Here is a 126,442-nt window from a genome sequence, read left to right on the forward strand (position 1 = left end):
ACACACACACATATATACACGAGCCACACACACACATATATACACGAGCCACACACACACACATATACACAAGCCACACACACACACACATATACACAAGCCACACACGCACACATATATACACGAGCCACACACGCACACTTACACAGAGCGTATTAATAGTTTTATTATCAGGGGTCTGCTCTGGGCTCGACAGCCAGGTAATGGATGGATTACACATCCCAACATCCTCTCTGTGCTACTCTTCATCTCCCTACACACTAATTATATTACACAGAGAGATAAAGAGAGAGGGAGGGAGGATGACAGAGTAGGATCTTGGAGAAGAGATCTTAGGGAGGGATGGAAGAAGAGTGAATGTATGAGGGAGAGGGATGTGGATATTAGCTTTCTTATCAAAAGGCTGCCCTTTTCTCAATACATATGGAAAGCCGTTTGGTTCATTTGTGTCAAAAAAGATATACATCAAATAACACTATTTGACGGTCAAATAATATTTTAATTTGATACGTCAAAGAACACAATTCTATTGTAGAATGTTGTGTGTACTGAATTTGCACGTGCAAGCCAAGCGCCACCATCACGGTCAAATGGTGTTGGTAATAAGGCATTGGTAATAAGGCATTATTTGTTCAAACGAATGGGAAAACGTCTGTGTGAGCATTTGGAATTAGAACAGGATCAAACGAGCAGGATCAGAAATGTTTGCAAATATCTTTGATACAGATGTTATTAGCAACTTCTGGGGTAGTTAGCTAGCACAAATGCAACCAGCCTGAAAACAATAACCAGTAGAAACTGCAGTCATTTTCAATATTCTTAGCAATGATTTAGGAATCCATGTGAGTAAGTATTAGCTAGGTAGCCACTTGTTGTTCTCCTATTGAAATCACTAGGTAGCCAGCTACTTAACTCTGTTGCCCAAAACTAACGTTATAAACAGCCAGCTAGCTTCATCTGACTACTTTACTATGGCTTGACCGGACCAGGTTGTGTTGTGAAGCTAGCCACAATAAGGATTAGCCACAATAGTGGAATTTGCAGTTCACCTTTAAAAAAAAGTCCCTCTTTGAAAGTCATGCTATATTTAGACTTGATAATGTTAAACATAGTTGGAGTGTTGGAATGTGGAGCAATGAAATGGGCTAATCAGTCTACTCGGTGACACCCAGAGAACACAACTGTGAAGCGTTTATGGAAATATTAGCGTCGTAGCTCTTATTGCAGGACTTTGACTGTGGGAAATCACCTCCCCAGTTAATTTAACTAGGCAAGTCAGGTAAGAACAAATTCTTATTTTCAAGGAACAGTGGGTTAACTGCCTTGTTCAGGGGCAGAACGACAGATTTTTACCTTGTCAGCTCGGGAATTCGATTTTGCAACCTTTCGGTTACTAGTCCAACGCTTTAACGACTAGGTTACCTGCCGCCACAACTGTGCGTATTGTGATTCATATTGCACTGTACAGCCATACCTAATGATTGGGGATCAATGAAATGGGATATCAGTCTATTCAATACCCAAGTGATTTTTCCCCAAAGTCCTCCTCAGAGTTATCAGGCTCCAAAACATACAGGTCATATTGTTTTTCCTCTGGAATAGTGTTCAATACACATAGTAGGTTGACTGGTACAATAAATGTGCCTCAATTCACTGTGGTTTCAGAGTCCCGCAATAAGAGCTACGACGCTAACGGTCTCTGGGTGTCACTGAGTAGACTGATACCCCATGTCATTGATCCACAATCTATAGGTTAAGGCTGTACATTGAAATAAGTATGCCCCCTAAAGTACACTGCTCAAAAAAATAAAGGGAACACTAAAATAACACATCCTAGATCTGAATGAATGAAATATTCTTATTAAATACTTTTTTCTTTACATAGTTGAATGTGCTGACAACAAAATCACACAAAAATTATCAATGGAAATCAAATTTATCAACCCATGGAGGTCTGGATTTGGAGTCACACTCAAAATGAAAGTGGAAAACCACACTACAGGCTGATCCAACTTCGATGTAATGTCCTTAAAACAAGTCAAAATGAGGCTCAGTAGTGTGTGTGGCCTCCACGTGCCTGTATGACCTCCCTACAACGCCTGGGCATGCTCCTGATGAGGTGGCGGATGGTCTCCTGAGGGATCTCCTCCCAGACCTGGACTAAAGCATCCGCCAACTCCTGGACAGTCTGTGGTGCAACGTGGCGTTGGTGGATGGAGCGAGACATGATGTCCCAGATGTGCTCAATTGGATTCAGGTCTGGGGAACGGGCGGGCCAGTCCATAGCATCATTGCCTTCCTCTTGCAGGAACTGCTGACACACTCCAGCCACATGAGGTCTAGCATTGTCTTGCATTAGGAGGAACCCAGGGCCAACCGCACCAGCATATGGTCTCACAAGGGGTCTGAGGATCTCATCTCGGTACCTGATGGCAGTCAGGCTACCTCTGGCGAGCACATGGAGGGCTGTGCGGCCCCCCAAAGAAATGCCACCCCACACCATGACTGACCCACCGCCAAACCTGTCATGCTGGAGGATGTTGCAGGCAGCAGAACGTTCTCCACGGCGTCTCCAGACTCTGTCACGTCTGTCACATGCGTTCAGTGTGAACCTGCTTTCATCTGTGAAGAGCACAGGGCGCCAGTGGCGAATTTGCCAATCTTGGTGTTCTCTGGCAAATGCCAAACGTCCTGCACGGTGTTGGGCTGTAAGCACAACCCCCACCTGTGGACGTCGGGCCCTCATACCACCCTCATGGAGTCTGTTTCTGACCGTATGAGCAGACACATGCACATTTGTGGCCTGCTGGAGGTCATTTTGCAGGGCTCTGGCAGTGCTCCTCCTGCTCCTCCTTGCACAAAGGCGGAGGTAGCGGTCCTGCTGCTGGGTTGTTGCCCTCTTACGCCCTCCTCCACGTCTCCTGATGTACTGGCCTGTCTCCTGGTAGCGCCTCCATGCTCTGGACACTACGCTGACAGACACAGCAAACCTTCTTGCCACAGCTCGCATTGTGGTGCCATCCTGGATGAGCTGCACTACCTGAGCCACTTGTGTGGGTTGTAGACTCCGTCTCATGCTACCACTAGAGTGAAAGCACCGCCAGCATTCAAAAGTGACCAAAACATCAGCCAGGAAGCATAGGAACTGAGAAGTGGTCTGTGGTCACCACCTGCAGAACCACTCCTTTATTGGGGGTGTCTTGCTAATTGCCTATAATTTCCACCTGTTGTCTATTCCATTTGCACAACAGCATGTGAAATTTATTGTCAATCAGTGTTGCTTCCTAAGTGGACAGTTTGATTTCACAGAAGTGTGATTGACTTGGAGTTACATTGTGTTGTTTAAGTGTTCCCTTTATTTTTTTGAGCAGTGTATAATACAACCAGTGTGATTTCAACAGATTTTTGTTGAATTTATATAAGAACATTCCAACCTCGTCTATTCCATTATGGCATGATTCCACTATTTGTATTATTTGCAGGACTTTCAATTAGATACCTTTATTTTGAAGGCAACCCGCAAATTCCACAATTGTGGCTAATCCTTATTGTGGCTAACTTCACAAAGGTGGGTCCGACCACGATTAATCAAATAAGAACTGTCTTGTAAATGATGGGTATTTTGGGTGATGACACGTAACTAGATAGTGAGCTAGCTAACTATAGCTACTGAAACAGATTATGTAGTTTTGCTATGTTTTTGGGGAAGAACATTGTTTGCATCCATCAGCTAGCTAGCTTTTTTCTAACCAGCACCGTCCAGAGTTTGGGGAAATGTGTCTGCGCTCGTGCGGTAGCGGCAGGTGCACGAGACAATACTTTACCAGGGTCATAGCATACGTATCGGCGAATCGTTATGACATATGAAATACGAGTGATAGTGTAATCATTGTGTAATATCTAGGTACGGAGTACGTCCCTGCCTCACACAGGAAGCGGCGCAGGTCCTAATCCAGGCACTTGTCATCTCCCGTCTGGATTACTGCAACTCGCTGTTGGCTGGGCTCCCTGCCTGTGCCATTAAACCCCTACAACTCATCCAGAACGCCGCAGCCCGTCTGGTGTTCAACCTTCCCAAGTTCTCTCACGTCACCCCGCTCCTCCGCTCTCTCCACTGGCTTCCAGTTGAAGCTCGCATCCGCTACAAGACCATGGTGCTTGCCTACGGAGCTGTGAGGGGAACGGCACCTCCGTACCTTCAGGCTCTGATCAGGCCCTACACCCAAACAAGGGTACTGCGTTCATCCACCTCTGGCCTGCTCGCCTCCCTACCTCTGAGGAAGTACAGTTCCCGCTCAGCCCAGTCAAAACTGTTCGCTGCTCTGGCACCCCAATGGTGGAACAAACTCCCTCACGACGCCAGGTCAGCGTAGTCAATCACCACCTTCCAGGGAGACACCTGAAACCCCACCTCTTTAAGGAATACCTAGGATAGGATAAAGTAATCCTCCTAACCCCCCCCTCCCCCTTAAAAGAGTTAGATGCACTATTGTAAAGTGGTTGTTCCACTGGATATCATAAGGTGAATGCACCAATTTGTAAGTCGCTCTGGATAAGAGCGTCTGCTAAATGACTTAAATGTAAATGTAAATGTAGGTCAAAAATTTGTGAACGTCTTAAATGATTATGTGACGTACAGTCATATTCGGGTCCTGATTGGTCAACAAGCTTATTTGACACGTCAAATAGTGTTATTTGACAGTGTCTTTTTTTGACACGCAAAGACCCAAACAGCGTTCCATAAATACACAGATAGTCACACACACTTGGTATGGTGATGTCACTGTACTCATGTGTCTCTTCTCCATGACCTGGTCTCAGGGCACTGCTGCTCCTGTCATCACCTCGCATGCAAGAGCAAGCACACAGACACACACACAACCTGACCTAAGAGCACAACAAAGGCATGTACAGTAATAACATTCATTTTATTCAATCTCCAATTTACAAAGAACCAAAACATGTTCACATATCAATAAAATCTGTATTAAAAACATGTTCACATATCAATAAAATCTGTATTAAAAACATCATTGCTATATGAAATGTATGAGTCCACAGAACAACTTTAACAAGAGCACTACATTATAGACCCTGAGTATGGTAGAGTTGAGATATATATATATATATATATGTGAGTCAGAAACCTCAGCGCTGCCATTAGCATTCAATACATACGTCTATGTAGTATTTTCAAAGTTAATTTGGTGATGTTCAGGCAGTATCCATTCTAGCTCCTGTAGTTCTGGAGTCGAGGCATGAGCTGCAGTGTTCTCTCTGTGTAGGACGACAGGCAGACAGACAGACAGACAGACAGACAGGCAGACAGACAGGCAGACAGACGACAGAAACAAGACAGAAACAGATTGAGATTAAAGACACCAACAAAACATGTCAGACAGCAGAGAGATAATTCTACAACCACCATGGGTGTGCGAAATGACAAGCTGTGTGTGTGTGTATGTGTGTGTGTGTGGGTGTGTGAGAGACTGGTGGTGTGTTTGAGGATGTGAATGCGTGAAAAACGTAGGGCTCTCTGTCCTACTGAAAGGCTGAGTGATGGCATCGCCGCTGATGAGCAAACTGGGAACTGAATGAATGGGAGAACAGTGATATGTGTGTGTGCGCGCGCCCTGGAAGTGATGCATAGCGTCTGGGCAAATTTATGTAAAGTGGAGAGGAGCTCATTTGGCTGCTCTCCACCCTTAACGAGTCACAGGGGTGTGAGTGTCTGAGTGAGGAGTGAGTGTGTATTGGGGGGTAAACCAGCGGTCATTAGTAACACTTAACTGCACTGGACACAGAGAAAGGGTGGTGGTGTGTGTGTAAGGACAGACCTCTTGCTGTGGCTCAGGAGGGTTGTGTGTCTGTGTGCCTATACAAGTGTGTGTATAGTGTGTGTGTGTGTGTGTATATATATATATATAGTGTACGTGTGTATATGGTGTGTGTATATAGTGAGTTTACATAGTGTGTGTGTGTGTATGTATATAGTGTGTGTGTGTCTGTATAGTCTGTGTGTGTATATATGTATAGTGTGTGCGTATATAGTGTATGTGTGTGTATATGAGTGTATATACTCATACTCAAAACGAAAGGAACTATGTTAAACCATGCTGACTTCGTAAGATAAGTCAACTCAGACTGAAATAATGAACAGGCTAAACGTACATTTCTGTGACTATCTAACTTTGTGTGTGTATATATATATATATATGGTGTGTGTGTATATAGTGAGTTTACATAGTGTGTGCGTATATAGTGTATGTGTGTGTGTATATATAGTGTGTGTATATAGTGTACATGTGTGTATATGAGTGTATGGTGTGTGTGTATATAGTGTGTTTATATAGTGTGTGTATATATATAGTGTATATAGTGAGTTTACATAGTGTGTGTGTGTGTGTATATGTATATAGTGTGTGCGTATATAGTGTATGTGTGTGTGTATATATATATATATGGTGTGTATATATATATATAGTGTGTGTATATATATATATACACATACGTATATATACATACATATATATATATGTATATATACACATACGTATATATACATACATATATATATATACACATACATATACATACATATATACATATACACATATATATATACATACACACACACTGTATACACACACACACACACACACCATACACACTATATATATATATACACACACACCGTGTGTGTGTGTATGTGTGTGTATATATAGAGTGTGCGTGTATAGTGTGTGCGTATATAGTGTATGTGTGTATACATACATATATATATACATACATACACACACACACACATATATATATATATATACACACATCATGTGTGTGTATATGGTGTGTATATAGTGTGTGTGTGTACACACACACACACACACACACACACACACACACACACACACACACACACACACACACACACACACACACACACACCCACCCCTAGTGTCCACCCCAGTCAGCATGTACTACGGCCAACCCAGCCAGGCATAACCAATGACGCAGGCAAGGCCCCCAAAGACCTACTAGAGACTAGAGCTGGGATGAAGGGAGGGTTGAGGGAGAGGAAAGAAAGAGAGAAGAGGAGAAAGAGAGAATGAGACAGAGGGGACAGAGAGAGGGGGGGTGAAAGAGAGAGCTCCAGAGTCCATGTAAAGGGAGAAAGATACTCTCTTTCCATCCATCTCAGTGTAAGTCCATGTGTCTGGCGTGATAGCTAGCGTTAAGGGAGCGCCAGGCAGGCTGTCTAGATGACACAGCGTCAGGTCAAAGGTCATAGTTGTTTCCTGGTGAAGAGCAACTTAATATGAACAGACATGGAGAGAGGGATGGCAGACGAAGAGAAAGTGAGATTATGGTGTATTTTACAGTTGTTATTTTCCTGCTATTTATTAAAAAATGTCATGGTACTATGTAATAATGATGTAATAACCATCTATTTGGCATTAGGAAGATAGATTGTGTTGATATTCTTAAAATAAACACTTACTGAAAGACAATATGGAGGAGGGAAAAAGGGAATTGAAGTGGTAAATGAGTTTGTGGTATCTGTTCACGGATTCATTGTCGGGCTTCATAACTGGACAGTGAGAGTAAACGTGTGTGTGTGTGTGTGTGTGTGTGTGTGTGTGTGAGATCGGGGGATCCTCTCTGTCAGGGAGGGGCAGGTGGACAGAGATAGAGGGGGCGACAGGGAGAATGAGGGAGGCCCTTGCCTAATCCTGTATCTATCAGTCTGTCAACGGAGAGTTCAGCTGTGCCTCCCTCTCGCCCCCAAACCAAAATATTATTACCCCTCTCCCACTACACATTATTACCCTCCCAGTTAAGTATTATCATACCCCCTGTATTATCAAATCTTATGTTCTACTGCAGCCAGTACCACCCTCCTAAAACATTAACAAGTACACCAATATCAAGGGGTTCCCCATCCTTATTTTCCCCTTCACTAATATTTACCTCATGGCAATTTGTGTTTGTTTATTCTCTTTTTTTGAGTAATTCATTAACCATCATTCCTGGATTAGCGGTGGGCTATATCTGAGCTATGTCTTAAACACATGGGCCAGCTGGATGAATCCCTGTGCTTACAATGATCACCACAATGTTCCAACGTTCTGTTTGATGAGCCCACCCCTCCAGGTCAGGTTGTGTTCCATAGGAGCCAACATGGCATCCACAGAGACAGTTTCCTGACCTCTGTAGGACACAACATTGAACTGGACTATAACCTTCCTGGTCACTGTATGCCCTCTCACCTGTGACCTCTAACCTATCGACGGGGGGCGTGTCCGGAGCGTCTGCATCCTCTGGGGAGCTGGAAAGGGAGATGAAGGATGGCAGCTTGGTGTTGTGACGACCCGAGGACGAGGGTGTCGATGGATCTGCCTGAGCAGAACCCTCTGCTGCTTGGGCCTGAGGGAGAACCACTGACAGGCTGGTCCTGGGAGGGAGGAGAAAACATCCGCTGTGATTCATTCAATCTGTACATATCTGAACGAAACATCTTTTTATATTGTATTACTTTTGTCTATTAACTTATTGTTACATTTCAAATGTTCATAAAATTTATTCCATTCCACTTTCTAACGGGTAAAACTGGTTGAAATTACATTGAAACCAGTTTTGCACATTGGGTTTATTGCTTGATTATCTTGACCGAGAGCCTGTGTCCTGACCTCTTGGTACGGGCCTTCTTGGCCGGGGTGGCGGAGGGGCCTGTAGCTGCCCTGGCGTTAGGAGTGGTGCGTTTGGCCCTCTGACGGTGCTGGAGCTTACAATGGGCCCCTTGGGGACAGGAGCCAGTACTGGAGAAGTCTGGACACACCAGGGTGTGCTTCTTCTTACACTGAGGAGGACAGAGGAGAGGACAGACACAAAGGAGTCTAACAGATCACGGGAAGCGGACATGGGATGTGTGTGGTGAGTTACTGTGTTTCAGGTGTGTGTGTGTGGTTGTCAGAGTGTGTGTGTGTGTGTGTGTGGCGGTCAGAGTGTGTGTGTGTGGCGGTCAGAGTGTGTGTGTGTGGCGGTCAGAGTGTGTGTGTGTGGCGGTCAGAGTGTGTGTGTGTGTGTGTGTGTGTGTGTGTGTGTGTGTGAGAGACGGTCAGAGTGTGTGTGTGTGTGACGGACAGAGTGTGCAGGGCTGACACAATTACCATATAACCATTAAACCAACGGTTATAGATAATGAGAATAAAATATATTTAAAAAAAGGTGCGGAGCGAACAGCTGACTGAAGACGGGACGGCCAGGCATTTGTGCGGTAGGCAACGTAACTGGTAAACTCATGGGTACACTCGCAATGGCTGCCTGCCAGAAATAGAGAGAGGGTGGGGGGGCGAGGGGTGGGGGGGTCTGTAGATCGAGTTTCCGGGAACACTTTGGACTCCAGGTCACCCCATGATCCCTGCAGCCCTGGCAGCCCTCTCTTCTCCCTGATGAGGCACCTTACCTTCTGCTACCCTCACCGCCCATACCCCCTGTACCCCTAACTCCCAAACCCCCATCACATCCATGTCCTGCACCCCAGGGACCAGGCCAGGTTAGATCTTAGACTCAGGTCACTTTCAGCTTTCAGGAAGAGGCAAACCAAAACACCCACAAACACATGGGAAGTCTTGATTTGGACAAATTCTATATGTTTTTATGCCCTAACGTAAACATTAGGGCATAACGTAAACATTGGCGCCACATTGGCGCCAAATGTAGCAAGGCCTGTCTGTCTCTATTACAGTATCGGTCTGTTCCAATTCAACAGTCTGAGTGGAGGGGCAGATTTTCAACCCTTTACATTCTAACTAATATCCACCCAGGGGCTATAGTGCTGGTCTATAGACCAGGGAATGGAACCATACAAAGCCGTACAACAGTTTAGAGCCTTTCTCCAGTATAAGGAGATGGGGGGGGGGGGGGGGGGTTGAGCTAAAAGCCAAGTCCACTAAGACTCACAGCTGTCTCATACATTGTCATTTTTATAAAACACTGAAGAGAGAGAGAGAGAGCGAGAGAGCTGAGAAATGGAAGATAAAAAAAAAAAGTGAAAGTGGACAGAACATCTTTATTCCACACCAAGTTAACAATTTTCCACTTGATTTAAGGAATGCTGGGATGTCTCAGGGCCCTATTAGAAGAGCTCTCTCCACTGGGCCCCAAACCAGGACGAGTCAGCACATTTACCATTATAGAGAGAGAAGGGGGAAAGAGGGAGGGCGAGGGAAGGGGGAAAGGAGGAGAGAGGCTGGGGGGAAAGGAGGAGAGAGGCTGAGAGAAAAAAGACACAGAGGGTGGAGAGACACGGAGGAGGGTGGAGAGACAGAAAGAAGGGTGGAGAGACACGGAGGAGGGTGGAGAGACGGAGGAGGGTGGAGAGACGGAGGAGGGTGGAGAGACACACCGAGGGGGCGGTGGAGAGACCCGACAGGGCGGTGGAAAGACAAGAAGGAGTGTGGAGAGACACCGAGGAGGGTGGAGAGACACCAGGGAGGGTGGAGCGACACCGAGGAGGGTGGAGAGACACCGAGGGGGTGTTGGAGAGGCAACGGAGAGACACACCGAGGGGGGATGGAGGGATACGGCGGAGGGTGGTGGAGAGACACACGGAGGAGGGTGGTGGAGAGACACACGGAGGGGGTATGGAGGGATACGGCGGAGGGTGGTGGAGAGACACACGGAGGAGGGTGGTGGAGAGACACACGGAGGGGGGATGGAGGGATACGGCGGAGGGTGGTGGAGAGACACACGGAGGAGGGTGGTGGAGAGACACACGGAGGAGGGTGGTGGAGAGACACACGGAGGGGGGATGGAGGGATACGGCGGAGGGTGGAGAGACACACGGAGGGGGGATGGAGGGATACGGCGGAGGGTGGAGAGACACACGGAGGAGGGTGGTGGAGAGACACACGGAGGGGGCGGTGGAGAGACACGGGGGTGGTGGAGAGACACAGGGGTGGTGGTGAGACACGGGGGTGGTGGAGAGACACGGGGGTGGTGGAGAGACACAGGGGTGGTGGAGAGACACGGGGGGGGGGTGGAGAGACACGGGGGGGGGGGGGGGGGGGTGGAGAGACACGGGGGGGTGGATTGGGGTTGAAAAGAGAGGAAGGGAAGTTGAAAGAGTTGTGGAGATAGAGAAAGGTGGGAGATCAGGGGGATGAGAGAAGGAGAGACCAAGAAAGAGACCGAATTGGAGGAAATGAGAAAGAGAGGAGCAAATGAACAAAAAAGTGAAAGAGACAAGAAAAGGGGGATAAGAGGAATAAGGATGGAGAATGAAAGTGAAGGTGGTACTGGTGGGGGGGTAGATAGAGAAGAGAGGGAGAGAGCGAAGGACGGATAAGGGAGCAGGAGACAAAGTGAGAGATGGAACGAGAGAAGAAGATGGAGATCGAGAGAGAGAGAGAAGCAGGGTTAACCCCTGAACTGCTGGAGTGTCTGCCTGCCCCATACAGCCATCATCAGCACTTTCTCCATCTATAATTACTGCCTGCTATCCATCACGCAGCCGCCAGCTAGCACACTGCGCTACACACACACACACACAGGGAAAATCACAGACCTAAGCACTTCAGCTAATAGAATAAATATTAATATCCCTTTTGTTTTATATACTCATTTCTCTGTGCAATATTTAAATGAGGCCTGACAGTGTGAAAAAGCATGTGCTACACAGACACTCAGAAACAACAACAGAGAAACAGAGCGAGCGTGAGACGGAGCCGGAGCGAGACGGAGCCGGAGCGAGACGGAGCCGGAGCGAGACGGAGAGAGCGAGACGGAGAGAGCGAGACGGAGCCGGAGCGAGACGGAGCCCGAGCGAGACGGAGAGAGAGCGAGCCGGAGAGAGCCGGAGCCCGAGCGAGACGGAGAGAGAGCGAGACGGAGAGAGAGAGCGAGACGGAGAGAGAGAGCGAGACGGAGAGAGAGAGAGAGCGAGACGGAGAGAGAGAGAGAGAGCGAGAGAGAGAGAGCGAGACGGAGAGATAGAGAGCGAGAGCGAGACAGAGAGAGAGCGAGACGGAGAGAGAGAGAGAGAGAGCGAGACAGAGAGAGAGCGAGACGGAGAGAGAGAGCGAGACGGAGAGAGAGAGAGAGAGAGAGAGAGAGAGAGAGAGAGAGAGAGCGAGACGGAGAGAGAGAGAGAGAGCGAGAGAGAGAGAGAGAGAGAGAGCGAGACGGAGAGAGAGAGAGAGAGCGAGACGGAGAGAGAGAGAGCGAGACGGAGAGAGAGAGAGCGAGACGGAGAGAGAGAGAGCGAGACGGAGAGAGAGAGCGAGACGGAGAGAGAGAGCGAGACGGAGAGAGAGAGCGAGACAGAGAGAGAGAGAGCGAGACAGAGAGAGAGAGAGCGAGACAGAGAGAGAGAGAGCGAGACGGAGAGAGAGAGCGAGACGGAGAGAGAGAGAGCGAGACGGAGAGAGAGAGCGAGACGGAGAGAGAGAGCGAGACGGAGAGAGAGAGAGCGAGACGGAGAGAGAGAGCGAGACGGAGAGAGAGAGAGCGAGACGGAGAGAGAGAGAGCGAGACGGAGAGAGAGAGCGAGACGGGGAGAGAGAGCGAGACGGGGAGAGAGAGCGAGCCGGAGAGAGCGAGCCGGAGCGAGACGGAGAGAGCGAGCCGGAGCGAGACGGAGAGAGACGGAGCCCGAGCGAGAGCGCGAGCCGGAGCGAGAGCGCGAGCCGGAGAGAGAGCGCGAGCCGGAGAGAGAGCGCGAGCCGGAGAGAGAGCGCGAGCCGGAGAGAGAGCGCGAGCCGGAGAGAGAGCGCGAGCCGGAGAGAGAGCGCGAGCCGGAGAGAGAGAGCGAGACGGAGAGAGAGAGCGAGACGGAGAGAGAGAGCGAGCCGGAGAGAGAGAGTGAGACGGCGAGAGCGCGCGAGACGGAGAGTGAGAGCGAGCCGGAGAGAGAGAGCGAGACGCGAGAGAGAGCGAGACGGAGAGAGTGAGAGCGAGCCGGAGAGAGAGAGCGAGACGGAGCCCGAGCGAGCCGGAGCCCGAGCGAGCCGGAGCCCGAGCGAGACGGAGAGAGAGAGAGCGAGACGGAGAGAGAGTGAGAGCGAGACGGAGAGAGAGTGAGAGCGAGACGGAGAGAGAGTGAGAGCGAGACGGAGAGAGAGTGAGAGCGAGACGGAGAGAGAGAGAGAGCGAGACGGAGAGAGAGAGAGAGCGAGACGGAGAGAGAGAGAGAGCGAGACGGAGAGAGAGAGAGAGCGAGACGGAGAGAGAGTGAGAGCGAGACGGAGAGAGAGAGAGAGCGAGACGGAGAGAGAGAGAGAGCGAGACGGAGAGAGAGAGAGAGCGAGACGGAGAGAGAGAGAGAGCGAGACGGAGAGAGAGAGAGAGCGAGACGGAGAGAGAGAGAGAGCGAGACGGAGAGAGAGAGAGAGCGAGACGGAGAGAGAGAGAGAGCGAGACGGAGAGAGAGAGAGAGCGAGACGGAGAGAGAGAGAGCGAGACGGAGAGAGAGAGAGAGCGAGACGGAGAGAGAGAGCGAGCGAGACGGAGAGAGAGAGCGAGCGAGACGGAGAGAGAGAGCGAGCGAGACGGAGAGAGAGAGCGAGACGGAGAGAGAAAGCGAGACGGATAGAGAGAGCGAGACGGAGAGAGAGAGCGAGACGGAGAGAGAGAGCGAGACGGAGAGAGAGAGCGAGACGGAGAGAGAGGAAGGAAGGATAGAGGAAAGGAAGGAAGGATAGAGGAGAGAAGAGAGAGGAAGGGAGGGAGGGAAAAGTAAGGATAGAGGAGAGGATATAGGGAGGGGGTATAAGAAAGGATAGAGGAGTGATAAAGACAAAGGGAAGGAAGGAGAGAAGAGAATAGAAGTGGTATTAGGGGTGAATGTAGGAACAGGGGTGATGTCACTATGGACAGGTGTATAAAATCGAGCAAACAGCCAGGCAATCTCCATAGACAAACATTGGCAGTAAAATGGCCTTACTGAAGAGCTCTGTGACTTTCCTCTCCAGTCATTACCAAAAGCTAGTTCTTCCAAACCTCCTGTGTAGGCCACACAAGCTCACAGAATGGGATCGCTGAGTGCTTAAGCGCGTAAAAATCGTCTGTCCTCGGTTGCAACACCCACTACCGAGTTCCAAAATACTTCTGGAAGCAACGTCAGCACAAGATCTATTTGTTGGCAGCTTAATGAAATGGGTTTCTATGGCAGAGCAGCCGCACACAAGCCTAAGATCACCATGCGCAATGCTAAGCATCGGCTAGAGGGGTGTAAAGCTCGCCTCCATTAGACTCTGGAGCAGTGGAAACACGTTCTCTGGAGTGATGAATCACGCCTCACCATCTGGCAGTCCAACGGATGAATCTGGGTTTGGTGGATAACAGGAGAATGCTACCTGCCCCAATGCATAGTGCCTACTGTAAAGTTTGGTGGAGGAGGAACAATGGTCTGGAGCTGTTATTCATTATTCGGGCTAGGCCCCTTAGTTCCAGGGAAGATAAATCTTTACACTACAGCATACAATGACATTCTAGACGATTCTGTGCTTCACACTTTGTGGCAACAGTTTGGGGAAGGCCCTTTCCTGTTTCAGCATGACAATACCCCCGTGCACAAAGTGAGGTCCATACAGAAATCCTTTGTCAAGATCAGTGTGGAAGAACTTGACTGGCCTGCACAGAGTCCTGACCCCAACTCCATCGAACACCTTTGGGATAAATTGGAACACAGACTGCAAGCCAGGCCTAATCGCCCAACATCAGTGCCCGACCTCACTAATGCTCGTGGCTGAATGGAAGCAAGTCCCTGCAGCAATGTTCCAACATCTAGTGGAAAGCCTTCCCAGAAGACTGGAGGCTGTTATAACAGCAAAGGGGGGACCAACTCCATATTAATGTCCATGATTATGGAATGTGATGTTTGACAAGCAGGTGTCCACCTACTTTTGGTAATGTAGTGTATATCTGTGTAGAGGATGTACATGAGTGTGAATGTACCTTTTCTGCCACAGGGCAGTAGATCATGATAAAGAGAGAGATGGAGAGAATGTTTGTGAGTGACTGACTGTGTACGTGTGTGTATGTGTGTGTTATACCTTCTGACCCTGAGGGCAGTACCCCCTGATGAAGTCCTGGCACACAGCAGCTTTGCGGGACACATATACATGGCTGTAGGGACAGCTACTGTTGTTACATATACCCTTCAGGAAGTACGAACACACAGGCATCTAGAGAGAGAAGTTGTTGTTACAATATATCTACAGGAATGACATACGAATAAAACATTTGAAATTGATTTGAACATTTAATTAAGAGAGAAAGAGAGAGAGTAAAGAGAGAATGAGAGAGAAAGACAGAGAGAGAGTAAAGAGAGAATGAGAGAGAAAGACAGAGAGAGAGTAAAGAGAGAATGAGAGAGAAAGACAGAGAGAGAGAAAGACAGAGAGAGAGTAAAGAGAGAATGAGAGAGAAAGACAGAGAGAGAGTAGAGAGAATGAGAGAGAAAGACAGAGAGAGAGAGTAAAGAGAGAATGAGAGAAAGACAGAGAGAGAGAAAGACAGAGAGAGAGAGTAAAGAGAGAATGAGAGAGAAAGACAGAGAGAGAGAGTAAAGAGAGAATGAGAGAGAAAGACAGAGAGAGAGAGTAAAGAGAGAATGAGAGAGAAAGACAGAGAGAGAGAGTAAAGAGAGAATGAGAGAGAAAGACAGAGAGAGAGAGTAAAGAGAGAATGAGAGAGAAAGACAGAGAGAGAGTAAAGAGAGAATGAGAGAAAGACAGAGAGAGAAAGAGAGAGAGAGAGAGAGAAAGACAGAGAGCGAGAGAGTAAAGAGAGAATGAGAGAGAAAGACAGAGAGAGAGAAAGACAGAGAGAGAGTAAAGAGAGAATGAGAGAAAGACAGAGAGAAAGAGAGAGAGAGAGAAAGACAGAGAGAGAGTAAAGAGAGAAAGACAGAGTAAAGAGAGAAAGACAGAGAGAGAGAAAGACAGAGAGAGTAAAGAGAGAATGAGAGAGAAAGACCGAGAGAGAGAAAGACAGAGAGAGGATAAAGAGAGAATGAGAGAGAAAGACAGAGAGAGAGAAAGACAGAGAGAGGATAAAGAGAGAATGAGAGAGAAAGACAGAGTTAAGAGGTTGAAACCCTGCATGCAGAGTTCTGTAAGATTCTCCTACATGTCCAGAGGAAACCTACAAACCCTGCATGCAGAGTTCTGTAAGATTCTCCTACATGTCCAGAGGAAACCTACAAACCCTGCATGCAGAGTTCTGTAAGATTCTCCTACATGTCCAGAGGAAAACTACAAACCCTGCATGCAGAGTTCTGTAAGATTCTCCTACATGTCCAGAGGAAAACTACAAACCCTGCATGCAGGGCAGAATTAGGCCAATATCCACTAATAATAAATACTAAAAAAAAGAGCAATTCGGTTTTGGAAACATCTAAAATACAGTGACCCCCTCTCATATCATTACCAAGCCCTGCAATGCCAAGACACACTGAAGTCGCAGGAACAGAACATCTAATCAATCAGAATTAAACAAATTACAACACAATCAAAACAAAACTACATTGTTGCCTGCCATAAGATGAGGGACAGTTTCTGACAGACCAATCAACCTGCACATGTCCTCTACTGTATAATTATTGTTATTGTTTAATGTATGGTTATTTTGACCCTTGGTTATTGTTGTTACTGTTGTCCCGTTGACAATTTTGATTCTTATTATCTTAATATTGTAAATATCCAAAGTAAGCTTTGGCAATATGTACATTGTTATGTCATACCAATAAAGCAAATTGAATTGAAAGAAAGAGTAAAGAGAGAAAAAGAGAGAGGCAAGACCGAGAGAGAGTAAAGAGAGAAAAAGAGAGAGGCAAGACCGAGAGAGAGTAAAGAGAGAAAAAGAGAGAGGCAAGACCGAGAGAGAGTAAAGAGGGAAAAAGAGAGGCAAGACAGAGAGAGAGTAGAGAGAAAAAGCGAGAGGCAAGACCGAGAGAGAGTAAAGAGAGAAAAAGAGAGAGGCAAGACCGAGAGAGAGTAAAGAGGGAAAAAGAGAGGCAAGACAGAGAGAGAGTAGAGAGAAAAAGAGAGAGGCAAGACCGAGAGAGAGTAAAGAGAGAAAAAGAGAGAGGCAAGACCGAGAGAGAGTAAAGAGAGAAAAAGAGAGAGGCAAGACAGAGAGAGAGTAAAGAGAGAAAAAGAGAGAGGCAAGACAGAGAGAGAGTAAAGAGAGAAAAAGAGAGAGGCAAGACCGAGAGAGAGTAAAGAGAGAAAAAGAGAGAGGCAAGACCGAGAGAGAGTAAAGAGGGAAAAAGAGAGGCAAGACAGAGAGAGAGAGTAAAAGAGAGGCAAGACCGAGAGAGAGTAAAGAGAGAAAAAGAGAGAGGCAAGACCGAGAGAGAGTAAAGAGATAAAAAGAGAGAGGCAAGACCGAGAGAGAGTAAAGAGATAAAAAGAGAGAGGCAAGACAGAGAGTAAAGAGGGGAAAAGAGAGAGGCAAGACAGAGAGTAAAGAGAGAAAAAGAGAGAGGCAAGACCGAGAGAGAGTAAAGAGAGAAAAAGAGAGAGGCAAGACCGAGAGAGAGTAAAGAGAGAAAAAGAGAGAGGCAAGACCGAGAGAGAGTAAAGAGATAAAAAGAGAGAGGCAAGACAGAGAGTAAAGAGAGAAAAAGAGAGAGGCAAGACCGAGAGAGAGTAAAGAGATAAAAAGAGAGAGGCAAGACCGAGAGAGAGTAAAGAGAGAAAAAGAGAGAGGCAAGACCGAGAGAGAGTAAAGAGAGAAAAAGAGAGAGGCAAGACCGAGAGAGAGTAAAGAGAGAAAAAGAGAGAGGCAAGACCGAGAGAGAGTAAAGAGAGAAAAAGAGAGAGGCAAGACCGAGAGAGAGTAAAGAGAGAAAAAGAGAGAGGCAAGACCGAGAGAGAGTAAAGAGGGAAAAAGAGAGGCAAGACAGAGAGAAAGTAAAGAGAGAAAAAGAGAGGCAAGACAGAGAGAGAGTAAAGAGAGAAAAAGAGAGGCAAGACCGAGAGAGAGTAAAGAGAGAAAAAGAGAGGCAAGACCGAGAGAGAGTAAAGAGAGAAAAAGAGAGGCAAGAGAGAGAGTAGAGAGAAAAAGACAGAGGGAGTAGAGAGAAGGAGAGAATTAATTCATAGTATACCAGAGAAAACACATTCAGATGTAGAGTTAAAAGTCAACAAGACAAACCATCATTCAAATAGGTCCCTTCTGCAATCTGTCACCGTCTCTGCTGTTAAATGGCCTTAATTGCAGTCAACAGAGAAAGTGTGTGTGACAGCATGCGCACAGGTGTGTGTGAAAATGTCCTGTTGTGTGTGAGTGAGCGACACTGTGTGAGAGTAGTGCAGTCTAAATATACTCCACACACACACAGATCGAGAGAGAGAGAGAGAAAAGGAGCTAGAGAGAGAGCTATAAAGGGGTGGGGAGAAGGAGAGTGTCAAGGTGGGGTGAGGGGAAGGAGAGTGTCAGGGTGGGGGGAAGGAGAGTGTCAGGGTGGTGTGAGGGGGAAGCAGAGTGTCAAGGTGGGGAGAAGGAGAGTGTCAAGGTGGGGTGAGGGGAAGGAGAGTGTCAGGGTGGGGGGAAGGAGAGTGTCAGGGTGGGGTGGGGGGGAAGGAGAGTGTCAAGGTGGGGTGGGGTGGAAGGAGAGGGTCAGGGTGGTGTGAGGGGAAGGAGAGGGCCAGGGTGAGGAAGGAGAGGGTCAGGGTGGGGTGGGGGGAAGGAGAGGAGAAGGCCAGGGAAGGAGAGGGCCAGGGTGGGGTGGGGGGAAGGAGAGGGCCAGGGTGGGGTGGGGGAAGGAGAGGGCCAGAGTGGGGTGGGGGGAAGGAGAGGGCCAGGGTGGGGTGGGGGGAAGGAGAGGGCCAGGGTGGGGTGGGGGGAAGGAGAGGGCCAGGGTGGGGTGGGGGGAAGGAGAGGGCCAGGGTGGGGTGGGGGGAAGGAGAGGGCCAGGGTGGGGTGGGGAAGGAGAGGGCCAGGCCGCCTTGTTGGAATGGGATCAGTTCTACCTAATTAACTGCTACAGAAATATTTATCCAGGCTGTAGCTTGTCCAGCTATCATGATGTGTTTATGTGCAGGCTGTGTGTATGGGTGTACGGTCGCCAGGGAACGGGGGGTTGGGACGGGCAGAGGTGGGGGGTACAGGGGGTCTAGTTTCGGGGAGTTATTTGTGAGGGGTACAGGATTGGGGCACCTCGCCTATCCCCAGCCCCCACTAGCACCAGGATCAGATGCATACCCCCCCCACTCCCCTCCAGTGGTTGAAAAAGTACCCAATTGTCATATGAGTAAAAGTAAAGATACCTTAATAGAAAATGACTCAAGAAAAAGTGAAAGTCACCCAATATATTACTACTTAAATAAAAGTCTAAGGTTTTAAAAATACTTAAGTATCAAAAGTAAATATAATTGCTAAAATTACAAATAATAAAAAATTCCTTATATTAAGCAAACCAGACGACACCATTTACTTTTTTCCCATCTACAGATAGCCAGGGGCACACTCCAACACTCAGACATCATCTACAGATAGCCAGGGGCACACTCCAACACTCAGACATCATTTACAGATAGCCAGGGGCACACTCCAACACTCAGACATCATTTACAGATAGCCAGGGGCACACTCCAACACTCAGACATCATTTACAGATAGCCAGGGGCACACTCCAACCCTCAGACATCATTTACAGATAGCCAGGGGCACACTCCAACACTCAGACATCATTTACAGATAGCCAGGGGCACACTCCAACACTCAGACATCATTTACAGATAGCCAGGGGCACACTCCAACCCTCAGACATCATCTACAGATAGCCAGGGGCACACTCCAACACTCAGACATCATCTACAGATAGCCAGGGGCACACTCCAACACTCAGACATCATTTACAGATAGCCAGGGGCACACTCCAACACTCAGACATCATTTACAGATAGCCAGGGGCACACTCCAACACTCAGACATCATTTACAGATAGCCAGGGGCACACTCCAACACTCAGACATCATCTACAGATAGCCAGGGGCACACTCCAACCCTCAGACATCATTTACAGATAGCCAGGGGCACACTCCAACACTCAGACATCATCTACAGATAGCCAGGGGCACACTCCAACACTCAGACATCATCTACAGATAGCCAGGGGCACACTCCAACACTCAGACATCATCTACAGATAGCCAGGGGCACACTCCAACACTCAGACATCATCTACAGATAGCCAGGGGCACACTCCAACACTCAGACATCATTTACAGATAGCCAGGGGCACACTCCAACACTCAGACATCATTTACAGATAGCCAGGGGCACACTCCAACCCTCAGACATCATTTACAGATAGCCAGGGGCACACTCCAACACTCAGACATCATTTACAGATAGCCAGGGGCACACTCCAACCCTCAGACATCATTTACAGATAGCCAGGGGCACACTCCAACCCTCAGACATCATTTACAAACGAAGCCTTTGTGTTTAGTGAGTCCGCCAGATCAGAGGCAGTAGGGATGATCAGGGATGTTCTTTTGAGTGTGTGAATTTGACCATTTCCCTGTCCTGCTAAGCATTCAAAATGCACTTTTGGGTGTCTGGGAAAATGTATGGAGTAAAAAGTACATAATTTTCTTTAAGAATGTAGCGAAGTAAAAGTTGTCAAAAATATAAATAGTAAAGTACAGATACCCCAAAAAACTTTACACCACTGCTCCCCTCTATCCCTCCCCTTCACCCCTCTCTACTTACCCCCTTCCCCTCTCTACCCCCACTCCTCTGTACCCCCTACCATCACTCCACCATCTACTCCCACCTCCCTACTCGCCCCACCTCCCTACTCACCCCCTCCCACCTCTCTACTCACCCCCTCCCACCTCTCTACTCACCCCCTCCCACCTCTCTACTCACCCCCTCCCACCTCTCTACTCACCCCCTCCCACCTCTCTACTCACCCCCTCCCACCTCTCTACTCACCCCCTCCCACCTCTCTACTCACCCTTAATTTCTCTGCCCCTGTAAGATAAACGGACAGCTGGCCTCTAGGCACTCTGGGACCACAGCATGACAGCCGACAGAGGTGCACAGAATTGCGTGTGCGTGTGTGTCTCAGTGTGTGGGTGGGTGTGGATGTGACTGTGCGTGTGTGTCTCGGTCTGTGTGCGTGACTGTGTGTGAGTGTGCGTGTGTGAGTGTGCGTGCGTGCGTTCATGCATGTCTTGGTCTTTTTGTGTTGGATGGCGAGCCTGGACTGGACACATGTCTGTGGGTTGTTTTTCTAGAGGAAAACATCTTTCCCTATTTAGTGTCACCACTTTCCTTTCCCCTATACCAGTTCCCCAACTGGTGCCCACGGGGGGTTTTATTTGGCTCCCCAAGTTTTCAGAGCAAAAATAAATACATTTAAAAAATATGTAATTTTTATTTTATTTTCATTGTTGTACATAAAAGATTGTAAACATAACAGGAAATCTATTCCTCTGTATTCTTACACATAATAGAGAGACATGTGATGGTCTATAAATGTAAGCAAGGTTTGAAATGATTATGTTTTAGTAAAACATATCTGTTTGGGCTTCTGAAAGACAATTTGCAGTCTAGAAATGATTTGTAATTATGCCCCCCCTTCCACTCAAGAGAAAAAAATCAGCCCGCACCTGAATCTAGTTGATGATCCCTGCCCTATATGGACTGGCCTAGTTATACTCTGATAAAAACCCCACTACATGACCTAATTCTGCACTGTGGGCCAGACACACAACCTAATATCCAAGATGGCGTAGCAGTCAGACGTCTTTGTCTTGTCTTGTCCCATGTATATATATGCTTTTATATATTTTTCTTTGCATTCTTTTTAATATTTTTCCTAAACCTCAACTTCAAAATACTCTCCTGCAACCCGCCTCACCCAATGTGGTGTGGATCTGTTTTTTTCTAAAGTATTTCTACTTAAATCGGAACTGGAATCCCTCAACTGAAGCTAGCTAGCTAACTAGCTACCAGTCAGCTAACCACTGCTAGCGGTCATCAGCTAACCTTTAGCTCGGAAAGCTCTTCCCAGTTCGTACAACGCGTTTCAAACCAGAGCATAACGGACCTATTTTTCTCTCCATATCCCCAGATTCCTACCGCAAACTCTGAACCTTTTCATCTGGACCATTGCAGCTAGCTAACCGCAACCCGGGTTGACTACTCCTGGCTAATGTTTCCGTTCCGTAGCAAGCACCAATTAGCCTGGAGCTAGCCCATGCTAGGCCAATCTCCAAGCGAGGGCTACTGGGCTACTCCTGAAGCCCACTCCTCGGCTACAATATCCAGACCCCTTCTACTGCCGGTACGGGGCACGGAACCCCGCCGATCCTTCACGACTGGAATACCGACATAATCTGCCCGAGGATCCCAACAGGCCCCTCAGGCGCAACGTCCCCTGAAGGCCCATTCTGCTAACCGAGGCCTGCTAGCTATCTAGAGCATATTGGACTGTTAGCTGATCCATCGGCCAGTTTCTTGGACCCCTCTGCTACTTGGAACCCTACTAATTCCACGACTGGTCTAACGACGTCACCGCACGAGGAGGCAAAAACAGACTTTCCCCCATCGCGACGTCCCTCTAAGGCCCTTCTGCTAACTTGCTAGCCCCGGCCTGCTAACTGCTAGCCCCGGCCTGCTAACTGCCTGAATCGCCGTGTCCCCAGCCAGGCCAACCACTCACTGGACCCATACGATTCACTTGGCTGCGCATGCCTCTCCCTAATATCAATATGCCTTGTCCATTACTGTCCTGGTTAGTGATTACTGTCTTATTTCACTGTAGAGCCTCTAGCTCTGCTCAATATGCCTTAACCAACCATGTTGTTCCACCTCCCACATACGCGATGACATCACCTGGTTTAAACGTCTCTAGAGACTATATCTCTCTCATTTCGCAATGCCTAGGTTTACCAATGTACTCTCTTCCTACCATACCTTTGTCTGTACATTATGCCTTGAATCTATGCTATCGTGCCCAGAAACCTGCTCCTTTTACTCTCTGTTCCGAACGTGCTAGATGGCCAGTTCTTATAGCCTTTAGCCGTACCCTTATCCTACTTCTCCTCTGGTGATGTAGAGGTTAATCCAGGACCTGCAGTGCCTAGCTCCAATCCTACTCCCCAGGTGCTCTCATTTGTTGACTTCAGTAAACGTAAAAGCCTTGGTTTCATGCATGTTAAAATTAGAAGCCTACTCCCTAAGTTTGCTTTATTCACTGCTTTAGCACATTCTGCCAACCCGGATGTCTTAGCCGTGTCTGAATCCTGGCTTAGGAAAACAACCAAAAACCCTGAAATTTCCATCCCTAACTATAACATTTTCTGCCAAGATAAAACTGCCAAAGGGGGCGGTGTTGCAATCTACTGCAAAGATAGCCTGCAGAGTTCTGTCTTACTATCCAGGTCTGTACAAAACAATTCAAGCTTCTACTTCTAAAAATTCACCTTTCCAGAAACAAGTCTCTCACCTTTGCTGCTTGCTATAGATCACCATCTGCCCCCAGCTGTGCCCTGGACACCATATGTGAATTGATTTCCCCCCATCTATCTTCTGAGCTCGTGCTGCTAGGTGACCTAAACTGGGACATGCTTGACACACCGGCCATCCTACAATCTAAACTTGATGCCCTCAATCTCACACAAATGATCAATTAACCTACCAGGTACAACCCCAAATCTGTGAACACGGGCACCCTCATAGATATCATCCTAACTAACTCGCCCTCCAAATACACCTCTGCTGTTATCAACCACGATCTCAGCGATCACTGCCTCATTGCCTGCATCCGTAATGGGTCTGCGGTCAAACGACCACCCCTCATTGCTTTCAAACTCTCCCTAAAACACTTCAGCGAACAGGCCTTTCTAATCGACCTGGCCGGGGTATCCTGGAATGAAATTGACCTCATACCATCAGTAGAGGATGCTTGGTTATTCTTTAAAAGTGCCTTCCTCACCATCTTAAATAAGCATGCTCCATTCAAAAAATGTAGAACCAGGAATAGATATAGCCCTTGGTTCACTCCAGACCTGTCTGCCCTTGACCAGCAAAAAAACATCCTGTGGCGTTCTGCATTAGCATCGAATGGCCCCCATGATATGCAACTTTTCAGCGAAGTTAGGACCCAATATACACAGGCAGTTAGGAAAGCTAAGGTTAGCTTTTTCAAACAGAAATTTGCATCCTGTAATACAACCTCAAAAATGTTCTGGGACACTGTAAAGTCCGTGGAGAATAAGAGCACCTCCTCCCAGCTGCCCACTGCACTGAGGCTAGGAAACACTGTCACTACTGATAAATCCACAATAATTGAGAATTTAAAGAAGCATTTTTCTACGGCTGGCCATGCTTTCCACCTGGCTACCCCTACCCAGGTCAACAGCCCTGCACTCCCCACAGCAACTCGCCCAAACCTCCCCACTTTTCCTTCACCCAAATCCAGATAGCTGATATTCTGAAAGTGCTGCAAAATCTGGACCCCTACAAATCAGCCGGGCTAGACAATCTGGACCCTCGCTTTCTAAAATTATCTGCCAAAATTGTTGCAACCCCTATTACTAGCCTGTTCAACCTCTCTTTCGTATTGTCTGATATTCCCATAGATTGGAAAGCTGCCGCGGTCATCCCCCTCTTCAAAGGGGGAGACACTCTAGACCCAAACTGCTACAGACCTATATCTATTCTACCCTGCCTTTCTAAGGTCTTTGAAAGCCAAGTTAACAAACAGATTACCGACCACTTCGAATCTCACTGTACCTTCTCCGCTATGCAATCTGGTTTCAGAGCTGGTCATGGGTGCACCTCAGCCACGCTCAAGGTCCTAAACAATATCATAACCGCCATCGATAAGAGACAATACTGTGCAGCCGTCTTCATTGACCTGGCTAAGGCTTTCGACTCAGTCAATCACAACATTCTTATTGGCAGACTCAACAGCCTTGGTTTCTCAAATGATTGCCTCGCTTGGTTCACCAACTACTTCTCCGATAGAGTTCAGTATGTCAAATCAGAGGGCCTGTTGTCCGGGGGTCTTCATGGGGGTACCACAGGGTTCAATTCTCGGTCCGACTCTCTTCTCTGTATACATCAATGATGTCGCTCTCGCTGCTGGTGATTCTTTGATCCACCTCTACGCAGACGACACCATTCTGTATACATCTGGCCCTTCTTTGGACACTGTGTAAACTAACCTCCAGATGAGCTTCAATGCCATACAACTCTCCTTCCGTGGCCTCCAACTGCTCGTAAATGCAAGTAAAACTAAATGCATGCTCTTCAACCGTTCGCTGCCCGCACCTGCCCGCCTGTCCAGCATCACTACTCTGGACGGTTCTGACTTAAAATACGTGGACAACTACAAATACCTAGGTGTCTGGTTAGACTGTAAACTCTCATGTAAGCCAATTCTTCCTTTGGCCGCCTCTCCTTCCAGTTCTCTGCTGCCAATGACTGGAACGAACTGCAAAAATCTCTTAAGCTGGAGACTCTTACCTCCCTCACTAGCTTTAAGCACCAGCTGTCAGAGCAGCTCACAGATCACTGCACATGTACATAGCTCATCTGTAAATAGCCCATCCAATCTACCTCATCCCCATACTGTATTTATTTATTTATTTATCTTGCTCCTTTGCACCCCAGTATCTCTACTTGCACATTCATCTTCTGCACACCCTACCATTCCAGTGTTTAATTGCTATATTGTAATTACTTCGCCACCATGGCTTATTTATTGCCTTACCTCTCTTATCCTACCTCATTTGCACATGCTGTATATAGATTTTTCTACTGTATTATTGATTGTATGTTTGTTTATTCCATGTGTAACTCTGTGTTGTTGTAGTTGTCAAACTGCTTTGCTTTATCTTGGCCAGGTCGCAGTTGCAAATGAGAACTTGTTCTCAACTAGCCTACCTGGTTAAATAAAGGTGAAAAAAATAAGACATTTTAACTACACTTACTAATATGTAACTATATAATTATCCATGAAGCAGAATAAGGATTTGACTTTTATGTGTGTTGGTGTTGGTAGAACTAAACGTAATGGGAGGGAGGTGGTTACATCTAGAGCTCATCTTCTACATTTTCATGGATTTAAAACAAACACTGATTTCAACATTTGGAACCAAATCAAGCTGTTTTGAAACAAGCAGGTGTCCTACTTTTAACTGCTGACCTATTTGAGATGGATCCAGTTCAGGTGTGTGTGTCTCAGGCCTTTCACAAGAGTAATGGGTGTGTGTGACTGACTGTGAACATATGGGCTTGTGTAACCGTCTGTGTGCACGTGTGTGTGTGTGTTCTAGTTAGTTAGGGGGTTGTGTACCCATGCCTTTTAAGGTGTTACATGCTAAGGTGTGAACCATATTGGGACATCTGAAACCCTGGACAGGAATCGCCATTTTGGTCATGATAGCACCATCGCCCCGTACCCCTTCTCAACACGTAACCCTTACCCCAGAATCAGGTCACGTGTCTGAGTGGCTCTCGGTGTGTATACTGCCAGTGTGTATAGCGTGTGTATATTTGTATCTCAATACTGCCAGTGGGAGCACAGAGACAGGAGCTGTGCCAATAGTGTTCACTTGACTCTTAGCTGTATCTCTATAAAGCACCTCTTCTACCAGCCATATCTCTATACAGCACCTCTTCTACCAGCTATAACTCTATACAGCACCTCTTCTACCAGCCATATCTCTATACAGCACCTCTTCTACCAGCCATAACTCTATACAGCACCTCTTCTACCAGCCATAACTCTATACAGCACCTCTTCTACCAGCCATAACTCTATACAGCACCTCTTCTACCAGCCATAACTCTATACAGCACCTCTTCTACCAGCCATAACTCTATACAGCACCTCTTCTACCAGCCATAACTCTACACAGCACCTCTTCTACCAGCCATATCTCTACACAGCACCTCTTCTACCAGCCATATCTCTACACAGCATCTCTTCTACCAGCCATATCTCTATACAGCACCTCTTCTACCAGCCATATCTCTATACAGCACCTCTTCTACCAGCCATAACTCTATACAGCACCTCTTCTACCAGCCATATCTCTATACAGCCCTCTTCTACCAGCCATAACTCTATACAGCCCCTCTTCTACCAGGCATATCTCTATACAGCCCCTCTTCTACCAGGCATATCTCTATACAGCCCCTCTTCTACCAGCCATAACTCTATACAGCCCCTCTTCTACCAGCTATAACTCTATACAGCCCCTCTTCTACCAGCCATAACTCTATACAGCCCCTCTTCTACCAGCCATAACTCTATACAGCCCCTCTTCTACCAGCCATAACTCTATACAGCCCCTCTTCTACCAGCCATAACTCTATACAGCCCCTCTTCTACCAGCCATAACTCTATACAGCCCCTCTTCTACCAGCCATAACTCTATACAGCCCCTCTTCTACCAGCCATAACTCTATACAGCCCCTCTTCTACCAGCCATAACTCTATACAGCACCTCTTCTACCAGCCATAACTCTGGGTGCAAAACTAACAGCCGGTCCTAATTCAATTCCCGTTCTGTAATCTTTCTGGTTATGTAACTGACGGGGCCAAATGTTAACTGTCTAACTACAGAAGTACACTCCAACCCAGCTGGTGTGAGGGAGACATTGACGTTTCACATATTCTCACCTTCTCAAGGATTATTGCCTGTGTGTGTGTGTGTGTGTGTGTGTGTGTGTGTGTGTGTAGTGTGTCCAGTTTCACCTTCTCCTTGGCCACCTTGTGCGAGAATGGACAGGTCCCATCCGTCTGCTTACATGTACCCCTCAGGAACCTGCAATGGGAAGAGTCTTCAGGTCACAGAGCAGCCAATCAGAGAGCCAACACAGCTGTACATGGTTGTTTTTAGGTGTGTTTTACCTGGTACAGGAGCAGCCAATCACAGAGCCAACACAGCTGTACATGGTTGTTTTTAGGTGTGTGTTACCTGGTACAGACGGCGACCTTATCAGGATCATGGATGTAGGGGCAGGTGTTGCCACGGTTACACTTTCCAAAGCGGTTGAAGTACATGCAGTACTGTTTCTGGGTCTTCTTCTGACGAGCGTGTCTGATGATGGCTAGACTCCTCTGAACCGCACGACTGGGGGACAGAACACACACAATCAACAGTCATGTTCCAAACCGATCAGAGCGGTAGATCTCGGCTTGCATTTTGACCCAGAAAAGCGATCTTGACTCAGAAAAGCGATCTTGACTCAGAAAAGCGATCTTGACTCAGAAAAGCGATCTTGACTCAGAAAAGCGATCTTGACTCAGAAAAGCGATCTTGACTCAGAAAAGTGATCTTGACTCAGAAAAGTGATCTTGACTCAGAAAAGGTTGGTGACCACTGGTATACACCATCCAACCAAATGCTTACTTGCAGGTTCCTTCTCCACAAGCCAACAACAATAAGAAATGATAAAAGATAAGAATTTGAACATAAAATAAATGGCTCAGTAGAATATAATAAACATGTTAGCATCAGTATAATACATGAAGGCACAATTCATAGTCCAGGATTTACACATGTTCTGGGGAAGGGGGATTGGAGGGAGCAAGTGGTTTTTCTATTGTGCAGTATTTAGCAATCATAATATGAGTCTTGTAGCAGCAGTGTGTGTGTGTACTAAAGTGCCTACCTGGCCACAAAACGAGTGCTGGATGGCCGGAAGAAAGTACTCGAGGTGGTGGGGGAAATCTCCTGTGGATTAGACCATCTCACTGTTCGGGAAAATAGACAATGGAATCAGAGAAAAGACAGCCTTTAAAGACCAAAACATAACCAACCCAAATTGGGTCAAATGGCGTTATTAATACACCACTGTGACTGACACATTTTGTGTGTGTGCCTGTCCATGCATGTGTGTGTGTAGTCAGCACTGGGGCTGCACACTGTGTGCCCACACAGGCAGATAGCCGTCAGGTCATTGCAGCCTATCTAGCTCGTCTGTGTGGTGAGATGGGGCCAGCACCAGCCGAAGCCTGGCAGCCGAAGCCAAACGTGACATCCAGTACAGTCTGAGAACATGGGACAGATGGGGTACAGGAGGGGAGTGAATGAGAGAGGGGGGAAGCTACGGAGGCCTGGTACCTATCCAAGCCTCTAGTTTTGGAGGGAGGGAGGGCGGGAACGAGATATGGTGTAAGACAGAGGGGGTAAGGTAAAGAGGCTTGACACTTATCCAAGTCTCTAATTTTGGAACATTTCAGGTGTAAGAGATATCCTCCTCATCAGTATGTGATCTTGGCACTATGACGGGAGGCCACTGGCAGAAGATCAGGACCAGAAGAGTGTAATCTCAGCTAACTGGACTGGTGAGATCTGAAATCATGGTGGTGGACACTGAAGGCGTGTTCAGACCATGCGGGAATGTGTGTGTTTATCAAGAGGCGAGTCACGAGCTGTGGGAACAGAACGGAACTCCAATTCCAGCCACAGGTTTTGACAGAGAGAGAGAGAGAGACAGAGACAGCCAGCCAGCGAGCGAGAGCGAGAAAGAGGGAGCGAGCAGCTCAGGTCTGGGTTTAATCTGTGTCGTTTCCCCCCCTCCCTCCTGTCCCAGTGACAGATTACAGCTTTATTATTTCAGATGGCTAACACACACCACACCTCATACACTACATTACCAAAAGTATGTGGACACTTGCTTGTCGAACATCTCATTCTAAAATCATGGGGATTAATATGGCGTTGGTCCCCGCCTTTGCTGCTATAAAAGCCTCCACTCTTCTGGGAAGGCTTTCCACTAGATGTTGGAACATTGCTGAGTGGACTTGCTTCCATTCAGCCACAAGAGCATCAGAGGGGTTGGGCACTGATGCTGGGCAACTAGGCCTGGCTCGCAGTTGGCGTTCCAAATAATCCCAAAGCTATTCGATTAGGTTGAGGTCAGGGGCTCTGTGCAGGCCAGTCAAGTTCTTCCACACCGATCTCGACTGGACGTCACTTGTGCACGGGGGCATTGTCACGCTGAAACAGGAAAGGGCCTTCCCCAAACTGTTGCCACAAAGTTGGAAGCACAGAATCATATAGAATGTCATTGTATGGAGTAGCGTTAAGATTTCCCTTCACTGGAAGAGGCCTAGCCGGAATCATGAATAACAGCTCCAAACCATTATTCCTCCTCTACCAAACTTTACAGTAGGCACTATGCATTGGGGCAGGTAGCATTCTCCTGTTATCCACCAAACCCAGATTCATCCGTTGGACTGCCAGATGGTGAAGTGTGATTCATCACCCTAGAGAACGTGTTTCCACTGCTCCAGAGTCAATTGGCAGCGCGCTTTACACCCCTCCAGCTGACGCTTAGCATTGTGCATGGTGATCTTAGGGCCATAGAAACCCATTGTTGTTGGTAGCGTCACCAGGCCCAGCCTAGCATAGCGTCACCAGGCCCAGCCTAGCGTAGCGCCACCAGGCCTAGCGTAGCGCCACCAGGCCTAGCGTAGCGCCACCAGGCCTAGCGTAGCGCCACCAGGCCTAGCGCAGTGCTACCAGGCTTTGCGCAGTGCTACCAGGCCGAGTGTATTTTTGATTTTACCTTTATTTAACAAGGCAAGTTAGTTAAGAACAAATTCTTATTTACAATGCCGGCCTACCAAAAGGTCTTCTGAAAGGACGGGGTCCTGGGATTAAAAAATAAATACAATATAAGACAACACACACATCACAACAAGAGAGACAACACAACATAGCAAGGCAGCAACACATGACAACACAGAATGGTAGCAACACAACATGACAACATGGTAGCAGCACAAAACATGGTACAAACATTGGGCACAGACAACATCAAAGGTCAAGTAGGTAGAGACAACAATACATCAGCACAAAGCAGCCACAACTGTCAGTAAAAGTGTCCATGATTGAGTCTTTGAATGAAGAGATTGAGTGTTTGTTGCAGCTTTGTTGCAGCTACGTTCCAGCCGCTAGCTGCAGCGAACTGAAAAGAGGAGCGACCCAGGGATGTGTGTGCTTTGGGGACGCTTTAACAGAACGTGACTGGCAGAACAGGTGTTGTATGTGGAGGATGAGGGCTGCAGTAGATCTCTCAGACAGGGGGGAGTGAGGACTAAGAGTGGTTTTATAAATAAGCATCAACCAGTGGGTCTTGCGACTGGTATATAGAGATAGCGTAGTGCCACCGAGCCTAGCGTAGCGCCACCAGGCCTAGCGTAGCGCCACCGGGCCTAGCGTAGCGCCACCGGGCCTAGCGTAGTGCCACCGGGCCTAGCGTAGCGCCACCAGGCCTAGCGTAGCGCCACCAGGCCTAGCGTAGCGCCACCAGGCCTAGCGTAGCGCCACCAGGCCTAGCGCAGTGCTACCAGGCTTTGCGCAGTGCTACCAGGCCGAGTGTATTTTTGATTTTACCTTTATTTAACAAGGCAAGTTAGTTAAGAACAAATTCTTATTTACAATGCCGGCCTACCAAAAGGTCTTCTGAAAGGACGGGGTCCTGGGATTAAAAAATAAATACAATATAAGACAACACACACATCACAACAAGAGAGACAACACAACATAGCAAGGCAGCAACACATGACAACACAGAATGGTAGCAACACAACATGACAACATGGTAGCAGCACAAAACATGGTACAAACATTGGGCACAGACAACATCAAAGGTCAAGTAGGTAGAGACAACAATACATCACACAAAGCAGCCACAACTGTCAGTAAAAGTGTCCATGATTGAGTCTTTGAATGAAGAGATTGAGTGTTTGTTGCAGCTTTGTTGCAGCTCGTTCCAGCCGCTAGCTGCAGCGAACTGAAAAGAGGAGCGACCCAGGGATGTGTGTGCTTTGGGGACCTTTAACAGAACGTGACTGGCAGAACAGGTGTTGTATGTGGAGGATGAGGGCTGCAGTAGATCTCTCAGACAGGGGGGAGTGAGGACTAAGAGGGTTTTATAAATAAGCATCAACCAGTGGGTCTTGCGACTGGTATATAGAGATAGCGTAGTGCCACCGAGCCTAGCGTAGCGCCACCAGGCCTAGCGTAGCGCCACCGGGCCTAGCGTAGCGCCACCGGGCCTAGCGTAGTGCCACCGGGCCTAGCGTAGCGCCACCAGGCCTAGCGTAGCGCCACCAGGCCTAGCGTAGCGCCACCAGGCCTAGCGTAGCGCCACCAGGCCTAGCGCAGTGCTACCAGGCTTTGCGCAGTGCTACCAGGCCGAGTGTATTTTTGATTTTACCTTTATTTAACAAGGCAAGTTAGTTAAGAACAAATTCTTATTTACAATGCCGGCCTACCAAAAGGTCTTCTGAAAGGACGGGGTCCTGGGATTAAAAAATAAATACAATATAAGACAACACACACATCACAACAAGAGAGACAACACAACATAGCAAGGCAGCAACACATGACAACACAGAATGGTAGCAACACAACATGACAACATGGTAGCAGCACAAAACATGGTACAAACATTGGGCACAGACAACATCAAAGGTCAAGTAGGTAGAGACAACAATACATCACACAAAGCAGCCACAACTGTCAGTAAAAGTGTCCATGATTGAGTCTTTGAATGAAGAGATTGAGTGTTTGTTGCAGCTTTGTTGCAGCTCGTTCCAGCCGCTAGCTGCAGCGAACTGAAAAGAGGAGCGACCCAGGGATGTGTGTGCTTTGGGGACCTTTAACAGAACGTGACTGGCAGAACAGGTGTTGTATGTGGAGGATGAGGGCTGCAGTAGATCTCTCAGACAGGGGGGAGTGAGGACTAAGAGGGTTTTATAAATAAGCATCAACCAGTGGGTCTTGCGACTGGTATATAGAGATAGCGTAGTGCCACCGAGCCTAGCGTAGTGCCACCGGGTCTAGCGTAGTGCCACCGGGCCTAGCGTAGTGCCACCGGGCCTAGCGTAGTGCCACCGGGCCTAGCGTAGTGCCACCGGGCCTAGCGTAGTGCCACCGGGCCTAGCGTAGTGCCACCGGGCCTAGCGTAGTGCCACCGGGCCTAGCGTAGTGCCACCGAGCCTAGCGTAGTGCCACCGGGCCTAGCGTAGTGCCACCGGGCCTAGCGTAGTGCCACTAACAGCGCTACACACTATCATACGCCAACATGCATTCCCTCAGTGGTCTAGAACAACAATGGCACTCACATGCCTCTCGCTCTTTTGATCAGATTCTGTTTGTAACCCTTGCCTACAATGATTGGCACAGTGTATTTGTAAGGTGTGTATAGTACTTGTTCTGTTGATTGGCGCAATGGTTGTCATGGTGCGGGACAGCTTATTGGCTGAGACGCTGTAGAGGGTGCCACCGATCCAGCGCATGCTCCTCCCTCTACCTCTCCAGTGCTGGGCTGGGAGGTGCCTGTCCTGTCCCGGGGGACGCAGACGGCTCTGGAGTACACTCCTGGGGGGGAGAGGGACAGATTGGCAAAGCGTTAGTAAAGTAAAGTAGGAATACACAGAACATCTTGTTTGAAACTTTTCACAATTCCAGGTTTTGGGATGGTACTTCTATGGGAGGAAACTGAGGTGTGAAGGAAGGATTCTAGGATAATTCCTGGGGAACACAGTACTTGGATCTTTAGGAGAACTGCTGGGGAACACAGTACTTGGATCATTTGGAGAACTGCTGGGGAACACAGTACTTGGGCCAAAAGACCCATTCAGGTTAACCACAAAGTAGTTAGGAGTTGAATGATATTGCGCTGGTAATATGCTCACTTCCCCACCATACCTCCACCCCTTTTCTCTCGGCCTGTCTCTTCCACGATATCTCCCCTCATCTCCCTCCTCTCTCTTCATGCCTCCCAGTCCAACTCTCCCTCCTTTCCTCTTTCCCTCCTCCTTCTCTCCCGTGTCACAGCACTCTGTTAAATTGCTGCCCTAATGGAAAGGACGGCAGTGTGGAAATGGAGAGAATTGAAAAGAGGAGGAAATCAATGAGATAATAGGTAGGAGGCCAGAGCAGGGAGGGCTGCCCAGGTCCCGAAGCAATGCATGGTGCCCAACAGACACACACACACACACACACAGTCCTAGTTACACACACCATCGCGCACCGACGCACACGCACCAGCCTAAAGAATGCACACAAATAAATATTCACACAACGACATCTAAACTCTAAGGAAGTCCCCCTCTGTGCTATGTGTGTGTTTAAAATGCCGTGTGCATCTGTGTGTTTAAAATGGTGTGTGCATCTGTGTGCGTGTGTGTGATGTTGGAGGCAGGGGTGATGGGGATAAATTGCACTGGCCTGTCACTTGTGTTTGGGTGGGATTGGGGCTGGTGTGCATGGCACAGGTCATCATTTACTGCTGGACTTCAAATGGGCTGGAAATGTGTTTGGAGCCAGAGTTCCTGACTCCCATTACAGAGAACAGAGAGGGGACCCACACTCACACACTACAACTAGCTCTACACTACACACTCAGAGACAAGGACACACACACACACAACCAAAACAATGGTCACACAATGACAGGTCCATGCAGTGGGGAGTCTGCGTGTAGCAGAGAAAAGAAAGAAGGTACATCACAGATCCCCAGTTAGCTCCCTTTCTCCCTCTACCACACCGGGCCATAACTCACCAGCAGAGACACTCAGTTTCACAAATACAAGATCAGTGTGTGCCCTACACAGGGCAACTGGAGCCAAGGGAGTCGTAATGGTGGCTAATGTAGGAGCAGTGACTGGCTCCCAGGGAGGCTTTAGCAGGCCCCCACAGCCAGGGGAGCCATCGTGGAGGTTAATGTGGATATGACATGAACACTTAACATAGACAGCAGTTAACCCTGACACATGGTGCAGGATAAGGGAGGGGTGAGGGAGCATTGGGGAAAATGTCAATGTGTGTGGAAGTGTGTGGTTGAGTGTGTATGAGTAAACGTGTGTGTGTGCATGTGTTCATACAGTTTGAGAGAATGTGTGTGTCTATAGCCTATACAAGAGAGTGTCTGCATGAGTGTGTTTGTGTGTATGCGTGCGTGCGTGTGTGTGTTTATGTGTATGCATGCGTGTGTGCGTTTGTGTGTATGCATGCGTGTGTTTGCATGTAATTGAGTGTAATTTGAGGTATGCAGCTGTCTGAATGAGTTCCCCCCCTCCAGCACAACATCATTACTGATAACAGTCTCTGTGGGACCATATTAACTTCTATACACCACCCCTACTATCACCATGTAATCTCCCTATTAATGAGAGAGATGAGGAGAGAGGGAAGGAGGATGGAAGGGAGTGAGAGAGACGGAGAGAGGCCGGGAGTGGGAGAGACGGAGAGAGGCCGGGAGTGAGAGAGACGGAGAGAGGCCGGGAGTGAGAGAGACGGAGAGAGGCCGGGAGTGGGAGAGATGCTATGAGTGAGAGGCCGAGAGGGGCTGGGAGGCCGAGAGGGGCTGGGAGGCCGAGAGGGGCTGGGAGGCCGAGAGGGGCTGGGAGGGAGCAAGGCCGGGAGGGAGAGAGGCCCGGGAGGGAGAGAGGCCGGGAGGTCCGGGAGGGAGAGAGGCCGGGAGGGAGAGAGGCCGGGAGGTCCGGGAGGGAGAGAGGCCGGGAGGTCCGGGAGGGAGAGAGGCCGGGAGGGAGAGAGGCCGGGAGGGAGAGAGGCCGGGAGGTCCGGGAGGGAGAGAGGCCGGGAGGTTCACAGAGAAATGTGATACATCTGTCATTCTCATTGAAAGTCTAAAAAGCGGTAGATCTCTTCTATGTGCGCTATTTTTATGCTTCCCGTTTTTAATGTTTCGTTATTTTATGTTCGGTTTTGTACACCAACTTCAAACAGCCGAAAATACAATATTTTTGGTTCTGGAAAATATATTTCACAGCAGTTTAAATGGTACAATGATTTTCTACACTACTCTTGCTTGTTTTGTCATATAAACTGAAATTAGCCGAACTATTAGATCTTAGCAACCAGGAAATAGTGGAGTGATTTCTGCACAGCGCATCTTTAACCATAATCATTCACATTACTTTAATAACATATTTCAGTTGTGTATATTACATTTATTTTATTTGATGACTATTATTTCATTCCAACATCTCATCTCTATAGAGCTGCTTCCTATGCTGTCTGACAAGATCACTTTTTTAGTAGTAAATAAGGCATATTTTTATGACTGCTGAATACTAACTATCAATTACTTAGATCATGTATTTTCAGGTAGAGATACCTCACGAAGCAACTGCTCTTTATCCCTATCGATCACGTCTTCTTGGATTATGGTCATTGTAGTTAATTACCACGTTTTTTTGCGCCAAAACTACTGTATGCCAAATATTGGCCTGTTGGAAACTACAACTCCCTACTACATCGCACAGTTTGGGCTTGATCTGATTTATCTCTAGAGAAACTGCAGTTAGAAAAATGTGCATTGAGCAAAAAAATAAAAAAACGACATGGAATTCAAATAATTGAACAGACATTGGTCAATTAGCTGTTTAAAAACTGAAAAATAACCGGTTTCGGTTAATCGCTCAGCACTAGCCCCAAGTGATACAACTATCCTAGAAAAGAGAGGGAGAACAGTTAGAGAAAGAGCAGCAGTGTCTCTTTATCCTCTCTTCTCTCTCCTTGACCTGTTCCCCGTGTTGCCCTTGACCCCCCAGCAAGAGATCTGTTATCAGAGCTCCTCTAGGTCTGTCTGCCACACAAATCCTCCCCTGCCGGACAGCACGCTCGTTTCAGGGTGGAGCCCTTTCACAGCCACGCCGATATACCACTCTGTCCCCCTAGGCCTGGGGGACACACTCTCTGCATACACATCATCTCAATCACCATGGTGATTCTTTAATGAGACAAACAATGAGGCAGAATGAGGGGAGGTGTATTAGTGGGGACAAGAGAGATTCAGAGCTGGTGTGTGTGTGTGTGTGGGGGGGGGGGGAGTATGTGTGTGTGTGTGTGTGGGGTGGGGGGAGTATGTGTGTGTGGGGGGGTGGGGGTGGGAGTATGTGTGTGTGGGGGGAGTGTGTGTGTTAGACATAAAGCAGATATTTATTTACAGCCCAGGTAGATTGACCCCATAGACCATGATCCCACAGGGTTATAGGTGGTAAGTGGAGAGGGGAGGAAATAGAGAGCAAAGAGGGAGAGAAGAGGGGAGTAAATAGAGAGAAAAGAGAGGAGAAGAAAGGAGGGGTGGAAATAGAGAGAAAAGAGAGAGGAGAAGAGAGAGAAGAGGAGGAAAGAGAGAGAAGAGAGAGAAGAGGAGGAAAGAGAGAGAAGAGAGAGAGGAGGAAAGAGAGAGAAGAGAGAGAGGGGAGGAAAGAGAGAGAAGAGAGAGAGAGGAGGGGAAGAAAGAGAGAGAAGAGAGAGGAACTCCCTTGTGATTATATTCTGAGTGTTTGCATGCCTGTGAATGTGTGTGTGTGTGTGTGTGCCACTCTCACCATGCGCGACACACAGATGAAGGAAAGAGCGATTCAGCACTACTACTGCTGTTGATGAATGATCTGACTTTTGTTTTGGTGACAGGGAAGAATTTGGGGGTCGCGCAAGTGCTCTGAATAATGCTGCTCTGTTCTGTTCTGTTGGCCTGCAGCGAAAGCATTAGTAAGCTCATATTGGAAAAACAGTTACCCTTGGAACAGACTGAGCAGCACAAACAGTCATCTAGCCAATTCCTACAGCGAGGAGAGGAAGACTACACTCTGCCTAAAGCCATGCGGTTACAATGGTCCTAAACAGGCATTAAGACAATGAAATCTACACTAACCACATGAGTGTAAGGGACTACTCTGAGCAACATCAAATGAAGACAAAGCAATCAGAAAGCTGGAGAAGACCCCAGGTATTGATGACAGCGTATCTGTGTAAGAGAGAGGGAAGACTAGAAGAGTGTGAATGAGAAGTAAAAACATGAGAATAGAAAGTAAGAAGGGAGGAGTGTGAGTAAGTGATGATGGATCTGATAAGTAGTGAGTAGAGGAGTACATTGCGGTATGAGAAGGGAGGAGTGTGAGTAAGTGATGATGGATCTGATAAGTAGTGAGTAGAGGAGTACATTGCGGTATGAGAAGGGAGGAGTGTGAGTAAGTGATGATGGATCTGATAAGTAGTGAGTAGAGGAGTACATTGCGGTATGAGAAGGGAGGAGTGTGAGTAAGTGATGATGGATCTGATAAGTAGTGAGTAAAGGAGTACATTGCGGTATGAGAAGGGAGGAGTGTGAGTAAGTGATGATGGATCTGATAAGTAGTGAGTAGAGGAGTACATTGCGGTATGAGAAGGGAGGAGTAAGTGATGGGATAAAGAAGAGAGCGTAGCAGCCTTTATTGCCTTGTCTCCCTCATCCTCTACTGATCAATACAGGAGCACTAAACGAGATGAGACCAGGGCACAACAGACCAGGTTGTGTGTGTGCGCGCCCGCGTGTCTCAACAGTAGTTCAAAATAAACAATCAACCATTATTAAACCCCAAAGAAAATTGAGAAGATGATAGTGAGCTAGAGGAAAAGGGTGAATGAGCATGGAGAATATGGATATGGAGACAGGGAAACATAGGAAGAGGACGAAAACAGAGAAGCTGAGAAGGAGAAAAACTAACGAGAGACAAATGGACAGACAAACTAAAATAAATATGGGCAGCAATAGAAAGATGCAGAGGGAAAGAGAGAAAGAAAGAGAAAGTGTGAGGGAGGTAACTAAGCGACAGAGTAGGAGAGAAAAGGAGGGAAGGCTGGAGCGAGGAAGGGAGGGCAGTAATTTATCCTGGGGTGAGCTGCATGCTTTACGGCTTTCTTAATTCAACTCCTGCTACTATTAATGGACTTAATGTTGAGATGATATCTATTTTCTGGTGGTGGGGGCTAAAATACGACAACCATTCACCCCCCCACCCAGACTCCCCCAGCACTCAATCAACCACAATGCCCATTACTGCTGACACCACACTGAGGACCACATGACATGCTTGGTAGGGGATGGGTCACTTCCCTGGTCCTAGGTGGGAGACCAAAAGAAGACAGAGAGAGGGGACTAAAGGGTGACAGGGGAGCTCAGATAGGTAAGAGGGAGGTGCCCACTGCCCATGTGTGGCTGGTGCTGGTCACTCTTTGCCAAAGGCATCAAGCCCCACCTTAGAAATGAGAATTAACCATATTTAGTCCCACAGCGACATGATGAGTGCGAGGCTACAGCTTGGGAATCTCTAAAGGACAATTAGGACCTTCCCCTGGGGTTCTGGAGCTCTGACAGAACCAATTAGGACCTTCCCCTGGGGTTCTGGAGCTCTGGCAAAACCAATCAGGACCTTCCCTGGAGCTCTGGCAGAACCAATTAGGACCTTCCCCCCCTGGGGTTCTGGAGCTCTGGCAGAACCAATTAGGACCTTCCCCTTGGGTTCTGGAGCTCTGACAGAACCAATTAGGACCTTCCCCTGGGGTTCTGGAGCTCTGGCAAAACCAATCAGAACCTTCCCTGGAGCTCTGGCAGAACCAATTAGGACCTTCCCCTGGGGTTCTGGAGCTCTGACAGAACCAATTAGGACCTTCCCCCCCTGGGGTTCTGGAGCTCTGGCAAAACCAATTAGGACCTTCCCCTGGGGTTCTGGAGCTCTGGCAGAACCAATTAGGACCTTCCCCTGGGGTTCTGGAGCTCTGGCAGAACCAATCAGGACCTTCCCTGGGGTTCTGGAGCTCTGGCAGAACCAATTAGGACCTTCCCCTGGGGTTCTGGAGCTCTGACAGAACCAATTAGGACCTTCCCCTGGGGTTCTGGAGCTCTGGGAGAACACACCACCACCTGCTCCTGAAAACACTGAAGCCTTAGGACACTGATGATGACTGGGTGAGTGTGTACGATGAGACTGAAGCCTTAGGACACTGATGATGACTGGGTGAGTGTGTACGATGAGACTGAAGCCTTAGGACACTGATGATGACTGGGTGAGTGTGTACGATGAGACTGAAGCCTTAGGACACTGATGATGACTGGGTGAGTGTGTACGATGAGACTGAAGCCTTAGGACACTGATGATGACTGGGTGAGTGTGTACGATGAGACTGAAGCCTTAGGACACTGATGATGACTGGGTGAGTGTGTACGATGAGACTGAAGCCTTAGGACACTGATGACTGGGTGAGTGTGTACGATGAGACTGAAGCCTTAGGACACTGATGATGACTGGGTGAGTGTGTACGATGAGCTAGAGATGGGGTAGTTCTAGTCAGTGGAGGGGTACGATGAGCCAACAGAGCTATAGATAAAAGGTTCAGGGGTGTTAGAGAATCAGACAGATTGAGGTAGGGAGGCGATGTAAGGAGGGCGGGGGGTACAAAGGACAGGAGGGTGAGGAAGAGTGGGGTACATAGGACAGGAGGGGGGTCTGGGGAGAACCTCTTCTCTCCCAGGGCACCGGTCCTGTCGCCCCGATCTCCAGACTTGGTGATATTTCACGGGATGTCGCGTGGCTCAAATTGAAAAACCCTTGATGAATCAATATTTACTGCAGCGGCTAAATGAATAGTAATAAGTCACCGGAGGCCCTAAATCTAGTCTAAGCCCCATGCAGCCAGGCCCACTGTTTCATCTACCTCAATCTGAATTACACAAATGAGATTCCACACACAGACACACACGCAGGGGAATTAAGATAACTGTGCAACACACAAAACGGACAAACAGTAAGTAACAGAATCTTCCTAATGGGGAGAAACTACAGCATCTCTCCAAGCTGAAATACAACAGCCATGTTGTGTCTATCTCTTCTGAGTTAGTGGCTGTTGTCTCACAGGGCTCCAGACACCTGCAAACACACACACACACACACACACACACACACACACACACACACACACACACACACACACACACACACACACACACACACACACACACACACACACACACACACACACACACACACACACACACACACACACACACACACACACACACACACACACACACACACAGCAGGTGGCCACGACTACAAAGACAAAACACACCCGCACTGCACTCCAACTGAACCCTGTATACTATGAATGTAACAGTGTGTGTGTGTGAGATATTCAACGGCTTGTAATCTCCTCCCACCACAGCCCATTGTGAGGTTTAGGGAAACAGGGTAGCATTAACACACAAAGGCATTTTAACATGCCTATCACAATAATACATTAACCAACTCCATAACCATATGACCTATTCATTACCAGCGTAATAAAACCATAAGCCTATGTTAATAATCATAATACACCATTAACTGTTTAACTGTCCGTCCCATGGCAAGGAGGTCATGAATAACACATTAACTTATTGCCTGTCGCCCAATAATGACCTCATCATAAACATTCATTAACTCTCCCTCTGTCCCCCAGTTATGACTTCATAACATCTGTAGAACCCTTCCCATCATCTCATTCTATCGCTTCCATCATTCTGTCTCTGGTCTATCGTTCTGTACGCCTCCCTCACAGAGAGTGAAAGAAAGACAGAATGGATAAAGAGAAGGGTTAAGTTAGAGCCCTGTAAATCACATGTACATCTCACCCATCACAAGTGCGTATTATGCTAATTAACGTAGCTTTATCTCAGTGGATTTCCCCACTCTTAGAATAAGAGAGCGTGATAGAAAAAAATTTGCGATAAAGAGAAAGGAGAAAGAGAAGAGAGATGGGGGGTGGTTTGCAATGACATGTCCTGTTTCCATTGATCATCCTTGAGATGTTTCTACAACTTGATTGGAGTCCACATGTGGTAAATTCAATTGATTGGACATGACTTGGTCTATACCGGTCTATAAACTCAGCAAAAAAAGAAACGTCCTCTCACTGTCAACTGCGTTTATTTTCAGCAAACTTAACATGTGTAAAAATTTGTGACTAACAGAAATTGAATAATGTGTCCCTGAACAAAGGGGGGTCCAAATCAAAAGTAACAGTCAGTATCTGGTTTGGCCACCAGCTGCATTAAGTACTGCAGTGCATCTCCTCCTCATGGACTGTACCAGATTTGCCAGTTCTTGCTGTGAGATGTTATCTTGTGTGGCCTACCACTTCGTGGCTGAGCCATTGTTGCTCATAGACGTTTCCACTTCACAATAACAGCACTTACAGTTGACCGGTGCAGATCAAGCAGGGAAGAAATTGAACGAACTGACTTGTTAGAAAAGGTGGCATCCTATGACGGTGCCACGTTAAAAGTCACTGAGCTCTTCAGTACGGGCCATTCTACTGCCAATGTTTGTCTATGGAGATTGCATGGCTGTGTGCCCAATTTTATACACCTGTCAGCAACAGGTATGGCTGAATAGCCAAATCCATTCATTTGAAGGGGTGTCCACATACATTTGCATATATAGTGTATCATGTGGTTCACTGTTTATGTATCTGCGAGTGAGTGTGTGTTACCTGGCCGTCTGGATCCTCTTAGCTCTCCAAGAGAGGGTGTGGCTATAGTTGGCTGTGTGTGCGTTGTCTCCACCCAGGCGTGTCTCTATCTTATAGCGGGTCCTGAACACCCTCTGAAACGCCTGGCTACGCAGGGTCGGGAAGGCGGGACCTGGGGAGGAAAGAATTGACAGATCAAGAAACCAATACAGGACAGCATATGCACACGCCAATTTAAAAGGTACAACATGCCCATGCACCACTGAGGGATTAGCTGGCAAGCCTGTGTTTAGAGTGTTGACAGATACAACAGCATCCATAGATGACAGACACCGACACATTTTTGTCTCCGTGAGACTTCTGATTAGATGATTTTTCTCCACCTCTCCTTCTAGAAGTCCTACAACTCAGTAGCAAGCAGGTGTGCTCTTTAACAAGCTTCACATGTAGAGACGGGAGAGAATAATAAAGGAGGAATATATATGAGCCTAATAAATCATAACTCCCCCTCTGCCTCTCTTTAAGTTTCATTCCTTATATCATTTTGTAGATCCATCATAGAAGAGGAGAAAAAAAACTAAAGAATAGGACTGTTTGTTATTTATTTATTTGGGTGTGTATCCATCATATTGCTTTATGATGGTTGAGCTTGGCTGACATGCTGTGCTGGGTAAAGGATGGCATTTGCATCTGCGAGGATCTGAAACCGCTGCTTTACGCCAATTTACCAAACTAGAGGATTTATCAGAGCCAGGAGTTAGGATGTAGCATTCAGGATCAGGCAGTGTACTGTGAAGACTCAGGTAGAGTCTGATGACTGTGGAAGAATGAATAAGACTGATGATTCTAAAGATCGGAGGACTAGGATGAATCCAGCGGAAATAGGATGTCGGGACAGTGGATCCTAATTTTAAAATAACTTTTTGAAATACACATGTGATGATTTTACAACTGAATCCTATAACTGAAAAACAAAAACATGGTGAAAAAAAGTATTCCAGCAGAATCTCCCATAAATCACCTTCTGTTCACTCAAGACAAACCCTGAGAACCAGCAGTAGAAAAAGAGTGTGTAGGTGACAGAAAGAAACTCTCTCTCTCATTATCCCTGCTCCCCCTCTCTCGCGCTCCCTCCTTTACCACACATCTCTCACTGTGACGGTGACAATAATGTGTATTCTTAATGACTGAAGAAGGAGAAAGAGAGCGAAGGAGGGACGGGCAGAGTGCGAGAGACACCCAACAACGTGCCTCCTCTACTAAATTTAAATGATCTGTATCAAATGTCTTTAATTGACAATTGCTATGATTGTTGTCATGGTAATTATTTAATAACAAAGCATGACCAGGAAGCAAAAAGCAGCTTGGAGGAATGACAAAACAATATATCTTTCTACCCCATCCCTCTCTCTCTATTCTCCCATCCCAGGGACAGGGAGTGTGTCATTGTCAGGCAGCACACAGCTCTAGATCAGCTGTAGAATTCATCTCAGACAAACATTTACCTATGATCAAATCACTACACAGCATGCTGAGGCCTGCCCCAAACACACACACTTACATGTATGCGCACACTCGCACGGGACCCGCACACACTAGGGCTGTTCCCGACAAAACAACATTTTGGGTCGACCGAGAGTCACCTGTTCTTTTGACCAATTAATTAGTATTCATTTTCAAATGTGTATTTTTTCATATACAGTGCATTCGGATATTATTCGGAACCCTTGACTTTTTCCACATTGTTACGCTACAGCCTAATTCTAAAATGGATAAAAAAACATTTACACACAATACCCCATAATGACAAAGCAAAAACAGGTTTTATTACAAATAAAAACAGAAATACCCTTTGCTATGAGACTCGAAATTGAGTTCATCCTGTTTCCATTGATCATCCTTGAACTGTTTCTACAACTTGATTGGAGTCCAGCTGTGGTAAATTCAATTGATTGGACATGATTTGGAAAGGCACACACCTGTCTATACAAGGTCTCACAGTTGACAGTACATGTCAGAGCAAAAACCAGGCCATTAGGTCAAAGGAATTGTCCGTAGACCTCAGAGACATGATTGTGTCGACACAGATCTGGGGAAGGGTACCAAAATACTTCTGAAGAATTAAAGGTCCCCAGGAACACAGTGGCCTCAATCGTTCTTAAATGGAAGAGGTTTGGAATCACCAAGACTCTTCCTAGAGCTGTCTGCCTGGCCAAACTGAGCAGCTGAGCACATGACAGCCAGCTTGGAGTTTGCCAAAAGGCTCCTAAAGAACTCTCAGACCATGAGACTGGAATATGTTCCAGGATTCATCCAATGGCATTGAGGAGTATACCACCTCAGTCATTGGCTTCATCAATAAGTGCATCGACGAACATCGTCCCCACAGTGACCGTACGTACATATCCCAAACAGAAGCCATGGATTACAGGCAACATCCGCATTGAGCTAAAGGCTAGAGCTGCTGTTTTCAAGGAGCGGGACACTAATCCAGATGCCTATAAGAAATCCCGCTCTGCCCTCTGAACCATCAAACAAGCAAAGCATCAATACAGGATTAAGATTGAATCCTACTACACCGGCGCTGACGCTTGTCGGATGTGGCAGGGCTTGAAAACTATTACGGACTACAAAGAGAAAACCAGACGCGAGCTGCCCAGTGACACGAGCCTACCAGATGAGCTAAATGCCTTTTATGCTCGCTTCGAGGCAAGCAACACTGAAGCATGCACTAGAACACCAGCTGTTCTAGATGACTGTATGATAACGGTCTCAGTAGCCGATGTGAGCATGACCTTTAAGCAGGTCATCATTCACAAAGCCGCGGGGCCAGATGGATTACGAGGACGTGCACTGAAAGCGTGCGCGGACCAACTGGCAAGTGTCTTCACTGACATTTTCTGATATTTTCTTAACTCTTCTTGAACTGCACTGTTGGTTAAGGGCTTGTAAGTAAGCATTTCACGGTAAGGTCTACACTTGTTGTATTCGGCGCATGAGACAAGTAAAGTTTGATTTGATTTTGTTTTGAGAAACAAGATTCTCTGGTCTGATGAAACCAAGATTAGCTCTTTGGCCTGAATGCCAAGCATCATGTCTGGAGGAAACCTGGCACCATCCCTTTGGTGAAGCATGATTTGGCAGCATCATGCTGTGGGGATGTTTTCAGCAGCAGGGATTGGGAGACTAGTCAGGATCGAGGCAAAGATGAACAGAGCAAAGTACAGAGAAACCTGCTCCAGAGCGGACCTCAGATGGGACGATGGTTCACCTTCCAACAGGACAACGACCCTAAGCACACAGCTAAGAAAACGCAGGAGTAGCTTCGGGACAAGTCTCTAAATGTCCTTGAGTGGCACAGCCAGAGCTCGGACATGAACACAATCTAACATCTCTGGATAGACCTGAAAATAGCTGTGCAGCGACGCTCCCCATCCAACTTGACAGAGCTTGAGTGGATCTGCAGCGAAGAATGGGCAAAACTCACCAAATACAGGTGTGCCAAGCTTGTAGCATCATACCTAAGAGTGAAGGCTGTAATCGCTGCCAAAGGTGCTTCAACAAAGTAGAGTAAAGGGTCTAATGTGATAATGTAAATGTGATAATTTATATAATAAAGGAAATATCACATTTCCATAAGTATTCAGACTTATTTACTCTACTTTGTTGAAGCACCTTTGGCAGCGATTACAGCCATCAATCAGCATGAAAACAATAAATAAATGGCATACCGTGATCCGGTGTAAACCTCCTAAAATAGGCCTACATGATTACTTCTTATCCCTTGCACAAATAGCCTACAGCTGTCGGTCTTTCCAGAGCTCACTGGCGCAAGTTAATAGTTGATACAATGTTTCAAGTTCCTTGCAGACAGTCCATGCATAGCCAATGTGATTTATAGGATATTTATTTTTATCAGGATATTTGCTACCTGCAGACGGCAATGTTTTTATTTATTGTCTTTATGTAGGATACTTTTACATATTGGCAATGGAAGTTCATTTTAGATTTGTATAATTTTGATTTAGATTGAATTTTGATTAACCCCATGACATGTATTTTGAGATATGAAGACTATTAAAAATTTAATTAAACTGCTCCACAAAAATGTGTATCTGAAAATCATAACTTGGCACGCTAAATGGAAAAGCTTGCCGACCGTTGGTGTAGCCTATACCGGCAACTTCAGGAGGGTAACACAGAATCTGTGAAGGCCAGCAGCAGAACAAGTATGAGGGTCGGATCGGGAACAGGTGTTTTTCTTCTGGTTAGGCTACATTGATCTCTGGCTCCCTCTTTTTAGTAATTTGCGTGTCTTTGTTTTTAATTGCAGTGCTTAAAGCATCAGACAAAGTAGCCTAAATATAGTTGATTATATTCAAACATAGGGTGTGTCTATACAGTACATTCGGAAAGTATTCAGACACCTTGACTTTTTCACATTTTGTTAAGTTACAGCCTTATTTTAAAATGGAATAAAAAAAAATATTTAAAAAAATGATTCTCAACAATCTACACACAATACCCCATAATGACAAATCAAAAACAGGTTTTTAGAAATATTGGCAAATATATATAATTTAAAAAAAATAGTTAACAAATAAATGTCATACCCTGATCCGGTGAAACCTCCTAAAATAGGCCTACATGATCAGGTTACACCGGATCGAGGTATGACCTTTATTTTATTTTTTTACATGCCGAGTGGTTATCGAAAGGGAGAGAACTACGTGGAGGAAATATTGTCATTGTCAATGGATGTAAAAACAGATTTTGTTTACTTGCTGATTGAGGTGAAGATTTTTTTTTTACTGAGAATCTCCACAGTGGTGGGGAGTTAAGACACAGAAATACTATCAGATCCACAAATGGGCACATTTCTAGGCCTACATTTGCGTGCAGGCCAGGTAGCCCAGGCCTACTTCTACAGTATGCGTAATGAGGTGTGCATCCTCACTAAAACTTTTTCTCACAAGTGTAGCCTTTGTTGTGCGCACCGCAAAAAACATGTCCACTCTGACAATGACAACGGTAAGACTGTAATAATAATAATAATATATATTGAATGCATTAACAGAAATTACCATAACCAAACAGACATTGTAGATTAGAAATGATGGTAATTAACGGTAAATGTACTACTGGTGTGCCATCCCTGCGGCCTCTGCAATGGACTAGTCCACTGAGACAGGTGTGAATCAGACAGTGTACCATTCATTTTTTATATTTGTCACTTGGTCGACCAACAGCATATCGACCAAACAATGGACCAGTCGACTAAATGGGGTCAGCCCTACCACGCACAAATGTTTATTTTATTTTGTGTTATTGACTGTACATTTGTTTATGTGTAACTCTGCGTTGTTGTTTTGTCGCACTGCTTTACTTTATCTTGGCCAGGTCGCAGTTGTAAATGAGAACTTGTTCTCAACTTGCCTACCTGGTTAAATAAAGGTGAATTTTTTTTTTTTTGTGTATGTATGAATGAAGTAAGTGTGTGTGTGTGTGTGTGTTAGGTAGTTTGGTTGTGCAGGATGAGTTGCATGGCCTGTAGTTCCTTCTCCCAGCAGTCATCTGTATTACAGTCACAGCTATTTGGGCCTCCTGGCAGATGACAGATAGGGCTTGTCACAGACTGCTGCCGTGCTGTGGCTCACACCCCATCCCTCTTACCGACTCCCCGCCTGTTTGTGTGGTGTGTGTCACACCCTACCCTCTACATTTAGCCCTCCCTCAGTCCTATTCCAAACAGCCGAACACACCCCACCTAGTCCCAAACACACCCCACCTAGTCCCAAACACACCCCACCTAGTCCCAAACACACCCCACCTAGTCCCAAACACACCCCACCTAGTCCCAAACAGCCCGAACACACCCCACTTAGTCCCAAACACACCCCACCTAGTCCCAAACAGCCCGAACACACCCCACCTAGTCCCAAACACACCCCACCTAGTCCCAAACACACCCCACCTAGTCCCAAACACACAATGTGTTTAGCTGTTATTTAATGACAGCCTGTTTATAGCTACACACGTGTGTGGTGTAGAATGGGAGCACTCTCTCTCACTCCCCCACCTCGCTGTCAGGTCTATTAGAGGAAGATTGAGACCCCTGGCTGTGTGTGTGTGTGTGTGTGTGTGTGTGTGTGTGTGTGTGTGTGTGTGTGTGTGTGTGTGTGTGTTCGCGGTGGCCTAGTAGAATAAGATTGAGACCCTATTGCTCCCAGGCCCACTCAACCAACACAACCTGCTGGGGTTTACAATCAGAGCACACCATTTATCCCACACTGACAACACACACACATCCAGCCCATCCATCCCAAGATGACACACCACTCTATGCTGTGAAACCACAGATGATCTACTCTATTCTCTCTGCACAGCACTCAGCCAGCCGGCCCACCTCACACCCTCTACTCCTGACTGCTGTTACGTACCTCACACTCTCAACCTTCTACAAACTCTCTAAACAGAACTACAGAGTTCTACATGGTTTGGATCACTCTCTCTTCAGCTGTGATTTAGCAGCAGGCATGAATGAATGATTTCAATGCTTTCCTATCATGTTGTAACAGCCCCTGAAACAGATCAACTTCTATAACATACAACATCTGATTGACTGGGACTGGCAAGTGAAGACGATAAGACTGTTAATAAGTCTTCTATGTCGGGACAGGGGCTGAAAGTAGAGTAGATCTGCCACTGCCTGCCACTCCAGACCTCCATCTCCTGCTCTCTCTTCATCCGGTCTTCCTCAGAGTGGCATGACGCTGGATCACACAGCACCACTCCACCCTCTTAGGGATTATCAAATCATGTCATCATGGCACTGCACCACACGGTGTGGAGACTCTAGTCAGGCTGCTATCCATCCCTCCGCTCCCCCTGCCTGTGCTGTGACCCCCCACCTCTCCCCATCTAGTCCCTTCCTAAAGCCGCTGAGAGTCTGCCAAGCTACACTTCTCCTTACCTGACGGCTAATTCCAGCTAACAGCACTCCCTGTTCCCACCAACCAGAACCCCCCGGTAGACCATTAATCTTGTTATTGACAGTCAGTCTGATACCTGAGCTTCTACCCTCTCCCCCCCCACACCCCATCAGTCTCCAGTCAAATTCCCCGGGGCTCATCCTCTGATTCCCAGTGGGAATCTGATAGACATGCCCAACGCTAACATCTGACTGACTTAACATGGCCCATGCTAAGCTAATGCTGCACTTTAATTGCCTATGTGAGTATATCGTATTTAAATGCATACCAAATGTCAAGTGGTTAGCCACCATTTTGAAGCTCAAGTTACTAAGCTATACTTAAACACCCAATGCTAAGCTCAGGCAGGCACTCACTTTACTTATAGATATGCATGTAAAGTAAGTAAGAGCAGATCTCTCCTATATTAGTAGTACTCCACTGCCCCACCCTGTTCCATGCACTAACTGGCATGTCTGTGTGCCCATGTCTGTATATGAGAGAGAGGGTAGTGGTGTCTGCATATGACTTGAGGTCGTATTTTCACAAATACTCTGTTGACATATTAGTGTATGTTTAAATGTGTGTGTTTCAGGGAGAGTACGTGTGAGTGTGTACAAGACTCTAAGGTAAAGAGGGAACGAGAAAGAGAAGGGTGGTGGGAGAGAGAGCGGGAGTGAGAATGAGAGGACAGAGACAAGGAGAGGAAAATGAAGACAGAGAGAGAAGAGAAGGAGAAAGGTGAACTCTGCCCTCTGTGTAGATTGACAGGTGCAGTGGAGACATGCTACAGGAAGGAGACACAGCCTCTCATCCCAGACCTGCTGTCAGGGGTTAGATGGTGTGTGTGTGTGTGTGTGTGTGTGTGTGTGTGTGTGTGTGTGTGTGTGTGTGTGTGTGTGACCTTGTGTACGTTCCTAAGGAGAGAAACATAGCTGCCTTGAGAGACTGTGCGATTCAGAATTGACGATGGACAGAGTAGCTGGTCCACAGTGCTCCCTGTTTGGGCATGCTACAGTATTACGTGTTACATTCAGTTCAAGTTGAAGCTCACAATAAAAGCGATATAAAAGTGCTGTTGTTTCCAACAGTTTAGACTGTTGTTGTATGACAATGAGTTACCTATAGTGGAAGGGCTGTGTGTGAGGGAGGGGTATGTATACAGTATTTGGTGATCGGGTACGTAATTGAGGAAAGATTAGATGAAGTGTCATAAGAGGGTGTATGAGAAGAAGAGATGAGAGAGGTGTACTGACAGATAGAAGGAGAGAGGGAAGAAGGAGGAGTTCGTGATAGGGAGACCCTGTAGCATGCCATGGACCCCCCAGGGCCCGTTTAGTGATGTCACTGGGGTGGGGTGGTCGCTGTGTTTGGGAAGGTACGGGGGTGTGGTGAGAGGTTGGGGGGGTTGTCAGTCATCGCGGTGAAGCCATCATCTGTAACCCACACCCCCGACTCCTAAACCCTGACCCATGGAGGGGGAATTCTTCCACTGCCAAACTGTCACTCTCCCCCCCAAGAGGGTTAGGGTAACACTTTACCCCCCTTCAAGTTAGCTAGGGTACGTTTAGATTTTTGGCCTAGCACTACACAGCTGATTCAAATAATCAAAGCTTGATGATGAGTTGGTTATTTGAATCAGCTGTGTAGTGCTGGACCCGGAGAGAGTTAGAGAAAGAGAGAGAGGGTTAGAGAGAGAGGGGGTTAGAGAGAGAGGGGGTTAGAGAGAGAGAGAGAGAGAGAGAGAGGGTTAGAGAGAGAGAGAGGGTTAGAGAGAGAGAGAGAGGGTTAGAGAGAGAGAGAGAGGGGGTTAGAGAGAGAGAGAATTAGAGAGAGAGGGGGTTAGAGAGAGAGAGAGGGTTAGAGAGAGAGAGGGTTAGAGGGACAGATAGGGTTAGCGAGAGAGGGTTAGAGGGACAGAGAGGGTTAGAGAGAGAGAGAGAGAGAGAGAGGGTTAGAGGGACAGAGAGGGTTAGAGAGAGAGAGAGGGTTAGAGGGACAGAGAGGGTTAGAGGGACAGAGAGAGATAGAGAGTTAGAGAGAGAGAGAGAGAGAGAGAGAGAGAGAGAGGGTTAGAGAGAGAGAGGGTTAGAGAGAGAGGGTTAGAGAGAGGGAGAGAGAGGGTTAGAGAGAGAGAGGGTTAGAGAGAGAGAGAGAGAGAGAGGGTTAGAGAGAGAGGGTTAGAGAGAGGGAAGAGGCTGTTCTTTCTTAAGGTGCATTTGGGCCTATTTACACCCTCTTTTTTCATAAGGGATACACCTTTCATGAGTTCTCCATTACACAGTAACACACTGGTAAGGTCGGGACAACACAGCTGGTGTGTGTCACACACTTTGAGCTACCAGATGTTGAAATGTTAAGTTTGATAACTGGTAGTTGAGGTTTGTGTGTGTGTGTGTGTGTTCTCTTAGTAGGATCGGTCTATCTATAATACAGCCCCATGCTGTCAAAACAAGGTCAGTGACAGGTGAAATGCCTAGTTGAGACTGGTTCTTTCCCATCACCTTATCAGACAAGGGCTCACGAAGGAGTAGAAGACAAGGAACGAGAGCTATCCAACATAACTGGCTCCTAGGCAGGCAAGGAGGGAAAACACGTACAGAAGACACACCAAGCAGCCTATGAGTTATTTACAAAACCCTCAGCACCTCTCACAAAATGTAGTCTGATATACACCACATGACCAAAAGTATATGGACAGCTGCTTGTCGAACATCTCATTCCAAAATCACAAGCATTAATATGGAGTTGGTCCCCCCTTTGCTGTTAAACAGCCTCCACTCTTCTGGGAAGGATTTGCACACTAGATGTTGGAACATTGCTGCGGGGACTTGCTCCCATTCAGCCACAAGAGCATTAGTGAGGTCGGGCACTGAAGCTGAATGATTAGGCCTGGCTCGCAGTCAGCGTTCCAATTCATCCCAAAGGTGTTCGATGGGGTTGAGGTCAGGGTTCTGTGCAGACCAGTAGTCAATTTCTTGCGCACCGATCCCGACAAACCATTTCTGTATGGACCACGTGTTGTGCACGGGGGCATTGTCATGAATGTCATTGTCATGAATGTCATTGTATGCTGTAGCGTTAAGACTTCCCTTCACTGGAACTAAGGGGCCTAGCCCGAACCAAGAAAAACAGCCCCAGACCATTTTCTTCATAACCAAGCTTTACAGTTGGCACTATGAACTGGGGCAGGTAGCGTTCTCCTGGCATCCACCAAACCCAGAGTTTTACACCACTCCAACCGACGCTTGGCATTGCACATGGTGATCTTAGGCTTGCTCGGCCATAGAAACCCATTTCATGAAGCTCCAGACGAACAGTTCTTGACGGTGCCACGTTGAACGTCACTGAGCTCTTCAGTAAGGCAATTTTACTGCCAATGTTTGTCTGTGGAGATTGCATGGCTGTGTGCTCGATTTTATACACCTGTCAGCAACGGGTGTGGCTGAAATAGCCGAATCCACTAATTTGAAGGAGTGTCCACATACTTTTGCATATATAGTGGAACGTTTTGCTCCAGGAGAATAACCTCCGGCGCTGGACGTGACCCTAGCTGTGACCATGTATATATATATTTTTATATTGTTTTTCACACCTGCACTGTTGGAGCTCAGAGCCTAAGGATTTCACTGTGCACTGCAACTACATCTGGGACCCTGTGCACATGACTAAATAAAACATCTAACTTTCCGACAGATGCCCAGATGCCCGTAGGCTAATGAACTACTGCCTGACCACTCACTTTAGCGGTTAGCCTAAAGGTTAATGTAGTAGCAGTACGGACCAAAGCTACACAGAGTGGGCTACATTTCCAGAGGTCAGGGGTGAGTGGTCAGGGAGTTTAGGAAGGGGATAGGAGGCCTCGTGACAGAGGGGCAGTGAGGCCTCTCTAGCCCAGTCAATCAGGGTGCTAATTTGGTGAGGGCAGAGGGGAGAGGGGGCTGCCGCTCTCTCCTTCCCAGCCCTTTTGAAGTCAAGCAGGTGCTCCGAAGACGCAAGCCTCCAAATTAACACTCATCCCCCCTTCTCTCTCTCTCCCTCTCTCCCTCCCTCTCTCCACACACTTTACACCTTTTTCTCTTTCAGTCACTCATCTCCAGCGCTCTATTCATTCATCTATTTCTTCACTCCCTCCATCGCCTCCATCATCCCGCCCCCTTCTTCTCCTTCTAACACTACATTTCTATCTCCCCTTTCTCCAAGTTAGTCTCTAACCTTCTATCCCTCCTCTTCCCTCTCTCCCCCTTCCTTTCCTCTCTGCCTCTCTCCCCGGCAGTGTGTGTGTGTGCAGCTGCTGTGTTCTAATTGGTCCCTCTGGGCAGGGCTGGACTGGCACCGGACCTTCTAATCTGCTGAGCAGCCCTGGAAGGAGCGGGCATCTGCTCTGGTCGCACGGGCACCACTGCTCAACCGCTGGCACACACGGGCGCACCTACACACATGATGGAAAAGGTCTTCCAAAGTCACAGAAATGACCGTACAACGAGAAAATACTGTACACCAAGATAAGCTCAGACAATTCAGAGCTATAGGGTGAGGCCACACACACACATCTATGTCTTACTATGCTTGTAGGGACTTTTTGGGGACCAAGAATTTATTCCCATTCAAAATCCTATTTTCCCTAACCACTAACCCTAAACCTAACCTTAACCATAACACCTAAAATAGCCTTTTTACAAATGAGGACTGTCAAAATGTCCTCACTTCTCTGAATTTAAGTTGGTTTATTATTCTTGTGAGGACTTCTGGTATACCCAAGTCTAGTAACACATGTACACGCACTGCAATGGTACAGTTCAGATAAGACCAGCCTACTTCTGAAAAGTGACTACATGAGACTGACAGGGTTATAACTGTTCAACTATAATCAACCAATGGACAGAGTAGAATGTCAGAATGGCGAGAGCGAGAGTGTGTGTGTGAGAACCGGGCAGCGGGCCCCTGTCGTTATGGTAACTGGAGAGGCAGCACTGCAAGTTGGTCATTAATATGTACAAACTCGTTAAGCCAAGAATGCACTGAAAGTCTAGCCGGAGGAGGGAGGGAAAGGATAGTAGAGGGGTGCAACCATCTCTAAAATAGACCAGTCGCAAGAACTTTTTGAGACAGGAGAGAAAGGAGTACATTAAGATGGCCTTGATGTAGAGACAAACACACAATTACAAATTATGCAAACACACAAGTACACACATGCATGGACACAAATTGAATTTATACAAAATTCAATTTGACGCTCCCACATATCCATGCAGCTGGGCCAATATCAAATACACAAACTAGCATCCAGAAGCATCTTAGCGGACCCTGATGAGTGTCCAAACGGGAAACATTTCCTGTGCAAAATGTCCAAATGACATCAGTTTGACCGGTTGTAAGGAAATAGAAAGCTGTGACAACGACCCAACACGTTTCTGATAAGATTTCAGTTCGACTTGGATGCATATGTTATGTGTTTGAAATACTATCACCTTTTATGATGCTGATAAAGATAGCACCTCTACAGACGGTATCTAACTGCACATTCACATTCTCTCAAGATGATGAAAGAAAGAAATCATATTTCTCCATTAAATAAATTGCCTACATTTGCTGTATAATTTTACTGCAAGAAATTCTTAGTTCTGCAGGAGTTAATAGTAAGGCTATGTGAGAGGTTATAGACCTACAGTCAGTGTCCAGATTTCAGTTTCCATTTAACCCATCTGAACAGTAGGCTACAGTTCCCTTGACGTGCCATAGGCCTATTTGAAGTCCCCGTCTTGTGACTGTCATATTCACAAACAGGTGTTTCTCAGTAGGAGGCTGAGGTTGTCTTGTAAACAGCTAGTCAGTCAGGGGCCAAACTGGCCATGTAATACAGCTCCCAGAGGCCCCTAGCTACTTACATAACCACAGCTTGGATAACACTACTGACACACACACTGGCCTGCCCTCACAGTGTGTGTGTGTATGTATATGTCACCCTTTAACTTGCTAGTATAGTGTCTAGTCTCCATATCGGTTTCGTGCATAAGTGTCACCTAGAATTTGCGGTCATGTTAACTAAAACTAGCACATAAACATTCCCAGGACTGGTCTACGGGGTACTGTGAACATTCCCAGGACTGGTCTACGGGTACTGTGAACATTCCCAGGACTGGTCTACAGGGTACTATGAACATTCCCAGGACTGGTCTACGGGTACTGTGAACATTCCCAGGACTGGTCTACGGGTACTGTGAACATTCCCAGGACTGGTCTACAGGGTACTGTGAACATTCCCAGGACGGGTCTACGGGGTACTGTGAACATTCCCAGGACTGGTCTACGGGTACTGTGAACATTCCCAGGACTGGTCTACGGGGTACTGTGAACATTCCCAGGACTGGTCTACGGGTACTGTGAACATTCCCAGGACTGGTCTACGGGGTACTGTGAACATTCCCAGGACTGGTCTACGGGGTACTGTGAACATTCCCAGGACTGGTCTACGGGTACTGTGAACATTCCCAGGACTGGTCTACGGGGTACTGTGAACATTCCCAGGACTGGTCTACGGGTACTGTGAACATTCCCAGGATTGGTCTACGGGTACTGTGAACATTCCCAGGACTGGTCTACGGGTACTGTGAACATTCCCAGGACTGGTCTACGGGTATTGTGAACATTCCCAGGACTGGTCTACGGGGTACTGTGAACATTCCCAGGACTGGTCTACGGGTACTGTGAACATTCCCAGGACTGGTCTACGGGTACTGTGAACATTCCCAGGACTGGTCTACGGGTACTGTGAACATTCCCAGGACTGGTCTACGGGTACTGTGAACATTCCCAGGACTGGTCTACGGGTACTGTGAACATTCCCAGGACTGGTCTACGGGTACTGTGAACATTCCCAGGACTGGTCTACGGGTACTGTGAACATTCCCAGGACTGGTCTACGGGTACTGTGAACATTCCCAGGACTGGTCTACGGGTACTGTGAACATTCCCAGGACTGGTCTACGGGTACTGTGAACATTCCCAGGACTGGTCTACGGGTACTGTGAACATTCCCAGGACTGGTCTACGGGTACTGTGAACATTCCCAGGACTGGTCTACGGGTACTGTGAACATTCCCAGGCCTTGGGCTCCTATAAGGATCAGAGTAACATCAAAGCCAAAGCTCCTCCATAATAGGCGTCATGGATTCACACCCTACCCACGCCTCTCCTCTATCCATAACATCTTTGTTCAGGTTGGCATCCTAGATCAAACAGTACAGTGCTTCATCATTCTTTCATAGCTGCTCTGTTCTACCTATACAATGTCTTTAGTAAAGAATCTATATATCATGTCAATGAGGCCTACAGTCCAATCAGTCCAGCATTACTGTCATTGGACAGAGGGATCAATGACATCAGTGTCACCACAGAGATAGAGCGAGGCATTTAACAGCCGAGGCTGACCCAGGACAGGAGACAAATGACCACACACACACATACGCACATAAACGTGTACCTAAACACACACACACTGTGTCTAAGCCCCCTGGACAGGAGACAAATGAACCACTTCCCACAGTGCAATTCACCAGGGAACGAGGGACAGTGAACGACCAATGATCAATAGAACCTTCTCCACAACTACACAGCCACTCCTCTCCATCTATCTCCCCAGTGACTTCCCAGGAACCCTGTGATGTTGAAGCTCTCGTCTATGGAGACAAGTGGCTTTGTCACACCTCCCTTTGTTTCTCTTTAAGTGTGAAGCCACAGTGACAGGAGACAAACTAGCTATTTCCCCCAGAGCAACTCACCAGGGACAGCACAGAATGAACTGCCCCAAATCAATACTGTACTCTGTCGCTCTCCTCACTCCCACCTGCTCGCTTCTCCTCAACCCCACTCTCTCACCTTTCTCTCTCTCACCTCTCTCTCTCTCTCTCTCTCTCTCTCTCTCACATACACCTCTCTCTCTCTCTCTCTCTCTCATACACCCCTCTCTCTCTCTCTCTCTCTCTCTCTCACATACACCTCTCTCTCTCTCACATATACACCTCTCTCTCTCTCTCTCACATACACCTCTCTCTCTCACATACACTTCTCTCTCTCTCACCACTCTCTCACATACACCTCTCTCTCACCACTCTCTCACATACACCCCACTCTCACCTCTCCCCACTCTCTCACTCACACCTCTCCCCACTCACACCTCTCCCCACTCACACCTCTCCCCACTCACACCTCTCCCCACTCACACCTCTCCCTACTCACACCTCTCCCCTCTCTCACACCTCTCCCCTCTCTCCCCTCTCTCACCCCTCTCCCCGCTGACATTTCACATTCTTACATTTTTACTAGGTTTAAATGTCAGGAATTTTGAAAAACTTAGTTTAAATGTATTTGGCTAAGGTGTATGTAAACTTCCGACTTCAACTGTATTCGGTCATGAAGCCGAGAGAAAATGCTTGTTTGTTTGCTGGAATTCTATGCATTTTGGAAAATGTGTTATTTTGGTCAAATATAAAATGAATACTGCTAAATTAAATAGTTTTTGGAATATTCTCCCTGAATGTCTAGCTTTTATTTTGGTGATTGTTAGTTCTCAAATATTGTTAAAAAAAATATATATATCCATTATCTTTTCCACATGACCAAAAGTATGTGGACACCTGCTCATCAAACATCTCATTTCAAAATCATGGGCATTAATATGGAGTTGGTCCCTACTTTGCTGCTATAACAGCCTCCACTCTTCTGAGAAGGCTTTCCACTAGATGTTGGAACATTGCTGCGGGGACTTGCTCCCATTCAGCCACAACAGCATTAGTGAGGTCGGCACTGATGTTGGATGATTAGGCCTGGTTCGCAGTCGGCGTTCCAATTAATCCCAAAGGTGTTCGATGGGGTTGAGGTCAGGGTTCTGTGCAGACCAGTCAAGTTCTTCTACACCAATCTCAACAACCTATTTCTGTATGGACCTCGTTTTGTGCATGAGGGCATTGTCATGCTGAAACAGGTAAGGGCCTTCCCCAAACGGTTGCCACAAAGTTGGAAGCATAGAATCGTTTAGAATGTCATTGCATGCTGTCGCATTAAGATTTCCCTTCACTGGAACTAAGGGGCCTGAACCATGAAAAACATCACCAGACCATTATTCCTCCTCCACCAAACTTTACAGTTGGCTCTATACACTGGGGCAGGTAGTGTTCTCCTGGCATTGGCCAAACACAAATTCGTCCATCGGACTGCCAGATGGTGTAACGTGTTTCATCACTCTAGAGAACGTGTTTCCACTGCTCCAGAGTCCAATGGCGGCAAGCTTTACACCACTCCAGCCGATGCTTGGCATTGAGCACATGGTGACCTTGTGTGTGGCTGCTCGGCCATGGAAACCCATTTCATGAAACTCCCGATGAACAGTTCTTGTGCTGACGTTGCTTCCAGAGACAGTTTGGAACTCGGTAGTGAGTGTGGCAACCTAGGACTGACGATTTTTACGCTCTTCGGCACTTGGCGGTCCCGTTCTGTGAGCTGGTGTGGCCTACCACTTAACGGCTAAGCCGTTGTTGCTCCTAGATGTTTCCACTTCACAATAACAGCACTTGCAGTTGACCGGGGCAGATTTAGCAGGGCAGAAATTTGACAAACTGACTTGTTGGAAAGGTTGCATCCTATGACGGTGTCACGTTGAAGGTCACTGAGCTCTTCAGTAAGGCCATTCTACAGCCAATGTTTGTCTATGGAGATTGCATGGCTGTGTGCTCGATTTTATACATCTGTCAGCAACGGGTATGGCTGAAATAGCTGAATCCACTAATATGAAGGGGAGTCCACATACTTTTGTATATATAGCATACTTCATATCTGGTTTTAGTCATTTGAGTTTACACCTAAACCGTTTTTCCATCCGAAAACGTATTGGCATGTAGGCAACTTGGCGCGCGTACAGTTAGGCCCTAATGACAGATAGTCTAAAATAATTAAAGAAAAACCATAATAATTATATATTTATGGATTTAAGGTATTGTTCTCTTTATTGCAGTTTAGTCATTTAGCAGACACTCTTATCCAGCGCAACTTACAGGAGCAATTAGGGTTAAGTGCCTTGCTCAAGGGCACATTGACAGATTTTTCACCTCATCGGCTCAGGGTTTCGAACAAGCGACTTTTCGGTTACTGCCCAACGCTCTTAACCGCTAGGCTACCTGCATCCCTATTCAACCCGTCTCCCACCCAAGATCACCGACAACCCTAGCAGCGTACCAAGATCACCGACAACACTAGCAGCGTACCAAGATCACCGACAACACTAGCAGCGTACCAAGATCACCGACAACACTAGCAGCGTACCAACATCACCGACAACACTAGCAGCGTACCAAGATCACCGACAACACTAGCAGCGTACCAAGATCACCGACAACACTAGCAGCGTACCAAGATCACCGACAACACTAGCAGCGTACCAAGATCACCGACAACACTAGCAGCGTACCAAGATCACCGACAACACTAGCAGCGTACCAAGATCACCGACAACACTAGCAGCGTACCAAGATCACCGACAACACTAGCAGCGTACCAAGATCACCGACAACACTAGCAGCGTACCAAGATCACCGACAACACTAGCAGCGTACCAAGATCACCGACAACACTAGCAGCGTACCAAGATCACCGACAACACTAGCAGCGTACCAAGATCACCGACAACACTAGCAGCGTACCAAGATCACCGACAACACTAGCAGCGTACCAAGATCACCGACAACACTAGCAGCGTACCAAGATCACCGACAACACTAGCAGCGTACCAAGATCACCGACAACACTAGCAGCGTACCAAGATCACCGACAACACTAGCAGCGTACCAACATCACCGACAACACTAGCAGCGTACCAACATCACCGACAACACTAGCAGCGTACCAAGATCACCGACAACACTAGCAGCGTACCAAGATCACCGACAACACTAGCAGCGTACCAAGATCACCGACAACACTAGCAGCGTACCAAGATCACCGACAACACTAGCAGCGTACCAAGATCACCAACAACACTAGCAGTGTACCAAGATGACCAATAGGCCTATCCAACACCAACTGCCAAAAAAGGGGAAAGAGGAAGCGAGAGAGACAGACACACCACACATTAGGGTTATTGGGATCCCAGCAAGGAGTGTGTATGTGTGTGTGTACTGGGGGGAGACGAGGAGGAGGAGGAGGAGGGGGCAGAATGGGAGAGAGCGAGAGCGAGTACGGGTGAAGAGGGGAGTGGGAGATAAGACGAGGAGGGGTGAGTATGTTTCGCCTGGGCTATAAACCAATCCCCACCACAGCATAGCTAATCAATACAGGCACAGTGGAATTAACAGTTATCTTAAAGTCCTTTAACAACAACAGCTTGATTAACACAAACAATCATCCATTATTAAACACCCACACACCCAGGGCGAGCTCAGGGAGGGATGGGAGGGAGGGAAGGTACTAGAAGGAGTTAAGAGCGGGCTGAAGTGAGGGAGGGAGGAGGAGATGGAGTGGAGGGAAAGAAAGAGGGAGTGACAGGATTAATATAGGTTTACATCTGTTGAAGAATCTGCTCCGTATCTTGAATGCATTGGTTCTGACGGCACCTGTGGGGATGGGATAGAGAGATGGTGTGTGTGTGTGTGTCTAGGCATGGAACGCTGAGGGGGGGGGTGGAGAAGGTCAGGGTAGAGATTTAGGAGAGACTGGTGTTGAGCTGGGAGGCTTGCATGCCTGTCATGACTGGAAGCACACAGTCACATAAGAGAGAGGAGAAAACGTAACTGCCCCCAAGGGATGGACTGGGGCAGGATGGACTGGGGCAGGTACGGGAGGAAGGGATGGACTGGGGCAGGGACGGGAGGAAGGGATGGACAGGGGCGGGAGGAAGGGATGGACTGGGGCAGGGACGGGAGGAAGGGATGGACTGGGGCAGGGACGGGAGGAAGGGACGGACTGGGGCAGGAGGAAGGGACGGACTGGGGCAGGGACGGGAGGAAGGGATGGACTGGGGCAGGGACGGGAGGAAGGGATGGACTGGGGCAGGTACGGGAGGAAGGGATGGACTGGGGCAGGTACGGGAGGAAGGGATGGACTGGGGCAGGGACGGACTGGGGCAGGGACGGGAGGAAGGGATGGACTGGGGCAGGGACGGGAGGAAGGGATGGACTGGGGCAGGGACGGGAGGAAGGGATGGACTGGGGCAGGGACGGGAGGAAGGGATGGACTGGGGCAGGGACGGGAGGAAGGGACGGACTGGGGCAGGGACGGGAGGAAGGGACGGACTGGGGCAGGGACGGGAGGAAGGGACGTACTGGGGCAGGAGGAAGGGACGTACTGGGGCAGGGACGGGAGGAAGGGATGGACTGGGGCAGGGACGGGAGGAAGGGATGGACTGGGGCAGGGACGGGAGGAAGGGATGGACTGGGGCAGGGACGGGAGGAAGGGATGGACTGGGGCAGGTACGGGAGGAAGGGATGGACTGGGGCAGGGACGGACTGGGGCAGGGACGGGAGGAAGGGATGGACTGGGGCAGGGACGGGAGGAAGGGATGGACTGGGGCAGGGACGGGAGGAAGGGATGGACTGGGGCAGGGACGGACTGGGGCAGGGACGGGAGGAAGGGATGGACTGGGGCAGGGACGGGGACGGGAGGAAGGGATGGACTGTGGCAGGGACGGGAGGAAGGGATGGACTGGGGCAGGGACGGGAGGAAGGGATGGACTGGGGCAGGGACGGACTGGGGCAGGGACGGGAGGAAGGGATGGACTGTGGCAGGGACGGGAGGAAGGGATGGACTGGGGCAGGGACGGGAGGAAGGGATGGACTGGGGCAGGAGGAAGGGACGGACTGGGGCAGGGACGGGAGGAAGGGATGGACTGGGGCAGGGACGGGAGGAAGGGATGGACTGGGGCAGGGACGGGAGGAAGGGATGGACTGGGGCAGGGACGGGAGGAAGGGATGGACTGGGGCAGGGACGGGAGGAAGGGATGGACTGGGGCAGGGACGGACTGGGGCAGGGACGGGAGGAAGGGAAGGACTGGGGCAGGGACGGGAGGAAGGGATGGACTAGGGCAGAGACGGGAGGAAGGGATGGACTGGGGCAGGGACGGGAGGAAGGGAGGGACTGGGGCAGGGACGGGGACGGGAGGAGGGAGGGACTGGGGCAGGGACAGGAGGGACTGGGGCAGGGGCAGGGATGGGAGGAAGGGAGGGACTGGGGCAGGGAGGAAGGGATGGACTGGGGCAGGATGGACTGGGGCAGGGACGGGAGGAAGGGATGGACGGGAGGAAGGGATGGACTGGGGCAGGATGGACTGGGGCAGGGACGGGAGGAAGGGATGGACTGGGGCAGGGACGGGAGGAGGGAGGAACTGGGGCAGGGACGGGAGGAGGGAGGAACTGGGGCAGGGACGGGAGGGAGGGAGGAACTGGGGCAGGGACGGGAGGAGGGATGGGAGGAGGGAGAGACTGGGGGAGGAGGAGGGGTATCTGGCTGGATAACTCTAGAGAACCAGAATAGACAGGGGGTTCGGGTGTCTGGTACTGCAGCCTGAAATGGAAAGTTGGAAAGGCTGAGAGACAGAGATTAGAGGGTCGGGTTTCCCCATGACAGGGGCCGGGACTGGAGCGCCCTGGAGGTCAGGTTTCCCCATGACAGGGGCCGGTGCTGGAGCGCCCCGGAGGTCAGGTTTCCCCATGACAGGGGCCGGGGCTGGAGGGCCCTGGAGGTCAGGTTTCCCCATGACAGGGGCCGGGGCTGGAGCGCCCCAGAGGTCAGGTTTCCCCATGACAGGGGCAGGGGCTGGAGGGCCCTGGAGGTCAGGTTTCCCCATGACAGGGGCCGGGGCTGGAGGGCCCTGGAGGTCAGGTTTCCCCATGACAGGGGTCGGGGCTGGAGGGCCCTGGAGGTCAGGTTTCCCCATGACAGGGGCCGGGGCTGGAGGGCCCTGGAGGTCAGGTTTCCCCATGACAGGGGCCGGGGCTGGAGGGCCCTGGAGGTCAGGTTTCCCCATGACAGGGGCCGGGGCTGGAGGGCCCTGGAGGTCAGGTTTCCCCATGACAGCGGCCGGGGCTGGAGCGCCCTGGAGGTCAGGTTTCCCCATGACAGGGGCCGGGGCTGGAGGGCTCTGCCTGGGTTTGGTGGAGAGGGCCAGGTCGAGCAGCACTGGACAGGATGGGGAAGTGAGTCAGGGGTGATAAATTGGTCCTTCACCTTACCCAGCTGACCCAAGGAGAGCAGAACTGGACGGGAAAGGTTGAGAGGAAGGCAGGGACAGGGTAGACTGAGGAGGGAGGGTGAGAATGATCTGGCCCCTAGCCATGCACAACTAACCCAGGGAAAGAAGGACGGGACAGGTTGAGAGAGAACGGGTAAGCTAGCTAGGAGTCTGGGAACGGGGGAAACAGGGGTGAGAGTGATCTGGCCCCTGGCCATGCCCAGGTGACCCAGGGAGAGCATCAGCCAACCAGTTAAATAGGAAAAGATCACTCCCTCTGGACAGAGAGGAGAGAGAGTGAGGAGAAAAGGAAAGAGGGAGTGAGCAAGGAGGTGGGGGGGGGGGAGACAGTAGAAATGGGGAAGAACTAGAGAGGGGAAAGTGAGGGGAAGAGGAGGGGAGGCAGGAAAAGCATAGCTGAGAACTGCCTCTGAAACTGGAGTCTATGATATGGGCAGTCAGAGTGGCAGGGACAGGCCCGTGCACATGGCCCTACCCATCTCCACTCATCTCTTCCCCTCACACACACTACATTATACCAGCGGGGTGCAGAAGACAGGTTGACTAGTAGATGCTATTAGCGGAGTGAGTGAGAGATACTAGTGCTCCTGATTGACAGACAAAGTGGCTGTGGTTAATTAGTAATCTATTGAGTGTGAGTATGTCAAAAAGTTGTTTGAGAGTGTAAAAGAGAAGAGTGAGTGAGTAAACAAGTACTATATGTATGTGAGTGAGTGAGTAAACGAGTACTATATGCAAGTAAGTGAGTGAGTGAGTAAACGAGTACTATATGTATGTGAGTGAGTGAGTAAACGAGTACTATATGTAAGTAAGTGAGTGAGTAAACGAGTACTATATGTGAGTGAGTGAGTAAACGAGTACTATGTGCAAGTAAGTGAGTGAGTAAACGAGTACTATATGTATGTGAGTGAGTGAGTAAACGAGTACTATATGTATGTGAGTGAGTGAGTGAGTAAACGAGTACTATATGTATGTGAGTGAGTGAGTGAGTAAACGAGTACTATATGTATGTAAGTGAGTGAGTGAGTAAACGAGTACTATATGTAAGTAAGTAAACGAGTACTATATGTAAGTATGTGAGTGAGTGAGTAAACGAGTACTATATGTATGTGAGTGAGTGAGTAAATGAGTACTATATGTGAGTGAGTGAGTAAACGAGTACTATATGCATGTAAGTGAGTGAGTGAGTGAGTAAACGAGTACTATATGTATGTGAGTGAGTGAGTAAACGAGTACTATATGTAAGTAAGTGAGTGAGTAAACGAGTGCTATATGTGAGTGAGTGAGTAAATGAGTACTATATGCAAGTAAGTGAGTGAGTAAACGAGTACTATATGTATGTGAGTGAGTGAGTAAACGAGTACTATATGTATGTGAGTGAGTGAGTAAATGAGTACTATATGTGAGTGAGTGAGTAAACGAGTACTATATGCATGTAAGTGAGTGAGTGAGTGAGTAAACGAGTACTATATGTATGTGAGTGAGTGAGTAAACGAGTACTATATGTAAGTAAGTGAGTGAGTAAACGAGTGCTATATGTGAGTGAGTGAGTAAATGAGTACTATATGCAAGTAAGTGAGTGAGTAAACGAGTACTATATGTATGTGAGTGAGTGAGTAAACGAGTACTATATGTATGTGAGTGAGTGAGTAAACGAGTACTATATGTATGTGAGTGAGTGAGTAAACGAGTACTATATGTAAGTAAGTGAGTGAGTGAGTAAACGAGTACTATATGTAAGTAAGTGAGTGAGTGAGTAAACGAGTACTATATGTATGTAAGTGAGTGAGTGAGTAAACGAGTACTATATGTAAGTAAGTGAGTGAGTGAGTAAATGAGTACTATATGCATGTAAGTGAGTGAGTGAGTAAACGAGTACTATATGCATGTAAGTGAGTGAGTGAGTAAACGAGTACTATATGTATGTGAGTGAGTGAGTAAACGAGTACTATATGTAAGTAAGTGAGTGAGTAAACGAGTACTATATGTAAGTAAGTGAGTGAGTGAGTAAACGAGTACTATATGTATGTAAGTGAGTGAGTGAGTAAACGAGTACTATATGTATGTAAGTGAGTGAGTGAGTAAACGAGTACTATATGTATGTAAGTGAGTGAGTGAGTAAACGAGTACTATATGTAAGTAAGTGAGTGAGTGAGTGAGTAAACGAGTACTATATGTATGTAAGTGAGTGAGTAGAGTACTATATGTAAGTAAGTGAGTGAGTGAGTAAACGAGTACTATATGTATGTAAGTGAGTGAGTATGTCAGTATGGGCAGAAAGCTGTATGGTGGTGCGGTAACCCCATACAGACAGATTCATGTCCTGTTTAACTCGGAGGATAAACTAGCGTAAAGCCTGTCAGTCTCTCCTCCTCTGAGGTTCACCACCCTAAACCCACTGGAGGACTAGAGGGAGGATTGTCTTACAGGTGGGGGTTAGAGACTAGAACAGAGCTGGACCTCAACTACCGAGCTCTAAAGTACCTAACCCTACTACCCCCTCACCCACTACCCCTGCCCTAACGGGAACACAAGTGTCCCTGCATGCGGCCGGGTAGGAGGGGGAGAGAGAGGGAGCGAGCAGGAGAGAGGAGGCCCCATAATTAACATGCCAGGCGATCTGAGGACTCTGTGCTCCTCTTCACACACAAATGCCAAACCCCCATGATTATTATGGTAACACTTCACTCTGTGAAGACACATGGAGGAGAGGGAGGGAGTGTTGGATTACTGGAGGGTTGAGGAGGGGGCTGGGGTGAGGGATAGATGAGTGGGGAGGTGGAAGCCAGTGTCCTGCTCTGTGATTGATTGACTGAGGGACTGGTCAAGACATTTTTAGGAGCAGCTTCCTGGAGCTTTGCGTTATACAACAGAACACATTCTGGGTACTGTACTCAAAACAGAAGACTGTAAAAGCACTACTCTGAACAGGTGGATGGAAAACAAAAATGTAAATGTTTTTTCTCAAATGCACCGTTTGTAATGTTGACATTTTATTGCAATGCAGATCAGTGGTAGCCTGGTGGACCCAGTGATCAGTTGAACTGAAGTAGCCTGGTGGACCCAGTGATCAGTTGAACTGAAGTAGCCTGGTGGACCCAGTGATCAGTTGAACTGAAGTAGAATGGTGAACCCAGTGATCAGTTGAACTGAAGTAGAATGGTGAACCCAGTGATCAGTTGAACTGAAGTAGCCTGGTGGACCCAGTGATCAGTTGAACTGAAGTAGCCTGGTGGACCCAGTGATCAGTTGAACTGAAGTAGCCTGGTGAACCCAGTGATCAGTTGAACTGAAGTAGAATGGTGAACCCAGTGATCAGTTGAACTGGAGTAGAATGGTGAACCCAGTGATCAGTTGAACTGAAGTAGAATGGTGAACCCAGTGATCAGTTGAACTGAAGTAGAATGGTGAACCCAGTGATCAGTTGAACTGAAGTAGAATGGTGGACCCAGTGATCAGTTGAACTGGAGTAGAATGGTGAACCCAGTGATCAGTTGAACTGAAGTAGAATGGTGAACCCAGTGATCAGTTGAACTGAAGTAGAATGGTGAACCCAGTGATCAGTTGAACTGGAGTAGAATGGTGAACCCAGTGATCAGTTGAACTGGAGTAGAATGGTGAACCCAGTGATCAGTTGAACTGAAGTAGAATGGTGGACCCAGTGATCAGTTGAACTGAAGTAGAATGGTGAACCCAGTGATCAGTTGAACTGGAGTAGAATGGTGAACCCAGTGATCAGTTGAACTGGAGTAGAATGGTGAACCCAGTGATCAGTTGAACTGAAGTAGAATGGTGAACCCAGTGATCAGTTGAACTGGAGTAGAATGGTGAACCCAGTGATCAGTTGAACTGAAGTAGAATGGTGGACCCAGTGATCAGTTGAACTGAAGTAGAATGGTGAACCCAGTGATCAGTTGAACTGGAGTAGAATGGTGAACCCAGTGATCAGTTGAACTGGAGTAGAATGGTGAACCCAGTGATCAGTTGAACTGGAGTAGAATGGTGAACCCAGTGATCAGTTGAACTGAAGTAGAATGGTGGACCCAGTGATCAGTTGAACTGGAGTAGAATGGTGAACCCAGTGATCAGTTGAACTGGAGTAGAATGGTGAACCCAGTGATCAGTTGAACTGGAGTAGAATGGTGAACCCAGTGATCAGTTGAACTGGAGTAGAATGGTGAACCCAGTGATCAGTTGAACTGGAGTAGAATGGTGAACCCAGTGATCAGTTGAACTGGAGTAGAATGGTGAACCCAGTGATCAAGCTGGTTCCACCAAGCTAAACCAGTTGTGCAACAGTCTTCCATTTTTCATCAAACAAACTTAAGCAGAAACCCATACCTGAATAAATAGCCAGGTCTACTGTATGTAGAGGCCAAAGGTTTGTATGAATCCATGTAAACACAGTAAAACTGATGGCATAGACTAAACCATAATAAAATTAATCTCAGTGACTGTCACATGACCATGACCCATGACCCTTGAGGTTTAACATGGGAACATTCCCACCCAGTTGCATTCCCTATTACCACTAACTAACACCCCTGTTGGCATGTCTTTGGACATCATTTGCAGCATGTGTGTGTGCCCGTGCGTGTCATCCTGTTAAGGTTTCTGATTTATCTAGCCAGCAGGGCACAGAACACCTTTGATTGCACTGGGGACCAAGAATACATTTACCCCGTTTTTAGCAATGAGGCCCTTTATCTCCTCCCCTAGAGTCAGATGGACTGGTGGGTACCTCTAACTTCCTTCATACTGGACACAGAGACATAAAATGGTCTCCACGAGTTCATCGGACTCTGGGGAAGGAGATACTTTGGATTTGGCCAATTTATCCCTTTAACTGGGAAGAGTTCACGCTAACGTTACGATTTCTGCCTACACCCACTCAAACCATATGGATTACACATTTCAACACGTCCCTGAACCACCGGGTCCAACACGCTCACTTATACTCAGAAAAACATATGAACGCACACAAACATGAAGCATGCACACACACACACACACATTGACCGCATCTCAAAGGTTTCAGAACTCCACATAGATCCTCTGAGTCGTCACAGAATACCAGACAGACAAACCCTGGTAAAAGACTGTTCTATGCAATGAAATGTTTACACAGGCCTGTGTGTGAGCATTTACACAGGCCTGTGTGTGAGCATTTACACAGGCCTGTGTGTGAGCATTTACACAGGCCTGTGTGTGAGCGTTTGTGTGTGTAGGTGAAGTATTCCTAGTATCCATCCCGGTTCAGGGTGGTTTATGTGCATCTGTCACGCATGGCCTGTCCATCAGGTCTTTAGTTATGGCCAATTGACGAGAGAGAGCTGAGAGAGGTCCTACCATCATACAGCTCAGTACAAGGGGGGGGCTGTGTCATAGCAGGCCTCCTAACTGGTTGATCACATGACAATATTGGTTCTAGTACCAATGTGGCCAGAAGAACAGTCCAATCAAATCATCTAATACAGGCGGAATATGAAGCGGAACAAAAAGGATCAATATAACCATGATGTAGTGGATAATGACTCCAGGGACGTGGCTGGTCCTCAAAACAACAAAGCAGCATGTGTGTGATTCTGTGGATGCCTGAGGGTGTATGTGTTTTTGTGTGTGTGATTACCTCATGCAGCCATGTGAATGAGTGAGTGAGAGAGAGAGTGACACACACACAGTGTGCCCACCTGTTTGACACAGAGGGCCTGAGAAAGTGAAGAGGAATGAACAGAATGTCTGTCTTTGAGCACTGGGGTTGGGCCCAGATATGTTAGTGTGTGTGTGTGTGTGTGTGTGTGTGTGTGTTGCCTGATTAACACAGCTATGGGAGAGTGGTGGGGAATGGCATTTAGAGTGGGATATTTTACCAAGCAGCTGAGGAGAGAAATACACACAAGCGAGATTCACTCTCCTCACTCTATAGCCTCACTATTAAAATAGTGAGAGACGATTACTGGCATGCAGAAAGATTATTTTACACAAATGGGTACATGCATGGACATAGCAACACAGCAACTGTGTAGTCTGAAATCAAACAAACACATGCCCCATAGAGCTGTGTGTGTGTGTAACAGAGAAAGAGAGAATTTTCAGGAAAAAGAGAGAGGAGTGATAGAGATTCTGGTGAGAAACTAGAGAGTGTGTGAACCAGCGAATGATGCAGAGAAACAAACTAAAAGACATTAAGCCACGGCCAAATAAGGACAGGCTTTTGAGTGAGATGCATCAAATGACATCAGCGTGTGTTGTATTGGTGCCATATTTTGACTATATATGTGATGCAAGATGGAATGGTTCAATCAACTCAATATGCAAAGAGATCTTTATTATAAACTACTGTGCTGTAGAACATATCAATTAAAAAATATGAGTAGAAATCTGCTGCCCTGATTTTAATTATATTTATATATATATATATACCATTTAGCTGACACTTATCTAACGCAACTTCCAGTCACGTGTGCGTACAGAGGGGGTGTCGCGGGGTTGGCTTGATCTGATTAACGACATCAGAGACAGACTAAATATGAGGTGGCAATCTCTCCGGCCAGGGAACGTAGACCTCTTTATCAACATGTAGTCATGTCGGCCAAAACAACCATCTATAGTTGCAAGTGTGCATGCAACATTTGGTTCTGGGTGCAGAGATGAATCTTCCCTGCAATAACAGATCCACACATCTTCCCTGCATTAACAGATCCACACAGCTTCCCCGCATTAACAGATCCACACAGCTTCCCCGCATTAACAGATCCACACAGCTTCCCTGCAATAACAGATCCACACATCTTCCCCGCAATAACAGATCCACACATCTTCCCCGCATTAACAGATCCACACAGCTTCCCCGCATTAACAGATCCACACAGCTTCCCCGCAATAACAGATCCACACATCTTCCCCGCAATAACAGATCCACACATCTTCCCTGCAATAACAGATCCACACATCTTCCCTGCAATAACAGATCCACACATCTTCCCTGCAATAACAGATCCACACATCTTCTCTGCAATAACAGATCCACACATCTTCCCTGCAATAACAGATCCACACAGCTTCCCTGCAATAACAGATCCACACATCTTCCCTGCAATAACAGATCCACACATCTTCCCTGCAATAACAGATCCACACATCTCCCCTGCAATAACAGATCCACACATGATATCGCGCTGGTACCTGTCTGGTCCACACAAGCTCGTTGTTAAAGGACTTTAAGATTTTTATAACGTTTTGACCCTAGAGAGTGTGAGAGTGTGTGTGAACTGTAGCAAAAACAGTGGTGGAAAAAGTACTCAATTGTCATACTTGAATAAAAGATACCTTAATAGAAAATGACTGAAGTAAAAGTGTAAAATACTACTGTGTTTTTGGTTTTAAATATACTTAACTATCAAAAGTAAAATGTAATTGCAATAATATACTTAAGGATCAAAAATAAAAGTAAAAGTATAAATAATTAAAAATTCCTTATATTAAGCAAACCAGACGACACCATTTACTTATTTTCCATCTACAGATAGCCAGGGGCACACTCCAACCCTCAGACATCATCTACAGATAGCCAGGGGCACACTCCAACCCTCAGACATCATTTACAGATAGCCAGGGGCACACTCCAACCCTCAGACATCATTTACAGATAGCCAGGGGCACACTCCAACCCTCAGACATCATTTACAGATAGCCAGGGGCACACTCCAACACTCAGACATCATCTACAGATAGCCAGGGGCACACCCCAACACTCAGACATCATTTACAGATAGCCAGGGGCACACTCCAACACTCAGACATCATTTACAGATAGCCAGGGGCACACTCCAACCCTCAGACATCATTTACAGATAGCCAGGGGCACACTCCAACCCTCAGACATCATTTACAGATAGCCAGGGGCACACTCCAACACTCAGACATCATCTACAGATAGCCAGGGGCACACCCCAACACTCAGACATCATTTACAGATAGCCAGGGGCACACTCCAACCCTCAGACATCATTTACAGATAGCCAGGGGCACACTCCAACACTCAGACATCATCTACAGATAGCCAGGGGCACACCCCAACACTCAGACATCATTTACAGATAGCCAGGGGCACACTCCAACACTCAGACATCATTTACAGATAGCCAGGGGCACACTCCAACACTCAGACATCATTTACAGATAGCCAGGGGCACACTCCAACACTCAGACATCATTTACAGATAGCCAGGGGCACACTCCAACACTCAGACATCATTTACAGATAGCCAGGGGCACACTCCAACACTCAGACATCATTTACAGATAGCCAGGGGCACACTCCAACCCTCAGACATCATTTACAGATAGCCAGGGGCACACCCCAACACTCAGACATCATTTACAGATAGCCAGGGGCACACTCCAACCCTCAGACATCATTTACAGATAGCCAGGGGCACACCCCAACACTCAGACATCATTACAGATAGCCAGGGGCACACTCCAACCCTCAGACATCATTTACAGATAGCCAGGGGCACACCCCAACACTCAGACATCATTTACAGATAGCCAGGGGCACACTCCAACACTCAGACATCATTTACAGATAGCCAGGGGCACACCCCAACACTCAGACATCATTTACAGATAGCCAGGGGCACACCCCAACACTCAGACATCATTTACAGATAGCCAGGGTCACACTCCAACACTCAGACATCATTTACAGATAGCCAGGGGCACACTCCAACACTCAGACATCATCTACAGATAGCCAGGGGCACACTCCAACCCTCAGACATCATTTACAGATAGCCAGGGGCACACTCCAACACTCAGACATCATTTACAGATAGCCAGGGGCACACTCTGACACTCAGACATCATTTACAGATAGCCAGGGTCACACTCCAACACTCAGACATCATTTACAGATAGCCAGGGGCACACTCCAACCCTCAGACATCATTTACAGATAGCCAGGGGCACACTCCAACACTCAGACATCATTTACAGATAGCCAGGGGCACACTCCAACCCTCAGACATCATTTACAGATAGCCAGGGGCACACTCCAACACTCAGACATCATTTACAGATAGCCAGGGGCACACTCCAACCCTCAGACATCATTTACAGATAGCCAGGGGCACACTCCAACCCTCAGACATCATTTACAAACGAAGCCTTTGTGTTTAGTGAGTCTGCCAGATCAGAGGCAGTAGAGATGACCAGGGATGTTCTCTTGAGTGTGTGACTTAGACCATTTTCCTGTCCTGCTAAGCATTCAAAATGTAACTTTTATACTTTTGGGTGGTGTCAGGGAAAATGTATGGAGTAAAAAGTACAAAAATATAAATAGTAAAGTACAGATACCCCAAAAGTAAAAATACTTTTATGTTTTAAGTACTTACCCCTGAATAAAATCACCCGGGCGCACGAGCAACAGTGTGCGGCAATTTCCTTTTCCTGCACACATGACTAAATCGCCTTGAATAAAACCGTCTGCTAAATGGCATAATAATATATTTGAAATCATTGAATCACCATCTTGATAAGTCACATGAAGACCTAATAGCAGAGTCCAGGGGTAAGACTATAACATAGTATTATATAAGAATTATATGGTCACTAAGTGAAGCCTAAATACATCTGTGGTTAGATGCACACATGACACTGAACACCACAGGTAGCATGTGTGTGCATACATGTGTGAGATGACAGGTTGCAGACAGTTGGAAATGACAATGAGAGGTTAACAGGGTCTGATGACGGACCACACAGCAGTGATTTATGGACCTAATAAATGGGCTGATCGTCGGCACGGTAACGAGATCCCCACAAGGTTTCAGGGGTGGGGGGGAGGGGGTACCAATAACTTGATGCTGAGAGATGGGGGGACATAGCTGCCATATCAGATCCAGTACAGGAACCTGAACCACTCCACCTCTAACGCACAAACAGGTCAACATTCTAACCCCGCCCGGGTGGGAGAAAGAAGACTGTGTGTGTGTGTAGCAGTGAAAGGGATCTGTCCAGCCAGGGTGATTTACACAAACAGAGCTAGAGACAAACTGACAACAGAAACTGCAATAAAACACTACCCAGCCACTGACTGAGGGGATAAGAATGTGTGTGTGTGTGTGTGTGTGTGTGTGTGTGTGTGTGTGTGTGTGATGGTACCAAATAAAGTCATGCCAACTCTCAACCAGTTAACCATATGTTGAGTGAGGGACAGCAACAGTACACTCACACACCCCTTCCTATATTTAGAAATACTCCTTCACACCATCACACTGGATAATCTGCCATTTGTTTAGTAAACAAACAATAGCCGGTTGCCCTCTCAGCTTTGCCCCTTGACCTTTGCAAAACCAAAGTGGACACGTTGTTTGCGGCCCACACAACCTAGGCTACACTTGTGAGGAACACGTTTTGGTTTGTTTCATTCCATTGACGAATGGTCAATTTATTCATAGTCTTTTGTTTGTAGCGCTCCTGTTAATGTTGAGTAAGTATGTGCACCCGATCATGCACGCAAATGTAGGCCTAGAAATGTGCCCATTTGTGGATCTGATAGTATTTCTGTGTCTTAACTCCCCACCACTGTGGAGATTCTCAAAGTCATTTTTTCTTCACAAAGTCTGTTTTTATATCCATTGAGAATGACAATAGGTCCTCAACGTAGCCCATTTTTAAAATCTTTCCAGCTCTCTTCCACTCTTGCTCTGATCCGGTGGAAACTTCATAAAATAGGCCTACCTGATTACTTCTTATCCCTGGCACAAATAGCCTACAGCTGTCAGGAGCTCACTGGCAAGGGAAACTATGAGGGCCCAGAATATTCTATACAATGTTGCAAGTTTGCCAGCGCCAGCTTCAGGCCAGACCAAGTTAATAGTTGATACAATGTTTTAAGTTCCTTGCAGACAGGCCATGTGTAGCCAATGTGATTTATAGGATGTCTTTTAAATCAGGATATTTTCTACCTGCAGGCTGCAATGTTTTTATTTGTTGGCTTTATGTAGGCTATTTTTACATAGAAGCAATAGAAGTTACTATAAGAATCTTGATTAACCGCATGATAATGATTTTGTGATACGAAGGCTTTATTCGAAATGAAATGAAACTGTTCCCTGAAAAGGTGCATAAGAAAATCATAACTGGCACGCAGATCGGTAGAAATGGTACGATAAATTGGCACTCCAAATGGAAAAGGTTGACAACCCCTGGTGCAGCCTATTACCTACCGGTAACTTCAGGAGCTTCATGGCAGAATCTATGACCAGCAGCAGCTGGAGGAGGGACGGGAACAGGTTCTTCTTCTGATTAGACTATCTTGATCTCAATTATTATTGTCTTAATTATTGAATCACTGTGTGCTTAAAGCATCAGACAAGCTCAGTAGCCTACATATAGTTGATTTTATGAAAACATATAGGTTGTGTCGATATAGGGAAAAACACTTTTTTTGTTTTGTTTTAACATTTTGAGCAATTGATTTGTTGAAAGAACAGAAGACGCTAGGTTGACTAAGATTTTGTTTTGTCAGGGACAGCCCTAGTGGAAACTACAAACTTTAGATGCCTTTTTAAACTTCAAATCCACTGCAATTCCTGCTGTACAGGACAATTCCTACAACAACAGGGTGATCAAATTAAGATCATACACCTGTATGTTAAAGGGGAAATCCACCACTTTTCAACCTCATATTCATCATCTCCAGCACCATACCAGTGTATTTTAGAAATGACATCTACATTCTGTAGTTTCCCTTTAAGATTCAGAGAAATAACAGAGCAAACAATGTGATTATAATAGGCTACACCTACATTACATTACACAGAGACATAGATAAACAGTCACAAAGAGACCAACAAAGACAGATGGAGAGAGGCTGAAATAGAGATGGATGGAGGGAGAGAACTAGGAGAGATCCGTCACATAGGGCCTGAACCCGCATGGCTCAGCACTCCTCCACTCTCCTCCTTTCTGTGTTCTGTCCGTTCCTGTCGTTTATCTGCTTTATAAGGTTATCTGGGCTCTCACACACCCCCCCCAGGATTCATTACAGCCTTAACTGCTCACTTAGGTTTATGCTCTCTTTAAATTAAACTGCAGATAACCGGGAAGCCAAATAAACACCTGCACTACCGCCGAGAAAGAGAGAACTCATTGAAGAGGAAATTAAGAAAAATAACAGTGTGTGTGTGGTCATCAGTACTGTAAGACTGGTCCCCATCATTAGTAATTCAATTTGCTCTTTATTAGAGGCTCTTATCTGCAGCACAGACGGCTACTTTCTATCTCTCCCTCGTTCCATCTTCTTCTATCGCAACATTCTTTCTTTCCTCTATTTATCCTTCCCTCCATCACTGAGAAACAAACAATATAAGTCCTGCTTCAGGCCAGCTACATCTCTACACTTACAGAGGACGATAAAGCACAGAACTAGGAGAAAGAATGACTGGATGGAGAGAGAGACGGCGGGGTCAGAGACAGAACGAGACAAGAGAAGAATTAGACAGCATGAAAGCAATTGAGGACAGATAATTTGTGTGAGAGGGGGAGAGGAGGGTAAATGAAGAGAGAGAAAGGAGAGAGAAGCAGAGAGAGTGAGCTATGGAGAGAGTGCCAGACAGCCAGCCATCAGGATGAATAAAGCCTAATGTTAATAGTGATGGCTTTTTTAATGTCTGCTCGACTCCATTGACTGGGGGCGATTACACTGAGATGGGCATGAGAGGGATGAAGAGAATAGAGGGGTGGAAGGAAGGGAGGAGGGGCCGAGGGTTGTAAAAACACAGATTGCGTTCCATCAGGTTAGGTCTATATTCTCTAGTTCGTTAAAACAATCCAATTTGCAAAAGGATAATTATGCATTAGCTGCTTTTTATCTAGTGGGCTGGCTAGGGGGAGAGGAGAGTGGTGGTGGTGCCAGGACTTGATAGCAGCAGCCTCTTCCCCACCTTCACCCACTGCAAATTACCCACTATCACGGCTCAATTGGGTAATCAATTACCACCCCTCCCTACCCCCTATACACACACAGATCACAGCAGCGCTCCATAGGCCTCTCATAGAGAGGAATGCTGACCCCTATTGGAGAGAGGGGACAGTTGAATAAAATTGGCCCAATCAAAGCACTGGCAACAGTGCAAATGTCCAACAGTGTCCTAAAATGAGTTACTAAACCATAGAGCTATTAGATAGACTGGATCCACAGTACTGTCCATGTAATGTCATTCTCCACAGAGGATATATTCATTAAGTGAATTCGTCACGGCTAACAGAGACAACACCACTCACAACTAGCTGAATTAATTAGCTAGACCTCCTGAGTCCTGAGTAGAAGGAAAATTATAGTAAACCATCTATTTATCTAATAGGACCTCTCTATATGATTTACTCTCACTGACAGTGACAGTGGAAATCTGACGGTGTGTTAAGTTTAAAATGGATAGAAATTCCATGAATTCCTCCATATATTTCAGAGGTACAGTTGACGTAACAAGGGTCAGAGTTGTTTTTCTGGTCAATTTACTTCTTGGCCTAATAGGATGGATCATGTTTACCCCCGTATTCCCTAGTGTTTGCCAGGATGTAATCGTAATTAGTAAGATCTTATTTATTTTTCCCGGTTAAATAAAATGTCAAATAAAGTGCTGTCCTTCTACCTGTCCTGGAGGGGCTGGGGGAGAGACGTCGTAGCTTGTGTCTGCCGAACGAGACCAGTTCACGGGACAGGGTCCTCTTCACACCTCCCGGGCTCCAGACCGGGGTGTGTGTCCGAACCGGGCTGTGTGTCCGTCGGCGGAGAGAGTAGCGGCTGTTCAGGGTCATGTCTGCTGGGCTGGACCTCCGCTCTGATCCAGACTCACTGCAACACACAGGACAGAGTATGTGTCAGAGACAGGTAGGGAGGTGTGTGTGTGTGTGTGTGTGTGTGTGTGTGTGTATGTGTGTGTGTGAGAGAGAGCGAGGAGTGTCAAAAAAAAATTAAAGATAGATTTGCTGCCACCCTCTGGCCAAAGGCAATATTACATGTTCACAGATAGAAAATCAGGATAAAAAGAGACATATTCCAACATGCATTACTAGACGTAAGAGAATAGGTATGATACAAGTAAAGACATCTCTGGCTTCCCTTAGTCCTCCTCTTTCTCACCTGCTAGCCGACCTCCTGATAATCTTCATCCTGCTCCTGAGTTTGAACCCTCCAGGGGAGGAGGGGGGCACTATTATGCGTTGAGTTATAGATAGAGGGACACTGGACACCCCCTTGGCCCCGTTCTCTTTCTCCGAGGTCCAACGAAACACAGACCCACGTCGGGCCCCTATCCCTCCTCCTGTACCAGTCTGCCCCCCTCCTCCAGACCCTGCCTTCCAGCGGTAGAGACTACTAAGGGAGGTGGAGGCACCTGCTGCCTTACGCTGCTTGGCTAAAAGACTTGGGGATTTGGGTTTCTTGGCTTCCCCCTCTCCCTTCTCTGGAGCTCTCTGGGGCAGAGCCAGGGCTTTGGGTGAGAGGGGCTTCCGGGACAGCCTGGCCTGGCCACTTGCAGAAGACGACACCCAGGTGTACTTGGTGGTCTTCGGGACTGCGATGGATAAACTGAGCTTACGGGGAACCTTCTTGATGGGGGCAGAGGCTCTTCTACTGGGGAGCCCAGGTTGGCAGACTGGGATGGGGGCAGAGGTGATGAGTTTGTCTGGGGGCTGGGCCTCTGTTCTGGCCTGGCTGGGCCCAGCTCCTCCTGGCTGATGGCTGTTCACCCAAGTGAACTTGGAGTGTCTCTGCGGAGAGGAGGTTGTCTGGGGCTGGGCTGGTGTGCAATTGGACATGGGGCTTAGTTGGGGTCCTTGTAGAGCACTAGGGGAGGCAGAGAGAGGGGGTGGAAGAAGTAGAGGTGGGTTTGTATCGCTAAGGATGAGGTTGCCGGTGGTTGCCTTGACAGTGTGTTTACCTCCTGTGCTGGTTCTCTCAGAGTGACGAGGTCTGATATACAGCTGAGCAGTGCTCTGGACCATGGTGGTAGTAACAGTAGATTTGTCTGAGACAGGGACACTTGTCAATTCTGTATTATTTTCTCCAAGGGCAGTGGCTTTCACAGGCAGTCCCATGTCCTTCCCTTCAGTGGTAGGCTGAAACTCATGTTTAGTCTCTCTCTGCTGGTCATCTGGAGGTCCAGGCCCTGTTAGCCCAGAGAGTCCTAGCCAAGCGTCACCCCCAGGTCCTGTTCTCCCTCTGCCTGATTCAGTCTCTGACTCTATAGCTGTGGATCCACTGCCTGTCCCAGTCCCAGTTCTTCTCACTCCCCCTGTGAGTGCACACTGCTGGCCCCTTGGCCCTGGTCCTTTTAGATCCCCAGACATAGCACATTTTGTTCCATCCTTATCTCCTCTAGCCAGGTCCTTATTGCTGTGTCTGGGCTGTGAGGTGCCTCTAGCATTAAGGGACAGCAAGCCAGTAGAGGAGTTGGGTTCTGCACAAACTAATGGCTGCTCTAAAGAGTGCTTGGCAGTCTGTATAGTAGGTCTACTCTGCTGGGCTGAGCTGGTCTTGTTATTGAGGGAGTAGGTCTTCCTCCAGTGTCCCGCGGACTGAGGGGGGTAAGGCCCACCCCGGGAGGGGAATGTGGGGGTGAAAGATGAGCTGTGACCCCTGCCTCGTGGCGGTGGCCTCGCCGGGTGCCACTGCCGGCCAGAAGTAGAAGGGACATCACCATGGACACTCTTATGGTTGTTGATGAGACCTGTTAGATGACAGAACGAGGTTAAGAGGTAGCTGGCAAAAGTGGTAAATTAAAGTTTAAAGGCGTGAATCTAGCTTGCCTCTACGTTCGGTCGTCCATATGTAGAGGCAAGAATATAGTTAGTAACCTACGCGCCTGCTAGCGATAGCCAGCTAGCTAGGCATAAACATATACCGTATTGGTTCGCAAAGCCAACACAGCATTCATAACAACTCTCAAATTGACTAGTTCAGTATCAGCTAGTTATTAAATATAATACACCAGTAATGTTCACTGTACTGTAAACCACCAACTTACTTTGCAACAGATCGATTTGCCTTTTCAGCGCGTCTCTCTCCATGTTTACGTCCGAAGCGCACATCGTCATCATGCAGCGCCACGGATATGTGTATTGCCGCGTTCAAAAAAACTGTGAACTGGTGCCGCGTTCAAACAGCTGGGAACTCGGAAAAAACTATCTCCGATTGGGGAAATTCAATTTGAACGGTCATCAAACTTGGAATTCCAACTCGGGAACTAGGGCCTGTTTTTAGAGCTCCGACTTTCGGGCCCGAAGATCACTGACGTAATGATTTTTGTCTCGTATTTTCCCGAGTTCCCAGTTGTTTTGAACGGGGCATATGACGACACAACAGTGAAACGAAAGAGGAAGTGAAGTGACTCGCTAGCTAGATACCGATCAAATCTTGCCTACTCTCGTAAGAAGATTTACATTACAACTTACAAGGTAAACAATATTGACTAAAATGGTATCTATAGTTACAGCATATGACTGAACATACAGCTTGTAGTAATTGGACTGATAGTTATTGCTCAATGCAACGGAGGAAATAAATAGCTGCGATCGAAGTTGGTTTGCACTTTGCTCAGTAGTCGCAGTTGGCTTTCACTTTCTACGTATGGTCTAATGTTGGTGTTATATTAGACTTTCTGTGGTGTGAGTAAGTTTACGTATGTGTTTATATATGTATGTGTATATATGTACAGTGCATTCGGAAAGTATTCAGACCCCTTCCCTTTTTCCACATTGTTACATTACAGCCTTATTCTAAATGTATAACCCCCCCCTCAATCTACACACAATACCCCATAATGACGAAGCAAAAACAGTTTTTTAGAATTTTTTGGCAAACGCATATAAAAAAATCAACAACAGAAATATCACATTTACATAAGTGTTCAGAACCTTTACTCTGTACTTTGTTGAAGCACCTTTGGCAGTGATTACAGTCTCGAGTCTTCTTGGGTGTGACGCTACAAGCCTGGCACACCTGTATTTGGGGAGTTTCTCCCATTCTTCTCTGCATGTCCTCTCAAGCTCTGAGGTTGGAAGGGTAGCGTCGCTGCACAGCTATTTTCAGGTCTATCCAGAGATGTTAGATCGTGTTCAAGTCCGGGCTCTGGCTTGGCCACTCAAGGACATTCAGAAACTCGTCCCGAAGTCACTCCTGTGTTGTCTTGGCTGTGTGCTTAGGTTCGTTGTCCTGTTGGAAGGTGAACCTTCGCCCTAGTCTGAGCACTCTGGAGCAGGTTTTCAGGAAGAATCTCTCTGTACTTAGCTCTGTTAATCTTTCCCTTGATCCTGACTAGTCTCCCAGTCCCTGCCACTGAAAAACATCCCCACAGCACAATGGCAAATTCCAAGCAGGCTGTCATGTACCTTTTTACTGAGGAGTGGCTTCAGTCTTGCCACTACCATAAAGACCTGATTGGTGGAGGGCTGCAGAGATGGTTGTCCTGGAAGGTTTTCCCATCTCCATAGAGGAACTCTGGCACTCTGTCAGAGGGAACATTGGGTTCTTGGTCACTTCCCTGACCAAGGCCCTTCTCCACCGATTGCTCAGTGTGGCCGGGCGGCCAGCTCTAGGAAGAGTCTTGGTAGTTCCAAACTTCTTCCATTTAAGAATGATGGAGGCCACTGTGTTCTTTGGGACCTTCAATGCTGCAGACATCTGTGCCTCGACACAATCCTGTCTCGGAGCTCTACAGACAATTCCTTCGACCTCATTGCTTGGTTTTTGCTCTGACATGCACTGTCAACTGTAGGACCTTATATATACAGGCGTGTGCCTTTCCAAATCATGTCCAATCAATTGAATTTACCACAGGTGGACTCCAATCAAGTTGTAGAAACATCTCAAGGATGATCAATGGAAACAGGATGTGAGGACAGACGCTGGGAGACGAGAAGCAAGTACAGGGAGTGAACATTTAATAAACAACATGAAACCGAACATGGACAGCATCTGGACAGAGAAAACATAAACAACAATAATGCTGACACGGGGAACAAACTGAGGAACAGAAAGATATAGACAGGGCAATCAACAAATTGACGGGGTCCAATGAGCGCTGATGCGCGTAATGATTGGCAGCCTGGCACCCTTGAGCGTCAGAGAGGGGGAGTGGGAGCAGGCATGACACAGGATGCATCCGAGCTTAATTTCGAGTTTCATAGCAAAGGGTCTGAATACTTATGTAAATAAGGTATTTCTGTTTTCGTTTTGTCATTATGGGCTATTGTGTGTAGATTGATGAGGAACACATGTAATACATTTTATTATAAGGCTGTAATGTAACAATTGAAGGATCTGAATACTGTGTGTGTGTGTGTGTGTGTGTGTGTGAGCGTTTGTGTGTGAGCGTTTGTGTGTGAGCGTTTGTGTGTGAGCGTCTGTGTGTGAGCGTGTGTGTGCTGTATCTGTGTGCTGTATCTGTGTGTAACAGCATGCGGAACATCCTATGCCTTGTACAGTCATTAAAAACAAAATATACATCTTCACATGTTATGACCATTTCTATTCAAACCCTATTTCTTCCCTGCATCAGCCATGGACGCATGTGATGTGAAGATGTACTACATCATCATCATAGAGGACCCTGGGTTACCCACGGTGCTCAAAAATGTTGGCCACATCTGTTACATCCAGGAGAGCAGGTACCTGTCAATGCTTAGCAGATCTGAATTTCTGCAGGAATTGCCTGTCATCTGTATGGGCTCCAGTTTGGACAGTTCCCTGAAGGTAAACAACCTAAAACCAGTGACTGCTAAGGAGGCAGAGCTGCTGCAAGCCCTAGGAGAGGACTCAGAGAGACTGAAGTGGTATTTAGAGAGGGATGCTTTGGATACAGCCCTGGGTTTAACTAAGGATGCACCTGTCACTGTGGAGTTGGATGGGAAGTGGCTGCAGGGAATTGTACGTTACGTCGGAAGGATGACAGAGCCAAAGTACCCAGACCCCATCGTAGGAACCTTCTTTGGCATCGAACTACAGGTAGTGTTTGCAAATTGTGTATGTTCATACGTGTATTATTCTTTTGGAAATGTGTTATTCTACATATCACTGGGTTATTCATATGTCCTCTGAATTCCTCACAGGGAGAAGACAAAGGAAAGGGACCAACAGATGGGACATATCTGTCAAAAACCCTATTCCCCTGCAAGAAAGACTGTGGGATTTTTGCTCCATTTTCCAGAGTGAAACCCATGGTTTCCAAACCCAAATTGGTGTCCAAGTGTCCGACCTTTCCAGCAGCCCAGCTGGCCACGCAACCGTCGCCCCAAAAGGCCCACCATCAGCCCCTCTCCACAGGAGACAGAGTCACCTTCTTCATGGACGAGGACATCCTCCATGGGATGGTGATGGATCTGGAGGAGAAGGAGGGCAGGACCTTAGTCATCATCTCTACTGTGAGTGCAGAATGATTGGCCGATAGAGCTGTGACATGTGGCCTATAGCAGGGGAGTATTTGGCTTTTGGGGTGTGACGGGTGTGTTTCCTGTGTTTGCAGGACCGGGATGAGAAGATCACCCTACCGCTGGACAGCGTCATCAAAGGGGAACTGCTTCAACATGGTGTGTGTGTTTGTGTGTCTGTCTGTGCATAATTGTAATAAACCGCATGCAAATATATTTTTTGATGCCATTGTTTGAGTCTTTGTGTTGACCACAGAGCCTGAGCCTATGGAAACTGATAAGGCCATTATGCCTATGGAGGAGGTTCACCCCTTGGGGCTTGGTGTTGACTCTCTAGTGGAGGTGACTCTGGCTATAGGACCTGGCTATGGAACCATCCGCTGGATAGGCACTTTGCCTGGGCAGAAAGGAACCTACGCTGGACTGGAGCTGGTACACTGTCTCAACACTGGCCTCTAATGTTCACATAATGCACTGCATGGACCCTGTCTTGGGCTGGAGAGCAATTCATTGTTCTGTTTAATCTCAAACGTCAACTACTCTCCACTTCACTCTCTCTCTCTGTGTCTCTCTCTCTCTCTCTCTCTCTGTGTCTCTGTCTCTCTCTCTGTGTCTCTGTCACTCTCTCTCTGTGTCTGTGTCTCTGTCTCTGTCACTCTCTAGGAGGATGGGTACACTGGGGTTAGTAATGGTACCTTTAAAGACCATCGGTTCTTCAGATGTCTTCCTAGACAAGGTCTCTTCGTCAAGCTTCTATCCTGCCGGCCTGACTCCCGCTTCCAGGGGGCAGCAGACATTCAGAATGAGAGGGCATCAGCCAATGTCCTTCAGGGTGAAAGAAACTGCCTCTTGTAACAAAGATCATTACAGCCAATCACATAACAAGCAATTTTTTGTTTGCTTGGTTGAGCTTGCCTGACTTAATGAACCATTTCCCACAACTGCAAAAACTGCCCATTAGACACCCCAGGCAGATTCAAGGATTTCAAATATTATTTGTACCCAGGTCTGGTCTGTGTGTGACTAGAACTCTTTGACATGTGTGTTTTGTACTCACTCAGAGAGACAGGTGGTCCGCAGCCCTGGGGCGCTCCCCTCCTCCCCCATCGCCTCTGAGCAGGTCGAGAGGATGCTGATTGGTCGAATGAAGGGGATCCAGGGCCATATAAACTCTTGCTACATGGACTCCGCCCTCTTCAGGTGAAGATGATGATGACAATATATATTGTTTATAAAGAGGAAATTAAATGATAGGCACACTAACAGCTCCTCCCTGCTCCTATAAAACACACTCTCACTCGTTCTCTCTCGCTCTCTCTCGCTCGCTCTCTCTCGCTCTGTCTCTCTCTCGCTCTGTCTCTCTCTCGCTCTCCCTCCCTTTCTTGCTCTTGCTCTCTGGCGCTCTCTCACTCTCTGTCTGTCTGTCTCTCGCTCTGGCTCTGTCGCTCGCTCTGTCTCTCGCTCTGTCACTCTCTCGCTCTGTCTCGCTCGCTCTCCCTCCCTTTCTCTCCCTTTCTCACTCTCCCTTTCTTGTTCTCACTCTGTCTCGCTCTCTTGCTCTCTCACTCGCTCTATGTCTCTCTCACTCGCTCTCTGTCTCTCTCACTCTCTGTCTCTCACTCGCTCTCTGTCTCGCTCTCTGTCTCTCTCACTCGCTCTCTGTCTCGCTCTCTGTCTCGCTCTCTGTCTCACTCTCTGTGTCTCTCATTCGCTCTGTCTCTCGCTCTGTCTCTCTCGCTCTGTCTCTCTCACTCTGTCTCGCTCTCGCGCTCTGTCTTGCTCTCTGTCTCGCTCTCTGTCTCGCGCTCTCTCTCGCTCTCTGTCTTGCTCTCTGTCTCTCTCACTCGCTCTCTGTCTCTCTCACTCGCTCTGTCTCGCTCTCTCCCTCCCTTTCTCTCTCTCTGACTTGCTCTCGCTCTCCCTCCCGCTCCCTTTCTCTCTCGCGCTCTCTCTCTTTCGCTCTGTCTCTCTCACGCTCTCTATATCTCTCTCTCTCTCCAGTCTGTTCTCCTGTTCCTCAGTTTTGGACTCCCTGCTGTTTAAGTCAACAGAGCCTAGGGATGCCCCCATCCAGAGTACCCTGCTACATGACATCGTCAACCCGCTCCGCAGGTCAGCCAACGTGTGTGTGTGTGTGGGTTTAGGAGATGTAGTAATTGTAGGCTTGGGTGTGCTAATACATGTGTTGCCTGTGTGTATTGTTGTCTATGTGCAGTAAAGGTTTTGTGGAAGGGAGACACATTATGAAGCTTCGTCAGCAGCTGCAGGAGCTTGGATACTGCCACACATTCACCACAGAGGAGAAAGGTGAACAGACATCTGCCTTACTGCTATAGCCTTTCTAACAGGACAGTCGCAACTGTAAATGAACTAGACTTAATAGGGTGATTTTTGAAAGGACTGAGTGTGACTGTGTGTGGTTGTGTTCTTGTTCAGATCCAGAAGAGTTTCTTACCCTCATTATGCACCATATTTTCTGTCTGGATCCTCTCCTCAAACTGTAAGAATACCTTACTCTAATCTATGTTCTATTTCAATTGTAATGTAGCTTTGCACTACACCAATGTAATACATACTTGATGACCAGACTTTACCTGGTAATAAAGAAATCTAAAAGACTTTACCTGGTAATAAAGAAATCTAAAAGACTTTACCTGGTAATAAAGAAATCTAAAAGACTTTACCTGGTAATAAAGAAATCTAAAAGACTTTACCTGGTAATAAAGAAATCTAAAAGACTTGACCTGGTTATAAAGAAGTCTAAAAGACTTGACCTGGTTATAAAGAAGTCTAAAAGACTTGACCTGGTTATAAAGAAATCTAAAAGACTTGACCTGGTTATAAAGAAGTCTAAAAGACTTGACCTGGTTATAAAGAAGTCTAAAAGACTTGACCTGGTTATAAAGAAGTCTAAAAGACTTGACCTGGTTATAAAGAAATCAAAAAAAGACTTGACCTGTTGTCTCCAGGTCAGCTGGGGGAAAGGTCCAGGACAGTTACTGTTATCAAATCTTCCTGGATAACAACCACAGCCTGGTTCTGCCTACTGTCCAACACCTGCTGGAACACTCCTTCCACAGCGCAGGACTCAAACTGGCAGAGGTAGGGGTGTGTGTGGGTGGGTTTGTGTGGGTGCACAGTACTCGCTCACTATGCTCGTTCTCATTTATCTGAAATTCCTGTAGATGGCACTGTTTGATAAGTCTTCTGCTACAACTGAACTAATGTGTGTTTATGACTACTAGACTCTATACAACGGTCTCCAGATTGGTAGTCTACTGTAGTCAGTAGTTGTGTAGTGACTGTATGTCTCTTCCTCTCCTTCTAGGTGCCATCTTGTCTGATCCTCCAGATGCCTCGCTTTGGGAAGAAGTTCAAGATGTTTCAGAAGATCATCCCTTCACTGGAGCTGGACATTACTGACCTCCTCTCTGAAGGTAGTTCACACACACACAACACACACAGCCACTCAAGGATACACCATCTATCTGTGAAAAGATGTAATGTGATGTGGTGTGTGTGCAGGTCCCCAGCAGTGTGTGTTGTGTGGTCAGCTGGCGTATGAGGAGTGTGTGGACTGCTTCAGAGACCCAGTCTTCAGCAGGACAGGATTTAAAGTGTTCTGCAGGACCTGCTCCTCTCAGGTAGGGCGTAAGGACAGACTGACACACTCCACTGTGTGTGTGTACCTGTCATAGTGTTGTGTGTCATTATACGTGTATGAGATCATACTACATTGCAGTCGGAGTACACAGAATCATTGATCTACAAATCACTTTGCATCCCAAATAATTACTCTATATTTGATTAGTATTAGCGATTCTGCTCCTCTCTCTCCTTCTCCAGGTGCACTCTCACCCCGAGCGGCTGTCCCACAGCCCCTCCCCCCTGCAGCTCCCTGAGGGTTACCCCGCCCCCACTACCCTCCGAGCCCCACCCCCTGCCCCACCCAGAGAGAGACTGGAGCTGTTTGCAGTGCTGTGCATAGAGACCAGTCACTATGTCTCCTTCATCAAACACGGACCAAACAGCACAGACTGGATCTTCTTTGACAGCATGGCTGACAGACATGGTGAGGTTGTGTGGAATATGCTGTGGCTGAAAATCGTCCTTGTTTCCTCCATTCCTTTCAAAACTCATTGGATGTCAGAAGGAAGCACCGTGGATCCTTTCCTCCAATACGCATTGAGAGGAATAGAGGAAACAAGGATGGCGGAAGCAAGGATTTGACGGCTAGTAATGTTTTCAGACACCAACAGTGGGTTTGTATTTTCTATGTCTTTGTCTCATTATCTGTCTCATTCTCTGTCTCATTCTCTGTCTGTCTTTGTCTCTGTCTTTGTCTCATTCTCTGTCTCTGTCTTTGTCTCCTTATCTGTCTCATTATCTGTCTCATTCTCTGTCTCATTATCTGTCTTTGTCTCATTCTCTGTCTCTGTCACATTCTCTCTCTGTCTCATTCTTTCTCATTCTCTCTCTCATTCTCTGTCTCTGTCTCATTCTCTGTCTCATTTTCTCTCATTTTCTGTCTCATTCTCTGTCTCTGTCTTTGTCTCCTTATCTGTCTCATTATCTGTCTCATTATCTGTCTCATTCTCTGTCTCATTCTCTGTCTCATTCTTTCTCATTCTCTATCTCTCTCTCATTCTCTGTCTCATTTTCTCTCATTCTCTGTCTCATTTTCTGTCTCATTCTGTCTCTGTCTCATTCTCTGTCTTTGTCTTATTCTCTCTCTGTCTCATTCTCTCTCTGTCTCATTCTCTCTCTGTCTCATTCTCTCTCATTCTCGCTCTCATTCTTAATCTCATTCTCTCTCTCTCTCTTTCTGTGTGTGTTTCAGGAGAGAGGGATGGCTTCAACATTCCCCAGGTGGAGGCATGTCCAGAGGTTGGCATGTACCTGGTCATGTCACCCGCCGAGCTGGCCAACCAGGTACCTCGGGACATGAAGGGCGTGGCTAAGCGTCTGTTCTGTGATGCCTACATGTACCTGTACCAGAGTACCAGCATCAGCCTCTACCGCTGACAGAAGCGGAACCACATGGGTAATTCCACACCTCAAATTTGAGAGTTGTACAACTATTGTACTACTTGTCTGTAAGTAAAAATAGATGGGACCTCTGTTCACTGCTTATACTGTCCAAATGGCCCAAATGTTATAGTGCCTTATGATAGTGTGTGTGTGTATATATATATATGTGTGTGTTTGGACAAACCTACTCATTCAAGTGTTTTTATTTTGTATGTTCTACATTGTAGAATAATAGTGAAGACAACAGAATAAAATAACATATGGAATCATGTAGTAACCAAAAAAGTGTTAAACAAATCAAAATATATTTTAGATTCTTCAAAGTAGCCACCCTTTGCCTTGATGAAAGCATTCACCTGGAATGCTTTTCCAACAGTCTTGAAGGAGTTCCCTGCTTTTCCTTCACTCTGCGGTCCAACTCTTCCCAAACCATCTCAATTGGGTTGAGGTCGGGTGATTGTAGAGGCCAGGTCATCTGATGCAGCACTCCATCACACTCCTTTTTGGTGAGAACGTCCTTACACAGCCTGGAGGTATGTTGGGTTATTGTCCCGTTGAAAAACAAATTATAGTACCACTAAGTACAAACCAGATGGAATGGCGTATTGCTGCAGAATGCTGTGGTAGCCATGCTGGTTAAGTGTGCCTTGAATTCTAAATACATCACAGACCGTGTCACCAGCAAAGCAGCCACACACCATCATCCCACCTCCTCCTCCATGCATCATGGTGGGAACCACAAATGCGGAGATCATCCATTCACCTACTCTGCTTCTCACAATGACACGGCGGTTGGAACCAAAAATCTCAAATTTGGACTCATCAAACCAAAGGACAGATTTCCACTGGTCTAATGTTCATTGCTCATGTTTCTTGGCCTAAGCAAGTCTCTTCTTATTATTGGTGTCCTTTAGTAGTGATTTCTTTGCAGCAATTTGACCATGAAGGCCTGATTCACCCAGTCTCCTCTGAACAGTTGATGTTGAGATGTGTCTGTTACTTGAACTCTGTGAAGCATTTATTTGGGCTGCAATCTGAGGTGCTGTTAACTCAAATGAACTTATCCTCTGCAGCAGAGGTAACTCTGGGTCTTCCTTTCCTGTGGCGGTCCTCATGAGAGGCAGTTTCATCATAGCGCTTGATGGTTTTTGCGACTGCACTTGAAGAAACTTTCAAAGTTCTTAAAATTTTCCAGATTGACTGACCTTCATGTCTTAAAGTAATGATGGACTGTCATTTCTCTTTGCTTATTTGAGCTGTTCTTGCCATAATATGGACTTGGTCTTTTAACAAATAGGACTATCTTCTGTATACCACCCCCACCTTGTAACAACACAACTGATTGGGTGAAACGCATTAAGAATTCCAAAAATTACATTTTAACAAGGCACACCTGTTAATTGAAATGCATTCCAGGTGGCTCATAAAGCTGGTTGAGAGAATGCCAAGAGTGTGAAAAGCTGTCATCAAGGCAAAGGGTGGCTACTTTGAAGAATATAAAATATATTACGATTTGTTTAACACTTTTTGGTTACTACATGATTCCATATGTGTTATTTCATAGTTTTCATGTCTTCACTATTATTCTACAATGTAGAAAATTGTAAAAAATAAAGAAAAACCCTTGAATGAGTAGGTGTGTCCAAACTTTTGACTGGTACTGTACATATATAAAAAAACAGAGGCCTTCTAAAAGCCAAAGATATGTTCACTTTATGTCAAAAGTCTTGGGGTGAATTAGTGCCCTTTCTCCTCTTGTAAATGCATCCAATCAGAAAATATATAATGATTTGTACTTTCTGATAAAGCGCCTTATCAAAGTCAAGAATTTCAACTTTTTTCAAATAAATGTGTACCTCACCCCACTTTTATTACACTGTGCAATATCATGGGGATCCTGGGTTAATGGATGGGACTACTGATCAGATAGGGGAGGGGGTTTGCAGCTGGCCAGTTACATGACTTTTGACCTCTCTGTGTTTGTTTTTATTTGCACTGGGTGACTTGTTTTGGATGTAGAACGTTAGACTTTATTATTTTTTTGACGTTACTATTCCAGGGGAGGTTATGCTGTTTATACAATCATTTGTATAATTGTAAATGTAATACTTAGATTCCTATACATTCCAACTTCCATCTTAATATTTACCGTTAACTGTCTTTTAAGATAGGTTAGATCCTTTTGTAGAACTTGACAATGTGATTATTTGCACTTTACTGACTTTATTTGTTGTTGTTTTACTATACTTTAGAACTAGGCCTTCGTATTGGTAGCTATGCGTATCTTAGAATTTATTTTCCTGAGGTTTTCTGATTATTGTAATATTTACAAAAAAGGCTCAAAGAAATTAGAATGAATTTGAATATTTGCATGTGTACGCTATGAAATGCTACAGTATATGCAAGTGTGTTAGTGCAAGTATGTCCTTGCAGTATGTGTTAGTGCAAGTATGTCCTTGCAAACTTGTATGTTTTGTAGGTCACTGTCCCTTTCACTATCTGAATGGGCACAGAATTATTCTCTCTCATCCCTTTTCTCTTTTCCATCTTTCACTTAGCATCGGGCAGAAAAGGGCGCGCCTCAAAGCTGAATAAATCAACAGTGATAACATCTTCTCACCACTTCATATTCCTAATGTGATCAGAGGGAGATGAGAGAGGGTCAGAGAGCGAGATAGAATCACATAGAGGTAGGGTCAGAGGGACAGAGGCTGGGGGGCGGGTGCATTGCTTTTGGAAGGCTGTTGGAGCACTTTTCTTTAGGAAGTGGGTTAACTAAGGAGATAATTTGGTCTCATAAACATTAACACAGGAGCAACATACTATTTAGCCTCAATCTATATGAAATAATAAACATGTTTGTTATATCTCTGTGCTCAAAAAGTTATTCTGAGGTGAGCCTCTGGCGTACGACTGGGCTACATCCCAAATGGCACCCTGTTTCGTATATAGTGCACTACTTTTGACCAGAGCACTACATACTGTAGGGAATGGGGTGTGATTTGGGATACATTTGGGCTTACACAAGGCAGGTATTGATGTACAGAAAATCACATCTCTGTGACATTTATAGAGCCAATTTATATGAAATTGCCAATTTTCTAACTTCCCCCTTTTCTACTCTGGCTGTGAGGTCATTATGGTGCAAAATGAAAGAAATTTAAAAAAAAATCTTATTATTTTTTTGTAACTCTTCTGACTGCACTGGCTTCTTCTATTTACTTCCTATTTCCTTGCATTCGCTCTCTTTTCCTATCTCGGTAAACTTTGATAGACGTGTCTATTAGTTGGCAGCATTTATCTTTGTAGGGCACATGCCAACTCTCCCCCACCCCCTCACCTTCAGAACAAACAGGACAGCATTTGGTCTGCACTCAAATCCTGACCTGAAAATTGTTTTCTGTGCCCAGTTCAGACATATCACATGATGGGTCCTGACCCTGGTCAGTGGTGTAAAGTACTTAGGTAAAAATACTTTAGAGAACTACTTACAGTGGGGCAAAAAAGTATTTAGTCAGCCACCAATTGTGCAAGTTCTCCCACTTAAAAAGATGAGAGGCCTGTAATTTTCATCATAGGTACACTTCAACTATGACAGACAAAATGAGAAAAAAAATCAGAAAATCACATTGTAGGATTTTTACTGAATTTATTTGCAAATTATGGTGGAAAATAAGTATTTGGTCACCTACAAACAAGCAAGATTTCTGGCTCTCACAGACCTGTAACTTCTTCTTTAAACTACAACAAAAGTCACGGGATTGTCACAGTTTTAGTGGTTCTTCATGGATAGCTCCTCTGTCTCGGTGGCTGGTTGCTGGTTCCATACTCTCTCTTATAAGGGAAGGAGAATAGGTCATTAGTACCGTCAGCTGTGCTTAATTAATTGCCTCTGGTTACCTTGTCTCACATGCCTTGTTGGGCTACTATCCGTGAGCCCAGCCTGCCCTCTGGTGGTCCTTCCACAGAATTTTTTATTATAAATACTTTTACTTTTGATACTTAAGAATAGTTTAGCAATTACATTTACTTTTGCTATTTAAGTATATTTAAAACCAAATAATTTTTGACTTTTACTCAAGTAGGATTTTACTGGGTGACTTTTCACTTTTACATGAGTCATTTTCTATTAAGGTATCTTTACTTTTACTCAGGTATGACATTTGGGTACTTTTTATACCACTGGATGTGGCTGACCCTGAGCAAGTAGTTAGTACAGTAGGTCTCCCTAGCTCATATGAACCCTCTGATGCTGTTGAGTTCTGACAGGTAAGGCCTTTCAGCTTTCATACAGTTTCTCAAGCCTGGTCCCAGATCTGTTTGTGGTATCGCCAACTCCTTTTGTGGTATCGCCAACTCCTTTTGTGGTATCGCCAACTCCTTTTGTGGTATCGCCAACTCCTTTTGTGGTATCGCCAACTCAAAAAATGTATTTGTCACATACACATGGTTAGCAGATGTTAATGCGAGTGTTGCGAAATGCTTGTGCTTCTAGTTCCGACCATGCAGTAATATCTAACAAGTAATCTAACAATTTCACAACAACTACCTTATACACACAAGTGTAAAGGAATGAATAAGAATATGTACATAAAAATATATGGATGAGCGATGGCCGAACGGCATAGGCAAGATGCAGTAGATGGTATAGAGTACAGTATATACATATGAGATGAGTAATGTAGGGTACGTAAACATTATATAAAGTGGCATTGTTTAAAGTGGCTAGTGATACATTTATTATATCCAATTTCTATTATTAAAGTGGCTAGAGATGAGTCAGTATGTTGGCAGCAGCCACTCAATGTTAGTGGTGGCTGTTTAACAGTCTGATGGCCTTGAGACAGAGGCCATCAGGAGTCTCTCGGTCCCCGCTTTGATGCACCTGTACTGACCTCGCCTTCTGGATGATAGCGGGGTGAACAGGCAGTGGCTCGGGTGGTTGTTGTCCTTGATGATCTTTTTGACCTTCCTGTGACATCAGGTGGTGTAGGTGCCCCGGAGGGCAGGTAGTTTGCCCCCGGTGATGCGTTGTGCAGACCCCACTACCCTCGGGAGAGCCTTACGATACAGCCCAACAGGATGCTCTCGATTGTGCATCTGTAAAAGTTCGTGAGTGTTTTTGGTGACAAGCCACATTTCTTCAGCCTCCTGAGGATGAAGAGGCGCTGTTGCTCCTTCTTCACAACGCTGTCTGTGTGGGTGGACCATTTCAGTACGCCGAGGAACTTAAAATTTCCACCTTCTCCACTACTGCCCTGTCGATGTGGATAGGGGGTGTGCTCCCTCTGCTTTCCTGAAGTCCACGATCATCTCCTTTGTTTTGCTGACGTTGAGTGTGAGGTTATTTTCCTGAATACCACACTCCGAGGACCCTCACCTCCTCCCTGTAGGCCGTCTCGTCGTTGTTGGTAATCAAGCCTACCACTGTAGTGTCGTCTGCAAACTTGATGGTTTATTTAGAGGCATGCATGGCCAAGCAGTCATGGGTGAACAGGGAGTACAGGAGAGGGCTGCGAACGCACCCTTGTGGGGCCCCAGTGTTGAGGATCAGCGGGGTGGCCCCTCACCACCTGGGGGCGGCCCGTCAGGAAGTCCAGGACCCAGTTGCACAAGGCGGGGTTGAGACCCAGGGTCTCGAGCTTGATGACGAGTTTGGAGGGTACTATGGTGTTAAATGCTGAGCTGTAGTCGATGAACAGCATTCTTACATAGGTATTCCTCTTGTCCAGATGGGATAGTGCAGTGTGATTGCGATTGTTTCGTCTATGGACCTATTGGGGCGGTAAGCAAATTGGAGTGGGTCTAGGGTGTCAGGTAGGGTGGAGGTGATATGTGTTAAGTTCATGTTTTAAGTATCCCTATATTTCTGTTATTACGGGGCTATCACTCAGTCAAGAGTGGGCATGCGCAGGAAGTCTGGTCGTTGATGGACCTGGCCTTGAGTGCAATGGCTACTTGTAGTGTGTTCATATAGTATAGTAAACTTTGTTAAACTGGAACCTTGTCGTTGTGTCATTTCGAGTTAACATTGGTAGCAGAGGATGGCTTCTAACTACAGCGTGCCACCTCGCTTCGACGAGAAGAGGTCGTACGAAAGTTGGAAAAATGAACTGGGAATCTGGACACGCGTTACTAATCTGGACGCGAAAAAGCAAGCACTTGCGGTGGTATTATCGCTCGAGCGAGAGATACAGCACTGGAAATATCCGTTGAGGATTTGAACAAGGATGACGGTATGGGAACTTTGATCACAGCACTGGATTCTGTATTTCTTAAAGAAGAGAAAGACCGTGCCTACGAGGCATATTCAAACTTTGACAGTGTTACGAGAGATATTTCGGTTGCAATGGCGGACTACATCATTGATTTCGAACAGAGGTACAATAGAATGCGCAAGTACGACATGGTTCTCCCAGATGCAGTGTTAGGGTTCAAGTTGCTAGACACTGCTTGTCTAGATGGTAGGGAGAAACAGTTGGCGTTGACTGCTTGTACTGTGCTGACTTTTGCATCTATTAAGTCGGCACTAAAAAGAATATTTGGTGAAAAGACGTCTGTCGCGCCAATAACAGATGGAATGCAAGTGAGTGACGCAGCATATTACACCGAGCAGCACAGAAAAGGCGCCAACAAGTCACGTTCTCAAGACAACCAGAAGAGGGCGCCATTTCCCGGCACAAATCCACTGGACACATGGAAGGAGATCGAAATGTGCTATTTGTCAAAGCACTTACCATTGGGTTAAAGACTGTCCTCATAAAAATGAACAAGTTAAACTAACAGAGGAAAATGTAAACACAGAGATAGAGCAGTGTAACATTACACTGTTTTCAAATGAATCTGCTTCTGATACTGAGATTTTTGTCGTTGAATCCTTAGGATCTGCTGTGATTGATACTGCATGTACACGGACAGTGTGTGGTGCAAAATGGCTTGATAGCTATGTCAGTGAACTAAATATGAAAGAAGTACAAAATATGATTGACACACCAAGCAACAGAGCTTTCAAATTTGGAGACGGGAGAAATGTCCATTCTACCAAGAGAGTTAAGATACCAGCAAAAATTGGTCAGACTAAGTGTCACATTGAAACAGAGGTGGTCCCTACAGATATCCCCTTACTATTAAGCAAAGCTTCCCTCAAGAAGGCAGAGGCTGTACTAGACATAAAAAATGACAAGGCAGTGATGTTTAAACAACCAGTGACTCTTGAACTTACTACCTCAGGCCACTATTGTGTAAACATTTTAGACAAAGACATCACACAGAGTCCATGCAAAAATGAGATTCTGACTGACACAGAGCACATGGAGATTCTGACAGTCACAGAGAACATGAGCACTAAAGAAAAACACAAAGTATTGTTAAAGCTTTACAAACAGTTTGGACATGATACAGTTAACAGACTTCGGAAGTTACTCAGCAGTTCAGGGAATAATGATGATGAGAAGTACGAAACTGGAAACAAAGTGTACTACAAACGAGTTGACTGTCAAGAGTGGAAAGGACCGGGAGTAGTCATTGGTCAAGATGGTGTGGTGATATTTGTGAGGCACGGAGGCAGGATTGTCAGGGTGCATCACTCAAGATTGCGGAAAGTAAATGATCAACAAGATAGAGGGGCTGTTGCTGAGAATCAGTCTCCTAATGAAAATGACAAAAAGGACACAGTAACAGACACAAACCTACCAGATGTCGCATCCAATGATATGGACACTGAAACTGACACAGGAAATGGAGCAGAGACCTTCAACCATGCCACAGGTTATACTGTTGAGCGTTCAAATGAGGAAAACATTCAACAACAGCCACATGTGTTAAGAGAACATGGTTGTTCCAATCTGAAAACTGGACAAACTGTTAAATACACGGACAGAGAAAGTGGTATTCCACATACAGCAACCGTCATTGGACGAGCAGGAAAAGCAAAACACAAGAACTGGTACAACTTGCAGTACTCTGAACCAGCTACACTTTCTGGTACAACAGGGTCAGCTGACCTGCCACTTGTAGATAATATCAGAATTGAACCAATGGAAAATCGAGAAAAACAGAATGACATTCAAAATGATGATGTACTTGAAACAAAGGACGTGTCATTTGACTCAGCTAAGCTAGATGAGCTCAGTAATTGGAGGAAAAATTGAGTGTTTGAGGAAGTCAAAGACATTGGCCAAAAGTGCGTCTCAACAAGGTGGGTGTGTACCCTTAAAGAATCCTTAACTGGAATAGTGCCCAAAGCACGTCTAGTGGCTAGAGGTTTTGAGGAGCTGGCTGTTAAAGAACTCCCAAAAGACTCACCGACATGCGCCTGAGAGTCACTCAGATTGCTGATGTCAGTGATCTGCCAGAAAAAATGGAAACTTAATTCCATAGACATCAAATCTGGATTTTTGCAGGGAACAGAGCTGTCAAGGGACATTCACATCCGACCTCCGCCCGAAGCTAAAAGTGAAGGAACACTGTGGAAACTAAAAAAGTGTGTGTATGGACTGGCAGATGGATCACTCTACTGGTACAACAAAGTCAAGGCAACAATGCTGAATACAGGTGGAAAAATGTCACAAGTGGATCCTGCAGTCTTCTATTGGCTTGATCAAGACTGCAATGTGACTGGAGTACTTGCCTGTCATGTTGATGACTTTATCTGGGGTGGCTCACAGACCTTTGCTTCAACTGTGATTCCACACCTCAAAGCTGTTTTCTAGGTTGGCCGTGAGGAGCATGATCATTTTTGTTATGTTGGCATAGAGTTTATTACAGTTGATGGAAAAATACTGATGCAACAGGATAGCTATATCAAGAATCTTCAACCCATCCACATGGATTCTTCAAGAGCCGTACAAAGGAATTCCCCTCTGTGGAATTGAAGCTGGTCAATTGAGGTCAAAGATGGGACAAATTTTATGGGCTGAGAGACAGAGTAGACCTGGTTTGATGGTTGCAACTTGGCATCTAACACAACACTGTACAAACCATTCATGAGGCAAACAAAGTTGTTCGTAAACTGAAATCACAACAAGTGACTTTAAAGTTTCAGCATGTTGGAAAAGATGACTCTTTGAAACTAGTTGTCTTCCGTGATGCTTCGCTAGGTTATCACTGGTGGGACAAAACGGCACTTCCTACCTGTAGTTTGTGTCACTGACAACTACTCATTAGTTGATGCTGTGAAGTCAACCAAGTCTGTCACAGAGAAAAGACTTTGAGATTAGCAGCATCAAGGAACTTATTCAAGCACAGAGAATCCAGCGGATTCTGTGGTCGACCACAAAGGAACAGCTTGCTGACTGTCTGACTAAAAAGGGAGCATCCGGTCTTGTGCTCCTACAGGCTCTCGCTCCTACAGGCTCTCAGTAATGGAAAGTGGCAGCTTGAGTAATACAAATAAAAAACTGTCACACAACCCATTTGTAATGACGATCTTGAATAATACTTGGACATTTAATTATGTTGTTGATGTTTTTTTTGTCTTGAAAGAAAAGGGGGAGATTGTTAAGTTCATGTTTTAAGTATCCCTATATTTCTGTTATTACGGGGCTATCACTCAGTCAAGAGTGGGCATGCGCAGGAAGTCTGGTCGTTGATGGACCTGGCCTTGAGTGTAATGGCTACTTGTAGTGTGTTCATATAGTATAGTAAACTTTGTTAAACTGGAACCTTGTCGTTGTGTCATTTCGAGTTAACAATATGGTCCTTGACTAGTCTCTCAAAACACTTCATGATGACGGAAGTGAGTGCTACGGGGCGATAGTCATTTAGCTCAGTTACCTTAGCTTTCTTGGAAACAGGAACAATGGTGGCCCTCTTGAAGCATGTGGGAACAGCAGACTGGGATAAGGATTGATTGAATATGTCCGTAAACACACCAGCCAGCTGGTCTGTGCATGCTCTGAGGACGCGGCTAGGGATGCCGTCTGGGCTGGTGGCCTTGCGAGGGTTAACCCATTAAACGTAAGTAAAACTATTTAAAAAATGTAACCAGGCCATTCAGGATGATTTAATACCGTCTTGGTAAGCAACTCCAGTGTTTATTTGGCCTTGTGTTTTAGGTTATTGTTCTGCTGAAAGGTGAATATGTCTCCCAGTGTCTGTTGGAAAGCAGACTGAACCAGGGTTTCCTCTAGCATTTTGCCTGTGCTTAGCTCTATTCCGTTTCTTTTTATCCCCAAAAACTCCCTAGTCCTTGCCAAGGATGATGATGCATGTTTTGGAATATTTTATAGGCTTCCTTCTTTTCACAATGTTGTTGATCCATCCTCAGTTTTCTCCTATCACAGCCATTAAACTCTGTAACTGTTTAAAAAAGTCAAGATTGGCCTCATGGTGAAATCTCTGAGCGGTTTCCTTCCTCTCTGGCAACTGAGTTAGGAAGGGCACCTGTATCTTTGTAGTGACTGGGTGTATTGATACACCATCCAAAGTGTAATGAATAACTTCACCATGCTCAAAGGTATATTTAATGTCTGCTTTAAAGAATGTTTGCCCATCTACCAATAGGTGCCCTTTTTTGCGAGGCATTGGAAAACTTCCCTGGTCTTTGTGGTTGAATCTTTGTTTGAAATTCACTGCTCGACTAAGGGACTTTACAGATAATTGTATGTGTGGGGTAAAGAGATGAGGTAGTCATTATAAAATCATGTTAAACACTGTTATTGTACACAGAGTGAGTCCATGCAACTAATTATATGACTGGTTAAGATCATTTTGACCCCTGAACTTATTTATGCTTGCCATAGCAAAGGGGTTGAATACTTATTGACTCAGGTGTCAAGATATTTTTTCATTTTTAATTGATTTGTAAATATTTGTAAATAATTAAATGTTGACATTATGGGGTATTGTGTGTAGGCCAGTGACACACATTTTCAATTTAATCCATTTTAAATTCAGGCTGTAACATAGCAAAATGTGGAAAACGTCAAGGGGTGTGAATACTTTCTGAAGGCACTGTAGACAGCAGTGGAGGCTGCTCAGGGAAGGACGGCTCATAATAATGGTTGGAACGGAGTCAATGGAATGGTATCAACCACATGGAAACAACGTGTTTGATGTGTTTGATACAATTCCATTGACTCCATTCCAGCAATTAATATGAGCCGTCCTCCCCTCAGCAGCCTCCATTGGTAGACCACTATCGGAAGGGAGCGGATGGGAAAACGATCAGGGTTGGATTGCTGTGTGCGTGTGTACATGCGTTTTGTGTGGAAATCACTCAGGAACCCAAAATGGCTCTTTGACCTTCATCATTATTTACATTGTGGAGATGGAGGTCGTGCCATTCACGTTCTAGCTATGCTGCTACCGATCAACTGTAAAGGAGAAAAGAGACAAATTGGTTTCAAATGTGGTGAACTGATGAGATTATAGAATGTTTTACTAATTTGGGCGGTTTCCCGGTCACAGATTAAGCCTGGGCTCATAAGAAATTCCATTGAGTTTGCTTTTTAGTCCTGGACTAGGCTTCATCTGTGTTCTGGAAACCGCTCCTATGCGTCTGGGAAGTGGCGCTCTTGGCGGTGGAGTTTTCAATGAGGTGGCACTCGCAGACAAGTTACTAGCAGTGCAATGTCCAGGATGAGAATTTTCATTTACCGGGAGGGTGGAAATAAGCAGCAGAAGGTGTGTACAAGATACAGTTGAAGTCAGAAGTTTACATACACTTAGGTTGGAGTCATTAAAACTTGTTTTTCAACCACTCCACAAATGTATTGTCAACAAACTATAGTTTTGGCATCCCTGTTAGGACATCTACTTTGTCCATGACACAAAAAAAAATTCCAACAATTGTTTACAGACAGATTATTTCACGTATAATTCACTGTATCACAATTCCAGTGGGTCAGAAGTTTACATACACTAAATTGACTGTGCCATTAAACAGCTTATAAAATTCCAGAAAATTATGTCATGGCTTTAGAAGCTTCTGATAGGCTAGTTGACATCATTTGAGTCAATTGGAGGTGTACCTGTGGATGTATTTCAGGGCCTACCTTCAAACTCAGTGCCTCTTTGCTTGACATCATGGGAAAATCTAAATAAATCAGCCAAGACGTCAGAAAAGAATTTGTAGACCTCCACAAGTCTGGTCATCCTCTGGTACATCCAAGTCTGGTACATCCTCCACAAGTCCAAACGCCTGAAGGTACCACATCCATCTGTACAAACAATAGTATGCAAGTATAAACACCATGGGACCACGCAGCCATCATACCGCTCAGGAAGGAGACGCGTTCTGTTTCCTAGAGATGAACGTACTTTGGTGCGAAAAGTGCAAATCAGTCCTAGAACAACAGCAAAGGACCCTGTGAAGATGCTGGAGTAAACAGGTACAAAAGTATCTATATCCACAGTAAAACGAGTCCTATATCGACATAACCTGAAAGTCCACTCAGCAAGGAAGAAGCCACTGCTCCAAAACCGCCATAAAAAAGCCAGACTACAGTTTGCAACTGCACATGGGGACAAAGATTGTACCTTTTGAAGAAATGTCCTCTGGTCTCATGAAACAAAAATAGTACTGTTTGGCCATAATGACCATCGTTATGTTTGGACGAAAAAGGGGGAGGCTTGCAAGCCGAAGAACACCATCCCGACCGTGAATCATGGGGGTGGCAGCATTGTGCTGTGGGGGTGCTTTGCTGCAGGAGGGACTGGTGCACTTCACAAAATAGATGGCATCATGAGGAGGGACAATTATGTGGATGTATTAAAGCAACATCTCAAGACATCAGTCAGGAAGTTAAAGCTTGGTCGCAAATGGGTCTTCCAAATGGACAATGACCCCAAGTATACTTCCAAAGCTGTGGCAAAATGGCTTAAGGACAACAAAGTCAAGGTATTGCAGTGGCCATCCCAAAGCCCTGACCTCAATCCTATAGAACATTTGTGGGCAGAATTGAAAAAGCGTGTGCGAGCAAGGAGGCCTACAACATGACTCAGTTACACTAGCTCCGTCAGGGGGAATGGGCCAATATTTACCCAACTTATTGTGGGAAGCTTGTGGAAGGCTACCTAAAAAGTTTGACCCAATTTAAACAATTTAAAGGCAATGCTACCAAATACTAATTGTGGAATTAGTGTATGTAAACTTCTGACCCACTGGGAATGTGATGCTGAAATAAATCATTCTCTCTACTATTATTCTGACATTTCACATACTTAAAATAAAGTGGTGATCCTAACTGACCTAAGACAGGGAATTTTTACTAGGATTAAATGTCAGGAATTGTGTTAAACTACGTTTAAATGTATTTGACTAAGGTGTATGTAAACTTCCGACTTCAACTGTATATCATACTTTGACTAAAACTATGACTTATTGACTTACATCGCTGTGCAACATCATGGGTAAGCTCTGGTCATCGTCTTTCAGCTCTAAATTTGTTATTTTTTTCTGGTGTGGGAGTAACGACCTCAAACATTTATGCGCCATGTTGGTGGACTATGACTGGAAGTGGCATTTCTGGCAGTGTGAAACAGGCCATGTGCCCAGTGAGTGTTAAATAAACATTGCAATAATGTGACAAGGCAGCATTGATAGCTGATGCAGTATCTGTCAGTAATCAGTTTTTGACTTGGAGTGAAATATGTGCCGGTACTCATTTTGGGTGCCAGTACTGTTTATATTTAGGTGAGGAACTTTTGAGCTAATATTCTATAAGAGTTGCGGAAACTCGAGCAGTAGAACATTTGAGGTGTCGGTAAGTCAAGCGCTGGCAGTAGGGTTGCTTAGTATCTGAAAATAGATATGAACAGATACTTCACTCTGGCCTTATTCTCATTTAGTATACAACGCTGCATACTTGGATCAGGCACACTCCACTGACCAGGCCATATGTGGAATTAAAAGATGTTAGGGATTTAGAACTGTTTCAATAATGCTTGTCAATGTCAGTGGAAAGCTTCACCTCACCATGCAATGTTCAATGGCACTCGAGACTGCTGTGACACAGAGCAGACACAGCAAGAGCAGTGCACTTGGCACACTGGGAAGCTTAGCTTTATCCCCAATAAAACCTCACTGTCACACTGTTATACAGTCTGCCTAAACAAAGCATGCGAGAGGAACAAATGATTAGAAAAAACAGACATCTATGACCACGGGAACAATTGAAGCCTTCACTGAAGTGATGGAGACACAAAACAACACAGGGTGTTTCAGTTCAGACCCTGTTCTTTTTTAAATATCATGAATACAATAGTGGCTTATGAATAAAAGATCAATGGTGGCGTGGGATTTGCTGGTCGGAGAAAATGTCATGTTGGTTTAATGGTGGTGGGAGAAAGGTCTGACTGGCCTCACAGGGCCACGGAAGACCTGTGTGTGTGTGTGTCTGTGTGTGCATGTTTGCTTTCATTTTTATGAGGAGCTTAAAAGCCAGTTCCATTTCCTCATCTGAAATGTTACACTTTACCCTAATATAGGCTGTTATGAGAAGTTGCCATTTTAACTTTCTTTTTGAGGCAACTGTGGCAAATCTAAAAACGTCATGAAAAAATACTAATGTTTACTATATAATTCTACAGTACTTACTATAGAATCCTGTAGTAATTTTTATTTTATTTAACTAGGCAAGTCAGTTAAGAACACATTCTTATTTTAAATGACGGCCTAGGAACAGTGGGTTAATTGCCTTGTTCAGGGGCAGAACGACAGATTTTTACCTTGTTTAACCTTTTTTTACCTTGTCAGCTCAGGGATTTGATCTAGCAACCTTTCAGTTACTAGTCCAACGTTCTAACCACTAGGCTACCTGCCGCCCCAGTAAACTGTAGTATACTGTAGAATACAGTATTACACACTACACTATAGTATCCCTCGATCATGTGTATTACTTACTATAGAATGTTGTAGTATACCGTAGAATACTATAGTAAATACTACAGTATTATCCTTTTTAAATTTTTTATAAATACATTGCCGTGGGAAGATGTTTGGGGGTGGGGGTGCTTTGATTAAAAAAAAGTAAAAAACACTGCAGTCCGCAGAAACATGACACTTTACCATACTAAATAAATATTTACTACAGTATTTCATTTGCATATACAGTGCCTTCAGAAAGTATTCACACCCCTTGACTTTTTCAAAATTTTGCTGTGATACAGCCTGAATTTAAAATGTGTTTTTGTCACTCCTACACAAAATACCCCATAATGTAAAATTAGAATTGTTTTTCGAAATATTACAAATTGATTAAAAGCTGAAATGTCTTGAGTCAATATGTGTTCAATGCCTTATGCCAAGCCTAAATCAGTTCAGAAGATAACATTTCTTAACAAGTCACATAAGTTGCATGGACTCTGTGTGCAATAATAGTGTTTAACATGATTTTTGGATGACTACCTCATCTCTGTAGCCCACACATACGATTACCTGTAAGTCAACCACAAAGACCAGGCCTCGCAAAGAAGGACACCTATTGGTAGATGGGTAACAACAACCACAACAAAGCAGTAATTGAATATCCCTTTGAGCATGGTGCAGTTATTAACTACACTTTAGATGGTGTATCAATACACCCAGTCACTACAAAGAGACATCTGAAAAAAATGTGGCAAAGCAATTCACTTTTTGTCCTGAATAAAGTGTAAGAAACGGTATGGAGCTAAGCACAGGCAAAATCCTAGAGAAAACCTGGTTCAATTTGCTTTCAACCAGACAATGGGAGAGAAAATCATCTTTCAGCAGGAATATAACCTAAAACACAAGGCGAAAAATGCGTTTTTACTCATTACTCATTATGGGGTATTGTGTGTAGATGGGTGAGAATTGCATTTTATTTAATAAATGTTGAATTCAGGCTATAACACAACAAAATGCAGAATAAGTCAAGGTGTATGAATACTTTCTGAAGGCACTGTACCCTTCCCATTCCCCTCCCCCATATCCCAATTTGTGCCACCCATATGTGAAAAACCTACATGCCAGGTATAGAACATATTGTCTTCCATACAGGTTATAGAAAAGAGCATGAGCTCTGAACTATCTGTTCAGACCCCAGTCCTACCTACAGGTTATGGAAAAGAGCATGAGCTCTGAACTATCTGTTCAGACCCCAGTCCTACATACAGGTTATGGAAAAGAGCATGAGCTCTGAACTATCTGTTCAGACCCCAGTCCTACATACAGGTTATGGAAAAGAGCATGAGCTCTGAACTATCTGTTCAGACCCCAGTCCTACATACAGGTTATGGAAAAGAGCATGAGCTCTGAACTATCTGTTCAGACCCCAGTCCTACATACAGGTTATGGAAAAGAGCATGAGCTCTGAACTATCTGTTCAGACCCCAGTCCTACCTACAGGTTATGGAAAAGAGCATGAGCTCTGAACTATCTGTTCAGACCCCAGTCCTACCTACAGGTTATAGAAAAGAGCATGAGCTCTGAACTATCTGTTCAGACCCCAGTCCTACCTACAGGTTATAGAAAAGAGCATGAGCTCTGAACTATCTGTTCAGACCCCAGTCCTACCTACAGGTTATGGAAAAGAGCATGAGCTCTGAACTATCTGTTCAGACCCCAGTCCTACCTACAGGTTATGGAAAAGAGCATGAGCTCTGAACTATCTGTTCAGACCCCAGTCCTACCTACAGGTTATGGAAAAGAGCATGAGCTCTGAACTATCTGTTCAGACCCCAGTCCTACCTACAGGTTATGGAAAAGAGCATGAGCTCTGAACTATCTGTTCAGACCCCAGTCCTACCTACTGGTTATGGAAAAGAGCATGAGCTCTGAACTATCTGTTCAGACCCCAGTCCTACCTACAGGTTATGGAAAAGAGCATGAGCTCTGAACTATCTGTTCAGACCCCAGTCCTACATACAGGTTATGGAAAAGAGCATGAGCTCTGAACTATCTGTTCAGACCCCAGTCCTACCTACAGGTTATAGAAAAGAGCATGAGCTCTGAACTATCTGTTCAGACCCCAGTCCTACCTACAGGTTATGGAAAAGAGCATGAGCTCTGAACTATCTGTTCAGACCCCAGTCCTACCTACAGGTTATGGAAAATGTTATCTTTTAGTGTTTCTCCAGTAGGTTTCCTCAGGGAGAAAGCCTCCACATGTAAAAGATAATAAAACAAAACACTATAGTAAATACTACGGTAATGTCCTATTAAACACTACAGTAAATATTACAGAATATACTACAGTTTTCTTTCACAATAGTATTCATACTATAGTTCAGTTTAAATACTACAGTCAGGGTTGGGTAGGTTACTTTCTAAATGTAATCCGTTACAGTTACTAGCTAGCTGTACAAAATTGTAATCAGTAATGTAACTTTTGGATTACATAAACTCAGTAACGAGGCATTAGAAGACAAAAATGTATGTTACCAATTGAACAACATCTATTGCAGGATAAATCAATGTTGAAGTTTACATAGTTGGCCATATGGATGTTACATTTCACTTTATGGGTTGGTTATGTAGGCTTCTTCTAACCCATTGCTTTCTACTACATATAATAATATGATTAAATTATATCTTTACATAAATATATATAATTTCTAAGTCCAAACATGTATGTAGCAACTACAGATTGCCCCTTTAACTGTATCAAAAGTGTGCAAGTTTGAGCATGTGTCAATTTTTTTTATTTTTATAAGCATTAATTAGATTGAGCAATAAAAGCCCCACTTTTATTCCATAGGCTGTGATCCGCGCTATTCAGCTGTTGCAAGAGCGCATTTTTCACTGGTTATCTACTGGTTTCAAAAACAATGATTGATGGGCAGCTTAAACTTCTTGAATTCAAAATATTTGGGTTCAAATACACATTTAGATTTGTGAACAGCCAACCACAACAACCACAATCTGTAAGGCGCAAATATTTAAATGAGAGAGCAGCAGTGTGATTCACATCAATGCGCTATGTAGATAGCAATAATAAGTGATATCCGTATCTCCGTAGACTACACCACTGATGTCATCCTCACCTCCAAGTGTTTATTCAAGTTGGATAATCTTTGGATGCCGACAGCAGTCGCACCATTGGAAGACATAGCCTGGACTGTAGCCTACAAAAGCTTATTCCTGCTCTTTTCCCACGATCCATCAAACACATTTGGTGTGTCATCATAGTGGTTTCTGACTTGTGGTGAGACATGCTCAGGTGAAACAAATTTAAACATGCAACTTTTTTCAAACATCCTTTTATGAATTTAAAAGTAATGATCTAAATAATCATCTATCTTTTCAAAAGTATCGGTAATCTGATTACAATATTTTTGCTGGTAACGTAATGGATTACAGTTAACGTTTTTGTAATCCCTCACATGTAACGGATTACATGTAATCTGTTACTCTCAACCCTGACTACAGTATATTACAGTAAATATTACAGTAAAGTTTGCAAAAACCATGCAGTGAGTACTATAGTATATAAATATAGTAATACTACAGTATTTAGACCATAGTATAATATAGTATTTGTTTTGTTTGGGATATAATTTGTGTACAGTCATAAAATAGGAATGAAGATGTTTCAGGGCATCCATCTACCAGACCATTATAAAAACAACAACTATTCAGAACCACGTTGTAAAAATGTTCTTAGGAGTAGGCTACGTTATAAATCAGGAGGAGAGAGTTTGGAAGCGAATGGAGAGGTATTACCTCTTGTCTTATTCCCTTTTTAGAGAGAGAGAAAGAGATATGAGAGAGAAAGAAACAAAGAGAGAGAGAGAGAGAGAGACGCTAGCTACTTTGAGTCTGAGACACGATCCACTTCCTACACTAATATCTGTGATAGGTCACCATTCTGAATGACATCATCATGGGCCATCAATTACACAGTGACATCATGGGAACAGAACATATAGTGAGTCAGACAATCCATAGGCTAGTATCAACACGGCCTCATTAGAATATGTCAAAGTGACATTTAACCACCTATGCTGACATATTACTTATGCGACGTATAGTAATTACGATGGTTAAATGTCAACAGTCTGACACATTTCTAATAAGAAATCAATTCTAGCTACTGTAGATGGTAGAGGCTACTTCCAAAGCAAAAACTCAGGTACCTGAGTTGACCAAAGATACAGATACAAACAGACAATAGATACAGGCCATTCAAGTGACGTGCAGTTCTGTAGGTTCTATCCATACCCTTGACCGATTTATTTCATACTCTGTTTTATAATGCACATGGGATCAGAGCAAAACGTGAGCCTGGGACTGGGCTTTGAGGTAAGACATCAACCATAACTTTGTCAACCTGGTATCATCACACTCTTTCTTTCTCTCTCTTTCATCTGTTTTTATAGCGGGGATTTCTAGGAGATTTTGTATTCTTCTATGATGGGGTTCTTTTGATCTTGCTGTCCGTTCTGTCGTGTCCCTCTCTCCTCCTCACCCTTTATGTGATCAGCTCTACCACTGACCTCTACACTTGTTATGCTTCCCAAATAGCACCCTATTCCCTATGTAGTGCACTATACTTTTGACCACGGCCAATAGTGCTTTGGTCAAACGTAGTGTACTATATAGGGAATAGGGTGCCATTTGGGATGTAACCTGGTGGTTGTGTTCTGGATGGGGATGTTTCCTCTCTCTGATGAGTGAGCACTAACTCATGGTTCTTTCATGTGCCTTAGGTTAGGTCTTACAGTCGTGAGTCTTTCTTAATACACAGAACAGCACACTGCTGCTGCTCAACAAAGGAGCAAGAAGGTACAGTGAGTGTTGGGAGGGGGGACTTTGTGTGTTTGTGTGTGTGTGTGTGTGTGTGTGTGTGTGTGTGTGTGTGTGTGTGTGTGTGTGTGTGTGTGTGTGTGTGTGTGTGTGTGTGTGTGTGTGTGTGTGTGTGTGTGTGTGTGTGTGTGTGTGTGTGTGTGTGTGTGTGTGTGTGACCTAAAGATTGAACACACACAGACACACTACTAGCTCTTCCATAACCAATAAGCAGCCAATGACACCTTTCTCTCTCTGACTAAACCAGTGGTTCCCAAACTAGGGGTCGCGACCCCATGTGCGGTCTCCTGATATGAAAAAATGGGGTCGAGGAAGAATCTCCATAATCCTATAATATTAAATAAATTATACCATTTACAGTACCTGTCAAAAGTTTGGCCACACCTACTCATTCAAGGGTTTTTCTTTATTTTTACTATTTTCTACATTGTAGAATAATAGTGAAGACGTCAAAACTATGAAATAAAACATGGAATCACGTAGTAACCAAAAAAGTATTAATCAAATCAAAATATATTTTATATTTGAGATTCTTCAAAGTAGCCACCCTTTGCCTTGAATACAGCTTTGCAAATTCTTGGAATCCATTTCAATTAACAGGTGTGCCTTGTTAAAAGTTCATTTGTGGAATTTCTTTCCTTCTTAATGCATATGAGCCAGTCAGTTGTGTTGTGACAATGTAGGGATAGTTTACAGAAGATAATCCTATTTGGTAGAAGACCAGGTCCATATTATGGCAAGAACAGCTAAAATAAGCAAAGAGAAATGACAGTCCATCATTACTTTAAGACATGAAGGTCAGTCAATCCCGGAAATTTTCAAGAACTTTTAACGTTTATTCAAGTGCAGTTGCAAAAACCATCAACCGCTATGATGAAACTGGCTCTCATGAGGACCACCACAGGAACGGAAGACCCAGAGTTACCTCTGCTGCAGAGGATAAGTTCATTAGAGTTTACCAGCCTCAGAAATTGCAGCCCAAATAAATGCTTCACAGAGTTCAAGTAACAAACACATTTCAACATCAGCTGTTCAGTTTAGACTCTGTGAATCAGGCCTTCATGGTCAAATTGCTGCAAAGAAACCACTACTAAAGGACACCAATAATAAGAAGAGACTTGCTTGGGCCAAGAAACATGACCAATGAACATTAGACCAGTGGAAATCTGTCCTTTGGTCTGATGAGTCCAAATTTGAGATTTTTGGTTCCAACCACTGTGTCTTTGTGAGACACAGAGCAGGTGAACAGATGATCTCTGCATGTGTGGTTCCCACCGTGAAGCATGGGGGAGGAGGTGTGATGGTGTGGGGGTGCTTTGCTGGTGACACTGTCTGTGATTTATTTAGAATTCAAGGCACACTTAACCAGCATGGCTACCACAGCATTCTGCAGCGATATGCAATCCCATCTGGTTTGCGCTTAGTGGGACTATCATTTGTTTTTCAATAGGACAATGACCCAACACACCTCCAGGCTGTGTAAAGGCTATTTGACCAAGAAGTAGAGTGATGGAGTGCTGCATCAGACGACCTGGCCTCTACAATCACCCGACCTCAACCCAATTGAGATGGTTTGGGATGAGTTGGACCGCAGAGTGAAGGAAAAGCAGCCAACAAGTGCTCAGCATATGTGGGAACTTCTTTAAGACTGTTGGAAAAGCATTCCAGGTGAAGCTGGTTGAGATAATGCCTAGAGTGTGCAAAGCTGTCATCAAGGCAAAGGGTGGCTACTTTGAAGAATCTCAAATCTAATATATATTTTGATTTGTTGAACACTTTATGGTTACTACATGATTCCATATGTGTTATTTCATAGTTTTGATGTCTTCACTATTATTCTACGATGTAGAAGATAGTAAAAATAAAAACACCCTTGAATGAGTAGGTGTGTCCAAACTTTTGACTGGTACTGTATATATTATAATATCGTCTTTGTATCTCAAAATCATTGTAATGTGGTCAACCTTAAAAATCTAAATGAAATTATTCAAATCTAAAAGATAAAATTCAACCAGTGAGCGCCCTTAGATCATGGCAAAGGCCACCGTTGCACTTGAATCATTCCCATGGTGAATGGCTAGACCCACTACGCTATGAAACCACACACTATTGAAGAGATTGATAAAATATATAGTGAAAACAGTGTGTGGGGTGGCAGAGGCACGGAAACTCACATCAGTACCTTTGTCAGATGACACTGTTAAACAAAGGATTCATGCTGTTGCTAGCAATCAAGAGGTAACTCTGACCGACTCAAAAACTGACCAGGGCGAGATAGTCATGCATAATTGACTTTTGTTTGCTATCATGTCAGGGGATGCTATTCTGTCTCACGATTCCCGAGGATGAAACCAGTGTGCTGCGTGGACACATTGACGAAAAACTGATTCCATGGGATTGAATGGTGGGCTTTTGTAAAGATGGGGCTCCATCTACAGTGCATTCGGAAAATATTCATACCTCATTACTTTTTCCACATTTTGTTACGTTACAGCCTTATTCTAAAATGAATTAAAAAATGAATATACACACAATACTCCCTAATGACGAAGCAAAACCATGTTTTTAGACATTTTAGCACCTTTATAAAAAATTCTAAACCAGAAATACCTTATTTACATAAGTATTCAGACCCTTTGCAATGAGATTTGAAATTGAGCTCAGGTGCATCCTGTTTCCATTGGTCATCCTTAAGATGTTTCTACAACTTGATTGGAGTCCACCACTGGTAAATTAAATTGATTGGACATGGAAATGTGCACACCTGTCTATAGAACATCCCACAGTTGACAGTGCATGTTCAAGCCATGAGGTCGAAGGAATTGTCAGTAGAGTCACGAGACAGGATTGTGTCGAGGCACAGATCTGGGGAAGGGTACAAAAACATTTCTGCAGCATTGAAGGTCCCCAAGAACACAGTTTTCTCCATCATTCTTAAATGGAAGATGTTTGGAACCACCAAGAATCTTCATAGAACTGTCCGCCCGGCCAAACTGAGCAATCGGGGGAGAATGGCCTTGGTCAGGGAGATGACCAAGAACCAGATGGTCACTCTGACAGAGCTCCAGAGTTCCTCTGTGGAGATGGGAGAACCTTCCATAAGGACAACCATCTCTGCAGCCCTCCACCAATCAGGTCTTTATGGTAGAGTGGCCAGACTGAAGCCACTCCTCAGTAAAAGGTACATGACAGCCAAGTTGGCGTTTGCCAAAATGCACCTACAGTGGCAAGAAATTATGTGAACCCTTTGGAATTACCTGGATTTCTGCATAAATTGGTCATCAAATTTGATCTGATCTTAATCTAAGTCACAACAATAGACAAACAGAGTGTACTTAAACTAATAACACACAAATTATTGTATTTTTCTTGTCTATATTGAATACATCATTTAAACATTCACTGTGTAGGTTGGAAAAAGTATGTGAACCCCTAGGCTAATGACTCCTCCAAAAGCGAATTGGAGTCAGGGGTCAGCTAACCTGGAGTCCAATCAATGAGACGAGATTGGAGATGTTGGTTAGAGCTGCCTTGCCCTATAAAAACACTCACAAAATTTGAGTTTGCTATTCACAAGAAGCATTGCCTGATGTGAACCATGCCTCGAACAGAAGAGATCTCAGAAGACCTAAGATTAAGACCAATTGACTTGCATAACCCTGGAAAGGGTTACAAAAGTATCTCTAAAAGCCTTGATACTTATCAGTCCACGCTAAGACAAACTGTCTATAAATGGAGAAAATTCAGCACTGTTGCTACTCTCCCTAGGAGTGGCCGCCCTGCAAAGATGACTGCAAGAGCACAGCGCAGAATGCTCAATGAGGTTAAGAAGAATCCTAGAGTGTCAGCTAAAGGCTTACAGAAATCTCTTGGACATGCTAACATTTCTGTTAATGAGTCTACGATACGTAAAACACGGGAGGACACCACAGAAGAAGTCACTGCTGTCCAGAAAAAACATTGCACACATCTGTAGTTTGCAAAAGTGGACCTGGATGTTCCACAACGCTACTGGCAAAATATTCTGTGGACAGATGAAACTACAATTGAGTTATTTGGAAGGAACACACAACACTATGTGTTGAGAGAAAAAGGCACAACACACCAACATCAAAACCTCATCCCAACTGTACGTATGGTGGAGGGAGCATTATGGTTTGGGGCTGCTTTGCTGCCTCAGGGCCTGGACAGCTTGCTATCATCGCCGGAAAAATGAATTTCCAAGTTTATCAAGACATTTTGCAGGACAATGTTAGGCTATCTGTCCTCCAATTGAAGCTCAACAGAAGTTGGGTGATGCAACAGGACAACGACCCAAAACACAGAAGTAAATCAACAACAAAATGGCTTCAACAGAAGAAAATACGCCTTCTGGAGTGGCCCAGTCAGAGTCCTGACCAATTGAGATGCTTTGGCATGACCTCAAGAGAGCAGTTCACACCAGACATCCCAAGAATATTGCTGAACTGAAACAGTTTTTTAAAGAGGAATGGTCCAAAATTCCTCCTGACCGTTGTGCAGGTCTGATCCACAACTCCATGTTTGGTTGAGGTTGTTGCTGCCAAAGGAGGGTCAACCAATTATTAAATCCAACGGTTCACATACTTTTTCCACCCTGCACTGTGAATATTTACATGGTGTGTTCAATAAAGACATGAAACATATAATTGTTTGTGTGTTATTAGTTTAAGCAGACTGTGTTTGTCTATTGTTGTGACCTAGATGAAGATCAGATCAAATTGTATGACCAATGTATGCAGAAATGCAGGTATTTCCAAAGGGTTCACATACTTTTTCTTGCCAAGATTATCTTGTCTGATGAAACCAAGATTGAACTCTTTGGCCTGAATGCCAAGCGTCACGTCTGGGGGAAACCTGACACCATTCCTACGGTGAAGCATGGTGCTGGTAGCATCATGCTGTGAGGATGTTTTTCAGCGGCAGGGACTGGGAGACTAGTCAGAATCAAGGGAAAGATGAAAGGAGCAAAGTACAGAGAGATCCTTAATGGAAACCTTTTCCAGAGCACTCAGGACCTCAGACTGGGGTGATGGTTCCCCTTCCAACAGGACAACGACCCTAAGCACACAGTCATGACAACGCAGGGGTGGCTTCGGGACAAGTCTCTGAACGTCCTTGAGTGGCCCAGCCAGAGCCCAAACTTGAACCCGATCTAACATCTCTGGAGAGACCTGAAAATAACTGTGCAGTGACACTTCCCATCCAACCTGACAGAGCTTGAGAGAATCTACAGAGAAGAATGGGAGAAACTCCCCAAATACAGGTGTGCCAAGCTTGTAGCATCATACCCAAGAAGACTCAAGGCTGTAATCGCTGCCAAAGGTGCTTCAACAAAGTACTAAGTAATACATTTGCAAAAAAAAAAAATGTTTTTGCTTTGTTATTATGGGGTATTGTGTGTAGATTGAGGAGGGGAAAAACAATTTAATACATTCTATAATAAGGCTCTAACGTAACAAAATGTGGAAAAAGTCAAGGGGTCTGAATACTTTCCGCATGCACTGTGTATATATATAAATATATTTGATTTAAAAAATGTCAGTCAATTTGATCAGTTTTTTTCTTTGCCTTTCATATAAAAGCCGTGTGAACTGCAGAGGTTATTTAAGGGTGGCCCAACCAAGTGCTCAGACCAGCCACATAGCAGACATCTGTCCGACAATAAGTCAACGAACCTGGCATGCTGTAGCTTAGATAAATCCTCTGTCCAATTCAGGCCCAAGCACATTACAGGTTGATGAAATAATCCCACAACAGCTCGCATTAAAACTCTTGATCTTTTCGCTCATTGTTTTTTTATTCACTTCATAAAAATTGAGGGATTACGTCTCGTTGTGGATTGAAAGGAGAGATAAAGAGCAAATCTCAGGGGGATTTTGTTTGGGAGATTTCTCAATAATCTCATCCCCTATTTCCCTTAGGAGTGTTTTAACATGAGTTTTTCTCCGTCTCTACTCATGACATTGCAACAGCCTTTGATTGCAAGAAATGTAACTAGGACAGTATTATGGGGATTTCTACTGTTTTACACTGATCCGGTTGTGTGTGTGTCTGTCTGTGTGTGTGTCTGTGTTCTTTCTGTGCCTGTCTGTGTCTATGTACACTGTCATTATCAGCACTGCTATGTTTTACACTGCTCAGAGACAGTCCACTATGAAAATGTATTTTTGTAGGGAGACCAAAATGAGACAAAAGGAACACTGTTTAGACAGTATATTTAAGCAATAAGGCCCAATGAGGTGTGGTATATGACCAATATACCACGGCTAAGGGCTGTTCTTATGCTTGACGCAACGCGGAGTGCTGGGACACAGCCCTTAGCCGTGGTATATTGGCCACATATCACAAACCCCTGAGGTGCCTTATTGCTATTATAAACTGGTTACCAACGTAATTAGAGCAGTACAAATAAATGTTTTGTCATACCCGTGGTATACGGTCTGATACACCACAGCTGTGAGCCAATCAGCACTCAGGCCTGGAACCACCCAGTTTATAAAGACTTATTAATTCCTTTATTACCCGGGTCCAGAGAAAGCATGGAAGGGTTCTCTTTTCCCACGAGTATACCTGTTGGGATTATTTAGAGCTTTCATGTGACCCTCTGTCTTCATGTGACCATCTGTCTTTTAATAACTTATCATTATTAGCATCCATAAATACATAATTAAAGCACTTGCACTGTCCAGCTGATACAGAGTCTTATCGTTGTGTGTGTGCTTGGTGCGCTTGTCTGTTGTAACTGCCATTGACAATGCAGTAATGGTCTGACATTGTTTTGTTTATACTGCGTGTGTGTGTGTGTGTGTGTGTGTGTGTGTGTGTGTGTGTGTGTGTGTGTGTGTGTGTGTGTGTGTGTGTGTGTGTGTGTGTGTGTGTGTGTGTGTGTGTGTGTGTGTGTGTGTGACCGCTACACCTCCGTCTCACAAGTAATACATTCATTCATAACCATGACTTTGCTGTGAACAGCCTTTGATATTGCTGTGAGTGCTCAGACTGATCCCTATCATGCAACCCCTATGGGAGAACAGAACACATCTGTCTGTCAACCTTCAGTCTATTTTAATACACAGAACAGAACAGCAGAGTGCTGCTGCAGCTCAACAATAGAGCTACGCTTAAATGTAGCATACGTTCGCTCTGCAATCTGTAGAATATATGCATACTTATGCAAGAAAGTACAGTGTGTGTGTGTGTGTGTGCTTGTGCCACGTTGGAAAGACATATTAACCTCTGTCAGCTACAACAAACACAGGGAGAATATTCCTGCTTGGCCTTGATGACACAGCTGCATAATTTAACAGCATTAGGTCAAGCAAACTCCTTGATGTGAGCTCCCTTGAAATGATCTTCCAATTCAGTGTCCTTGTGTGGTACTGACATACCCATGCTGTTTTCAGCAGGCAAACTGACATGACGACATCTCATTTACATGGTTTGTCTTACCTGTTGTTCAGTGAGGCCCCAAGACTGTATTGAAAAATAGAAAATCAAATCTTATTTTTCATCTTCTTCTTCTGCCGAAAACAGTCCTCTCCTTCAGAGGACTGTGCGACTTGGCTTTTAACTCACCCTTAAAATCAATCCCCCACAGATTTATCTAATCACCACATCTCCCATTCTCTCATAGATCGATATGAGATGTACAAGACCTACCAAAACTATACAAGACTGATTACCCACTGGGAACAGACGTCAATTTAACATCTATTCCATGTTGGTTCAAAGTAATTTCATTAAACAATGTTGATTTAACCAGTGTGTGCCGAGTGGGTAGGGATAAAGGGAGTACTTTAATAAGAATCAGTATTTACATGATAACTGTTAACACTGTCATGTAAAATGACAGCACTAAGACAAAAAACTTCACTTCATCAAACAACAACTTGTTTTGGATCAAATAAAGTAAAGAGGAACAAACAAGCAAAATAATGCAGATAAAATAGTCTCAGGTGAATTCACCGTAGTAGATGGTAGATGGTACAAACACTACCACAGCGTCACCATCCATCCATACATACCGTAGCAGCATTATCCACATTACATAATAAAGACATGCACTTAAATCTGAAATCTCACCTGCGGCATCTGCAAAAAAAATTAAAAGGCATCCTAATTGACTCCCATCCACCTTGCATGTCAAACAGCTTGTTTGTGGATTTGTTCTCGTGTATTCCAGGAAAAATGATAGCTCATTAACACAGGGCTTGGATCGACCAATTAGAAACAGTCATTAGAGAAGCATGAAGTGCAGACTTCTTGGCACTCTGCTTATCAGATTAAAATGAGATCTCTCTGTACATACATATACGCACGCATACGCACACACACACACACACACACACACACACACACACACACACACACACACACACACACACACACACACACACACACACACACACACACACACACACACACACACACACACACACACACACACACACACACACAGAGAGAGATACTGGACTCCAGACTACATGATTACAGTATAATTCGGTGTCTGAATGACCTCCCTGGTTTAAAATATGCTCATTAGAGACAATATGGCACAGGGCAGACAATATGTCACCTTGAAAGGATAAAGACAAGAGCAGGGACCCTTAGCTTAGATCAATACCTCAGCAACCAGCATCCAATAGGAATGTACTGACATTTGACACATTCTGTACCACCTTCCTGTCCAGCAAGATGCTGTCCCATACATAACCACATCACAGACTACAGACCAATTCATCTACAGTAACTCCTTAACAATGTGTAGGTTTGACATTCAAAAATTGTTGTTGCAGTTTGACATCGTACAACAAAAGGCTAACAAACAATTTATAGGTTAATTGCTTATGAAGGCAACGTTCTTGTCCATTCTGTACATTCTAGTTCTATACATCTACACACGTCTTTGTGTTGCTTCCCACAAACAAAAGCCGTGGTTGTTCCTAGTTAGTACGCCCTCCACATCTTCACCTCTGACCCCTGCATAGCACAACATACCAACACTCCTGACCTGTACAAGTTGTCACCATACCTAGTTGTATGAGCCGGGACGGACCTCATTATGATTCTGACAGGTTTACATACATAACTGCTTTTGCTCTATTGACTACAGACCAATCACAAACACACTGATGAGAGAGGGAGAGAGAGAGAGAAACGGTGGGAGAGAGAGAGAGAGAGGTGGGAGAGAGAGAGACAGAGAGAGAGAGGTGGGAGAGAGAAAGAAACAGAGGGAGAGAGAGAGAGGGGGGAGTGCGATAGGGAAGAAGAGCAAAAGAGAGAAATTAGGAAAAAGGGAGGGAGAGACATAATGAGAGACAGAACAAGAGAACAAGAGAGATACACTTAATATTCTGACAGGACCCCATCTTGCTCCTGGGGACAAACAGAGGTCTATTGTGTTGTGTCTCTCTGATTCATCCTTGTAAAGCTGTCTAATCATACCTCTGTTAAATTATGTTGTTGAGGAAGTAATCGCATCATGGTCATAGCAGAGCTGTTATATTACAGCAGCTCTCACTGCAGAACAATGCAAGTATGAAAATGCATGGAGAAAGTTTGATGGTTACATTAACCCTATAATAGAACCAGATTAAAATGTCCATGAATTTGGTATTCTGATCTTTTGTTAATGAATTCCAAATAATGTTTATGTACTGAATTGAATCCTAATTCAAAATCCACTCCTGCCCAGCCCCAACCCTATCTCTAGTACACACAGCATGCAGGGGGTTAGTACGGGGATATGGGGAGCATAGAGACGTTATTAGAAATACATCTTTGCTCTATTTCCCCTCCCTCTGACTGTGTCTGGGTGTCAGGAGGTAGGCTACCTTCCTAGGAGGTCGAAGGTCAAACTCATTCCTACTCCTCACTGAGACGATATAATGATTGTTGTTGAACAGAAACTACTCTGTGTCTATCCACTTGTAAACTAGAGAACCAAAGGCATCATCGTTTGATATACTCTGAGTGCCGAGATGCATCACACCAAGGAGAGAATATGTATTGTATGCAAATATATGAAAATTCAAGGAGTCGTCCCCCTCCCCCAACAAAAACCCTGAACATCTTCCAGCAAGCGTCATAATTAAATCTGACCTTCGAACAGTGGTGTCCGCTCTATTTATATAAATTAGAAGCTAATTAATGTATACGCTAAATGGCGTTGTCTATGCAGAGGCACGCAGAGGTTTAATGGCTATTAGAGAGAAGACTATTTAAATGTAAAGTGTCTTCAGAAAGTATTCATACCCTTTGACTTATTGCACATTTTGTTGTGTTACAGCCTGAAATCAAAATGGATTAAATTGATTTTTTTACTCACCCATCTACACACAACACCCCACAAAGAGAAAACGTGTTTTTAGAAATTTTGCAAATTAAATACAGAATACTTTGTATTCAGGACAACAAGTTATTTGCTTTGCCACATTTTTTGCAGTATTACTTTAGTGCCTTGTTGCTAACAGGACACATGTTTTGGAATATTTATATTCTGTACAGGCTTCCTTCTTTTCACTATGTCATTTGGGTTAGTATTGTGGAGTAACTACTAACTACAGTGTTGTTGATCCAGCCTCAGTTTTCTCCTATCACAGCCATTATTTTATTTATTTAACCAGGCAAGTCAGTTAACAACAAATTCTTATTTTCGATGACAGCCTAGGAACAGTGGGTTAACTGCCTTGTTCAGGAGCAGAACGACAAATGTTTAACTTGTCAGCTCAGGGATTCGATCTAGCAAACTTTCGGTTACTGGCCCAACACTCTAACCACTAGGCTACCTGCCACCCCAATTAAACTATGTAACTGTTTTAAAGTCACCATTGGCCTCACGGTGAAATCTCTGAGCACTTTCCTTCCTCTCAGGCAACTGAGTTAGGAAGGACGCCTGTATCTTTGTAGTGACTGGGTGTATTGATACACCGTCTAAAGTGTAATTAATAACTTCACCAAGCTCAAAGGGATACTCAAAGTCTGATTTTTTTAAACCTATCTACCAATAGTTAGCCTTCTTTGCGAGGCATTGGAAAAACTCACTGGTCGTTGTGGTTGAAAATGTGTTTTAAATTCACTGCTGGACTGTATGACCTTACAGATAATAAAATGGGGTACAGAGATGACGTAGTCATTCAGAAATCTAAATCACTTATTATATGACTTGTTAAGCACATTTTTACTCCTGAACTTATTTAGGCTTGCTATAACAAAGGGGTTGAAAACTTATTGACTCAAGACATTTCAGCTTTTCATTTTTTATTAATTTGTAAAAACATACTAAAACACATTGACATTATAGGGTATTGTGTGTAGGCCAGTGACAAAAAAAAATCTAAATTTACTCAATTTCATGTTTAGGCTGTAACACAACAAAATGTGGAAAAGGTCAAGGGGTGGGAATACTTTCTGAAAGCAGAAAGACTGACTTCTTCCATTTCCTCTTTAGCCCCTCAGACCCTCTCCTGCATTCTAGAGGACCATTTGCAAATTTTAGGGCAAATCCTCTGAAAGATTTTCAGAGGACATGACACAGAGAACGAGCCAGTAGCATAACACCAGCATACCATTTCCCCAGCAGCATACGACCCTGCATTCCACGGCTGGCTTGCCTCTGAAGCTAAGCGGGATTGGTCCTGGTCAGTTGCTGGATGGGAGACCAGATGCTGCTGGAAGTGGTGTTGGAGGGCCAGTAGGAAGCACTCTTTCCTCTGATCTAAAAAAACAAAACAAAACAAGGCAGTGATTGGGGACGTTGCCCAGTGTAGTGTGCAGTCTTTTGGATGGGATGTTAAACGTGTGTCCTGAGTCTCTGTGGTCACTAAAGATCCTATGGCACTTATTGTAAGAGTAGCGGTGTTAACCCCGGTGTCCTGGTTGAATTCACAATTCGACCACCTAATCATCCCTAGCTTCCATTTGGCTCATTCATCCCCCATCCTCTCCCCTGTAACTATTCCCCAGGTCATTTATGTTAATGAGGATGTGTTCTCAGTCAACTTACCTGGTAAAAAGGGTAAGGGTAAAAAAATAAAACAAAGAGCCCCTAAGTGTTGATGTGCCCTTGAGCAAGGCACGTAACCCTAACTGTTCCTGTATGTCGCTCTGGATAAGAGTGTCTGCTAAATGACAAAAATAATCATGCAAATGTGGGTCAGAATTGAAATGACAAAGTGTCCTTTATTTCCTAAAAAAATTGGATTTATTTTCTCATTCAATCTCGACCGACTCTTTTCGTGGTATTTTACCATTACATACTCCTACCACTGTAGAGATAGCTCTGTATGTCCCAGTCAAAGTTCAATTAATGTTTGATGAGCATTACACTCATGTCGTGTAAGGTGATACCCCTGACGCACATATAGTGTTTACGCTACTCTCAAAGGGTCCATCAAATGTGTTCCCTCAGCCTAACAAGTCACACTGTCACACTGTCAGAAAGTCAGTTGAACAGACAGCCAGAGGTTCCTGTCCATGTAAGACTTGGGGGTTCACTGTCTGACTGTGAGACATTGGTGTGAAACCCTTTGTGCCTTAACAAAGGATGGCAGAGTAGAATAGAGTTCACAGCTAGAGCCCAGAGAGAGATAGGGAGAGAGATCGAGACAAACAATATGTGTGCGATTAAAATTGGCAAGAAACACACACATTTCTTTCCACAGGGCCATGGGGTGAGACAGTGATGCAGCTTGAGCCCCACCCTCTTCAACATATACATCAATGGATTGGCAGGGGCACTAGAACAGTCTGCAGCACCTGGCATCAAACCTACTAGAATCTGAAGTCAAACGTATACTGTTTACTGATGATCTGGCATTTCTGTCCCCAAGCAAGGAGGGCCTACAGCAGCACCTAGATCTTCTGCACAGGTTCTGTCAGACCTGGGCGGTGACAGTAAATCTCAGTAAGACAAAAATAATGGTGTTCCAAAAAAGGTCCAGTTGCCAGGACCACAAATACAAATTCCATCTAGAGTACACAAAAAACAATATATACTTCAGCCTAAACATCAGCACCACCGGTAACTTCCACAAAGATGTGAACAATCTGCGAGACAAGGCATGAAGGTCTTCTACGCCATCAAAAGGAACATCAAATTTGACATACCAATTATGATCTGGCTAAAAATACTTGAATCAGTTATAGAACCAATTGTCCTTTATGCTTGTGAGGTCTGGGGTCCACTCACCAACCAAGAATTCACAAAATGGGACAAACACCAAATTGAGACTGCATGCAGAATTCTGCAAAAACATCCTCCGTGTATAACGTAAAACACCAAATAATGCACGCAGAGCAGAACTAGGCCGATACCCGCTAATGATCAAAATCCAGAAAACAGCTGTTAAATTCTACAACCACCTAAAAGTAGTGATTTCCAAACCTTCCATAACAAAGCCGTTACCTACAAAGAGATGAATCTAGAGAAGAGTCCCCTAAGCAAGCTGACCCCACAGAGCCCCAGAACAGCAACACAATTAGACACAACCAAATCATGAGAAAACAAAAATATAATTATTTGACACATTGGAAAGAATTTACCAAGATACAGAGCAAACAGGAATTATTTTTGGCTCTCAACAGAGAGTACAGAGTGGTAGAATACCTGACCACTGTGACTGACCCAAAATGAAGGAAAGCTTTGACTATGTACAGACTCAGTAAGCATGACCTTGCTATTGAGAGAGGCTGCCGTAGGCGGACCTGGCTCTCAAGAGAAAACAGGCTATGTACACACTGCCCACAAACACCATTGTTAATACAACGCATATTTATGTTTATTTATTTTCTCTTTTGTACTTTAACTATTTGCACATCATTATAACACTGTACATTGCCATAATATGACATTTGAAATCTGTATACAGTATGCCAAAAAAAGCCCTTTGATTTTAATTGAATTAAGAGAGAGAACAAGAACGAGAGGGAGATGGAGAGAAATGAGAGAAAGAAAGAACCAGAGATAGATAAAGAAAAATAACAATCACTCTATTTCTCTTTGTTTGTCTCTCTTTCTCAGTGTCTCTCTCTATCTCTATTTTTCTTTCACTGCAGTAAAATGTGTTTTGCTGAAATCAATAGAATTGACCATGTATCTCTAGTAAACAAATTGACCACCGAACAAAACAAGGACACAACAGAAACTTCCTCTAAAGAATTTTGGAGGAGTGATTTTTAGTCTTCAGATTCTTTCGATAAAAAAAACAAAAAAGAAGCCTAAACTGGACAAATAAGTGAATCAAAGTCATGAACTCTTAAACTCGTGTTCGTTATCTTAAAAAACGTTTATTGAAGTACATTTTTTGAACTATTAATTCATATCTATGTGTATGTGATGATTCAGTGGCTGAGGGTGTCACAGGACATGATGCTAGCAATGCCAAGGTTGTGGGTTCAATTCCTGATGGGATCACCTACTCACTATACTGTAAGTTACTTTGCATAAAAGAGACAGACATACCTGCAGTAGTGTGGGTGCTCTGATGAGCGGAGGGACCAGAGAGGGATGGGAGGAGTCTAGTTAAGGGCATGACAATGACACATCTGGAACTATATATCTGGCTTGCTCTGTCTCTTCAACTTCTGGCTTGCTCTGTCTCTTCAACTTCTGGCTTGCTCTGTCTCTTCAACTTCTGGCTTGCTCTGTCCCTTCAACTTCTGGCTTGCTCTGTCCCTTCAACTTCTGGCTTGCTCTGTCCCTTCAACTTCTGGCTTGCTCTGTCTCTTCAACTTCTGGCTTGCTCTGTCCCTTCAACGTCTTCTCTGACTGCTTCATTCCTCTGTATCCATCTCTCTGTGGACACAGCTGTTAGCCCAAGATGGGACAACATCTCCTGTGGACAGACACACAGGGGACTACTGGGGACAGCCAGTCACTCAGGGGACATTCAGTCAATCACGTGCTGTTTGAAGGTCCACGCTGCATGACTCACAGAGGGATACAGAGTTAGGAAAACAGATGAAGAGGTCCTAGCGGTCTCATACCACATCTGATGTGGCTGCACTGCAGGGGTCCTGTTCACATCACATCACATGATGGGGTCCTTCCCTGACCTGAGGGTATCCTCACCACTGCCTGTCTGATCGTTTACTCCTCCCGGTTCTCACTTTAGGGCTCTTTATCAGTTCATTTTCCCTCTATTCTACGCATCCTCTTTTCTCGCCGCCTCAGACTGCATTGGAGAAGGTCTGACAGGACGACTTTGGACCTTCTCCTCCAATACGGTTTGAGAAGGGGACAAGGAGATGGGATGCAAGGAATTGCGCAAAGGTAAATTGAGGCAGAGCCTAGGACCCTTGTCTACTGTGTAAACTCTGACACTGGTGTTATTGTAGAGATGCTGGTTGTGTTGAGGTTGTTATGTCACCCTGCTGAGACAGTTGTTTATTAAAAGCACAGTCGGGTTTGAAATCCTTGTGATGGTTATTGATGTTTTCAAGTTTAGGGAAATTCAAGTAGGAAAACAACCAGACAATAATGGAATCTAAGAACAGCACGATACAAGACAACAGTGGTATCTTGCTGCACCAGTTAATGCAATAGGCTATGTTGAACAGAAGTTACATACATTAAGTGACAGGGTTAAAATATGAGCTAAACATGGTAGATGATGAAAGAATCAGACTGTGTGGAAACATCATGAATAAACATTAAGTCAACCTTTTATTACGTTGAGATACATTTGTAACGACAATGTATGATATTTTACGATAAGTGACCTATGTTAAAGCTAAAGTGAATGGGAAAAGCTTGTGAGGCTGTGATGATATGATGTGGAAAAATTGTATTCCGAGAGGTCGAGGATTTTGAGAAAATGATCCATTCTCCAGAGGCAAATTCAAGTACCTCTACTTGCGGATATATTTTCCTCTTGGCGTTAATTTTTCCGAAACAGGAGTGATGGTTGCTGATAATGGGCCTGTCACGGATCCCCCCGGTACTTCTGCTCATTCTGTTCACCAATTCCGGATGTCTACGTCACCGGCTTTCTAGGCTTCACTGAACGGATTCATTATCATCAACCTGGACTGTCTTGTCTGATTACACACACCTGGTTCCCATTTCCCCTGATTAGTATGTTATATATGTGCCCTCTGTTCCCTCTGTCTTTGTTGGTTATTGTTCCCATGTCCGTTGGTGGTGTGAGTACCTATGTGTTGGAGCAGCTGTTATGCTGCGTGCTTTATATATTGTGTATTACGGGTATCGTCCCATGTCGTTCAACGAGGTTACCCTCGCTCTTTTGTTTGGGTGCAGCCAAGTGTTTTGTATACGTGCTTGTTTTGGGTGTATTAAAAACCCCAATTGTGTATTCCTGTGCCTGTCTCCAAATCCTTTTATACCAGCGTGACAGGGCCTCTGTATGCCTATTTAGATGTTCCATTAAAAATCAGCCATTTCCAGCTACAATAGTAATTTACAACATTAAACCTCTCTGGGATATGTGGGACTTGGCCAATAGCCAGGGAAAATGTAGAGCGCCAAATTCCCAAAAATGATATAAAATCAAACTTTCATTAAATCACACATATAAGATACCAAATTAAAGCTACACTTGTTGTGAATCCAGCCAACATGTCAGATTTCAAAAAGGCTTTTCGGTGAAAGCATAAGATGCTCTTATCTGATGATAGCACAACAGTAAACAAAGTGGGTGTAGCACTTTTCAACCCTGCAGGCGCAACACAAAACGCAGAAATAAAATATAAATCATGCCTTACCTATGACTAATTTCTTTTGTTGGCACTCCAATATGTCCCATAAACATCAAAAATTGTCCTTTTGTTCGATTAATTCCATCCATATATGTCCAAAATGTCCATTTATTTGGCGCGTTTGATCCAGAAAAAAACAGCTTCCAATTTGCGCAACGTCACTACAAAATATATAAAAAATTACCTCTAAACTTTGCCAAAACATTTCAAACTACTTTTGTAATACAACTTAAGGTATTTGTAAACGTTAATTATCGATCAAATTGAAGACGGGTCTATCTGTTTTTAATACAGGATGACAACAAACTAACGATACTTTTCTAGTCTTGCGCAACTCTCAAACAGTACACATAACGTTACACTGATTCCAGATGGCCGTTCTTCTTCATTTCACAAAGGAATAACCTCAACCTATTTCCAAAGACTGGTGACATCCAGTGGAAGTGGTAGGAACTGCAAACAGGTTGATTAGAAATCTAGTATCCCAATGAAAACTCATTGAACAGACTGTGACCTCAAAAAAAAAGATCTGAATGGTTAGTCCTCGGGGTTTTGCCTGCTACATAAGTTCTGTGATACTCACATACATGATTCAAACAGTTTTAGAAACTTCAGAGTGTTTTCTATCAAAATCTACTAATAATATGCATATCTTGGGGATATGCACTTGTATGTTTTTATTGTGCTGTCAATTTGGAATGTAATTAAAGTGCGCCTGTTTGCTACAGTCTGCTATCCTGCACCTGACTTCGCCTCCGCTACACACGTGTAACAGTGTGACAAAACTGCACATTTTAGAGTGGCCTTTTATTGTCCCCAGCACAGGCTTCTTGATATACCACACCTGTCAGGTGGCTGTATTATCTTGACAAAGGAGAAATGCTCACTAAAAGGGATGTAAACTAGTTTATACACAACATTTGAGGGAAATAAGCTTTTTGTGTGTATGGAACATTTCTTGGATATTTTATTTCAGCTCATGAAACATGGGACCAAGACTTTACATGTTGCGTTCATATTTCTATTCAGTGTAGATAAAGGGCCTCATTGCCAAAATCCTGAAGTATCCCTTTAACGGTGGATATAGTAAATATTTATAATATAAGAAGCCAGTGGACAAACTACGGTCATTCTTTATCTCGAAGGAGGACAAGCCAAGGGCAAAATTGTGGTGTAGATATTGGGGGGTACGAACAGACGGGAGGTCCGGGGTGACCTGCAATAAGTAACTTTTTTGGGCGACACAACCAAATTCACATAGAAAAGTGTGTTATAGATCTGTCATTCTCATTGAAAGCAAGTCTAAGAAGCTGTAGATATATTTTATGTTTGCTATTTCTATGCTTCCCATTCTCAAGTTTCGTTTTTGTGTCTTTTACTTATGTACACCAGCTTAAAATACCATTTTCCACAGCGGTGTAGATGGTAAAACGATTATCTACACTATACTTGCTTGTTTTGTCACATAAACTGAAATAAGGCGGACTGTTAGACATTTTGCCACCATGAAATGGCGAAGCTGTCCAGTGAAGATCTGTCCAGTGAAAATCTAACGTTTAAAAGTTTGTATTCTATTAACTCATACCCAAATAATGTTGGTGATTCATTCTATACTTGTCACGTTCGTTATAGTGATGAGACCAAAGCGCAGCGTGATTTGAGTACATCTTCTTTAATGAAGAAAGAACACTGAACGAACTATACAAAAACAACAAAACGAACGTGAAGCTATATCATAACACAGGCAACTAACCATAGATAATCACCCACGAAATACTCAAGGAATATGGCTGCCTAAATATGGTTCCCAATCAGAGACAACGATAAACAGCTGCCTCTAATTGAGAACCAATCTAGGCAACCATAGACATACAAAACACCTAGACTAGTACCAACCCCATAAACATACAAAAACCCTAGACAGGAAAAAAACATATATCACCCTTGTCACACCCTGACCTAACCAACAATAATAAAGAAAACAAAGAATACTAAGGTCAGGGTGTGACAATACTCTTGCATC

The 126,442-nt window shown here is 45.4% G+C and overlaps 2 protein-coding genes and 1 non-coding gene across 6 annotated transcripts; 2 read left to right on the plus strand and 1 right to left on the minus strand.

Moving 5' to 3' along the window:
- Nucleotides 1-4,909: 4,909 nt before the first annotated feature.
- Nucleotides 4,910-79,682, minus strand: LOC139541454 (zinc finger CCCH domain-containing protein 3-like). 2 transcript variants are annotated; one of them, XM_071346119.1, is made up of 12 exons: nucleotides 79,547-79,682; nucleotides 77,662-79,249; nucleotides 77,171-77,373; nucleotides 42,324-42,474; nucleotides 33,211-33,380; nucleotides 28,657-28,738; nucleotides 27,960-28,115; nucleotides 27,737-27,806; nucleotides 15,054-15,185; nucleotides 8,688-8,857; nucleotides 8,268-8,452; nucleotides 4,910-5,277 (listed from the first exon to the last, which is right to left on the minus strand). In XM_071346119.1, exons 1-12 carry the CDS (start codon nucleotides 79,617-79,619, stop codon nucleotides 5,231-5,233), a joined length of 3,027 nt encoding a protein of 1,008 aa, XP_071202220.1. In that variant the 5' UTR covers nucleotides 79,620-79,682; the 3' UTR covers nucleotides 4,910-5,230. The 2 variants fall into 2 exon arrangements, with proteins under 2 accessions (XP_071202220.1, XP_071202221.1); XM_071346120.1 differs by lacking the exon at nucleotides 15,054-15,185.
- A 155-nt stretch (nucleotides 79,683-79,837) lies between these two features.
- Nucleotides 79,838-90,844, plus strand: cyldl (cylindromatosis (turban tumor syndrome), like). Of its 3 annotated transcripts, none has more exons than XM_071346122.1 (16): nucleotides 79,838-79,976; nucleotides 82,079-82,524; nucleotides 82,629-82,940; nucleotides 83,042-83,105; nucleotides 83,203-83,378; nucleotides 83,610-83,778; nucleotides 84,008-84,146; nucleotides 84,948-85,058; nucleotides 85,162-85,253; nucleotides 85,383-85,446; nucleotides 85,916-86,048; nucleotides 86,275-86,383; nucleotides 86,472-86,590; nucleotides 86,793-87,018; nucleotides 87,787-87,990; nucleotides 88,354-90,844. In XM_071346122.1, the coding sequence occupies exons 2-15, from the start codon at nucleotides 82,081-82,083 to the stop codon at nucleotides 87,969-87,971; spliced, it is 2,343 nt and encodes a 780-aa protein (XP_071202223.1). In that variant the 5' UTR covers nucleotides 79,838-79,976; nucleotides 82,079-82,080; the 3' UTR covers nucleotides 87,972-87,990; nucleotides 88,354-90,844. The 3 variants fall into 3 exon arrangements, with proteins under 3 accessions (XP_071202223.1, XP_071202222.1, XP_071202224.1); XM_071346121.1 differs by having other exon boundaries at nucleotides 90,536-90,844; XM_071346123.1 differs by lacking the exon at nucleotides 79,838-79,976 and adding an exon at nucleotides 80,168-80,186 and having other exon boundaries at nucleotides 87,787-90,844.
- Nucleotides 90,845-104,990: 14,146 nt separating this feature from the next.
- Nucleotides 104,991-105,043, plus strand: LOC139541813 (U7 small nuclear RNA). The gene has a single exon (XR_011668428.1). It is a non-coding gene; the product is annotated as a U7 small nuclear RNA (small nuclear RNA).
- Nucleotides 105,044-126,442: the final 21,399 nt, after the last annotated feature.

Source organism: Salvelinus alpinus, chromosome 16 (assembly GCF_045679555.1).
Source record: "Salvelinus alpinus chromosome 16, SLU_Salpinus.1, whole genome shotgun sequence".
NCBI lineage: Eukaryota > Metazoa > Chordata > Actinopteri > Salmoniformes > Salmonidae > Salvelinus > Salvelinus alpinus.

What these genes read in the sequence shown, in the direction of transcription:
- cyldl (XM_071346122.1), top strand. Translation starts at nt 82,081, where the DNA reads ATGGACGCATGTGATGTGAAGATGTACTACATCATCATCATAGAGGAC. An exon ending in CCTACGCTGGACTGGAGCTG is followed by an intron (nt 83,379 to 83,609) that starts GTACACTGTCTC and finishes GTCACTCTCTAG; the next exon opens with GAGGATGGGTACACTGGGGT. An exon ending in ATGGACTCCGCCCTCTTCAG is followed by an intron (nt 84,147 to 84,947) that starts GTGAAGATGATG and finishes CTCTCTCTCCAG; the next exon opens with TCTGTTCTCCTGTTCCTCAG.
- LOC139541454 (XM_071346119.1), bottom strand. Translation starts at nt 79,619, where the DNA reads ATGATGACGATGTGCGCTTCGGACGTAAACATGGAGAGAGACGCGCTG. An exon ending in GCAAATCGATCTGTTGCAAA is followed by an intron (nt 79,250 to 79,546) that starts GTAAGTTGGTGG and finishes GTCATCTAACAG; the next exon opens with GTCTCATCAACAACCATAAG. An exon ending in ACAAGGTGGCCAAGGAGAAG is followed by an intron (nt 15,186 to 27,736) that starts GTGAAACTGGAC and finishes TTCTCTCTCTAG; the next exon opens with ATGCCTGTGTGTTCGTACTT.